General features: G+C 44.4%; 1 protein-coding gene across 1 annotated transcript; it reads right to left on the bottom strand.

Annotated features, from left to right (window-relative positions):
- Window positions 1-17,610: 17,610 nt before the first annotated feature.
- Yap1 (Yes1 associated transcriptional regulator) lies at window positions 17,611-105,591 on the bottom strand. Its single transcript, XM_038321493.2, is given in 11 exon segments — window positions 17,611-20,167; window positions 20,169-20,290; window positions 21,534-21,615; window positions 21,617-21,646; window positions 24,937-24,969; window positions 24,971-25,069; window positions 36,400-36,581; window positions 58,312-58,425; window positions 70,227-70,342; window positions 102,308-102,552; window positions 104,972-105,591. Coding segments are annotated over 11 exon segments (1,422 nt in total). The 5' UTR covers window positions 105,254-105,591; the 3' UTR covers window positions 17,611-20,050.
- Between the last annotated feature and the right edge of the window lie 3,589 nt (window positions 105,592-109,180).

The following is a 109,180-nucleotide window of genomic DNA, read 5'->3' on the forward strand; positions in this document are numbered from 1 at the left end:
GATCTGTTTTGTCTCAGGCAGTCAATATGTCCAGAAATATATCCAGAAATGAACTCAAGCTGACTATCAGGAGTTCTGGTAGTTAGATTAAAAAGCCAGCATTTCTCAGGGACTTGTGAAAGTGGTTGCTATGTACCAAAAGGAATTATTTCCATTTCCCTTACCCCTGGGGTTGCATATCAGCTTATCCTGGCCCTTCTCACCTCAGCTCTGATCTCTTGGTCCCATGCCCTCCCTGCTGTGCTAGGTGTTCCCTCACTCCTCCCCTCTGGTTTTTCTTCTTTCTTCCACTCGGCCCTGTCTTCTTACTAGTCCTTCTCCTGCTATTTTGTCTCTCAGGTAGCCCTGGTCATGTTCAATCTGTCTCTCTCTATGTGTTCTGGATTCCTCTGGATGCCTTGGGATATTTTCTTTCTTTTGCCTACAGTATAATCCTTTTCTTACACCATACTGTGGAGCAGCTGTGTTGGTGAATTTCCTACCGCATCCCCCGCATATGCCATCACACTAAAGCCTATTCTTGCTACACATCTACAAGTTCTCAGTTTGGAAGAAGAGGTGACTAGCCAGGCAATCAGCCAAATTAGCTGCCCGTCGACATTTCCACTGTCCTTTTGGGGTTTTCAAATTTACAATTAAAGTCCCTTGAATATGATCAAAACAAAATATCTATTTTTTGACCTTACTTAGCGCAAGAAAACAAATGCAGTGTCTGTTGCGGTGATCTTGGCTTGGCCGGGTGTTCAGAACGGCAGTGCCTCTAAGTCTCAGTTCAAACTTCAGGTAAAGCTTCTAGCTATACTCTCTGGGGTTCAGCAGCTCACGGAAATATTTGGCTAAATGGCAGAATACATGTAACTGAAGGTCAGTGTTCCCTGATTCAGTGTTTGGAATTAGCTAGGACCCTTCATCTCCATCAAATGGGCACTGCCACTCCTTCACAGATTCCCACAGCTAGAGATGTTAAAAAATTGGGGACCATCAGAGAACATTCAATTTCTTGGAGGTTTATTTTTGCTGAATAAACCAGTCTAAAACATATTATAGGAGATGTTTCTGAGAGTTTTTTTTTTTCAGTGCCAGCATCATTTTCCAGCCTTGTACTCACCCTTGCCTTCCCCCTTTTTGAGACAGTGCCCCCCCCCCCCACACACACACCTCCTAGCTGAACTGGAACTCACTGGCAGACTAGGCTGGCCTTGAATTTACAGAGATCCACCTGCCTGTGTCTTCCAAATTCCAGGATTTAAGGTGTGGCTACCACAACTGATTTCTTTCCTTAACAAAACAAAACAACAAACAAATACTTTCTTTAAAAAGATTCTTGCCGGGCAGCGGTGCTGTACACCTTGGGAGACAGAGGCAGGTGGATCTCTATGAGTGCAGTGAAACCCTGCCTTCAAAACAAAAATCAAACAAACAAAAAAATGCTGTTCCTATTGTGTGGTTCATGATGCTCAAAACATGTGCAGAACTTGAGTAGCAGGTGAAAGGTTTCTGTGCCCCGATAAGCCACTCCACCGACGCAACAATCCAAATCAGACCAATTCAAACTAAATTAGAAAAAGCCCAGCTTTAATGGGGAAAATGCTCCTGGATGATTTTTCAGTCGCCCAAGAAAGGAAGACAGTATAAATACCCTGAGGAAGTGGTCTTGAGCATCTTTGGGGGAGGATCATCATTTGGATGGCTTTCTGAGATATGGCAGGGTTTGGAGAGAGGTGGGGGAGGGGGCTGGAGTGAAGCTTCCACTGGAACATTCCAGACTCTGCATGTGGAAGGTGGTTCACGTCTGGATGCTTCCTGCGAGCATGGTACGACATGGAGGAGGGGAGGAGTTAGGAGTTAGTGGACTCACACTCAGCTGGAGGTGCGAGTGGAGAGGCATGAGGTTAACGGCCATCCTGGAGACTGTAAATGAAGATTGCTCTTTCATTTTGGCTGTCTGGACCTGAGTAATCACCCAGAAACTATATTAATTGCAGTACTGCTTGGCCTACTAGCTTCTTATTAACTGACTCTTACATCTTAAATTAACCTGTTTCTATTAATTTGTATATCACCATAAGGATGTAACCTACCAGTAAGGTCTGGCATTCTGGCATCTTTCTCCTTGGCAGCTAAATAGCATCTCCCTGACTCTGCCTACTCTCTATATCTCTTCCAGCCTGGCTATAGTCTGCCAAGCCATTGGCCAAAACTGCTTTATTCACTAGCCAATGAAAGCAACACATGTACAGAAGGACCTCCCACATCAGGAGACCTCAAGCACCTGTTCCTTGAAACAGCCGAGAAGGCAGGTTGCTAGGAGAAAAAAATAGATTGGTATTACCAGCCCTATGGTTGAGGCTAGCCAGGGAAGGGGAACAACTGCCAGAATGAAAGGACCGGAGCAGTGCCCTGGTTGTACAGGAGAGGCAAGGGTGAATGAGTGAGACATGAGAGCAGATGTGCTCTTTAAAACCAGATTTTAGTTGTTGGGTAGGTGTCCATTTGAGCCTGGAGAGGCAGTCCAGGTGAAGTCCCAGCAGCCAGTGCAGGTGCTGACGTTATATGGCCCTTTGCAGGTTGGCCTTGGCCCAGGTAGCAGGAGTGACCTGTAAAATACTCTCGAAAATGGATAGGGTCAAAATAGGCTCTGGAGACTGATAGTTTTCACCAGACTAGATTTCTTGATACAGCAGCAGAACTTCTCCCAAGAACTTGTGGGTATCTGTAAGACAGCTGGAACAGATTTACATCTTGGTGTCATAGCAAAAGGTTATGGTTTTAGGTTAAAAGGCACGAATATTTTAGAAGACAATTAGATAGAGAAAATTGAAATTCTGAACCTCTGAAGAGACATCTGAAACCTGTTAATCCTGGACGATGAAGCCTGTGAAAGAGGCACCCCTGTGTGTACTTTAGCAGGAAACTTAACTAATGAGCTACCCGCACCCTAGCCCTCAAACGCCATCAGACAGATCTGAGAGGGACAAGTAAATGATCAGAAGTGAGATAGTTTTCCTGCTTCCTAGGCAATCCTAAGTCTCTCCATGGTCTTTGGCGAAGACTCCATACAATACTTGCCTTTGGATGTTAAGCCCAGGAGGCCTGACAGATTTTCCTGTGGGTGTAGGGTTCAGTCTACCTGTCTTGGCAGGATGAGACAATTAATTCCCCTAGTGTCCTGTCATCCAGCCCGGGCAGCTAATGAGGTGGGAGGCAGCCTTTTGCTATATGGCTGGATTTGCCACATCCAGAGCCTCCATGTGGAAGTTCTTCTGCCATCCGTCTTTTTAAAGGACCTACAGGATGTTGCCAGGAGCTGGCATGTCTCTATATCATAAGAAACTTTTGTTAAATGCCATACTTTCAGATCTGTAAAGGTGCTTGAGAATTAGGGTACCATTGTTATTCCCAGATCTGCAGAGTCCCCCCAAAACCAGCAAGGAGTCCCATATGTAAAAGCAAAGAGTCTTTATTTTGACACAAGCTCATGCATTCAGACTCTCCATTTGCCCAAAGTAATGACATGATCTGAGAGCTCTGAGCTCAGTTGGGGTTGGGTTTTTATAACAGCAAAGGTGGGGATGAGGGATTTCTAAGGTTCAAGACCCCTGATTGGCTGACATTTGTCTAGGGGTGTCATTGTGAAAAGCAATGGGTGTGTGCTGGCAGCTGATCCTGTCTACAATGGTTGGAACGTTGGGAAATTCCTCCTTGGTGAAAGGGGATGGGTGTGCGCTGGGCTAAAGGACATCTGTTCCTGGGTGGAGCATGGGAGGTCTCAGGTTGTGGTCTTTGTCAGAACCAGGTATTTATTGCCTTGGGTTAAACTGAGACTCAACAAGGAAGGCCTACCTTCCTGTTGATCTATAAAGCCTGTCTTGGCAGGTGTAAACCAAGCTGCCCTGGGTCCTACAGCCATTACCTGTCAGGTATATCTAAATTAGATGTATAAGTTAAATTTGGACATATAGTTTACCAATCAGTTACATCTTACTGATGTTAGTAGAAGCAAGAAGATTAGAAGGAATATTTTAGTGTCTAGTTTTCAGTTGTGGTGATGGAGGAGTGTCTATGTGTTACTTTCATTACTAATAAAGAAAACTGCCTTGGCCCTTTAAGAGAACAGAAAATTAGGTAGGCGGAGTAGACAGAACAGAATTGTGGGAACAAGGAAGTAGAGTGGGGGAGACGCTTCAGGCATTCGCCATATGCAGTCTCCATGCTTTTCCTCTCCGAGATGGACGCAGGTTAAGATCTCTCCTGGTAAGCCACATCTCGTGGTGCTATACAGATTACTAAATATGGGTTAAAGCAAGATATGAGAATTAGCCAATAAGAGGCTGAAACTATGGGCCAGGCAGTGTTTTAAAAGAATACAGTTTCCGTGTAATTATTTTGGGTAAAGCTAGCCGGGTGGCGGGACACAGCCCGCCGCTTCACACCACTACATTGTGGTCCTGAGACCTACAGCTAATTTTAATCTGTAAAAGGCAAAACCAAGTTTTAACATTGTGAACAATTTAATGTTTTAAATCAATGTCAAGGGGTTTTTATTCTTAGGTTACAAAATCTGGCTGCCAGCAAGATGCATCCCCGTACAAGAAGGCAGGTGTAGCTTTGATGTCTCATTAAATTAGCATTGTTTTAAGCCCTATTTTTTTATAAACCTTGTTTTTAGGATGGGGCAGAAATTCTATGACCTCCATCTCTGACGTTAGTCGACATGGCGCCTGCCCACGTGTTGTAAGTTATTGGCAGAACATGTGATGTTTTCAGAGCAGTTCTAATTACAAGTTTACAGATTTTAAAATAAGCACACACACAAACCCAGGCATAAACAAGCATACTGTGGTCACATTATTTACACATATATTTTAACAGAGAGATGAATAAAACTTTTTTTTCAGGAAACTGTGTCCGCTGACCAGCTTAAAAATTCTGAAGTAGGCTGCAAGAGGCAGGTGAGCACACAGGTGTCCTACCAAGGGCCAGGTCAGCAGATGCTGTAAGGGAGGACAGAGCACCTGTGCAGCTCAGAGTGGGCGGGCAGGGCTGGGGAGAGTGGGGGAGGGACCGGTGTCTCTGGCAGCATGGTTAGCGCAAAATTTTTAAATGTGGCTTCTACCACCAGCTAGGCAGCATGAGTTAATGAGAATAATTGGTCATAATTTAGGATTGCTGAAAAAAAATCAGATCAGGTATTCAAAGGTCTCGGCGAGATTCATTATTTTATGTGTATGAGAGCTTCATATGCCTGTATGGAAGTGCACCCATGTGCATGCCTGGCGTCTGTAGAGCCCGGACGACAAAGTAGATCCTGGCAAATGGAGGTACAAACGATGTGAACCACCGTATGAGTGCTGGCAAGAGCGGCCACTGTTCTTAACCACCAAGCCACCTCTCCAGTACCACATTCTCCTTCCCTTAGATATTGTTTAAGGGTAATTTAATAAAGCAAAAGTAGTCAAAAACTGAGTAAATAACCTGGAGAGAGCTAGCCAGCATATCACTGGTCTCTTTCTAAATCTAGTAACTCCAAATAAAGCTAAATAACAACGCTTACTTCACCTTTTAAAGCAATTCACAACCCCTTCTAACTCTGGGCTTAGGGGGTTCAATGCCTTCTTTTGGCCTCTGTGAGAACTGCACATACATAGTGCAGAGACATACATGCAGGCAAACACACACATACACATGAAAAGGAAACTAAGTAAACAATAAAGTGTTTGTGTATATGTGTATACCCAGTACATATGTGTGTGTTCCCACAGTAAAGAATTTCATTAGTTATTTTTCTCCTTGCAAAAATACAGAAAAAAACCCCACCCTAACAAAGGTGCATATGTTCCTACAAATGCGCGTGCACACCCCCATGTTTCCAAAGATTGGCTCCTCGTTCAGGCTACGCTTGAGGCCTTGCAGTAAGTATCAAACTCTTGTGAGCTTTTTTATTTATTTTTCATACTTTGTCTACAATACCTAAGTGTTATGTATTTGGCCCTTGGTTTTAGGACACAGTGGTTTTTTTTTTTTTTTTTTATGAGTTCAGTTTCCAGCACCCATATGATGGCTCATGACTATCTATAACTCCAGGTACAGGGGACCCCGCTGGCTTCTGAGAGTACTTAGCAGTCATGTGCACATACCTCATACAGACAACACCTACACATAATTCAAAATAAAAATAAATCTTTAAAAATTCAAAATAGAAGGCAGAAGAGGAGGAGGAGGAAGAGGGGGACGAGGAGGGGGAGGGGGAGGAGAAAGGGACAGAGAGGAAGAGGAGGAGGAGGAGGAGGAGGAGGAGGAGGAGGAGGAGGAAGGACAGAGAGGAGGAGAGAGGGCATTCCCGTCTGGAAAGCAGATGCACTCCAGGGGGACACTGCACTTTCCCGTCAGGTCTGAACTGATGTTGAAGATGAGCTAGCAGGTCCCTGGACCCCACAGACCAGCTTCGCAAAGACTTCCAATCACAGTGGGGATCCTGGGGGCCAGTGACTCACACTCACCTATGTCCTTAATAACCTGGGAATATTTTGAAGCAATTGTAAAATAAGTGAGAGAAATCTGCCAATCCTGAGTTGTCATTGTCACCAATGTGCAAGGGGGGGCCTCCTTGGTCTGCTTTCTTTCACCATGCTAATTGAAGCTGAGATGCCAGGAATTCCTCTGTGCAAAGTAAAAGAATTAACTCAAAGCTTGGAGGGCATAAGAATGCTGTAGGGTTGGGAGCCTCAGTCCTTGGACTTCAGGGATGGGGTTCAGGGGCCAATCATGCCTCTAGCTCTGGATCTGGGAAGACTTGGGGTCATCAGATTATTTTTCCACCCCAGCAAAGAGTGAAGCTTATGTAAATAAAAATCTGTGTCATGAGTGAAAAAAAAAAGGGGGGGAAGGAGGATGCTGGAGTGGACATTGATTAGATCAACCGACACATTTCCAACAAGACAAGAGCCATAGTGCAGGGTGGCAGAGGTCAGCCTAGAGGTGAGACATTAAAACACGAGTAATGGGGGCTGAGGAGACTGGCTGCTCTTACAGAGGACCGGGGTTCAATTCCTAACACCCACATGGCAGCTCACAACTGTCTGTAACTGAAGTTCCAGGGGATCCAACGTCCATGGCAAAAGACAATGCACATAAAATAAAAATAAATTTAAAACAAACCAAATAGAGGTAGCAAGGTGAGTGTGGCTTTGAGCATATCTAATACACAGGACCTGGTGATGGTTTACCATCTATGGGTCCCTACAAGCAAGTTCTCATGCTTCTGATGAAGAAAGGCCTATCTGTCCTATGAAACATACTTGGTGTGGACACATACCTACAATGTCAGCACTCAAGAGGCAAAGGCAAGAGAATTAGGAATTGAAAGCCAGTCAAGGCTACACAGGGATCTATAAGAACCTGTCTCAAAATCAAATCAAACAACCATTACTAATATCATTTCAAACCAAGGCCCAGGCGCAGCTTCAGCTGCTGCCCAAGCTCCCTGCCATGCCCAGGCTCCTCCCCCATGCCCAGGCTCTCCCCCCCCCATGCCTAGGCTCTTCCCCCATGTGATGGAGGACTCCCATTGGCTAATAAAGAAACTGCCTGGCCCATTTGATTGGCCAACCTTTAGGTGGGCGGAGTAGACAGAACAGGAAAAAGGAAGTGAGGTAGATGGCTCAAAGAATTGCCCCGCCTCTCCTCTCTGGGACAGTAGCCATGACTCTCCTCAGTGAGCCAGATGCGATGGAGCCAGCCGCCAGTTCAGACATGCTGAATCTTTGCCGGTAAGACACCATTCGTGGTGTTACAAAGATTATTAGATATGGGTTAGTCAAGATGTGAGTAAGAGGCTGGAAATAATGGGCCAGGCAGTATTAAAAGAATACAGTTTGTGTGTTGTTATTTTGGGGCATAAGCTAGCCAGGTGGCCGAGAGCAGGGCGATGGGAAGCCGGCCCACAGCTCCTTGCTACACCCATGCCCAGGCTCCACCCCCATGCCTAGGCTCCACCCCCATGCCCAGGCTCCCCCCCATGCCCAGGCTCCCCCCACCATGCCCAGACTCCCCATATCCCCAGGTGTAAACAGAGACTGTACTTTCACTTCCCAGCCACCCAGACCCAAATAATCACACAGAAACTATGTTAACTACAACACTGTTTGGCCAATGGCTCAGGCATATTCCTAGCTAGCTCTTGCATCTTTTTAAAAAAGATTTATTTATTTATTATGTATACAATATTCTGCCTCGATGTATGCCCGCACACCAGAAGAAGGTGCCAGATCTCAGTACAGATGGTTGTGAGCCACCATGTGGTTGCTGGGAACTGAAGACAGGACCTCTGGAAGAGCAGCCAGTGCTCTTAACCTCTGAGCCATCTCTCCAGCCCAAGCTCTTGCCTCTTAAATTAACCCATTTCTTTTAGTCTATGCATTGCCTTGTGGTCGTGGCGTTACCTCATTTTCTACATGTCTTGTTTCTTAGGTGGCTGGCTGGTGTCTGCTTGACTCTGCCTACTCTCTCTATATATATTTCTGTTTGGATTTCCTGTCTGTCTTTATTCTGCTAAGTAATTGGCTGAAACAGCTTTATTCATCAACCAATAAAAGCAACACATATACACAGAAGGACCTCCCACATCACCCAGGCTCCCCCACATGCCCAGGCTTATGCAATTCCCACAGTAAAGAATTACATTAGTTATTTTTCTCCTTGCCAAAAAAACCCCAAAACAAAACAAAACGAAACAAAACAAAAACTAAAAAAGGCAGCTAGGGATGAAGGGCTTGTTTTGATTCACAGGTCTAGAGATAGTCTGCCTGGACTGGGACGCTATGGTGGCAAGCATGGGAGGTAGTTGATCACATAACACCAGCAGTTGGGAAGCAACCATGAACACTGTTCCCCTGGCTGTCTACTCTCTTCCTTTTTATGTAGTCAAAGTCTCCAGGCCATACGATGGCACCCCCCACATTCAGGTGTCTCTTGGGTAAACTTTCCTGGAAATGCCTTTATAGACATACCTAAGATGTATTTCCATGGAGACACTAAATCTCATTTTGCTGATAATGAAGACCCAACATCTTAAGGAATCTGTCTGCCATTGTGGAGACTAATGGGTATACCTCCTGCCTGCTACCTGGTGTATCAGCTGGTGTCTGGTGCTATTTCTATAATTATCAGGGAGAAGGAAAGGGGATGTGGTACTGAGTTTGCTTACAATGTCCACTTCTAGCCGGGCGGTGGTGGTACACGCCTTTAATCCCAGCACTCGGGAGGCAGAGGCAGGCGGATCTGAGTTTGAGGACAACCTGGGCTACAAGAGCTAGTTCCAGGACAGGCTCTAAAAGCTACAGAAGAAACCCTGTCTCGGAAAAAAAAAAAAAAAAAAACCTCAAAAAATGTCCACTTCTGAACTGGTTGTCCTTTTTGTTAGAATTGTTTCCTTCCTCTAGCCCATCTTCAGCCTATGTACCACAGATGCTGGCCTCCATGCCTGTCTCCTCTGTGGGGTTTTCTGGCCGGATTCATTGTCCTTTAGCAGGCTTTGAAGCAATCCTGTTGGTTTTGAGACAGAGTATCACTATGTAGCTCTTGCTGGCCCAGAACTCATTATGTAGACCTGACTGAGCATAGCCTCCCAAAAAGGCTACACAAGTGATTGACCACATCCTAGCTCTCCCAAGGGAGATTTTTTTTTTAAAAAAAAAAACTGTCTTGTGTGTAACCATCACACACTGGTTGAATAAAATAATAGCTTCTCCATAGGGACTGTCCTCTTCCATGATTATTTCTCTCTGGTATTGTTTACTCTCCTGCTGACTGAGGGACCTGCCTTAGTTCTGTCTGAAAGAAGGCACAGCATTAGACAGTGGCTGACTCATCAGCACCACTGACTTCCTGTCCCACCTTTGAGATCTTCTAGAATATCTGGCAGTGTTCTCAGCATGCCTCTCGCATGGCTCTATTGGTGAGTCTGCTCTTCCTTTTTTTAACATATTTAAAATTTATTCTTTCAGAATTTCACACATGTAAAATGTATTTTGAACAGAGCCATCCACCATTTCCACACAGACTTAAGTGCTTTTGGTGTGGAGATCCACTGGAGCGTAGCCAATCCATCAGTGGCCACATTCTCTCCTCCCCAGCAGCCATCACTTGCCAGTAGGTCCTTAGCAAGGGGCAAGGCTGCATGGCTACTCTACATCTGAGCTGGCTTGATCTTGTAACTATGGCTGCTGTGAGGTCATTACTGCACAGCCATGCCATGTACAAAGGACAGGATTTCACACAGTTCCTCACCATCTACCACACTTATGTTCCTTCTGCCCCTCTTCCTTGATGCTCCCTGAGCCTAAATGAGATTGATATAGATGTCCCATTAAGGGTTCAGCATTTAACAATTGCTTATTCACAGCCCTCTGTCCAGTTATGATTCTCTGTATTAACCATTGCTGACTGTAAGCAAGAAACCTCTAACCATGGTTAAGGGCAGCAAAGACTTATGGGCACAAACATTTAGAGGGCCATTTGGTAAGACCATTTAGCAAAATACTAAAAGTATTATAACAAACAGCTTATAACTACCCAAGCTGTGACCAGGTTTCCAATATCAGGTATGAATTCCTTCTGTGAAACAAGCCTCAAATCCTAGTAGGAAACAGTTGGTTACCTCCCTAACAATCATGCCATTATTGCAATAGTGGGTATATATTACCTAGTAGATTGTTATTGTAGCATGTATGGTTCAAGACTAAGGCCACTGATATCTTTCCTTCTCATTGGCCTGAACAGCAACTTCTAGTTCTATGAAAACTAGCCAATAGGGAGGAAGATTCCTGGTCAGCTTGAGGTTGATTTCTCTTATATCCTGCAATGTTTGGTGTCTTCAGCATTAGGGTCTTATCACCCAGCTAAAGTAGAAAATTACGGCCCTATCTGTGTTGTTCTAGAAATTCTGGGGCTCTCTGACCAATAACTCATAGAAGTATCCTACATGGCACTGAGCTTTTTATGATATGCCTTCTGGGAGAATTGCCATCATCCCTCAGTGCAAGGTACCTCCATTCAAAATCCTTTAAAAATTATATGTTGTAATTAGCTTACAAATTAGTGAATCTTCATGAGGTTCTTCAAACATTGTTAGCTTTAGTTAACTCACCCTTTCTCTCATCTCCCCATCATCTTTTAACTTAACCATTAATCTTAACTTTTAACCTCAGGATTTTAATTCTCAGGATTCCTCTCCTCTTCTTTCATATTATATATTTTCTACTACCCTTTCTTATTGTATTTTTAAATAGGGTTCCCAGTGCTGTATAAAAACTGGGTGCAGTGGAGGACATTTATAATTCCAGTATTTGGGAGGTGGAGGGACAAAGTTGTGGTTATCCTTGGCTACATGGAGAACTAACTGCCAGAGTAGACTATAAAAGACTGTTTGAAAACAAATATTGTTTTGAAAAAGTATGGAGAGTTTATTAGACGGCCTTATAATGTCTTTCTTTCCTCTTAAAATTATGTGGATGTGTCTGTCTGGGATCGTGTGCTGGTGCCCCTGAAGTCCAGAAGAGGGTGTTGAAGCCCTTGGAGCTAGAGTTCTGGGTAAGAGTGAGCCACGTAATGTATGTGCTGGGAAGAGAAATGTGGGTCCTATGGAAGAACAGTAGGCACTCTGAACCTCACAGGCACATGTCTTGCCTTTTTTTTTTTTTTGAAACCCTTGATTTGGCCAATCAGTACCCATGTGCTCTACACTGTCAGTCAGCACCCAAGTGCTGTGCACTGTCAGTCGGGACCCGTGTGTGCTGTGCACCGTCAGTCAGCATCTATATGCTGTGCACTGTCAGCATGTGTGAGCTGTGCAGTCAGCACCCATATACTGTACACTGTCAGCATGTGTGAGCTGTGCACAGTCATTCTGCATCTGTGCTCTGTGCACTGTCAGTCAGTATCTGTGTGCTCAACAGTCAGGTTGCCCTTTATCCTGCTAGAAAACAGTCTGAGACTTTAGTTCCCAAAGTGGATCCAGTAGGGCGCCACCAACCTCCTGTTCTTTCTGCCATTTTAGCAGCACGGGTTTCAGAACAGTGAACTGGAAAGTTCAGTCTAGGGATTCTGTTCCAGTGAGTTCGGAAAACTGGTAAGGGTCTGGTCAGCAATTTATATTTCAAATAGAAAATTTAGTTCAAATTCTGGAATTGACCCCCTCCCCCTTATTTGTCCAGGACTAGCCTCTCCACTCCAGGCCAAGATGAGGCTCCCCCAGAAACTCTTGAGCTCTTTAACGCTCATATGCCCCCACAAACTGTCTTCAGCCAGAATGGAGACCTGTACTGTGCAATGGTTTTGATGACAAAGACTGAAACCTCTAGTCTGCATCCTCTGTATATGGTATGTGAGCAATTTATAGGAGATTAGGCACACGTGACTTGGGTAGTGACTTCAGTTTAGCCATCTGGTTGCTCCTTAACTTGTCTTTTCAGCTCTCATAAATCCAAGGCTGGCCAGAGCCAAGGTTCAGGGACTGGTTAAGAGCCCATGCAGCTCTTTCTGAGGACCTTGGGTTGGTACCCAGCATCCCTATCAGCCAGTTCACAATCCCTGTACCTCCAGCTTTGGGGAATACCGTGTCCTCCTCTGGTCTCTACAGACACCTGCACTCATGTGCATATACACATACACAATTAAAAATAAATCTTTAAGAAATCCCTAAGGCGAACACTTATCCATTGCTGGTGGGAATGCAAACTTGTGCAACCACTTTGAAAATCAGTGTGGCGGTTTCTCAGGAAACTGGAAGTCAACCTACCTCAGGACCCAGCAATTCCACTCTTGGGAATATACCCAAGAGATGTCCAATCATACTACAAAAGCATTTGTTCAACTATGTTCATAGCTGCACTTATTTGTAATAGCCAGAACCTGGAAACAACCTAGGTGCCCCTCAATAGAAGAATGGATAAAGAAGGTGTGTACATTTACACTTTAGAGTTCTACTCAGCAGTAAAAGAACAATGACATCTTGAATTTTGCATGCAAATGGATGGAAATAGAAAACACTTTTTACTGAGTGAGGTAACCCATACCCCAAAAGAGGAATATGGTATGTACTCACTCATAAGTGGATTCTAGCCATAAAGGACATAGAGCCTATAATTCGTGATCCTAGAGAAGTTAAATAAGGTGAACCCAAAGAAAAACATATTGTTATCATCCTGGATATTGGAAATTGACACAATTGCCGGGCAGGGGTTGGGAGCATGGGGATGGGGGTGAGGTGGGGATAAGGGGAGATGGGGGGAGAGTAGGGAGGAGAGGATGGGGAGAGCTTGAGGGAATGGGATGGTTGGGATGGAGGAGGGGTGGATGTGGGAGCAGGGAAGTATATATCTTAATTACAGGAGCCATTTTAGGGTTGGCAAGAGACTTGACTCTAGAGGGGTTCCCAGGTGTTCAAGATGTCCCCAACTTGTTCCTTGGGCAGCTGAGGAGAGGGAGCCTGAACTGGCCTGGCCTTGTCCTATAGCCACACTGATGATTATCTTGCATATTACCATAGAACCTTCATCTGGTGATGGATAGAGACAGAGACCCACATTGGAGCACTGGACTGAGCTCCCAAAGTCCTAATGAGGAGCAGGAGGGAGAACATGAGCAATGAAGTCAGGACCGCGAGGGGTGCGTTCACCTACTGAGACGGTGGGACAGAACTAATGGGAGATCACCAAGACCAGCTGGAATGGGACTGATGGAGCATGTGATCAAACCGGACTCTTTGAATGTGGCTGATGTGGAGGCTGACTGAGAAGCCAAGGACAATGGCGCTGGACTTTGATTCTACTGCATGGCTGGGCTCTGTGGGAGCCTTGTCAGTTTGGATGCTCACCTTCCTGGACCTGGGGGGAGTTGGGAAGACCTTGGACTTCCCATAGTGGAGGGATTCCTGACTGCTCTTTGGCCTAGAGAGGGAGGAAGTGGGGGTATGGGTGGAAGGGAGGGGAGGGAAGTGGGAGGAGATGGAAATTTTTAATAAAAAAAATTAAAAAAATATAAAAAAGAGAAAAAGAAATCCCTAAGGCCAGCTGGGTGGTGGTGATGCATGCCTCTAATCCCAGCACTAGGGAGGCCGAGGCAGGAGGATCTATCTCTGAATTTCACATGGTAAGAGAGAACAGACTCCAACCAAATTGACCTCTGATCTCTACATAAATGCCACCACACCCACAAAATAATATTGACTAAAAAGAATAAAACTATACAAAATATTTGTATTAAAACAGAAGGTCTTGACTCATAGTAAGTGACCAGCCATTGAAAGATTTTTTTTCTGGCCTGATAAGCTTCTCCATCCAAATCAGACCAAATCAAACCGAATTAGAAAAAGCCCAGGTTTAATGGATGCCAGCACTTTTGGGTGACCTTCCAGGTCCCACCAGGGATGGAGAGGGGAAAGCCCAGAGAGTCCACATGTTCATTCTCTGGGGGGCAGTTTAAATAGCCTGTGGACATGTTCTCAAGAGGGCTTTCTCGGAAGTGGAGTCTGGACTGAGGCAACTGAGGGGAGGGGCCTTGGATGGAAAGTTTTACCCAAACATCCCAGAATGAATGCCAGGGGCTGGAGTGGAGCCTGGACCCAAACACTTCAGACTCATGGATGTTTGTGGCTGGGGTGATGGTTCCAACCAAACAGCTATGACCGACCATGGGGCCAGTGTGATGTCTCTGAGGAAGGGCGCTTGTTGCCAAGCCTGAGTATTTGAGCTGATTCCATGGCCACGTGCATCTGCATGCACACACCAAGAAGGTGCAGACTGACAGCAGGGGTCCTGCCCTATCATTTCCTCTTAGTGAACTCATAGCTAAGCTAGTACCTAGGAAGCCCCAACAATCCCTTCCACCTGTCTCCAAAAGCAATGGAGTCGTAGGTGTCTATGTGGGAGCTGTGGATTTGAACTCAGGTCCACAGCAAGTGCTTCCCAGCTCAAGCTTGCATCTTCATCAGTAGTAAGAATACTTAAATGCAAGTTGTGAAGGTGACATTCCTTCAGTCGGGATTCCTAGTGTCTGCATCATTGGCTTTGAGTGGCTGGCTTCAGTAGTTCACACAGACGGTACAGAAATATCAGTGTTCCTCCTGAGTCTGTCACTCATGCTTCAGAAAGGAATTCCTCCTCAAGCAGGCCGGGGAGGCAGACCACCGTAATTCTGTGTAAACCCACCATCGCAGGAAAGCGATCTGGGGACCGGGGAGATGGCTCAGTGGGTAGAAAGTGCTTGCTTGCACAAGTCTGAGGGAGGTCCTGGCCTCAGATCCTCAACACTTAGGGCTGAACAGATGTCATAAACCTTCAGCAGGCTTCGCTAACTTAATGTGCTGGTGGCCCTGGCTCCCCAGCACCAGCAGAAGGGGAGGAAGGGAAAAAGGAACTGACTAAGGCCTGTTGTTTCGGAGAAGAGGCACAATGTTGTTCAGAGTGGCACCACAGTTCTGAGCTCTAGCAACGGCTCTGCCTCTCTGACGCTGGAACCACAGGGGACTCCACAGGACCACCACTGTGCTCCCAACTCTCTCAATTTGGGCAGCAGGTAAGCTCTTAAAATGGAGTAGTGTAGCCAGGCGGTGATGGTGCACTCAGGAGGCAGAGGCAGGCGGATCTCTGAGTTTGAGGCCAGCCTGGTCTACAAAGGTAGTATACCAGGACAGACAGAGCTGTTACACAGAAAAACCCTGTCTTGGGGTAAAAAAAAGAAATAGTGTTCATCACAAGTTTGTCTGCGACTGCAAAGCAACCATTAACATACACTTAAAGTAGCTGGAATTGCAGCTCCAGGGGAGGACCTGCCGCCCTCTTCTGGCCTCTGTGAGCAACTGCACATACACGACAGATAAAGTGGAGCAGGATGGCCTGGAGTCGCCGCAGAGCCAGGCCGCTCTCATTAGCATGACTGTGTCCACTTCAAAGTTACTCACACAGGGAGGCTGGCTGTCCTCAGAGAATGCTCTGCCTGTGCAACCTTGGTCGTGAAGAGATGGAAGGGGAGGGAGAAGGGGGAAGCACCAATCACCACTAGGGTTGGCGGTATGACTCCCTAGGCTGTCACTGCTATGTGGACACAGCCGCGGGCAGCTCCCTACCAAGAGGCAGTGTTATGGGCACGAGGTGAGCTTTTTCTCTGGGTGTTGGCGTCACACATGCTAAGCACGTACACTTCTAGCTCCGAGTCATTTGTCCTGAGATGTGGAGTCCCTGTGTTTTGTGCCAAAAGAAAGAACAATGTCAGGTCTCATAAGCTGTTTTAGGAATGTGAAAAACATTTCAGAGTCTAAAAAGCTCTCAGGTCTGCCTGACCAAAGCTGATGTGTCAACATCAGAAACTACATATGCAAGAAATCAAACCTGCTCCTCGTTCAAAATCCAGGTCACGTCACTTTCTATGTATCTATAAAAACAAATCTTTCACAAATATAACTTATTCTGAAGATCATGAGAGAATGCTTTGGAAAAACAAAGGCAGGGAGTGGGGAGGCAGCCCAGAGAGTGGAGCCTTGCCTAGCACAGAAGACCCAGTTCCATCAAGGACCAGGGCCTCAAGGCCATCACAAAAGACGTGTCAGGTCCACCTCAGTTGCTTCCGCGATGCCCTCAACACTGTAGATAAGAACAAAGCAGACAAGACTCTACTTAAGGTGGTACCTCTGACACAGGCATGCGGAGTGTAGAGGGCACAGCGGCCAAGAACCGCAGCTGTGTGCAACCGCTGCAAACGCACCTCTTGGAGGTAACCTGTCTACCATGGCTGCCGCAGGCTATACTTTATGTTTCGTAGCTGTTCAACTAAAAAAAAAAAAAAAAAAAAAAATCACTAAAAATACACTTCAGAGTTTAAGAACAGAGTTCAAGTGTATATTTGAACTGCATGAGGAAACAAAAAGGCAGTACAGAATAATAAAAATGCCGTGGTAACAACTTATGGGGGTACCTAACACGAGCAAGCACTTATATATAACATACATCTATACACACACATACAAGTACAGACGTACGACAAGTGTGCACGGTTTAGAAATAGAGCATAAAAAACATGGAGAAGCCAGGTGGTTCTCACCACTCTGGAGGGAGAGGCCAGCCTGGAGCTAGTTCTACCACAGCCAAGGCTACACAAAGAAACCTTGTCTCAAAAAAACAACAAAAAACCAGAGACTATTTTATGAAGGTACAGACAACAAGGGAGAGAGGACATCCAGAGTCCTTCTAAAAACATGCTTGCCAACATGAACTCCATCTCTGCCCCCAGAAGCACCAGGACTCTGAAGCGATCAGAGATCCTGCCTCCACCTTTGCGCTCCAACCCCAACGTTGCGCTATGGAGTGTAAATTGTGCCGTTCAGTCCTTTCAGTCTCTAGTGCACATGCTCACCTGATAGGAGCACTTGAGAACTAACATCCCACAGCTGCTTCCTTGTGGCTTTTTCTCTTTAACAGCTGCCTCTCTGTGTTTAGGAAACAATACAAGGCACAGAGCACCGATTGCTCTGAAACCCCAGTCAACGGCCTTCCCTCTTGATCCCAAGGAACTCAGAAGTGCTAACTGAAAAGAACACAAATGTAAAAAGCTGATACATTTTAAGCTTATAAAAATTGGTTTATTGTAAAAGAAATTCAAGAATAACCAGTTAAATTCTTATCCGCATGCTACCCACTACAGTCAGGAAGCATTACACACGTCTACAATGGAAGGACACAACAAGACTACATGGAAGCCGCGATTCAGCAAAGGGGCTCAGGTCCCCACAGTCAGCACAAAGGGTTGAGAAGGTCAGAGAGCTGTCAGGCACCAAGGCAGCTGAACACTGAGGTATCACCAGGCAAACGATCCCGAGGGAGGAGGAGGATGGCACATCTCACTTTGTGGTGAGCTTGAGCAATTCAGAGTTTAGGAACAACTTTAAGAGCTAAGTCTTTTCTGATGAGAAAGAAATATATAAAAGCTTTTCTATCACAGCCCTACTAACTTCACCAGCCCACACCCGCCTTCCCGCCCTCCCACCACTAAAGCTAGTCTGCCCACACAGAGGATGCAAACCGCAGGCACTTACCACACACTGCTATCATCCAGCGGCTTAATTTTGAATTGCGAGTAAAATTTTACTTCTAAAGTCAATGCATCCTCCTGATGGTCGTTTCCCCAGACCTAATTCAAGGGCGGATCTTCAGCTAGTTTCTTAGTAGAAGCCTTAGAGTCAGTGGCTAGAAATGACTATGAATACGAATAATACACTGGTTCTGACTATGAATCACCACATATAATAACACACCAACTGCATTTCTGAGCACTCAGAGCACTGAATAAAACTTTCCTACTCTCATCCTTGCACAAACTAAATCAAAGGGCCAACAGGTCCTATCTTCCAAAGCTGAGCTTTTTACAGCAGCTGTAGCCAGGGAAAGAATGTTTTGTTTGCTTGTTCATTAAAAACCCTTGAAAATAAGGGCTTCTTCTAGAAGCATTCAAAGACCCTTAAATGACAGAAGTGCTAGCTGGCACCACTACAGTTCATAACCAACTATTACTTTACAGCTTATATTGAAGAGCTAATTCATGCTTATTTTGTTCCTTTAAAAAATACTCTTTGGAAACCATCATTACTCCCAGAGACACATACTCTAGCAATCTCTCTTCTTGCGAAAATAAAGACATAATCACACCTATGTCTAGTTCTCTGCTAATTTCAACTACCCCCCACATTACTGTCTGATCACTTCACCAGCCGTCCCATGACCTCACAGCGTTCTACACTCCCCAGGGTCCATTCAGCAAGAAAATGTGAGCAGGTTTTCTAAAAATGATCTTGTAGATAACACTCAATGTGGTCTTCATCGTGTTCACTACAAATGAGAACTCAAGTACCTGAGCTTACATCCAAAACTGACGCGAAGGCAAAGGGAAGCCCCACCTCCAAAGCTCGCTCCTGCTCAGTGACTGCCCAACATGAATCCGCTCAAGGGGGAGTGAGGCCGTTTGCTTGCTTCTGTCCAAGTCACCAAAGTGTACGGAGGGCAAGAGCTCCCCTGGGCCCTACCACAACAAGAGCCCTTTTCTAGAACACTGCCCAACCTCAAACACCTGCAGGTCGCCCTATCTGTGAAACATAACTAGCCATGTATTTAAATGCATGTTCAAGGCTACCATTTAAAAAATCAACTGGAAAGGAGGGAAATGTTTGAAAGGAGACATTCCTCTACCACACTACCGTCGACATTATAAATGTGTGTACATATGTAGACAGGAGATAACCAAGATTTAAATAGGATGGTAACAAGCCAGGAAATAGAGGCCCCCCCACAAAAGAACAGTATTGCCCACCCCAAGCTACTATATTTGTCTACATGCCAACAAAATCAATTACCTTGAAAGGAAGAGAAGACAGGCCAGCACCCACAAAAATACCCCACTCAATCCTAACCTAGAGTATGTGGCAATAATTAATATATTTCTATGGAAACTGTCTCACGCCATATAAGTTTCTAAATAAAATCCAGGTCACCATGTGACTAATGGCATCACTAGGAGAAGAGATTAAAAAGTCAGTCTCTGTGATCTCCTGAACAGCACTGAGTACAGCTAAGGTCAGTCGCCATGTTTTTTTGGCTTGTTGGACCAGAGGGTCAAAGGCAGCTGAAGAAGCCACCTCTTGAACAAATGCGCTGCCATGAAGCATTTCAGTTCCCAGTCTGAGTGTTCAGTTCAAATGATGGTGTGAAGACCACTGGGCAACAGGAAGAACACCCGTCATCCAACAGCGTATTCCCCAGCAACCCCAAAGAACAGCAGCTATTGGAGCAAAAGAAACCAAAGGGTCTTGTTGTTCTGTGGTTCTGATTCTTCAGGGCGGCTGTGAAGAGGTCAGCAACAGTAACAGCAGCGACGGGCGGAGAGCGGAACAGTGATGGAGGCTCCCTGCTGGACATCTGTTCATGTTTCCCGGGTTAGCCAGAAGCTCGGCCACTGGCTCATCTGAACTTGAGGGATGCACGCCTTAGCTCTGTGGCCTCTCGGCAATCTATAGCCATGTGAGGAAGCTTTCCTTATCTAGCTTGGTGGCAGCCAACACGGACTCCATGTCATTGAGGATGTCAGAACTCAGGGCTTCCTGAAGGCTGGGCATCAGCTCCTCCCCCTTCTATGTTCATCGCATCTCCTTCCAGTGTTCCAAGGTCCACATTTGTCCCAGGGATGGCTTCCAGGTAGTCTGGGAAACGACTTTGCTGCGAGGGCAGGGTGCTTTGGTTGATAGTGTCACCTAGATTTGGGGAGGGATAAACAGAGTGTTTGTTGTGTACTGTCGATGCACCGTATGAGCAGAGACTCACAGAAACAGAGGAGCACCATGGTCCACCTCAGAAAACCACACACAGGTTTACACGTGCCTCACCATTTCACAGACACGCGATGTACAGCCTGGCTGCTCGTTACAAAGTCTAATAACCACCGATGGGGGGCTGTGAAGATGTGAAACTCCTTTGGAAAGCCGTATGCAGCAGAAAGAAATGACACTCATGCCTCCCCTCTCTCTCCCAGAAAGTAGCCACCAATTCCTAAGATGAAGATGGAGGGTCCTTTTCTCCCAGATGCGCTCTGGGACATGGTGGCACACTCACAACCAGCACAGGCCCTTGCAGACATGTGACCTCTGCTCTAAAATTCTCAAACTTACCTGGCCCACAAAACTTTATTATTTTGACATTAGCCCTCACTCCCTCCTCAGAAGCTTCATTAGAACTGACTTGCAGAACACAAGCACCATTGTCAGGTGCTGAGGGAGCGGAGAGGAGCCAGGATGAGGCTAGACATGAGGTGGGCTCGAGTGGCTGCTAATGGGGATATCAGGCATCAGATAAATGCAGGCACAAAAGGCTGACATTTGGAAAGACTGTGTCGTTCCCAGTGAGCTCCCCAAGTGCCCCCCCCCGTTCTCTCCTCACCCCTCTAAGGCAGGGGGGTCTTAGGCTCTTCATTACCTCTACAACTAGTTCAACGATAAAAATCGGTGCGTTTTTACCCTAACATCCCCACATCTGGTTCCTAGCCTGAAAAACCTTAAACACCTCAGCTGAACCAAAAGTATTCAGAGGAAAAGAGATAAACAATGAATCACATAAAAAAGTTATTCAAAATTAAAGAACACAGCGTAAACAAGAGAGACTTCTAATAGGCCCCCAACTAACATGTTAACAAATCAGGCATCAACAGATGGTGCGTGTCTGAAATCTCAGTATTCTGGAGGCCGAGCAGGAGGGTCAGAAGGTCAGCATGGGCTATACAGCAAGACCTTATCTCTAAAAGAAAAAACAGTGTTTTTAAAGACATGATTCCAGGCAGGGCCTCTTTGATTCCCAGGTGGAAGGAAGTTAGGAAGGAAGGAAGGAAGGAAGGAAGGAGGGAGAAACAAAACGGGCTGAATCTGACTTAAAGTTCTTATCTTTGCTCTAAGTAGTTGATTGGAACCGATGACCACCTGTAACTCAGAGAGAATAAACACTTGCCTGTATCCATTTCATCAACACTGTTCAGGAAGTCGTCCGGGGTCCGAGGAACACTGTAGCTGCTCATGCTGAGGCCACTGTCCTGTGCTCTCATCTCTAGAGTGATAGGTGCCCTAGGAAAACTTGACAGACCAACAGAAAATGTTTTAATCAATTCAGGCAAAAAATAAAGCATCCATTAGAGGACCAGTGAGCAATCCTTGCCCTGCAGTGCCTCTTCAGAGTAGGACAGCCTGTCCTACAACAGGACAGGCACATGGATCCTAACTAAAGAGACGACAGTTAGTGGGGCCAGAACCTTAATTCTAGGGTTCTGAGCTTGGGTGGCAATTGAGAAAAAAAGTGACAAGTTCCATTAACTACCTTGATTGAAGCTTAGAGGTTTCATAACACAACCGAGGCAGGGAGGTCAAAACATACACTCCAGGGGAACAAACCCGCATCAGGCTCCTGTTGAACTCCCAGCTCCTGAGCAAAAAACTTAGGCCAACAAAAAGCCAAGCCCAAATAAAGAACCAGAATCTTTTGCCAAAACAGATGAGTCATTGCAGAATAAGAATTCCCACAGCTAGATCTTTTGCTTCTGTTTGGGGGAGGGGAGCACCCAAACACTCCAGCACCAGATAGAGGTCCTAACTTCAGAAGTTAAAGATCAGCAGAGCCTGCGGAAGAAATGGGGCGCCAGCATGCACTGTACTTAAGGCTGAATGGAAAGTCTCAAGACTGCACTCAGGATCAACAGAAGACAAGCCTTGAAAATTCCTAAATAGAACACTTTCCCATGTGAAGGCAGAGAAGTGTGGCTGGTATTAACTGGAAATCTGAATTCTACTAAACTAAACAAAAACCCAAGCCCCAAGGGCAACTGTCGTTCCTCTCCTGGTTTCTGGCCACAAATGTAGACTGACTCTCCTTACACAGTGGACATTTAAAGTGTTTGTTTAAAAGAAAACAAAACCACCCACCAGATCCCACCTCAGCACTGGCAGAGGCTTTATTCCATCCTTCTTCCCCAACTGTTCAATGCCCCATCCTCCCCTCATCACTTTGTGGATGACACACACTGCGGTATGCCAACGCTTCTGTCAGATTTTGGCAAAATTCAGAAGCCTCACAAAAATCTAAGAAACACAAACTTGCCTCTGAGACTGTTAGCATACACACAGCCATGTTGGGTCATCCCAGGATGCCAGTCAGCTTTGAATGTTGGGTTGCTGTCCTCACACGGGACACACAGCAGACAACTGAGTGTGTTAAGGAAGACATTAACACTTTATCGACACTCGGAAGGCAGCAGGGGAAGCCCACTGTGATCTGGGGAGAGCTCAGACTGTTTTCTTAGCTACAATTGCTCTCTGTCAAACCCCAGTTAATGCCGAGTGTCTAGAACAACCTGATGGGCATCAAAGCAGCTCGATGGACAGGGGTTAAGATGGTGTGGAAAAGAACACACATCCTATGAACCACATCCTTGCTGTGCAGCAACAGCAGCTGTGAGTCACAGGCGGATGTGCAGACAGGGTGGTGCTGAACTTCAAGGTGCAGGTTTGGTTCACTAGCAAGCAGCAGAGAAGACATCGGGTGTCTCTAAGAAAGAAAACTGTCGCCAGGTGCATTTTGGAATCTGGGTGCTGATTCTGGGACCTCAGCCTTTAGAACTTAAGTCTGAGGATAGTCTGGGCTGCAGAGCAAGGCTTTGCTTGAAAACAGAAATGAACAGCACAAGTATAAACAGAAGATTCTGTAATAGGAAGAAATGCACTGATCTCAGCATGCCTAGGTTTCAGGTCTGAAGAGTCACAATCACTGCCAGGAAGATGTGCAGCCCACCCCTTCCTGCTTCTGACAAGTTGGATTTTAATCCTCAGATAAGCCTTCACAAAACAGGGCACTTGAACAGCTCTGAAACCTTTCTCCTGGAAGACCTCTGTGGTAGTGCCTTTTCTCATCATCTCCAGCTCCAGGGCAAAAGCACACACTTGTATGTAACTTTAGATAGAAACTTTAATATTCTGCTTCTCTCTGTGTGCATGTAGTAAATGAGACTTAAAACAATACCTTTGCAGGTTGTCCCGGGATGTGAACACAGCAGCTGAACTGAACTCCTATGTCAGCCTCCCACGTGATGGGGTCACAATGAGTAGAGCACCCCAGGCCAGACTTCTCACGGCCTTTGAAAACACAGCTGCCTGCCAGGCAACTACAGAGTTTCTTTTCTTTGACAGGATCTTACTGCTCACAGACCATCACCCCTACCTGCTTCTGCCTCAAGTGCTGGAAGTGAAGGTGTGCCCGGCACAAATTCACTCCAAGACAGCAAGGACGATGGGAAATTCAATTATACTTTCTATTCAAATTATTTTTCAAGTTAATTGTGAGAATTGAAAATAGTTCATAAGCCTTTTTGGTGGGGGGGGGTTGGTCTTCAAGACAGCGTTTCTCTGCATAGCCCTGGCTCTCCTGAATTCAAGAGATCCACCTGGCTCTGCCTGGGATTAGAAGCACATGACGCCGTTGCCACATTCCCTAAACCAGTTTTACAAATGTGCTCAATGTGGCTCAAAACTGGTTGCCCCAGCACCTTAAAGGGCTGAGGTCAGAGGATCACTAATGACCTGAGGCCAGTGTGGGCTAAAAGAGAGATCCTGACCCAAAATGAAGGAAAAAGAAGGGGGAAGGAGATATGTTGCTTAAAAGCATTTGGGGGGAGGAAGGAGTCTACCCCAGAGTATTCTAATCTTTTTCAAAAGCAAAATCAACACAGCAGGATAGGTTTTAGCTAAATGTTAATTATAAATGGTTTTTCAAAGCATAAAAAAAAATACATGACCCCACGGGGGGGAGGGGGGGGCTGTTTTCAAACGCAGCAGTTTGAACCTCATCCACGTGAAGCCCAGACCCAGAGACTATAAACTCATCATGAAGGCACCTGAGTTTCACTGTTTAAAATAATGCTACCAAGTTACAGTTTTGGGTAGGGCACAACCTTATATTTTATCTCCTTAGATGAAAGCCTTGAAGAATACGAGGCCTTACTTGAGTGCTAGCTATACAGATGGAAAGCTACAGCCTCCAATCCTCCACTACATGTTCAGGGCTAAGATGCTGCTCGCTTGCCCGCTTCCATGGAGGCACCCACAACGCCCCTCGAGACTGCCACAGTATGTCAGCATGGAGTACAGGCAGAAGCAAGCACGCTGGGGCTTTAACCAGACCCTTTCCACAAGCCTGAACTGCTCGCCCTCCTGTGCAGGATGTGGACTTGCGCTTGGCATTGTGGAGAGGGTGGCTGACAGTTCCGGGGCTTGGCCCACACAGATGTTCAAACAGCCTGGACAAGCACAGAGTGGAACAATGAAGGCAAGGATCCTCCCTTTTCAGATACTGGCCAGCACTCACTAACCTGTTAAAGAAAGGGATCCGAACTATTGGTTGTCCATTGTCCTCAATTCCTGAGACATCCCAGGAGAAGACACGGCATTCTGAGTTCCTCCATCCTGCTCCAGTGTGGGCAACTGGCTTCGGAGAGCTAGTTCCTTAAACAAACAAATGGAGAGAAATCAGTCTGTGACTGACCAATGCACTGTGAGATTTAAGAGAGATAAAGTGCCACATAAAAGATACAAACAAAGGGGGGCAAAATGTTAACATTTTCTTAAATTTAACATATTTCCTAATGAGAATAACCAAATTCTCCTACACACTTCAAATGACTAGGAAGAAACTGAGCTCAAACCCCCACACTAATTAAATTACTACACTTCACGTTTCTCTTCTTTATTCACTAAGAACCCCAAATCCTCCCTTGGAACAGAATGGCAAGTCCTGACTTTAAACAATTCTTAGATCTTTGTAATTACTTACCAGATCTCAATGGTTTGGGGCCAGCAATAAAAACAGAACAGAAAGAACATTTGATGATGTGTTGCCAGACGCCAACCCCCCTCAGTCCCTGTTCACACCGTGCCCTCCAGCCTCACACCTCGGGACTCCCCCCTCTGGAGAGACAGTTCTTCAGGGCTCCAACAGTACTCACTGGACTCCTACCTGGAAATTGGGCACAGGCCGGTGGGCTCCTGGAGAGGCTTCAGCAGCTTCGGGCCAGTGTCTCTCACCAATGCCTCCACTACTCTGCCCTCATGAATCATGGCTGTGTCTCCTGTGCAGGCACCAGCCCTGTCTTGAGCACAGGCTCCTCTCTGCCCACTTGCCAGCTGACTCACAATATGCCCTTTTCTGTAAGGCAACTGCCAGGCCCTCTCTGCAGTGTCCAAGAGCAGGGTCGCCTTTAAGGCACAACCCTTCCCACCCCCCACATCACCACAGCAGGGCCAGGGCAGGAGAAACCTCTGCTCCACAGCTTCTTCTTCGGCTTTCCTCCCTGGCAAACCCCACCTTTTATCCAGGCTTATCTTACACCCTCTGGTCATCTCATCCTTTGAGCTCCTTAACTACTCAGGTTGTTTGAACTTGCACGGGGATGGGGGAGGGGAAACAATTTGATAAGTTTGGATGCAACTTTACATCTTCTTCAATTATCAACAAACAATAGCAGTATTCTCTGAAGTTCTGATTTTTCACCAGTATTTCCATAACTCAGATATTTTTTTCCATACATAATATTGATTCAAATCTTAACATGCCATTTATACTCATTACAGAGTTCTAGATTTTTTATATATTGTAAAAGCTGTGTAATAGATTCTCATTTATCATTTTGATAAGCACTATTAATAAAATTTTCTTCTCTTAACTATTAGGAAATTGCAGACCAAAACTAGTTCAAATGACTATCAAGAAAGAAAACGCTAAGGTAGGGAGGAAGCCCTGAGGGGCTGCTGAAGGACGCGCAATCAGTACAGCCACAAACGGACAGCAAAAAACCGGCACTTACACAGAAGGGCCACCAGACCAGCTGCACCGTCCCCGGGAAACACCGGGTGGAATTTATTCTAGAGACATTTGCACTCTATGTTTTATGCTGCATTATTTATAACACGCCAAGATTCTGAGGCAGAAGTGGAGACCCGGAATAGACCATGGTTAAAGAAAATGTGATCTACATGCACAATACATACACATGATACACATGCATGAAAATGTCATGTGTGTGTGAGGGGGGTGGTAAATGTGAGGAAAGCACACAATACATGTATAAAATGCCATAATGAATCCCACTGTTTCATATCTAGACCACTTTATCCTTTCTATTAATTGCATTACATTTATTTGATTGGGAAGTGACTCTAATGATGACGGCACCCTCCTGCGGGTCCCCCAAAAACTGTTTCCATGTGAGGTTCTAGGTAAACACCCATTCTTGGATGACCTCTTCTCCTGTTCAGCCCCTCACACTGCAGCTCTTCCTACGAGGCTTTCCTGGCTTCTTTTGTCCTCTCTACATGTCTGAACTCTTGACAATTGATGAGATACACACACGGACCTTTCAGCTTAACACACAGTTTTCTTTCTATCCAGTGACTCTCAATTTGGAGCTGGGTGCCTGGAGCTCAAATAAGCCCAACTTTTAAGCTGAGACTGCTGAGAAGTGCCAGGGCGGGGGACGGGATCACACAGCTATCCATAACTGATCACTGCAAGTGAAAAGTCTTCTGTTTTGTCTGGGCCCTGTACCTATCTAGGTGGTGTGTGTGTGTGTGTGTGTGTGCGCGCGCATGTGGCTGTGTGCGTGTTTCTTATGCAGACCACAGCGGGTCAAGCACATGTCCACTCTTCATGTCCCATTTCAACAAGAACGAGCCCACCAGGCCCAGTCTTGGATCTTGCCGTCTCTTCCTATTCTGCTCAAAGTCATTTAACAACTCAGTTTCTCACAATCAGCAAATGCTGCAGATCCAGCTGTCTACATTCACCGAAAAAAGTAACTTAGCGGGAGGCAGAGGCAGGAGGATCTCAGGAGTTCAAGAGCAGCTTTGTCCCAGGACTGTCACAGAGGAAGAGAAGGGAGAACTTAGGGATGTGAAGGCAGCCATTCATTCCTAGTCACCCAAGGAATGCAACCTCCAGAAGGGTACCCGAGGCATAATGAAGAGGATGGATGAGAGCAGAGAGGCAGATGGCTGGCAGTACTGAGGGCGATAGCGTTGGCAGCGGTTTGGCATGAAACCAGAACCGTAGGACACCGGTAGCTAGCACATGCACAGATCACAGATATTATACTCAAGGCAAGAATATTTGGCTAAATTCCAGAGTTTCTAGAACAGAATAATCAGGTGCCCTAAGTAGTTCTGACATTGATCCACACAGGGCGGATCCACGCCTTGTGACTGTGCACACAGTTCTCAGAATGCTCCCCACACACCAGGATCAGTCCTCACAAAACAGGGCCTGCACTTCCTGCCATTCCCGGTTAGTGTTCAAATCACACAGTAGGTGTAGTTTCCTGCAGTGCACGCGCGCGCGCGCACACACACACACACACACACACACACACACACCCTACCAACCTCGACTAAGCCAGGTGAGCTGTCAGCACATCTGAACTTCAGCACCTGGAAGGCTGAGGCAGGACTTCAAGCTCTAAAGCCAGTCTGGGCTACAAGAACCCTCCCTGAAAAAACAAACAACCCTAGAACTAGTCTAAGTCCCCACCCTGACTTCTGACTCTTACGACTGCATTTATCTTTAATTTTTAAAAGATGACATCATTATTTAAACACGGAGTCACATACTAACTGCCTTCCTTCTTTTCTGGGTAGTACCGGGGAATCAAACCCAGCACCCCAAACTTGCTGGGCAAGTACTGTGGGAGATGAGACGGCTCCTGAAACAGCAGCAAACCCGTCCTTGTGAACAACCATGGAAAGTGCCCTCAAACCAGGCTGGACCACTCCAAACATGTCCCAGATTAGCTGAGATTACAGGCTCACTGGGGAAAGCTACTGCATATTTGAATTATTACTGAAGAAAATGCACTAAAAATACTTACTTGACTTAGAAAAAGTCAAAAACTCTAGAAGAACTATTTGATCTTTGACAGAGAGAAAGCCTGACTAAGCTCTGGCCAAGCTTCTTTGGACTTGCTCACTTCTCCATTTCTGAAAGACTTTCACAAACTTTTCCAACTACCTTTGGGAAAAGAGAAGTTTAACAAACTCGTATTTTAGCTTAGCAGTCTAATTTTAGGCATTGTGTTCAAGATGAACTAATCCCCAAGCTCCTCAGAGATAGAAGCAACTTGCAACATCAAACGCTTCGGTGAAATCACTCTTGTAGACTATCCAATTATGTCCCAGGCTGAAGTTCCACCACACTGACCCAGTTAAAGAATAGTGGATGTGGTCTTCCAAAACGAGTACTTGTTTCTGTGCTGAGGACTGAACTGATGAGAGACAAACACTCCACCATTAGAAGCCATACCTCCAGCCAACATGTGTTGTTGATAGAACAGCTTACAGGGGATCTTTTTGAAAAGTTAGCTCAATTTCACGGTCACTCCCCTTCAATACTAGGTAAAGCATGGAGTAGGATCCACTCCCAAACTTCCGTTCATGCTCCAAGAGCTACTTATGCCTTCTCCAAAGTGTTCGGACAATACGTAGAATGTGTTTTGTTTGTTTGCCAATTTATCTCGGTACTTTCAAGGTTAGTAAAAATAGCACACACGCAGATTAAGGAGCAGTTAGGAAAACTGCAGCATCTCAGACAGAGTGGTAGTAGCTGCACGCGGCTGTGCACAGGTGGGTCTCTACAGGAAGACAAGTTTGCTATTCTTAGACTCAATGGACTCCCAAGGTACGTGATTCAAAAAAGGTGGGGAAGAAGCCAGGTATGCTCCAGTCTAAAATCAGTAGTAGGGTGGCTGAGGCAGGAGGATTGTTTCTAGTTCAAGGCTAGGCTGGGTCACAGAAAAAATAGAACAAAAGATGACAGATCGTGGGGTGAAATGACCCTCCCCCTATCATTTATGTGGGAAATATTTACATCTATGAAAAATATTCACACTGATCACTTCTTATGATTTTGACAATTTCCTGAGGCCAACAGCACCTTTAAGTTTATTGACACAATGAATCATATTACTGCATATGAAAATACGAAGATCAGCGATCTGAGGAGGGGGCGGCCAAGTCAGCCTACATTTTCTTAGAACAGTTGTTGTCTTTGGTTTCGCTTTGGAAAAACATCTGAATTTAGATACTACAAGGCACTCACGGTGAGCAAGTTAACAATCAGATGTTTAGGGTGGGACAAGCTTGTGAGCTGGAAGTCTAAAATGCAGAAAATAAAGAACAACTCTAAATTACATATTCATATAAATAGTCTGCCTTGGAGACAGCAGTCTGGATCAACAATCAAAAATGGCAGAACCAGTCATTTTCATTGTTCAACTCTAAGCCAGGTGTGTTGGGACTTGTTTGCGACCCCAAGTCAAGGCCAGCCCGTCTCAAATATAAAAACAGACAGGGGGTCTTGTCAGCCTCATTTTCCAACTCACTTTTAAGTCGTAGGGTATTATTTCTAAACTAAACCCATTAAGTTGGGTTGGGGATTGCAGCCTAGTGGTAAACTCTTGGGCTATCACACACAATGTCTTGGGTTCAGTTTCCCAGACCCACGAGGTAAGAGAAGAGGGATTTTACTTCCTACTAGCTAGACTGAACCCTGGGAGTCATGCACACTCTACCAGATGACCCCAAACCACGATAACTCTTCTGATTGACAGAGTATGCCGTGTACTCAGGACCATGAGGATTAAACACTTCTCAGGTCTGGTGAGCGACACCACAAACCACCTACAGTCAATGTTCTTAGGACCACACACAGGTTTCACAATGGTTTCTGACATTGGTCTTTTATAACTTGGGCTCAAAGCAAAAAAGAAAAAACCAACAACAATGACAACAACAAACAAACAAACAGAAAGCACCTTATTGCTTCACCCCCTTAGGAGAGACTTCAGTTAGTAAAATGAACAGAGTGAACATTAGCAGTGTGTGGGAGGTGACTGTGGCTCATCTCAACCCTGTCTCACTACAGTCCTGGAATGCTAGGAACTGACAACATAGAACAGGCTGGCCTCGAACTTGCGGCAATCTGCCTGTCTCAAGTGCACCTCCATCCAAGTTCACCTTTCCCCTTCCATTTTTACAAATGCTTTAACATGCCCACCAACAATACAACTTAACCATGGGGAAACCAGTCAAATAAATCTAGGATTTATGAAAAAGTAGGACTTTCCAGAGAAAGAGCTAGTGCTGGGAAAAGTGTTAAAACAATTTGTCTGCTAACTTGACAGTTTTGGGATGAGGGAAAGACAAACTCCTTGCTATTACTAAATACACAGGGAAGAAGTGTCTTTGGCAATTGGGTGAGACTTGGCTTCAGAAACAGAGCTTTAACTGATAGAGAAGGGGAAGGAGCAAGGATCTCACTGATGAAGAACAGCTCACCAAATGCAGAGGCCAATGACCACACCACAAACCATGAGGGAGATCTCCACTTTCAGAAGAGAGGGAGGGCAAAGTCCTCCCAGAAGATGATGTTTTCGCATCCCTGAAGGGCCTGGCGGCACAAGCTAAACTGCACTCACAGGCCTCTGCAGCTGAGAAGCAGCGCGCCGTTAGAGACCCGGCTAAGACATGTGCACATACTCAGAGCAGAGATGTTGACAGAGCTACAGCTTCTTCTGGGTTGTGGAAATGAAAACTTAAGCTCTATGTAAGGACAATTTCCCTGAATCCTGTAAACACACTGTAATAAATCATGTGACGAGTTCCATATTTAATTATGAAGATCTAAAAAATGCCTTGAAAACCTTTCTTTCGGTATGATTCACACCACATGCCTTGAGGGTTTTCATTAACCCACAGGGACATAAGTACAAATGTCACAGAACCCCAAATACAGACATGATTTGTTAACCTCATCAAAAGTACTGCAAGGTTTTTGACTTTAGCAACTTAAAAATGCTGACAGTGCTGGTACACACTTGTAATCCCATAACTCAGAAGACAGAATCCTAAAGACTTCTAGTTCAAGGCCAACCTGGTCAAAGCAGGCAGTTCCAAGACAGGGAGACCTACATAGTTAAAATCGTGTTTCAAAACAAAACAAAAGCCACCAATACACATTCTAGAGTCTGGTGCCTGCTGACACCCTGGCACACAAGGGCTATCAACTGTGAAGGAGCCACAGCTACTTCTCCGTTCACATGGTGATGACAAACCAAGCAATAGCTGTGAAGTTTGCAAGTCTTCCTTTCCCACGTCCTCGTAGACTAGTGAGCACCGTCTGGCTGACATGGCTGATTCGATCCTCTCGTATACCTCTCGGGAAGTCACCTTCATTTAAGATCTTTCCGCCAGGTATGGCAACACACACCTTTAACCCAGCACTTGGGAGGCAAAGGCAAGTAGATTTCTGGAGGCCCCATCTACAGAGTTCTACGGCAGCCAGGCCAATACAGAGAAATCCTGAAAAGCAGACACACAAACAACCCTCAAAACCAAGTCTTCCCTGACCACTGCTGCATGGTGCTTTGGCAAGCTGAGTGCTCTGAAAGGGCAGAAGAAGGGCCTCGGGGGCCATGACCCTTTCTGACCTCTTCCTACCCATGGTCAAGGCAACAGAACTTTCTCCTGCAACACAAACCATGAAAGTCCAAAAAACATTACCCCTCCCCCAATTCTTCAAGGAAAGTGGTCTCTAAGCCCCAGAAAAGGCCTGAGACCTCACCCCAGGAGTCGTCCTGATCTGAAGGGGCTGTACCAGAACTGCTGGTTTATCAGCACTGCGGTTTATCTTCCTTCCAGTGCTCACTGAACTGCAGTATAAAACTGTTTTCCCTGGGTCTTTGGGCTGCTATTTCTGAAGACTGCTGGGCCATGAAAAACACTGATTAAATAAATAGACTGCGCTTTCCTCCACTGTTCTGGCTTTTGTTAGACAAGTAATAGCCAAACCCCTTATGCTAATTGAGAAAAGTCAACATTCTCTTCCCTACATGATATCTTAAGGTCATGGAAAAAATGTGTAGACAAGAGAGAAACACGGTTGTTTTCAATCCACAGACTGCACCATCTCAATCGAATATACTGATTGACAAATTCACAACCAACAGTATGTTGACAACTAAAACATACGTAGCCAATCATTTTGTTTTCAGGAAGGGTCTCATCTAAGTATCTAACTTGCTCTGTAGCCAAGGTAGGCCCTGAGGTCTGATCCCCCTGTCTTCACCTCCCAAGTACAGGTCTGTACAACCATGCCCACAAAACCTGTATTTTAAATCTTTAATATGTGTAGTGGCATTTTCAAAAATTATCTCAAATATTTTTCACTCTCTTACTTGTTTTTTTTTTTTTTTTTTTTTTTTTTAATGAAGGCATTTATGAGATAGAGAACAGAGTTCAGACCAAGTGTGGTGGTGTACACCTTTAATCCCAGCATTTGGAAGCAAGGCCAGCCTGACTCAAAAATTGGAAGAGAGAGGGAGGGAGGGAGGGAGGGAGGGAGGGAGGGAGGGAGGGAGGGAGGGAGGGAGGTTAGAGTTTCTTTTCTTACAAAGTTAACTGGTCTCTGAGGATGATATCTGACGTTATTGCCAAGGAATTCCCCTGGCAGTATATCATTCTGGTAGCCCCTGCCTCTACAGCCAATCCAAACACTGCATTCCCTTTGCTTATTAGCCAGAGGCGCTCCAAAGACCCCCGAGATGTTTGGCTGCAGTGTGGCAGCAATCCTAGCACTCGGGAGGCTGAGGCAGGGGAGCCACAGAAAAGCTGAAGGCAGTCTGAGTTATATAATACAGTGACTCCTCAAAGAAAAAGCGGGGGGTGAGAGTGGAGCAAAGTTAAGGGAGCATTTTCATGACTGCCTTCTGCTCACCTAAGAGGGTACATGGACCCTGTAGCTACAAATTAATTTGAGTATTATAAAGCAGAAACATGCACAATCCACTTCAGTTTCTAGAACAACAACTATTCCCATGGCTCACACAGGAGTCTGTCAGGCAGAAGAGCAAACCATGTCAATACTGGGTCCCCTCTGTGACTGTGCCCTGGAGCTCCTCGTGGAGAAAGAGACCTGAAACCAACTGGGCAGAGCTCGATTTCCTCTGAGAGCTTCGGCATTTACAATGCCTTCCTTCAGAAGGACCACTGAGAAAAACTTTAATTCATTGTGATTTCCAAGAACAGCCTGCAAGTATATAAACTAACAACTTTCTTTGCTAGCTCAATTTACGACTCTTTTAAAACATTAGGAAAAAGAGATAAACAAAAATTTATTTTAAGCTGCTCAAACAAAAATCATTACACATTTGCAGGCTGGCAGAATGACTACTGACACATACTGTGTGTGCACTAGGAAGTCCTGAGAGTCTCCAAAGCCACACCACACACACACACCCTGAGAGGATTGGCAAGGTAGAGAGTCCTCAGTCCCTTGGAAAAGCAATGCTAAGTCTCCTGGGAGAAAGATGATTCAAACATATTCACTCTGGCTCATCTCTAGAGAGGACAGGGCCAGGAACACGGTGTCTCTCCTTCCTATTTAGTTGTCTTTTCCCCCAATGCTAGAACATCATATAAGAGCCTACCTGACATTTGGAGCATTTGCTGTGCTGGGATTGATATTCCGTATTGCCTAAGAGTAAAAAATAAGACGGATAAGAATTACTGTAAGCCACATGGTTTGGCTGTGTAGGCTGATTATAAACTGTATCCAGACATCTCACCATAGCACAGAATTCCCAAGCTACCCAAGAAACAGCAGGCTAAGAAGGACAGGAGCCAATGAAGTCACCACAGAACAGACTGGCCCTCACAGTCGCAGCACTGAGGACAGACAGCAAGACTTGGAACCAAGACAAAGGCAAAATTTAGTAACAGTCAGGTAGGCTCTTTGCTTCTGTGTTAGAGGAAGCGGGAAGAGAGAACTTTCAATGTTTCAGTGATAAGACACAGCTGCGGATGGAAGTTCACAGAGGCCTTAGGATGTCCACAATTTACAGACTGCTAAATAAAATAGTCCATTAGCATCAGAACAGAAATCTGTCCCTTCAACACGAGGCAATAGTAGGTAGCAGAGAAAAGTAGCAGAGGTCAACCAAAGAAGGGGGCCATTCTGTTCAGGACCCACCACCCAAGAACAGTCAGGAAAATTCTTTAGAAGCAGCAGAACTGGCCCACCAAGAAAACCAGGCTAATTGATGTAACACAACAGAGCGAAAACAGAACATTTCTTGACTTTAAAAATGAATGAGAAAACATTGACATTATAAATTAAGTGAGCTTCTTATTATGAAAGTTTCTTAATTTTTGGTAGCCTACATGCATGTGGAATTGAAACTTGCATTTACTTTGCCCAATTAGTATTTGGTCACAACAGATAACAAACACACTAGGCTTTATTTTTTATTTCTTCTAACAGCCACACACTGAAATCCTTGCTATGCTACTTTGTTCTCGGTCTTTTGTACAATTGTACCCTTCCTTTCTCCCAGTGAGGGAGTGAACGGGGCGTTCTCTGCATTAGGATGCTCCCCTGTGCATGCGTTACAAATGGTTTTACAAGACCATTCTCCCATCATCCGTTGGCATAAACTTTGCCAGTCACATTTGGATCACAGGGACACATAAACAAGGACCAACATTAAGGACGAGTCTGTCTGGGATTCCATGACTCAGTTACTGTATCTTTAAGGTCAACTTTCTAGAAACAGAAGTGTAATGTAAAACTGATTTTAAATGTGCATAGTACCTCTGATTTGGAAAAGGCAGCTTAAGAAGAACAGAAACTATTTTGTGTTTGTAACATCTTGGGTGGGGGGGAGGGGGTAAACAAGACACTTATTTACAACCAAAAGAAACTAGAGAATCCAGATAAAGAAGATTCTCATTTTGTACACTCTTGACTACTGTACTATGTTACCGTCTATTCAAAGAGTTCATATACAAATTGGAAAAGATCTACTGCTTAGCCAAAGACTAATCCCCACTATCAACAATATCTTAAATACTTGAAGTAAGGTAAACACAACAAACAAAATGGTTGGGTGGGGCTGGGGCTTCTGTGAGCCTAGGGACTCACGCGTGCTAGGCAAATGCTCCTTCTGGACTACACCTCGGCCCCAACTTGTTATTTTCAGAAATTTCTTACTCAGCCTGAACACCAACAGTGTGTTCTGAAGGGAAGGGTCTCAAGCTCCTCGCCGTCAGGTCCTCCTGTCCCTCAACATGAAAACAATACACCAAAAGGCACGCGGAGTCTAAACTCGGGATCATTGTAATCTGTCTTAAAGGAAATTCTTTGCTTTAGCAATGTTGAAACATGTCATTAAAGAAAATGTCACACTGGTATACTCTCTACCAAGAATTCGTTTAAGGTACAAGATGTCTTTCCTCAGGGACGGCCCCGAGCGCCTCCACCTACGAAGCTCTGGGAAACATGGTGTCTGCAGCATGTGCCCTTGCGACAAGCATCTCGGCTTCCTTTCTATTCAAACTGCAATGACTATGGCCCAAACAGTTAATTTTCATGTGTTCTTTTATTTTTTGTTTGCTTTGAGATAGGGTCTGATGAAGGTCAGGCTGGTCTTCAACTCCTGATCTTTCTGTACTTGCCTTCCAAGTGTGGGGTAAGAGGCGTGAGCCACCACTCTGGCTAACACAGCTCTTCATGTTGCATGACCATGAGTTACAGGGTATGTAGCCTGAGGTCAGTCAAGGAAGAAGACAAGGACAGGCCAGACAGACCCTGCTTTCATAAAGCCAACATTCCCTAAAAAAAAAAAAAAAAACAAAAACAAAAAAAAACAAACAAACTAAGACAAAAGCAGAGACTCTTGTGTGAGAATGCAAAGAGCGAAAGAGAAAGGCTAGACTCTAACCTGTGGCCTCACCTGCCGCAGTAATTCTTGCTGCTTCAAGCGTAGTCTCTCCTTCTCCATCTGCAGCTGCTGCAGTTGCATCTGCTGCTGCTGGCTGGAGTTGCCCCCACCCAGGACGCTTCCCTGCGGGCTCTGGGGAGCCAAGGGTGGCGGCTGTTTCACCGGAGCACTCTGAGTGATTCTCTGGTTCATGGCTGAAAGGAAACAGAGAAGTGTCCTGAAAAAAACTAGCAAAGAATAACTTAGGTATGCAAGCAAGAACGCAGATGGTCAGCCAGACATCCTTTGGGGTCACCATGAGTATGACGGCTGCGACTCATTGCTGCCTGCGACTCATTGCTGCTGTCACAACTGTCACAGAAGCCCTAGGGCAAATGGAACCTGTATAGCATCAGAGAACAGGAATCAAAGCATATGCCACCAAAGTGGCAAGCTGTGCAAATACAGTAAGAGGGACAGCGAGGTGCTTGGCAGATAAAGGTATTTACTACACATAAAACAGGATGGAATGGCACACATCTGTAATCCCAGCACTTCTGCTGTGAGACAGGAGGCAGAGGAGGAGAATTTCCAGGAAACTCCTTGAGGGTTGGCTAATCTACAGTACGCAGGGAGAAGACGATCTCAAAAGTAAGATGGAAAGAGAACTGATGCCAAAAAGTTGTCCTCTGACGTCCACACAATCTGTGTGCATACATGCACAACCATTAGAAACAAGGTTGGAGACTTTCTATAAAAGATATGGATTCAGTGACCCTGCGTGACCCCTTCCACGTAAGCCTGCATGTAGGTAGGGTTTCGTTAACACGACCCGGAAACACCACCCGGAAAGTCAACTTCTGTCGCTGAACTCATGTAACCCATTTGGACTGCTTTATCTTCTAGAGGAACCCGTTTTGTTCACATACTTATCTCTGGGTGTGCCACTGTGGGCGTGTGGAGGTCAGAAGACAACTTGCAGGAGGCTGTTGTCTCTTCCACAATGTAAGCCCCAGGGATCAAGCTCAGCTCACCAGGTTCAGGGGCAGTACCTTTACCACCCAAGCTTCTTGCCTTAGCCATCATGGATCAACCTGACAGCATCTCTTTAAAAGTATAACAAGAAACACTTCCCAACAACATCAGGGGCAGCATGCCTGATGTTTTACAAGGACATTAAAAAGAAAGCAAAATTAAATCACGCTTTAGCTACTAGCTTCCAGGGTAAGGTCCTTGTACATCCTGCCTTATTTTGTGAGCAAACCCGGCCTTCCTAGTGTATAGTTATGAATCTTCACAGTCTGTGGATCTAGCTGAATGGCACTGACATGTACATGCCTGTCTGTGAAAGGCCCCGGTTTCAATCCCTGTGGTAGTTATGTCACCTGTCAAGTCGATGGGTCCTAGAATAACCTGGAAGACATGCCTCTAGTATTCTCTGTGCGGATGCTTCCAGATAGGCTCAGCTAATGAGGGAAGAACCAAGCTGAATGTGAGTGGCATCAACTCACAAACTGGGCACCCAGACTGAATAAAAGGGGGAGGGAGAAGGTCTGCAGGAGAGACGCAGTCTCTCATTCCGCCACAGTCATCCTCTCCAGCCATTTCCCACAGCGACGAGCAGAAAAGCCCTTCCTTCAGGTCACAGCCACAGAAGAGTACTAAACAGCACAGGAGCAGAACAGGGCCCATAAACAAGTGCGAAGAACAGTTAAGAATTAATTATCCACCAAGGAAGACATTCAAGCTATTGGTATAAAACTTGAAACAGAAACCCTACCTTCTCTTTCGTCCACCTAGGTCCTCTAAGATGTCAGCAGCATGGTGACACGAAACAAGAACATTGGAAGGGGGGGAATCAAGATCATTCTCTGTGTGAGCCAGATTTCAGCAAGACCTGAGCCATCTGTCAGACTACACAGTGGTTTATCAATTTTATTTTTATTCCTCCCTTTGTTCCTATACTTCCACCCCAACCCAGATTTTCTGTATCTCCCCCTCTCTTCCTAATTTTTTCAGTTACATTTACTTAGTTTAGATTTACTTCTGCAGAGGACTCAAGTTAGTAAAGTTACTTCCCATACCACTTGCTGCATACGTGTATTTTGGAACAGAGAATCATTCCCCACTGTCTGTTACAGATACCTTCTACTGTGACTTCACAAGTCATGACGCATACCTAGAAGCATATTTCTAGGCGTCCAAGACTTTACTTTGGATCTTTAGAAGAATTTCCATAAGCATGTAGAACCAGAAATAATACAGTGGGCCTCATGTGTCTGCCCCTCACTGCTCCCCAAGTTGTCAACCGACAGCTAAACTTGCTGCACCTCCATCTTCCCTATTTTCAGACAAACAACGCAACCCTGCACGCGCACGGCTCAAGTGAGCCCTCTCATTCTGCCTTAGTGTTGAGGCAAGATCTCTATTACCCAAGGTTACTCCTCTTTCACCTCACACCTCATGGTTCATTTTCAGTCAAGACAGGAAGTCAGGACAGGAACCAGGAGGCAGAACTAGAGATCACAAGGAAGTGTGCTTCCTGACTTGCTCAGCCTTACTGGCAGAACCCAGAACCACCAGCCTATGGATGACACCAGCCACAGCAGGCTGGACTCTTTCCCATCAATTACTAAATAAGAAAATGCTCTACAGGCCTGCCTACAACCCTATCTTCGGGCGGCGTTTGCTCAACTGAGGTTCCCTCCTCTCAGGTGACTTTAGCTTGTATCACACTGACATCAGCCATCGAGCAGTCTCTTACTGTGCACTCCAAACATCAGATGGCTCATAAGCATCAGCTGATTCTCCTGTCTCCACCCACAATCTCACAGCAGAGCACTAAGATACAGGTGCAATGCAAGGCATCCCGCCCTTCACATGGGATCCACAGAGTAAACCCGGGTTCTTCAGGCTACCGTGGCAGCTTCTACCCACTGACCCATTTCGTCAGCCCTCAAATGTAAAACTCAGACTAACATTTCAAAACACATAAGCACTAAAATAATAACAAAAACAAAAACATGATTACACTGCTCAAACCCATCAGTTCCTTATTGTTTATAGTATCTGTCAATTGGTTTTTAAAAAATAATTCGTTTAAAACAGAATCTAAACAATGTTCACAGGATGCAGCAGACACAAATCCTAAATGTGTTTTAATAAAATGATTCTTTAAATTTTCATTCTTTCCTTAGAAGTTCCATATGGTAGCAATTTACCAATCCTTCAGAGGTATTAATCTGAAGTTCTAATTTTGCCATATATCTTGATCACCTGAAATTTCGTTTGTGCTGGTTTTAAGACGGTTTAGGATGAGCTGGCTCCACAGCATCTTACTCATTCAGGCAGTAAGTCCAAGGGCATCCCGACAATGCTCATGATACCATTTTGGCTGGTGTCCTTGTGCTATGACAGAGGACCTGAGCAGCTTTTTCTGCTGGCTTTTAGTCACGAAAAGGTATTCCAGGCTCACTGTGCCCCGAACCAGACTTCAGCCACTTCTCCCACAAAGTCAATTTCACTTATATGAGGGTAAAAAGAGAATATATCCACCCCAGTGTGTCTTCATTTTTGCTAGGCCTATTCTAAAGTCTAAACAATTCCCTGTGTTCCTTCCCCCTCTTGCTGGGAGAGCAATCCTAAGGCTTCAAGCACCCTCTCACCCAGCACAAACTGCAGTTCAGTCCCTCTGCACATAAACCATGCTCGTGTGTTCTTCTACACGATAATCTACCATTGCTGTTAGTTATTTGACTGCATCACCATGCAGCCCAGGCTGGCCTCAAACTCTCAAACCTTTTGTCCCAGCGTCCCAAGTGCTGGGATTCCAGGTGTGTCTGTCTGGGCCATCGCATTTGCTTCCTCACAGTGTATGTGGTAGGGACAGGAAATTGTTTGCTTGTGATAAATGGTAGCCATGAATTCTTTCTGCTTTTAGACATCTTCTAAACTTCCCTTATTTATTCTCCATGGGTTCATAGCTTCCACTTAATAATTTTTTGTCATCTATACTGGCTATTTCTTATTTCTATTTCTGAATAGCCTACTCTGGTGTGCAGTCTAGTTAGACCACAGCACTGCCCTTCTCTCTGGTGCTGTCACACAGTGCACAGACAGCCACACACAAACACCCTTCATGTTTAAAGAGTTAATAAAGCAGGGTGTATTTTTTAAAAGTAAGCCTTCTGGGTTTTAATTGTATTGTTGGCAAAAGACCGGGGTGAGCTGTTTTTTAAAAGCTTTATTTTTATTTTGTGTATGTTTTGCCTGCATGTGCACCACAGTGTGCCTGGACAACTCAGAGGTTGCTGGGTTCCCCTGGAACTGAAATTACAGATGACTGTGAATCTCTGCGAGAGGAACACGTGCTAGTAACCTTGAGCCACCTCTGCAATCCCTAAGGTAAACTACTGATACTAGATCATTGGTGATATCTTGGACACCTGTAACTAACCTGTAGCTAGTTAATCTTTAAGTGTCTGTATTAGGGCAAGTCTGGGTAGGTCGTCTAACTATAGTGATATTTCATCTATATTTTAATAAATAAAGCTTGCCTGAAGACCAGAATGCAAAACAGTCACACTAGTCAGCCATACAAGCCAGTAGCACATATCTTTCTTTTTCTTTCTTTCTTTCTTTCTTTCTTTCTTTCTTTCTTTCTTTCTTTTTTTTTTTTTTTTTTATTATTGGATCTTCAGCTTTTTATTAGACCAGTCAGGTACCTTAGGCAGGCAAGATGAAATAGCAGCACATCATTATATAATTAAACAAACCAGCATAAACCAATGTAAGACATCTCTACCTCATTAACAAAAACACACCTTTACACAGCTAAAAGTATTATTCCGTAGCATAAACAAATGTAACACAATTTTACATAGTTAAATATTCTACAACATGGATCAAACAAACATAGGATGTAACTGGAGACTGTACCTTCGTTTCCTGGCCACCCAGACCTGAATAATCACACAGAAACTATATTAGTTATAACACTGCTTGGCCAATGGCTTAGGCACATTCCTACCTAACTCTTGTATCTTACATTTCTATTAATCTGGTAGCACACATCTTTAATCCTAGTACTGCATTAGTTAGCCAGAGGGCAGACGATGGTGATGCACGCCTTTAATCCCAGCACTGAAGATAATACAGGAACTTACTCCCTTTTTTGGTCTGAGCCTTTCGTACAGGTGAGTGGCTTGGCTGCTTTGTTTTTCTGGTCTTCAGGTTGAACCCCAATACCTACCTCTAGGTTTTTAATAAACATGGGGTATGGATTCACGATAAAGCTTTTTGCCTGTGGCTTTTTAGCCACTAGCACAGGCTGTAGCTGCACATGGGGTTCCAGCCCCACCTGGCTAGGCTTTCTTTCCTTTCTCCCCCAAAGCTCTGAGTTTGAGATTTTCCTTTTGTAGCCTGTCTGAAACATTCTCCAGCTGCCACCCAAACCCCAGAAGCACCTGGGCTCCAAACACCACAGGACTCACCTGCCCTACACTGGGTAGTTCTGCTTTAGGCAGTCCCCAAGCCCCAGAAAATCCCGTGCCAATTTTTCAGACAGCTGGCTCTCTTTCTTTCTCTACCTTAGGTAGTAGGCTCTCCCTGAACCCCATTATCGGGCTGCTGCCAAAGCAGGCAGCTGCCTTGAAATCAGTCAGGCTTTTACTGTTCTATGTAGCAGCAATAAGTCTCACATCTTCATCAACATCATTGGTAGATTTGGGAAGACAATTGGGGATTCTTAAACAGAGGAATTAGTTAAAACAGACTTTCTTCGCACATTAAAAAATGGGAGAAACGATTACAATGGAGGGATTTGGGTCTCTGTATGATAATATGCTAGAGAGTTTAAAAATGGAACAAATGAGGATATCTAATTTAGATGGGATTTATGTAATCTCAGCTTTATCATTTGTCTTATTGCTAAAAAAAAAAATTGGATAATTTGAATGCTAAGATGCAGGCCTTAGGGCTGGAGAGATGGCTCAGTGGTTAAGAGCATTGCCTGCTCTTCCAAAGGTCCTGAGTTCAATTCCCAGCAACCACATGGTGGCTCACAACCATCCGAAATGAGATCTGATGCCCTCTTCTGGCCTACAGACAGACACACAGACAGAATATTGTATACATAATAAATAAATATTTTCTTAAAAAAAGATGCAGGCCTTAGATGATTTGTGCCATGGAAGAGCTTTGAATGCTTGAGACAAGACTGGAAAAATAGGAAAGAAATTGAGTCATTTACTAAAGCCCAAGAGAAAACCTTCACAGATTTCCTACAAAGATTAACATCTGCAGTAAACACAATGATACCAAATTCAGAAGCCAGACAAACAACAATTGAACTTCTTGCTTTTAAATATGCTAATTATAGAGCAGGCTTGAGCCAGCGACCTCTGCCAGATCAAGTTTGAACCAGTGACCCCCACATGAGTAAGTACAAGGGAGGAACCACTGAAGGAGCAGGCCGGAGCCAGCAATCTCCACTGGAGCACGCTCAAACCAGCAACCTCCCACTAGGCAGGAGCAGGCCCTAATGATTTCCAGTACAGCAGAGTGACCACGGGGACCTCCAGGAACACAGTGACCTCCAGGGTGACTAGAACCACGGCCCTGACTGTACACGAGAAGCCACGATCTGAGCCTTGGATCCACTGGCACCTCTAAGACTGATCACCAGAAACACAGACAGCCCCAAATACACCAACCAGAGGAAAAGACGGTTAGACAATGTAAGAACACAGGCAACACCACAAAGAGCAACACGACACCACTAAAAACTAGTGGCCCTACAACAACAAGACTTGAACAACCAAATATAGATGAAGCAGAAGAAAATGACCTAAAAAATAACTTTAGGAGAATGTTTGAGGCCCTTAAAGAGGAAATGAAAATTTCCCTCAAAGAAATGGAGGAAAAGACAAAAAATTGGAAGAAATCAACAAATTCCTTAAAGAAAAGCAAGAAAAAGCAATCAAACAGGTAAAAGATTAAATGATTAAAGACTTAAAAACCAAAATAGAGACAATAAAGAAAACAAGAGAATTATAGAAACAGAAATTATGAGAAAATGATCAGGAAGCACAATGCAAGCATGAACAAACAGCAGAGTACACGACATGGAAGAGAGAATCTCAAGTGCTGCACACACAATAGAGAAAGTCGACATATTGGTCAAAAAAAAAGAAAAAAGAAAAAAAAAGGAATCTACCAAAACCTTAACACACAAAATCCAGGAAATATAGGACACCATGGAAAAACCAAACCTACGAATGACAGGGATAGAACTCCAGCTCAAAGGCACAGAAAATACATGCAACAAGATCAAAGAAGAAAACTTCCACAACCTAAAGAAAGATACGCATATCTTAGGTTTTCATAAAGATACAAGAAGTTTACAAATCAAATAGACTGGATCAAAAAAACAAACAAGTAAAAGAGTACCCTCGCCACTTAATCAAAACACTAAACATACAGAATAAAGAAAGAATATTAAGAACTGAAAAGGAAAAAGGTCAGGTAACAAATAAAGGCAGATCTATCAGAATTATACCTGACTACCAATGGAAACAATGAAAGTCAGAAGGTCCTGGTCAAGTCATATGTGGACATTAAGAGACTATGGATGCCAGCCCAGACAACTATGCCCAGCAAAACTTTAAATCACCATAGGACAAAACAAGACATTCCATGACAGAACCAGATTTAACCAATACCTAGCTACAAAAGCAGGCCTACACAAAGTACTAGAAAGAAAACTCCAAACCAAGGAAGTTAGCTACATTCACAAAAACGCAGACAATAAATGATCTCACAGCAGCAAAGCCCAAAGAATGAAAAAAAAACAAAAAACAAAACAAAACACACACACACACAACCAAAAAGAACATTGCCAAACTGTTTTTATGAGGCGCAATTACCCTGACAGCCAAACTACATAAAGATACTACTAAGAAAGAGAATTACAGACCAATCTTACTCATGAACATTGATGCAAAAAATTCTCAATAAAATACTGGCAAATCGAACACATCAGAAAAATCATCCACCATGACAAAGTCAGCTTCATCTCAAAGATGCAGGGATATTTCAAATATGAAAATCTGTCAATGTAATACACCATATAAACAAATGGAAAAATAAAAACCACATGATCACATGATAATCTCATTAATGCTGAAAAAGTCTTCAACAAAATACAACATTCCTTCACGATCCCTTCATGATCTTGGAGAGAGCAGGGATACAAGGAACATACCTAAACATAATAAAGGCAACATACAGCAAGCCAATAGCCAACATCAAACTAAATGGAGAGAAACTCACAGCGATCCCACTGAAATCATGAACAAGACAAGGTTGTCCACTCTCTCCCTATCTATTCAATACAGTTCTTTAGGTCCTAGCTAGAGCAGTAAGACACCAAAGGGAGATCAAGGGGATACAAATTGGAAAAGAAGAAGCTGAACTCTCACTACTTGCCAATGATATGTTTACATAAGCGACCCCAAAAATTCTACCAAGGAAATTCTACAACTCATAAACACCTTCAGTAATGTAGCAGAATACAAGATTAACTAAAAAAAAAAAACAAAAAAAAAAAAACAAAACAGTAGCCATCTTTACACAGATGATAAATGGACTGAGAAAGAACTCAAAAGAAAAATCATCCTTTATAACACTCACTAATAACATGAAATATTTTGAAGTAACTCTAACCAAAAACACCTGTATGACAAGAACTTTAAATCTTTGAAGAAAGAAATTGAAGAAGACACCAGAAAATGGAAAGATCTCCCATGCTCTTGGATAGGTATATTAACATAGTACAAGAAAAAATGGGGCCGGGCGGTGGTGGCGCACGCCTTTAATCCCAGCACTCGGGAGGCAGAGGCAGGCGGATCTCTGTGAGTTTGAGACCAGCCTGGTCTACAAGAGCTAGTTCCAGGACAGGCTCCAAAGCCACAGAGAAACCCTGTCTCGAAAAACAAACAAAAAAAAAAAAAAAAAGGGAAGTACACTTGGGCCCAATGGCACAGGAGACCACTTCCTAAATATAACCCCAGTAGCACAGACTCTGAGAGAAACAATAAATGGGACCTACTGAAACCGAGAAACTTTTATAAAGCCAAAGACACAGTCAAGGGGCTGGAGAGATGGCTCAGAGGTTAAAAGCATTGCCTGCTCTTCCAAAGGTCCTGAGTTCAATTCCCAACAACCACATGGTGGCTCACAACCATCCGAAATGAGATCTGATGCCCTCTTCTGGCCTGCAGGCATACAGACAATATTGTATACATAATAAATAAATATTAAAAAAAAAAAGACACAGTCAACAAGACAAAACGGTAGGCTACAGGATGGAAAAAGATCTTCACCAACCCCACACAGGACAGAGGGCTGATCTCCAAAATATACAAAAATCTCAAGAAACTGGTCATCAAAAGAACAAATAAATCCAATAAAAAATGAAATAAAGCCCTAAACAGAGAACTCTCAACAGAGGAATCTAAAATGACTGAAAGATACTCAACATCCTTAGCCATCAGAGAAATGCAAATCCCAATAACTCTGAGATTCCATTTTATACCTGTAAGAATGGACAAGATCAAAAACACTGATGGCAACTTAAGCTGGAGAGGATCTGAGATAAAGGGAACACCCCTCCATTGCTGGTGGGAGTGCAAGCTGGTACAGCCCCTTTGGAAATCAGTGTGGCAAGTTCCCAGAAAATTAGAAAACAACCTACCTCAAGACCCAGCAATGCCACTTTTGGGTATATACCCAAAGAATGCTCAATCATACCACAAGGATATGTGCTCAACTATGTTCTAACAGCATTGTTTGTCATAGCCAGAACCTGGAAATAATCTAAATGACCCTCAACCAAAGAATGGATAAAGAAAATGTGGTACATTCATACAATGAAGAAAAAAAAAGGCAATGACATCTTGAAATTTGCAGGCAAACGGATAGCTCTAGAAAACATTATATTGAATGAGGTAACCCAGACCCAGAAAGACAAATATCATATGTACTCACTCATAAGTGGCTTTTGTACATAAAGCAAAGAAAAACCAGCCTACATTTCACAATTCCAGAGAACCTAAACAATGAGGACCCCAAGAGAGACATACATGGATCTGAACGACATGGAAATAGAAAAAAAAAAATCTCCTGAGTAATTTGGGAGCATGGAGACCATGGGAGGGTAGAAGGGACAAGAAGAAGGAGGGAGAAGAGTGCAGAAAAATATATAGCTCAGTAAAAACAACAATAACAACAACAACAACAACAACAACAAAAAACACAAAAAGATTGCCCAATCTCTATGCAAAAGGATAATTAGACTGTTAAAGGCAAGGTCAGCATCTTTGGAGGAATGGATTCTAGATACAATAATATTGAATCTCATGACTATGATGATGCGTGGGTAAAATAGCTGATTTTCAGAGATTAAAATAATCCATTCTGAACACCCCTCTCTTCTAGTTTATGTGGAAGGTGTGGCAAAGGCAGGCGTTGGACTAATGAAGGTAGATTAGCAAGGAATATACATTCAAGGTTCTCCTTTGCTGTTGGGGAATCTCCCCAAGAGGCCTCTAGCAGGTTCCTATGCCATCTTAGAGGAAACACCTTCCCAAAGCAATTAAAGAACCTAATGCCTATTGAAAAAAAAAAAAACTATACTGCTCTGGATAATAGAACAACTATAGAACTATAGAAGAGAGAACAAAACACTCAGGAGAAACCATAACGTGAGTATTTCAGCAAACTTCTATAAACGAACAAAGACCCAAACTAAAAATACACGTAAATGATGTTGTCATTGAAGATCTGGTAGACACAGGTAGGGAGGGATATAACAATAATTTCATCAGAATCTTGGCGTCCAAACTACCCTCTTCAGAATGTAAACGTTCAGCTTTTAGGATCTAAATTGTATCTCGGTTAAAGCAAAGCAAAAGATGGATCGAATGGATGGAACCAGAAGAACAGAGAGGAAAATCAAAGTCATATGTGGCTAACACAGCAATGAACTTCTGGGGAAATACGTTACAGAAATGGAATACTCAGATTAATATTCCCCGAATCTCGGAAATAAACCATAAATTACATGCTACTAGGAAAAATACTACAAGATACTTATAAGAACAGTCACCCACCATGCAGGTTGTACAAGAACAGGTACAACAGCTGCTGATATTTCAAAGGCACCAACAGCCCCACTTTTAAAATGGTTGACAGACAAACCATGTATGGGTTAAGTTAACAACAGAGAAACTGTAGGCTTTCAAACAGCTGGTACAGGATCAACTAAATGCTCGGTATATTGAAGAGTCAACCAGCCTTGGAATTCTCCTGTACTTGTTGTTAAAGAGAAATCTGGAATAGAGAATGGAGACAGCTCTAAGAGTGTTACTGAGGTGATTCAGCCAATGGGCTCTCTACAGTCTGGAATTCCTCTGCCTTCTCTACTACCTAAAAGATGCCTCTTATAGTTATTGATTAAAAGATTGTTTCTTTCACGATACCTTCATACGAAAAAGAAAGAAAAATTTGCCTTCATAGTGCCTACAGATAATTCTCAGCCTGCTAGAGATATCAATTGAAGATTCTCCCACAGGGAATGTTAAATAGCCCCTCCCTGTGTCAATACTTTGAGAGTCGGCACTGAAAATGATACATAAGCATTTCCTGAATCTATAGTTTACATAAAATGGTTGACCTTTTACTTTCTGACCTTTTAGATAATTTAGAAAAAAAAAATGTAAAGAAAATTTTGCTTTGTTGGGGATTACAGACTGCTCCTTGAAAAAATTACAAGAGGGGATTCCTATTAATTATTTGGGTTATAAATAGGGTTACGGAAATAGTACCACAAAGGCTCAAATTAGGAGAGAGCCCCAGTGGAGACTCTAATGAGTTCCAAAGATTGCTAGGAGACATGTCCCTTGTAATTGGTGCACTATTGGGATAGGTCCTGATGAACTGATTCGTTTAAACAAAACCTTAGATGTGACCAGGACTTAACTAGTCCCAGAGAATTATTAGCTGAAGTTGAAAAAGAATTGGCTTTGATAGAAGAGAAATTAAGAAGAACCACGTGATTGTGTGGATCTGAATCTTAACTGCATTCTGGTTCTATTACCCTCCCAACAATTCACCTACAGGAATTTTAATTCAGGGGTAAGATATTATCTTAGAATGTATATTTTTTAACCACATAAGCCAAGTAAAAAAACTAAAAACTTATGTGGAAAAAGTCTGAGCTAATTTTAAAACAAAAACTAAAGACTTTTGTCATTACAGGAATAGACCCAGCAGAACTTACATTAACTTTTAATAATGATGAAATTGACAAATTAGGGAAGAAAGTAAACCCTGGCCAAGAGCGCGTAGTAATTTTTAGGAAGAGATTAACAACTATCCCAATTATTAACAATTAAAAGCAAAAAGTTCAACTTATAAAGAGAACTAACTTGGATCTTCCTCCCATTGTATGGGACATACCAGTAAACTGGAGCCCTTACATTCTATACTGATGCAAATAAATCAGGAAAAGCAGGTTACAAATGAAAAAAAGTGAGTAAAGTGAAACAAAGCACCTATGATTCTGTCCAAAAGTCAGAATTATCTGCTATTCTCATGGTACTAAAGAATTTTAAAGAACCTCTTAATATAGTTACCGATTTGCAATTTTGCAGAAACTTTTTTCTGCATATGGAAACCGCTAAATTTATACCAGAATTTGATACAGAACTGACTTTATTAATATTCAGTTACAAGATACAATCAGGAATAGGAAACATCCCATACACATAACACACCTCTGACTCATATGGGTCTGCCAGGTCCAGAAACACACACACAAGCCCGCCACACTCCCACTGTGCAGAGACTGGACCAACAGATGATGCAGTTAACCTCAGGATTTGACAACTAACCAAAAAATTTTCTTTTCAGGATCCTCTAAAGATGCTACTGCCCCCAGACGGCAGGAAGTAAATTTAAGAATACAATGCCCACATTCCCAAGAGGTAGAGGTGGGTGGTTTTTTGTCTTTACTGGGTTATAGATATTTGTTACTGTTTAGGAGGATTGATTATAAGTTGTTATTGGTAATGGTCATGAAAAAGCTAAACAAAAAGAAATTAGGTTCAAGATTCTTGTTTTGAACCAAAAAAAGAGGATATAGATAAGATAAAAAGGTAGATTATTGAATCTACTTTTAAAAGGCAACTACTAGTTTTAAATGGATTGGATTTAGATGATATAATACAAATTCTGTATGTTGATTCAAATTGAGATTAATTTGGTTAGAACAGTGTACATACATTTCTAGTTGTATTCAAGGTATTGTACCTATATAGGTCCCTGAACAATGTAATTGCAAATGTCCAGTCTTTGAAAGTTGTTATTAGAAACTGTTTAGGATAATAAGGAAATGCAAGTTAGCAATTAGGCACCTATTATAATTGAACAAACATAGATATACTTTAGATAGACAGGTCATCTTCAAACACTTCAGAGATCTACAGAATGTGGCTAAAATTAAAAGATATTTAATAATATAGGATTTTTTTATGACAATGAGACATGGCTGCTCTCTGGCAACACCTATCTACTTCAGAGAAGATAACAGGCATCAAAGAACGCACATGGAGTTACTTTCTTTGTAGCAAAAGTAAACCAAGAAAATGCCCTTGCCTAGACTGCTGACAGTATGCTTTCCTAATTGGACAAGCAGTCGAACCAAAGAAATGACTGCCAACCATTGTCAAGACAAGGAGGGACAGCACTTCAGAATGTCCTGCTTCACAGAAAAGTCTGTTGGGTATGCTAGGCCTGTAGGCCAAAGATGGAGATATCCTATTGCAGAGGAACTTGGGTGATTGTCTGGGCAGCCAACAATTGTTGCTGTAATACATTCTTGAAGATGCTTGCTTGTACTTCCTAACTTACTCACTTATATTATTTCCTGCTTGGGTCTCTGAGGAAGTTGAAGACTAGAAGAGTTATAGTTTTCCTTGCTACCCTGACACAGAAAGCAAGTTGGTGATAGAAAGTAAAATAGGTTACAAGACTTTGGACTCACAAGATTGGACAGATATAGGAATATTTTCACTGAATTTGTCAATCAATTATTTATTTTTCGAACCATATATTTTCTCTGCTTCCCTCCCTTCCCCTTTACCCTCTTCCATGGTCCCCCTGCTCCCATTTACTCAGGAGCTTTCTGTTCTACTTTCTACTTCACTTCATTGTAACTTACTGTATATATTATTTCTATGTAGTTTATGCCCTCTTATTTTATACAAAAGGGGAAATGTAGTGATAGTTCTATTGTATTTTAATAAAGTTTCTATAGGTGATTTATAAAACCCATTCCCAACCTTTCTTCAGTGCGGGTTGTAAAACACTGTACAGGGCTCCTTCCCCTACTTCCCACTTGGTCATGCTAGTCCACTGCCTCCAGGTTTTTCCTGATTCCAAAGAAGTTCATGTTTCTCTTTCTGACAAACTAAAGGCATAGAGATGGGAGACAGAGTCATGCCTGAGGATTTCCTCCTTGGCGAGGCGTGTTCCCTGCATTCCAAGGAGAACAAGCATCAGCACATTTTCACAATCTCATGAATGCCGCCCGGTGGCAAGACTCAACAGCAGGAGCTAATACGAGCTGAGGGCTGGTCTGAGAAGCTCTGCGTATAGTAAACAAATCAAAAGCCAGTGCTGGGCTGAACCCGAGTTGGATCTCTCGGTCATGGAGGAGAAGCAACTCTGCATGTGTCCTCAATTCCTATGTGTGTGGCCATGAGACATGTGGGCAAACATGAAAAATATAACCTTAAAATTATTTTGAAAAGCTGAGGCCAAGAGCAAATGCCCACTGGGGAAAATGTGCTTCATTCTAATTAATTACAAGAGTACAAGTGTATGGAGAGACAGCACACAGGGTGAGAGCACCAGCTGCTCCCCCAGAGGGTCCTCATGAGGCTCACCACACCACTTGTAATTCCAGTCTGAGGGATCCAGATACCGGGCATAGAAGTGGTTGTCCTGACAGAGATGCAGACAAAACACATAAAATAAAATGAGTCTAAAAAATTTAAAACGAAACAGTATTAGAAAATAGTCCCCTGTTAATTTGAGAGGTACTGGTGTTTGAAATACGACAAGTTTCAAAACAGAACCTAAGCCTGATAAGCACCTCATCTATTAAAAAAAATAGAAAATGACTGAGGTTTGCACACTAGGTCTTTTTTGTTATTGTCGGTGATAGTTTAAGTTATTACTTATACAATCGGTGAAAACAAATTGGGCTGGGAATAATGTGTGTCCGCCATCCAGCACTGGGAAACCAAGGCGGAAGGATTACCATAGACTTAAGGTAAGAAGGAGTTGTACAGAGAGTGACAGGTCCCGCCTCAAATAAAATACCACCACCGGGTCAAGAAAACAACAAACTGATCAATAACAAAACTGCATGGGAAAAAAGCTAAGAACCTATGTTTCTCACCATCAGCTTCTAGAACAACACCTGAAGCAGAACCCACACTACAACAAGCCAAAACTGGATTGGTGAGTATGGATCTTCAAAACTAAACCCATCTAAGTGGTCAAAGACACCAAAAGAGGAAGAACGATCAAAAGACCCGGAAGAACCAGTCCACAACAACAGACAAGTTGGGTGTGTCTGCTTCTGCATGCTCATTCAGTGTGGCTGCCTAGACAGAGCACACACGCACTTCTGCGTATCTTACCTGTCCAACAAGACACAGCATGGACCAATGCATCCACACAGCCAGTGGCCCAGCAGGGACCTCACCAGCAGTAAAGACACAGAACAGGAAGAAGGAGCCCCAGCCCCCAACCCACGGGTTGGGGGAGGGGGGGGCAGTGAAAAACAAGGAGCTCTTGAGACGACTTCTTCCCTGAGTAACAGCTCTTGGACCAATCCACCTGCTCTGCCAACTCCAGTTTTAAATCAACTCTTAAAATAGGCAAAGGGAAAAATTCAAAAATAAAATAAAATTTGCCCCCTGATAAATCCAGTCCTGAGCTGCTCACATGACAAAGAGCAATTGTCCTGAACTGGCACTTAAATCTGCTCTAACAGCAAGCCAAGCTACCTACCCCGTGATTGCTGATAAGAAGGAGCCACAGCCTCCCTGTGCTTCCTAAAAAGTATCTTGAATTTTCAGAATTAAGGTAATTTTTAGGGAGAGGGAAGCCAGACAACCTGAAAATCAACCCTGGAGGTCCACAAATTGTCCCCTGACCCTCTCCCCCTCTCTCTCCCTCCTTCCCTCCTCCCCCCTCTCTCACACACGCAGGCAAGAGAGAGAGATAGAGAATAAAATATGATGCAATTTAAGGAGAAATTGTAGGGTTTTATGTAATTTCAACCTGGACTATTATATAAAGAATTACAGATGTTTAATCTTAGCTTAGGATCATTAATTTCTAGTAATCTTAGCAAGTATAAATCTAAAATCACATTTTAATAAAAACATTAAACTACAATTCTTTCACAAAAAGGCATTTTTTTGTATTTTTTTTCTAATGCTTACTGAAGGAATGATCTTCTAAAACTACAAAGAAACAAATTTTTTCTGGTGATTTTAAACCACAAAAAGCCCATGACTCTCTGTTTTGTTTTTTTGAGACAGGGTTTCTCTGCAGCTTTAGAGCCTGTCCTGGAGCTAGCTCTTGTAGACCAGGCTGGTCTCGAGCTCACAGAGATCCGCCTGCTCTCTGCCTCCCGAGTGCTGGGATTAAAGGCGTGTGCCACCACCGCCGGCTGACTCTCTTGTTTTTATGATGTAAGGGGCTGAATTAGCTACAAAAAAATTACAATAAGTTGGCACATTAATTAATCTGCTTATCTGAAATTTTACAATGTTAGGGTTTTTTTACTATTAAAATCTGTAGCCCAGAACAGAGGATCAGGATCCACGGCAGGAGAGGCAGGCGATGCCTGAATCCCAGGATTTAGGAAGGCTGAGGTCAGAAAATCAGTATCTTGTATCAACAGGGGCTGGGAGGGTGCAACCAAGGCCAATAAAACAGTGACTGAATTCTTTATTATCAATATATAGGCTTGCTTGCCAATAGTTACTAAGTCATACACTAGAGTGGTGCATGTTTTTCACTAAGGTAATTCAAATAGCTGGCGGAGGTGGCATATATGTTTAATCCTAGCACTAGGGAGGCAGGAGAGTTCCAGGACGGGCAGGACTACACAAAGAAACTCTGGGGGGGGGGGGGGGGGGGGGAGGAGGAGAGGCAACGATACATTCCTCACCACACACGCCTTTTGAGACTGACTGTCCTGGAACACATCCTTATAGACCAAGCCGGCCTAACCTCGGATCTACCTACCTCTGCCTCCCAAGTGCTAGGATTTAAGGTCTACCACACCCAGGCCAAGTATTCTCATCTTTAACTGATCAACATAACAACAAGCAATTCTACCAATCCATTTTTCCCTTTCAACCTTCAAAAGGCTGTGGCTCCCAACCCCCAACAACACAATTTGGATGGAACAAAAAGGGCCATAAAGTCAACTGAGTCAGGTATTGTAGAACATTCTGTAATCCTAGTACTCAGGAAACTGAGGTTGGGTGATTGTCATGAAAATAAGGCTTTATAATATTAAAAAAAATGAAATAATCAAAATAAAACTTTCTCAATTTTGCTGGGGTGGGGGAACAGACTGCTAAATGAGGCGAGAGGAGGGTTTATGTTGCCCTAACTGGTTTTGAGCGCCTCTGTCCCGATTGCTTTGTTTCTCCTGTACAGAGAAAAGGCTGCACTCCCGAGAGAAGGAGACCACGCCTAGATTCACAGGAGATGGTGCATGGGACCTTCTCACCAGATCCTGGGATCTACAGCGAAGCACCAAACACTTTGGGTTTCATTTATCCATTTTTTTCCTTGGTCCGTTCCCTCACACAGCACCTTCCTGTCCTTCACTGTGGAACAGTATTAACTAGTCCTGTCCTGAATTAGTGAACTAGTCAGCAACATGCAGGGACAGACTGAAGCACAGGCGGAGATTCTGGGGTTGAGCTGGGGCAGGAGCCACAGAAGAAAACGACAACTGCCAAACAGAAGCCTGGACCACTCGCTCCATGCAGCCCCTAGTCCGTAATCCTTTCCTTTTCCTTCAGTCTGTAAGCAACAACTGTCCATCTTTAGCATGAAGTCAATACAACTGGAACCCAAACAAAATGTTGTACAGATGTGTACACATGTGATAGTTCCAGCTTCCAACCATAAGCAAACTGCTAGTTACCATGCCTCCTATTAGCGGATGTGCTCATACTTGTGATCCCAGCACTTGAGAGAGCAGGGCAGGAAGACTGCAGCATAAGGTCAAACATTTATTATCCATAGTGAGTTCTAGGCTGAAGTGTCTAAAAATTACATCTGCTGAATTTGATAGCTCATTCAAACAGCCACCATGTAGAAACTTGTACATATTAACTTATGCTTACTCACCCTGGGTGAATAAAATGTCAAGCCCAAATATTAAAGCCTTTTAGTTCTAAACCATTCTTTACTGGCAATGGGAAGAGGTACAAAGTGTGCCTGTCAACTTAAAGGGGCCAGTTCTCTCTCCTACTTTCATGGGTTCTGGGAATAGACAACACAAGTCCATTTTACTACTGAGCTATTTCAACAGTCCCTGAACTATTTTGAACATTTATTCAATAATCTTATGTGGGGGAAAAAAAAAAAACTCATGTCAAGGAATGCTTAAATTGGTCAGGAGGTGGTGGCGCACGCCTCTAATCTCAGCAAATTTGAAGCCAACCTGGTCTACAAAGTGAGTTCCAGGACAGAGAAACCCTGCCTTGAAAAAACAGAAAGAAAAGAGGAATGTGTAAGCTGAAGAACAGCTGGGGGGAGACTGACAGGCCTCAGCTGCTGTCTGCCAGTAACAGACCACCTCAGGCAGTGGGGCCAACTCTGCTACCACCACTGCTGTAGGCTCTATTCCTCACAGGCATCTGCCAGGACAGTCTCTGGAGATAATGCTTATCTCTAGATGAAAGGTTAACAGACTCTGGCTCCTCTTCAAAGAAAAGTCCTAGCTTGGAAGCCAGTCTTACATGGCCTCTGAAACCCAGGGCCCTCAGAATAAGGTTGTTGAGAAGCCACCATATAGAAAGGGCCCAACTATAAATACTTTTCTTTCTCTGTATGTCTGATATCTCACACAGTGCAAAGATACACATGGAAGTGAAACACTCATACATGTGAAATTAAATAGTAAGAATCAATTCGTTTTTTTAAAAAAGAACATAAAATTAAAAGAAATGATTAAATAAAATTCTGGGTGTGGAGGTGTGCATACCTTTAATCCCAATATTCAGGAGGCAAAATTAGAGACCTCTTAATTTGCAGGCCAACCTGGTCGACCGCTCGCTCGCTCACTCGCTCTCTCTCTCTCTCTCTCTCTCTCACACACACACACACACACACACACACACACAGTGGGCTCCTCATATTTAGACAAAAAGTACTTTATTCACTGAGTCATTTATCTCCGTAGTCCAAAATATGAAATAATTTAAAGTCAGCATAAATACTACATAACATTATCATATTCTTTAAGCAGCTAAAAGCAGAGAGCCAAGTTTAACAACTAGCATCTTCCACAAGTGCATGCTAACCAGACATAAAAAATAAAGATGTAAAAAAGGAAGTGGGGGCCAGGTGGTAGTAGCACACACCTTTGATCCCACATTTGAGAGGCAGTAGACAGGCAGAACTCTGTTTGCTGGAAGCAGAGACAGGCAGATCTGTGTTCGAGACCAGCCTGGTCTACACAGTTTCAGAATTCCCGGGGGTACACGGAGAAACCCTGTCTAGAAAAAAAACAAGCAGTAACAACCACAAGGGAGTTGTTCTATAAAAAGAATCTAATAAAGAATATAAACTTTGAGAGGTTGCTGTTGAAAACAGGTGCTAATTTGCAGTGCATCTTCCATCTTAAAAGACTTAGACATCTTTCTACTTGGCTTAGCTAAGACTCCACTGTATTTGGGAACACAGGGAAGAAAGGCAAACTCCACACTCATGGAAGCAATAACTGACAACCACACGGGCTAGTGTCTGCATGCCCCAGGGTCAGAATGAGAGGGGCAGTTATGTATGCTTCCTTGGCAATAGATAAAAAAACACACAGCCCACTGTAGCTAATGAAGGCAAGCGTCAACTCTAGCAGCTAACAGCTTTCTTCTTTCTGCTCATACTCTAGAGCAGAGACGCCCACTTGGTTGTTCTCCCTGCCCCCCAGTTTACACTTCAGCTCTGACGGCGAAGGTCTGGAAAGATTAAAAGTCGGGCCACAAAATAAAAAGCTCTTGGCGTGTAGTCAACCCTGTCTGGAATACAACATACACTTGTGGCCAAAAAGGGAAACGAAAAGAGAGAAGGTGGCAGGAGGCATTTGCTGTATCGCTATCAGGCGTTCGGACACGCGTGCGTGCATTCGTGCGTGTGTGTTGTGTGTGGCAGAGTGTGTTGTATTTTTTTCCACCTTAAATACCCGCTGTTCCTTAAAAGACTCAGCTGTAGGTACTATCAGCAGATACAACAGTCAAGGTTCTCTCCTTTACTGCTAATGCTTTTCCTAATTTCTTTTCTTTCTCTTTCAACAACACACACGCATAGAAGAAAGAGAATAGAGAGTATATGAATGCGTTAAAAACTAGTGGTGGTGGCACAACACGATTCTTCCAAACTCCCCAAGGGCAGATGAACTGAATCATCACATATGATTAAGGAAACATGGCTGTTATCATCCTGTGGATATCAATGCAGCGTCTAAGGCGTTTTCAACCACAAGGGCTATTCAAGTATTAAAAAGAATCTGAAGTTGCAAACTGCTAACATGTACATTACTTTCTTAGCATCCCAACAGGTTTGGAAGCTCAAACAGTTGGTATTTGAGCCAAATTGGCTATCGAAATGACCATCTGGGCTGCAACCCCATCTGATTTTCCTTGGGGGTAGGGGTGTCAACTAGTTCATAAAGCTGACATTCAAAGTACACTCGAACTTCTTTTTATTGTTGTTTGTTTCCAAGTAAATAGATGGAGGGGGGGGGGAGAGAGTCTATATTGGAGGCTGTTATTTTTACCCAACCCCAGGGTTGTGTTTTGATGGCATTCACAGAGTTAATTCTCCTTCCCAGTAAAGCCTGTGGCGTGGTCAGGTCAGCCCAAGGGAAGCTTCAAAGGCTCCGCCAGCCGTGTGTCTGACCAGCACTGATCCACACACTGTTTCCATTAAGCAGCGCAGGGCCAGGATGAGTGCTCAAACCACATTATCTGTTCCTTTTTGCATTCATTTTCCATGCTTTGGAAGGAGATTCGGAGAGCCAACAGCTGAAACTACCACCAGGAAGGAAATATGGACAAAAAGGAAGAACAGGGCATGGAGACCCTCACCAAATTTGGGAGGGGCTCTGCTTTGCTTTTTCATTTCCTGAATAAAAAGTGAAGGAAACGACCTTAACTAGGTTTAAAAAAAAAAAAAAAAAAAAAAAAAAGGCATCCCAAATGGTTGTAAAAAGCTTTCTTCAGGCTTGGCCTGGTGCTCAGGGTGAGCCCACACCTTCAGCCCCACAGTCCAGGTTGTACACATGCCCGAGTGATGGCCTGCTTCCAAGAAGCATCGTACGAATAAAGCAGTCCGACACCATGGCCCTGAGCTTTTACAACACCCTAGGCTCAGCCCAGGTAAGAAAGCTGTTGTGGACCTAGAGATCTCAAGGTTAAACAAAACCCACAGTGGGTGTGCGGCCACTGCTAACTGCTAATTGCAAGGCAATGCAGTTTCACTGAGATTATCTTTTAGTACATCCCCCAACCCCTAGACTATCACGAAAATGACCACAAAGGTTCTGAAGTAAATCTTTACCAAAACGAGGGTCAAGTCTTGGGTCCAGCCAGGATGTGGTCTTGTTTTTGTGGTTTATGTAGTAAACATCTCCATCCTGCGTCATGGCCTGCTCCCATCCGTCAGGAAGAGGTCCTACAACACAGAAAACAGACTAGTTGGCTTTGATCTGGTACCTTAAGAAGCTGAGCAGTACTCACTTAAAAAGAACAAATACAAGTAGATATATAGCAATGGATTAGAACAGACTGCAATCTATGTTCATAGAAAATAAGGCAGGACGCATACCCAAATCTCCTCCATGAAAACCATTGAATAATGAAACCAACATCCCCAAAGACAAAGATGAGAACTTTAAGGGGTCAGATTAAAAGCACACTTTAGCTGACATAGCCACGCTCCTTTTAGACCCATTATTTATACAACCAACTTATATCAAGAATCTAGAATACAGATTGTTAAAGTCTAGAAATATTAAAAGGTTTGTTGTAAAGCAGAACAGAAACTGTTAGCATAAGGGGGCTGTGGCTGAAATTCTAAATTTGTTGGAAGTGTGGGAGAGGGCTAGGAAATACGTGACACCCGTTGGGAAGCGGAAAGATTTTCCTGCTTTCAGGAGAGTAAGGAAGTGTCTGTGGAGCGAGTAATGAAAAGAGGCCCAGGGAAAATATGGAACTAGGCAGACAGAACTCTCAACACTTTAACTGGGAAGTTCACCCTAAGATATTTTTAAAAAATACACAAGGTGTTTAAAAGTTCAAAGGTTGGTGTGGTGCATGCCTTTAATTCTAGCACTCAGTAGCATGCCTTTAATTCTAGCACTCAGGAGGCAGGGGCAGGGGCAGAGGCAGGCAGGATCTCTGTGAATTGAGGCCAGCCTGGCCTACAGAGTGAGTTCCAGAACAGTCAGGATCTATACAAAGAAACCCTGTCTTGAAAAACTGAAAAAAGTTGAAAGTCCTAAGATATTATGTGACTAACGACAGCGGCCACTAGACAGATGCCTTAGTGAGCCACAACTGGACAATCAAGAGACCTTGATATTTTCAGTGTTCTCAAGTAACTGAACTCTGTTGCCTAGCAACACCATTTGCACCTTAGCCATCCTGGTCAGAACCATCAGTGATATCATGGCTTCCCTGCCTATTCAGAGACCCTAACCCATCTGATAACTCATGGGCCAAGGGGAAGCAACAGGCCATGACAGCTCATCTCCACCATGTGATGATGGCACTACCACATTTAAAGCCACACTGGGACTCCACCTGCTTTCTCCTGTTCTTGTCCCCATACACAGATGAACAAGCAGGCACATACAAGGTAGGTCTGGAACTGTAACACTTCTCTTTCCCGGAGCGGTAAATCTATTGCCCTAAACTTCTGCCAGTGTTCCTAGATCACAAGAAATCTATCAAGCTTTAATTATTATTAATTTCACTAAGAGTGGCAGACTTACAAGAACTAAATCCAAGTTGACCAGGTATAGTGTCTCTCTGTGTCACACACACACACACATACACACACCCTGTAATCTCAACTGTTCAGGAGACTGAGGCAAACTCACACAATAAAAAAATTCAAGGCCAGCATTAATCCAACCTTATCTTTAAAATCGTTTTAAAGGGTTAGGTAGCTAACAGGTGAGAGCTTGCCTAGTATTTATTAGATCCTGGGTTTGATTTCTAGTTTTGGAAAAGAGCATTAGCAGAAAGTTTTTCCCTACTACCAGTCTATCATTAAATAACTGAAGGAAAATCATGAATCATAAATTACAGATATGGGCTGGGTGGTGGTGGTGCATGCCTTTAATCCCAGCACTCAGGAGGCAGAGGCAGGTGGATCTTTGTGAGTTCGAGGCCAACCTGGTCTACAAGAGCTAGTTCCAGGACAGGCTCCAAAGCTACAGAGAAACCCTGCCCCCATCCCACCCCCCCAAAAAGTTACAGATATTGGTATAGGAGTTCCTTCTGTTTGTGTGTTGCTTTCATTGGTTAATGAATACAGAAACTGCCTTGGCCTAGTTGATAGGGCAGAACTTAGGTAGGCGGAGAAAACAGAACTGAATGCTGGGAGGACAAAGGGCAGAGTGAGAGAAGCCATGGATCCCAGGGCTGAGATGGACGCCGGTTAGAATGTCCGGTAAGCCACAGTTACGTGGTGATACACAGATTAATAGAGATGGGTTAAACTAATATGTAAGAGCCAATAAAAAGTTAGAGCTAATGGCCAAGCAGTGTTTTAATTAATACAGTTTCTGTGTGGTTATTTCAGGTGTAAGCTAGCCGGGCGGCCGGGACAAACAAGAGCCCCCCCTTGTAACAAGATATGACTACTGAAGGCAACAGGCTCAGTACAAATCAAGAGGGCACTCACTATATCTTTTCTATGTTAGTTAAAATTAATAATGTACTCACCTCAAAGATTATGCTAAGAAACTTATCAACACTCAATGTCAAAATGTAACTGTGAAGCTGGGCCCTGGTGGCACAAGCCTTTAATCCTAGCACTTAGGAGGCAAAGGCAGGTGGATCTCCATGAGCTTGTGGCCAACCTGGTCTACAAAGTGAGTTCAAGGATAGCCAAGGCTACAGAGTTCCTGTTTGAAAAGAAAAAACAGAAAAGTAACAGTGAAGCAAAAAAGACTCCTTTACCTATTCGCTGATGTCTTTATAATATTTGCTGTATAAACAGATTGTTACACAAAGAAAGCGTGACTCCGAGAGAGCGCAAGGAAGAGACCAGGAAGGCACCCAGACAGCTCTGCACCACAGATTAAGCTTTAACAGCACAAAGCAGGTGAGAAAGCTGGAAAAGGAGTATGTATGATGCTAGACAATCTGATGTCTGAGAGTGGAGCCAGCAATCATTCAATCAATCAGTAGAAAGCTGAAAGAAAGATCTTTAACTGCAATCAAAATTTAGTAAAACAATATAAAGCTAGGCTTCAGACATGGTCCTGAGGAGGAAATTTTGGTAAGTTAATTTTTCTCTTTTTCTTTTTTTGGTTCTTGTCTCTTTTATTGAGAGGAGGTCTCCATCATCTCAATTCACACACTCAAGCCAGGCTTTTGGGTGTTTTTCAAAACTAGACTACCATCCCCCATATCAAAGCCTTATGATAAAGATGGAAGGGAAAAGAAAAGTAAAACAACCCTTTTAGGGGAAGGGGAAAGATGCCAACATTTTAAATATGATGTAAAAAGAAGGTAAAAAACTGGAATTAGAATAAGAAAAACAAAGATTAAAAATAATTTAGATTTATCCTTAGAAAACTACAATTTTATGTAGAATTTGCCAATACTGTTTGACTGATAATTTATCTCCTAGAACAAATAACGATAGAGATGATTCTACTACAAGCACTTGCCTGTGCTCTTGCTTAGTAATAATGAAGGAAAACCGTTTACAGTTTGTACTCCAAGAGGAAAATCTTTCTTGCCACCATGTTAGACCAACCCTCCTCCTTATCTGAAATCACAGAGGACACAGTGGCCAGCACACACCCTACTGAGTGGTTAAAGTACAGGGCTCTCAAGGAGTTTCCGTAGAAGGTAGACTCAATGACCTCCTGGAGGAAGTAATCTAACTTCAGGCCAACTTCAAGTGAGTATGAACTGTTGTCAGCACACAGCAGGCACAGTCTGCATTCTGAGAAGAGCGTGAACTCACTGAGAAGCCAGCCTCACAACCCATCACATAACAGATGAAGAAGCTAAGTTAGGAAGTAGCAGGTCTGGGACTCAAAACCAGTCAAGTTCTTTCGAGTCTCCTCTTCCTGAAACTTGTGAAAGTCTCAGGACATTTCCCCCTTAAAGCCTTGCACAAGTGAACATTAGTCCCCCTCCAACTGTGCACTGAGTAACACTTCATTCGGCGTGTTGCTGTCTTCTGAATGGGTTGTGTGCACGCTCAGCTTCTGAAATAGTGACATTTCTGTGTACAAGCTTAGATGTTAGAATCTAAAACAGTCATAAATATACTCATGTAACCTGCTATGGCAAACAAATACCCAACAAATTGTCTAGACACAACACATACACACACACCAAAGTCTCAAGAAGATTCTGTATCAAGCCAGCAGAACATGTTGATGTGCCCCAAAGTCCTTCTTTGAGACCACAACGGGCAGTGTGGGAGCCAATAGTTGGGACCACATGCCTGAAGACTTGGGTGGAATCCCAGTGCTACCCAGTGTCCTGAGCTTACAACCTGGCCCATCTTGACTCATCATTCATTAGCCCTCTAATACTGGGCACACTCTGGTGATGCTACTTCTCGGTGTGTACAGGAGATGAACACTCATAATTAAAGAAGAAAGTTCCACATAGAATCCTTATAGTAGGTGTTCTTGAACAAATGGTTCTGTGTCTGGAAGAGCAGTAAGTGCTCTTAACCACTGAGCCATGCGTGTGTCCAGCCCTAGAGTTATGTTTTTAATGGAATTCTTAAAAATTTCAAAATAAGGCTCAGAACCCTTAGCCGCCCACACTAAGGCATTTGGAGAATGTCTTCTGTCTGTCTCAGCTCTTTCCACTGGTCTCAGCAGGTGCAGGCACGCCTTCATCTTTCTTCTCTTCACTGGGCCCAGAACGCAGCCACTCACCACTCACCAGTTACGTTCCCACCATCCTCATGCTACAAATGCTTCCTGATTTCCTGTCTGTTAAACCGGTGAGTTCAGAACCTATGAGGACCACATGGCTCACTTGCTAGCCTGCTCTGACTTCCTGAAACAAGGCTTAAGACCGCCAAATGGGCCACTGTGCTCTGCATTGACTCTTCCCTTTCCTCAGATACGCTCAGTCCCTCCTCGAGTCCACCTAGGCCTCAGCTCCACAGACAGCAAATACAGGAGCTACAGTGAAAGAGCCGTCTCCCACCAGCCCTGACCACTTTAACTTGTCATTGGTCTATCCTTTCCATTTTAACTACAGGAAACGTGATGTTTATGCAATGTTTATAACCTTCTCATGATTTCAACAGCGGCTGGCATACCACAAGAGTATGGGCTGAGGGAGGAGTGCAGCTCCTCTGTCGTTGCCCCCACCCCCAGCTTCCCGTGTCCCGCCTGCAGGCTCAGCAAGGGACAGGCATTTGTAGCATTCCCTGCTGAGATTTTGTTACAGAAAACACAACATTGCATATCTGTTGAATGCTTGCGTATCTGTTGAATGAATGATTTTTGGCAACATCTAGTCTCAAAGCACAACAGTGAGCACCATCAGAACTCTACCCCTACTTATGACGTTAGGTAGACAAACTTCCTGGAACGCCACATACACCCCAGAGCTGACAACAGGCCACTCTCCAAATTCCACCCATGTAACTCCAGTCAGATTTCTCTGTATAAATGTGGCTGTCCTGGAACTAGCTCTTGTAGGCCAGGCTGGCCTCAAACTCCCAGAGATCCGCCTGCCTCTGCCTCCCAGGTGCTGGGATTATAGGTGTGCGCCACCACCGCCTGGCTCCATCAGATTTTTTTGAGAATTCATACATGTACACAATCCACAAGGCAGCCTGACATACCCACTCCTCACTACCTCTGGACACTCCACAACCCTCCCTCCATGTTCATAACTAACTCACTGAGGGACTGAAGAAATGGCTCAGGGGTTTAGAGCACTGGCTGCTCTTCCAGAGGACCTGGGTTAGGTATCCAGCATCCGTATGGCAGCTCACAACTGTCTCTAACCCCATCTTCTGGCCTCCAAAGGCACCAGGAGTGTACATGGTACTCAGATGTACACATAAGTAAGACACCCATAGACGCAAGCAAAACACCCACACACATTTTAAAAAGGAAAAAAAGTGACTCTCCGAGTCCAATCAGTGGCGCTCGAATGGGCATGGGTATAGTCTTGGAGCCATTCGTAAGCTAAGCGCAAAGATGACCCCTCCTGGGCCACACCGACGAAGAAAAGGGACTCCTGTCTTCCAGCAGCTACCAGCTGCCAGTGGCCTCCAGAGCCGTGGACTGGCTTGACTTTGCGCAGGTCACCATAGGCTGCGAGCTAACCTGCCAGGTCCACCCCATCCCTCTGGCTCTTACAGTCTTTCTGCCTCATCTTCCATGATGGTCCCTGAGACTTAGGGGACACAGGTCTATTATGCATGTCCTATTTACGGATAAGCATTAAACTTCAGATTTTACCCTAACGCAACAGCTCAGTAAAGTGCTCATTTAGATTTCAAACTGCTGAAGTAAAAGCGGAGCTAAGCTTTATGCACTGGTAACCTATGTACATTCCTTCACATACTACTTAGGAGCTCTGGCTACTACTGCGGGATTTAGTCCATCTCACACTCCTGCCTATATATGGTAGTCTAGATGCCATTTTTGAAGAATTAGCATCTTAATCTTTCACACAAATACTCCTCCCATGAGTCACAAAACTGCTGGAGCAATAGTGACCAGAAGGATTTAGAAATCAGTGGAAAAGACAAAAATAAAATCCTAGCATTCACCGAGAAGAAATAAAACAGGCATTTCATTTGGTCCTTGAATGTAAATAATTTAATCTCTTTTTACAAAGTTTCCAAAACATCTACAAATAATACTGGAGAAAAAGTGTAGCACACACACTATTTTTTGAGTGCTAATATTTAATAGCTCCTTTTCCTCAGGACCGTGCAGTGGCAATTTTATGCAGCTACCCTTCCCCGTGCACTCTCCAACAGTGTGCTCCTGCTCTTCTCACGCTCAGGCATCTGCGTCCACAGTAACTCCCGGAATTCCAATGACTCCCAAACATACAGAAAGAACTGGCTCTTTTTTTGGGGGAGAGGATGGGGTTGAGACAGGGTTTTTCTGTAGCTTTGGAGCCCATCCTGGAACTCGCTCTGTAGACCAGGCGAACTCACAGAGATCCGCCTGCCTCTGCCTCGAGTGCTGGGATTAAAGGCGTGCGCCACCACTGCCTGGCCAGAAAAAACTGCTAATGTGTGCTTTAGGATCAGATTAGGAGAACTTGGGTTTCTATCTGCTCCCATTGATTTAGGGGCTAACTGCTAATGCAAGGCTTGGAAACCCTGCCTCACTTGCTATAGTCAAGATCTTTAGAAAACGAAACAAAAACCCCACAGCAATCTATCTAGCGCCAGCCTGTAACCACGACTCCTGGCACACAGGAGTCTAAACTCCTCTCCGGAGTCCAAAGCTCAAGGCTTGTCAGGGCTGCAAATTCTATCAAGGCTGGAGACAAGGCCAAGGGTTAAGAGCACTGGCTGAGTTCAGTTCCCAGCACCCACTCCAGTTCCAGGGAATTCAATGCCCTCTTTGGACTTCTGCAGATTCCCACATGCATGTGACACACATACATACACTCAGACATACATTAAATAAACAAAGACTTTAAAATCCTGTTTAGAAAACAAAAAGGCTGGCAGGGTGGTTTAGTAGGGAGGATGCTGCTGCCAAACCTAAAACCTGAGTTTAAACCCTAGGTCCCAATGGCAGGAGAGAAATGATCCCACAAGTTATAACCCCCCACCCACACAGACACACAAACACTCTCTTTCCTATTTTGGAGAAAAGAGAGGCACGAGGAGGGCAGGCGAGAGGGAGAAAGTAGCACTATTAAAGTTACAGAAAACAATTACCCATTATCCCACAACTCAGAAGTTGGGTCAAGAAGACCATAAATTTGAGGCCAGCCTGGGCTACAGTGGGACCCACCTCAAAAACAAAAAGGTTAATTATAAATTCAGTTTTCAATGCAACTACTCTGGGTTTAAAAATAAACAGGAAAAAAAAGAATACTTGAGAAGTGGGTGGCATTGGGTGATGTCAAAAGCCATCTGTGTACAATGTACGAGAAACTCTGAGCAGAGAGAGGACGGCTGGAAAGCTGGCCCCATAAGCGGTTCTGTGCAGAGGTGAGCCCATGTTGGCCAGCCTCAGAAGAGTCCTGGCGCTGGGCAAGGTCCAAAGCCATCTCCGAACCAACTGGCCATCTTACCTTTTGAGTGACAGGAAAATTTAAATCTCTGTACTTCCTTCATCTGCCTGTTGGCATTTACAGACTCCCATTTTGGGAACAGGGTAGGGTGAACTGGAGTCAGTGCTGGGGCTTTACAAGAAGCACTGACCGAGAGGCCCAATTGGCGTCTATACTACATGTAAGCGTGGCTCGCTCTGTATTACTAACCGAGACACAAGGTCGGGTTTACAATTCCGTGTTGCCTGGTTCTGGGTCTGATCCGCAGCACAAAGAAATAAAATTTCTTTTTCCTTTTCTTTTTCTTTGGACTCAGGATCTCACGTAGCCCAGGATGGCATTCAAACTATGTAGCTGAGCTAGTCATTAACTCCAGATCTTTCTGCCACCATTTCCAGAGTGTAGGGCTGGTCAGGCACACTGAATCCCACTTCTAAGGGTGGCAGATTACCCATGTTTACATTTTTTCATTCCCTGGGGCCACGACTCCTCCCTCCCCGCACCCTCCCACCTTCTCTTTTGCAAACATTCTACTCTCAAAGTCATTTTCTCCCCGTTTCAGCCGTCATTTCTCAGATTACCTGAATTGCCTTGTAGGGAAGAAAAACAGCCATTTTGTTTGAAAATTCTGTAAAAAGCTATTTGTGACAGAAGTCAGAATAACTAACAACACAAACCGGGTGCTGGCTGTACTGACTGTGGGTCTCATTACAATATCATTCCTGCTTGAGTTTTTGTTGATAATGTCTTGTTAGGATAGTACTGTATTCATTAATAGTATTATTTACAAATCTCACCCTAAAATAATCAGGGGAAAAAGAGAAATCTGTCTTTTATGTAATCTGTCTCACAGTGTCAGTCTGTAATACTGCGTTGCCCACATCAGATGACTTCCTAAGTCTGAAAGAAACTCACTACTTGGATAAAAGCCCTGAAGCCTATATTTGATCACAAAGAGTTTCAAATATTAACACAGCCCCAAAGATGGCGTGGTGGACAGATGTTTTAAATTACTTTAAATGAAGTAAAACCAGCTATTAGTAATTACAAATAGCTTAATTACAAGATACCAGATAATATTTACTTTGTATTTAAATTAATCTTTTTTTATATCTTTTGTTTTTGAGACATCATTACCCCCTCCCTCCAACGTCCCACATACCCTGGGCACAGAGACAGATGCCCATATATTGAAATCTTTTTTTTTTTTTTTTTTTTTTTTTGGTTTTTCGAGACAGGGTTTCCCTGTAGTTTCTAGAACCTGTCCTGGAACTAGCTCTTGTAGACCAGGCTGGCCTCAAACTCACAGAGATCCGCCTGCCTCTGCCTCCCGAGTGCTGGGATTAAAGGCGTGCGCCACCACCGCCCGGCCCCATGTATTGAAATCTTATCAGCAGGCCATTGCCTTTCATTCCATGTGGGCACAAGGTCTGTTGATCATGGCTTCTGGAGGCTGGAGTACGTGTGGCTCAGGCGTAAGGGGTGCTTAGCACAAGCATCTGGGTTCCATATCCAGGGCCCCAAAACTACAGCTCCTCTAACTTCCATTACAAAGCATTTAATTTCATTCTGAAATGTCTACTGTCACAGAGGACAACCAAAATGTTCTCTAATTTAGAGCGAGAATCCCAGCACCCGAGAGGTGCAGGCAGAAGAGGATGAAGGTGACCAGAGTCAGCCTAAGCTATATAGTGCGTGCAAGGCCAGCTAGGGATACGTAAGACCCGACCTCAAACAGCGTGCGTGCAACAGAGCCAATGATCAGTGTCAGAGCTTTGGCTTCAACTATGTGAGGTCCCAACTTCAACTCTCAACTGGGAGAGGAAAAAACCCTGGAGAAAAAGCCACATCATTGCGGATGCACTCAGCGTTCAGCAGATGAAGTCGCCTGGTCTCTGGCTGGCATCTGTTTCCCTCAGGAGATACACAGCAGGCCCCACAACCCCTGGGTTTTATATGCAGTGATTCGAACATGAGTGAAAAGTTAAACCTGATTTTTAAAATATATAGACATTTTTCTTGCTACTTCACAAAATAATCCAGCATGACAACTGTTTACATGGTTAAATCACATACGTAAGTTAGCATTTAAAGCACACAGGAAGTTACTCTCTAACTCTGTTTTGTAAGGGACTTGGGCATTTTAGGCTGGGAACCCTGTGTATGGGAGCACAGGTCTCACTGATGGAGGAGTGTCTATGTGTTAATTTCATTGGTTAATAAAGAAACTTCCTCGGCCCTTATAATAGGACAGAAAATTAGGTAGGCGGAATAGACAGAACAGAATGCTGGGAAGAAGGGAAGTTAGGCAGTCGCCATGCTTCTCCTCTCCAAGAGAGACGCAGGTTAAGATCTCTCCTGGTAAGCGACCACCTCGTGGTGCTACACAGATTACTAAATATGGGTTAAAGGAAGATGTGAGAATTAACCAATAAGAGGCTGAAACTAATGGGCCAGGCAGTGTTTAAAAGAATACAGTTTCCGTGTAATTATTTCAGGTGTAAAGCTAGCCTGGTGGCGGGATGCAGCCCCGCCGCTCCATCTACATCTCACTACTCCGCCTAGCCTGGAACTTGCCACTTCGGCCTCTCGTCTTGTGGTGCTGGATTCCTGCCTGGCATGGTGACTTTTTAAGGTCTTTTTGTGTGTGTGTGTGTGTGCTGTCTAACCTCAAAGTTCTCCTTAAGTGACAGTGTATTTATTCACTAGAAATAAAGCTACAAGGCCACCACACAAGCTTTGGTGACAGTGCCACCCTGTCCTTTTATTTCCTCTACCACTTACCACACCGTTTGATGGCTGGGGGTAAGGGGTGGGGTCTTAAAAGCTCACTAGCAAATTCTGAATCTGACTTCTACACTTTAAAAACTGGCTAATACCTCCAAGTTTAAAGGTAACTGAGTCTAAATTCTCTTACTTTAGTACTTAGATCATAAACAAAACTGGTCTGCAAAGGGATGGGGGTGGAGGGTCAGTCCAGAGAACGGACATTTTCCTGTGTGTACCAAGGTGCTCATGTGGCAGCTGTGGCCTTGGGCCCCTCTAACCAAAGAGAAAGGTCTAAGGGAGTGTGGTGAGGGAGGTGAACAAGGTGCCTTTGCTCCTCCCTGTCCTGTAGACAAAAGCCAGAGGGGTCCAGAGATTAAGACCCTGGCTACTCTTACAGAGGATCTCAGGTTGGGTTCCCAGCACCCATGGCTCATAACCGCCTGTAACTCCAGTTCCAAGGCATCTGATGTCCTCTCCTGACCTCCATGGACATGAGGTATGTACACGGTGCACCATACATACATGCAAGCAAAACATGCTAGATCTCAGAGTAAGAGGGGTGGCTCTGGGTTCATGACAAACGTGGCCTTACGGGTCCTGTTAAGGTAATATAAATATCTGATTTAAAACATTTAAATGTGGCAAGGTGGTACACCAGCGCCAGGCAGAGGCAGGGGGACTGCAAGTTTGAGGCTGGTTTGGACAGATTCTATTTCAAAAACAAACGAACAAAAGAGGGGGGTATGAATATCACAGCATGAAGTCCAGCATCCCTGAGGCAGTCATGCAATACAGCTGTGCTTTTTCTTCTTTAGAGCAACTAAAAATAAAACAATGTGCTTTTCATCACATTACAAAAGGATGAGGAGTGCCAACTCAGACCCCGGACGGAAGTCAGCAATCATATACAAACACACATGGTACGCGGTGGTGCACCAGAAACCCAACCTTGGGAGGTAGAGGTAGGAGGACCATGGTTCCAGGTCAGTCATCATTTCATTGTAGACGTGCACACAATAAACAAACAAACATGATACCAAAACCTGAAAGAACAACTCAGACTCTAGAGGAAGACTGTGCTGATGGTGCTGTAGGAAAACGCCACACGAACTACTTTGAAATAAATACAATGCGTCCACATGGCACTGGGTAGAAAACTTTCTAGGTTCCCTAAAGGAAATCAGGTATCCAAAGAGATTGGCTGTGGCTCTGCAGCAGGGTGGTGCTCACCTGAGGCCGCGTTCATCAGCGTCTGGGGCACCGCTGGGCTGGCAGATGCAGGGACGTTCAGTTGCGAGAGCATGGCCTTTCGGGGGTCCTGCCATGTTGTTGTCTGATCGATGTGACTGAGACAAAGAAAAGCGAAAGTCAGACTTTATGGCTCCCCTATTAGCAAAGGAGGTCAAATGAGAACATCCCACACTGTCCCAACCCCAGCAGGGGCTCCTCACCCTGCAGCACTCAGGGACACTTTCACCTCTGAAATGTGTTAAATGAGATCTGAAAAAGTTACACCCGGAGTCTGAGGTGACAAGACACCACTGTTTCCTAGGACAGAGTGTCACTTCTAATTCAAAGAGAAGGTGGTGTCTATATCACCTAAGGTAGGAATTGGGATTAAAATTCTGGTTTGGCTAAAAATGATAATTTAACAAGCTTTTAGGACTCAAATTCTCTTTCAAAAGTAAAACACAAAAAGCAAAATGCCCTATTACTACATATAATCTAAAGCCAAAGCTGAATGGGAGAAGGAACTAAGTACCAACAGCCAACTCTCTTGTTCCTGTGGTGTCACCAGATGCCTCATGTTCCTGGACACCAACTACAGGTTCCCGCCATAACACAGCGCCCTTACACTGTGAGCTCCTTACACTGTGAGCTCCTCCCTCTCTTAATGGCTTTTGGCACCTATTTTATCACAAACATGAAAGCGATAATACACACACAATCATTATCCTAAAGTAGAAGGAGACAGCAGCTCATCAACAGCTTAGGCACAGTAGGAAAAGGCTAGCGGTTGTGGAAAGAAAGGAAAGTAACTATTTCTATCTGTGGGGACAGGGAACAAGTTCAAGCTCAGGAAAGGCATGGCGCCTGTCACTACACTTGTGTTAATGCTGGTATAAGCACACAAGTCCTCTTCTCCACGGCTGCTCAGATCAAGCCATACAGCCTAAACTTGGTTCAAATTTTGCTAAGCCTCATATAGGGGATGTTGGGGCTTACTCCACCTTCCCAATCCTGTACATAAACCGTGTATCCCCCAACAATTCACTGAATCTTTACCAAATTGTTGGTACACTTTTCCCCTAAAAAAAAAGAGAAAACTTATTTCTAGTTTTTTGGTACGTGTCTGAAGTTGTCCCTGTAACCTTCCCGCTAATCCATTAAATAAGTTTTCCCCCCAGATTTCAGAAGCTCTTAAGGCGCACCCTCCTCACTGCTCAGCTCTGGGGCTTCGACCTCAGGTGGCACCAACCATCCTGTGTTCCCCGGCAACTTAAGGCGGTGACAAGATGTCACATGTCACAATGCTCCCGTCATGATAATGGATTGAACCTCTGAGACTGTTCCATTAAATGCTTTCTTTATAAGAGTTGTCATGGTCATGGTGTCTCTTCACAGCAATAAAAACCCTAAGAAATGGGTCAACTCAAAAATCAAGGCAAAAAATGAACAAGCCACCAACCAAAGCCCAGGGATGGTTCAGGGGGAAAATACACTTGTCACAAGTCCTGACAACCCAAGTTTAATCCCTACAACCCAATAAAGGCGGAAAGGGAGAACCAAGTCTGCCCTCTACACACATACACACACACAACCGTGGCAGACAATAAAAAATAAATAAAAATTTCTTGGTTGTGCATTTAATTTTCAAATACAGAATCAAGGTCTGGGCATAAAGGTGCACGCCTTTAATCCCAGAACTCAGGAGGCAGAGGCAGGAGGATCTCTAGCTTAAGGCCAGCCTGGTCTACAGAGCAAGTTCCAAAATGCCAGAGCTGCATGCATATCATTTTATCTTAACTGGGAGAAAAATAAGTAATTTTAATAGTTTAAAGTACCAATAACTAGACAACAAGTTCATAGAACAGACTACACCACAGAGTGCTATTCTTCCCCTCCTTCTGTAGCAACAGTCTTGAAAGTGGTTCCCAGTTTAAACACTTGTGTTTCTATTTCTAAATGTTTCTATTCAGAAAAGTTTATAGATTACACTGTTACATTCTTGTATTGAATGTACTTCAGATGCAGAATCTCAGAGTGGAGACAGTTGTCTGGTAGTTGTGAAGGATAAAAAGGAAGAATAAGAGGCTGAAAAAGTAGGTTTTACAAGCTTTTTAGTTTAATAAACATTTTCAAAAGTAGATTTTCAAAAGGGGCTTAGACATACAATATTATTAGGTTGCATTTATAGTAGCATCAATTACTCGTGCTAGTTCCAGACTGTAACCAAGATGACATAGTTTTGAACCAGCAGGATGGCTCAGCAGGCTGCACTGTGTTTGGGTTCCTGGAACCACCTACCTCCCACGTGGAAAACAAAGAACTTGCTCTTATGAGCCTGTTTTCTGACATCCACAGGGACACCATGGCATGAGCAAGCAGCACACACGGTTTTTTAAATAAAAGAGACAATTTGCACTTATAGGCAAAGCAACTGACCTCTTTCTCATATCAAGGAAAGCTGATTTAGCTGGGCATGATTTTAATCCAAGCACTCAGGAGGCCTACAAAGATCAGGTTCCAGGACAGCAGGAGCTACACAGAGAAAACCTGTCTCAAGAAGAAGAAATGGTTGGTCCAGAGGCTGGTGTACTGTATATATACATACCATTAATCCCAGGACCCAGAAGGAAGCGTGAGTTCTAGGCCAGCCAGGGCTGCACAGAAACTCTGACTCTAAGAAAGCACAGGGGTGTTTTTAGGTTGGCTGTGAAGACTGTTTGAATTCTGAGCTTTGGCTGTTGCTGTTGGCAGCTGGGCCAGATTTCCTGCCCCTTATCAAATCCATGCTCGTTGTGAAAGTGTTATTTATAGCCACACGCTACAGGCTATTCTCAAACCAGGGAAGCCTGAGCTTAACTGACTCCAGGACAGCAGTACACTGCTCAATCTAACCTCTCCAGGTCCAGTGGAAGACCACAGCCATTCCTCATAAAACCATCACCTACCTTTTAAAAGTCTCAAAGACTCAGAGGAAAAAACGGCATAATTCTCTGATAAGGACAACTTATGCACTTTTCTTCTATGTCAAGTTTTTGAAGAGTGTCAGAGTCAAAGTGCTGGGCTGTCAGAAAAGCCCAAAAGCACGTGGGCAGAGACGGAAATGCCTGTGACAAATGATCTTCAGAGTAAGATGGCACAGCACTTTGTAACCTGACCTGGATAGAAGGTTTCCTGCTCATAAACAGGAAGCACCTAGGAGACCACACACACCTTCCCTCCCTAGAGGGAGCTGTACTGAGGAACAGCTCCAGGTGAGGTCATCTTCAGCCAAATGGTGTCTCTCCACAGTTACATTCAACATGCTTGTCACAACATTGTAGCAATGGACACCACTTCTCCCAAGTTCACAGCTTGTCTTTTTCTATCATGATACAGAAAATGACATAGTCAGCATACCTGGGCTGAGAACAAAAGTCAAATTGGAGGTTTGGGAGTTCTCAAGGACCTGAAGCCTTTCCTAACTAGTATTGCCAGGGAAAAGAATGAAACAAAAAACCCAAGCACTAAGGAGGCTGAGGTAGGAGGACTGTGATGAATTCAAAGTTAGTTTGGGCTCCAAAGTGAAATCCCGTTTCAAAAACTGAAGGAAGGAAGGTTGGTTAACTTCTAACAATTTTAAATTGTCTCCTAAATCATCTTATAGGCATGTTGTTTTACCTAAAAATGCCAGATTAGGGCTTGACTGCTTCACAGTCTTACTGTAGTTGATTAAACAAACTGTCTTTAAATGCACAGGACAGGTCAGAAAAGGGACTATTGTACAGACGAAAGGCAGTGTAAACCTAGGGTTCAAGGCTGTCGGCTGAGAAGGTGAGACCCTGAGGTCAGGAAGCAAAGATCTGCAGTCCAGACTCCACCTCATCCTCCACTGCTGTGACGTGAAGGAAGCCTAAGGCCCTAGACTACAGCAGAACGCAGGACGTGGAAGAAAACAGGCTTAGGCAGTCCATCCGATCTGATCAGCTCTCAGTGGCCATGAGATCTGCTCACTGCACTGGCTCATGGCTATGGCAAATAAAGGTCCTTTGGGTGTTCTGGTTCCCAAACCTACATGAAGGGAAACCATCATACTAAAGATCTGAAGCCGAATCAACACATACTTACAGCTAAACTGACTTCAACTGCTAACATAACACGACTGTAGCCATTCAAACTGCTAGGACAGGATGGGTCTGTTAAGTCCACAAACATGACTACATACTAAACAACTACGGCTGACAACACCAGCTCCCACTAAGATAACAAAATAAGCTTAAAGTCGTATTTTCTTTAAGAATTTTAAATTATGTGTGTGTGAGATGACTTTCAGAAGTCAGGGCTTTTCTCCCATCATGTGGGGTCCAGGATACCATCAGGCTGCCAAGGTTCTTTTAGCCACTGAACCTCTCTACATATTTCCTTTAAAAAAATTCTTTTATGTATAATGAGTATCTACCTGCATGAGTGTGTGCGTGTGTGAAGACCTAAAAATAGAATCAGGTCCCTGGAACTAGGTTACAGATGTTTATGGGCCACCCTATGGGTGCTGGGAACCAAATTCAGTTCCTCTGCAAGAACAGCAAGTGCTCTTAACTGCCAAGCCTATCTTACCAGCACCCACATACAAGATTTTCTTTTGACAACCATTGGATAGTATTATAAAATCTTCTAAAGCAGCAGCAGCAGCAGCAGGAAGGCACTCTTGGGAGCAATTCCAAAAGTTGGAACACATTTTTCATGCTTCATTTTGGGGGAGTGTTGTAAAAGCAGCGAACGAGCCGCTTCCCGCCACCCGTCTAGTTTAACCCCAAAATAATTATGCAGAAACTGTATTCATTTAAACACTGCCTGGCCCACTATATCTAGCCTCCTCGCCTCCTCTTGGCTAACTCTCACATCTTAATTAACCTTTTTTTTTTGGTTTTTCGAGACAGGGTTTCTCTGTAGCTTTGGAGCCTGTCCTGGAACTAGCTCTTGTAGACCAGGCTGGTCTTGAACTCACAGAGATCCGCCTGCCTCTGCCTCCCGAGTGCTGGGATTAAAGGCGTGCGCCACCGCCGCCCAGCCAATTAACCCATTTTTAATGATCTGTATATCACCACGTGACTGTGGCTTACCAGGATGAGTCTAACCTACGTCCGTCTCGGAGAGGAGAGCCATGGCGGAGAGGTCTGCCACACTGCCTTCTACCCAGCATCCTGTTCTGTCTACTCCGCCTAATTTTCTGTCCTATCAAAAGGCCAAGGCAGTTTCTTTATTTGACCAATGAAAGTAACAGAAGGCCCTCCTACTGCAGGGGAGAAAAGACATGATCCATGCCGGGCACGGCAGTTCCCGTCTGTGACTCAGGCACCTGGAAGATGGAGACAGACTGTCACAAGCTGGAGACCACCTTGGCCTGTACAGTGAATTCTACACCAGCTGGACTACAGTTTAAGAACCAGTCTCAGAAAACAAAAGGATCTACTGCATACCAAAAATGAAAAGATAGGCCTTATATACAAATAGACATGAAGCAAAGTCACGCTTGGTCTTAACACGCTTGGTGTGAACTCTTTTGTTTTGCTATTTCATCATTATCTATAACTTTGTTATTTTTATAACTTTAAACTTTGGTAAAGCCTTCTGGGTTCCCACAATGCGAGGGGAGAGGTAATGGATGACTGGATTAAGGAGAGAGGCTAGTTACCTCATCCCAGGCAGGTCTAGCAGCTTCCCGTTCCCGGCCCCTCCCTCACTCAGCAGCTGTGACAGAGAATCAAACAAGAACAGCTCACTTACCCAGACTGTTCCTGGCTGAAGAAAACAGTGTATCTGTGTTTGTGTTCGCATCTGAGTGTGCATACGCAAGTGTGAGCAGAGGCCAGAGGCTGACATCTACCATCTTCCTCGACCCCCTCCACGTTAGTTTCCGAGATAAACTCTCACCGAGTCTGGAGTCTGCTACCAAGGCAGAAGCCAAAAGATCCTCCTGTCTCTGCCTCCCCAGTGCTGGCTGGAATTACAGACTTGGTTTTATTGCTTGCATGGCAAGTGCTTCATTAACTGAGTTATAGTTCTTGCTTCCCTATTTCAAAATGTAAACAGAATGGTGTCTAATGTCAACAGTGCTCTGTTGGAGCTCCTACCGAGTAAAAAGCCTTGAATCGTATCTATTACATTGCTTCTTTATTAAGAAAATGAATGCTAGACTCTCATCCAACCTAAGCAAGTTGTCTACCTTAAGAATATTATCAGTGAACTTTCAACACTAAATTTTAAATACAGATAAATGTCTCCCTTTTTCTTGATATACTGAAACAAATCCTGTCACAAGTGATATTAGACCTTTCTTCAAGTTAATGACTATGGAATTCCATTACATTCTGAAACATATTAATACTTCTTTGCAGGGGACAAAGATGATCTATGGCATAACTGGCTGCTAGGACTTAACCAACAGACTGTTAATCTCTATAAGCAAGTCATTATTTTTTCTTCCTTCTATTTGTGTATGTGTGCTTGTATATACATTTCGACACAGTGTTTCTCCATAGCCCTCACTGTCCAGCCTCAAACTCAGAGATCCACCTGCCTCTACCTCCTGGGTGCTGAGATCAAAGATACGGTCAACGCCACCTGACGAACTTTCTTTTTTAAATCTTTTATCAAGTGGTTGAAGAAATGGCTCAGTGGTTAAAAGTCTTTGCTGGCCTGCAGAGGACCGGAAATGAGTTCCCAGCACCCCATCAAGATGCTCACATCACCTATAACTCCAGGTCCGGGGAATCTGACACTCTCTGCTGGCCTCTAAGGTCACCCACACACATGTAGAATACACTCAAACAGACACACACATAAGCTACAAAACTGTAAAAATAAACTCACTGATTAGTTAGGGAAAACAAAACAGAACATACATATAATACTTAATTGCTTAACTTTTGTTCCTTTTCCCACAGTTCCAGTCGCCTGACCTTGTTCCTGTGTGAGCATGACCCAGTAACCCTTCCCTGGACAAGACTCCATAGTCATTTCCAACCCCCAGTGGATGTCCGATTATCCATTGAACCATCTAATTCCGTGACTTCTGCACTCAACTTTACATGGTGGTTTATAGCTTCTGTTGTTTAAAGAGAAACTGAGACACCAACATGTTCCTTACTATCTCATGGATTAAGTTATACTCTAAGAAAGCTGTTTTTTTTTCTTTCCTTATTGTGGAGGCACAAAAATGTAAACCTATTTGGTAGAGTGGTTTTATGGCCTAGGAAAATGCTAACGACTTGATGTCTCAAAGTGTCAAAGCAATTGACTGAGTTGTCGCTTGTATCATGCTAATGAAGTCTTTTGTTACGTTATTCCCCTTATTGTATTGGGTATAAAAGGGTAGGAAAATTAAACATGAGCGATTTCAGTACTCACTGGAATGCCCTCCTTGTATGTACTCTATGGTTTCTATTTTATTATTTTTCATGCATCTTTGTATTCTTTACTTATATTTCTAAATCCCCACGCCTCTACCCTGGCAAGTGGTATTTTTGTCGAGGCTGGTCCTCGACACTTATCCAGGTATGATCTATACCTTAGAGTCCCTAATCCAGCAAAAAATCAGAAGAAATGAAGAATTTCTGATTTAAGGCCAAATCATACTGTACACTGCAGTTAGAATCCAACCATCTGACCAACTCCACACCTGCAAAGGACTAAAACACTCAGGTCCCGACTCAGTAGCCAGCTTCCCTCAGATGACCCCAGAGGGAAATGGGCTTGGGTGCTGTGTCTCACTCCTACCACAGCTGTACTATGGCCAACCAGGAGCTGAAAACTAAGGCACACAAGACACGTGAGGGTGTCAGTCAGCTCCCAGCTGAGGACTTCTCAGCGCTTTCTCTATGCTTGGTACTAATGGTCCTGTTTCTCATGCTTTCTGGAAGTGTGGAGGGAAATACTCAGCAACCATGCCGAGGCCTCTTGCCTTGACTCCTGCGAACGGAGCTGTGCTCAGTGGCATCATCATCTGGGCTCAGGTAAGTGGACCGCAACGGACTTCTTGCTGCCTGGGTATTCTGAATCTTGCAGGGTAATCATCCCTCACTGTGGATGACAAAAATGAGGCTCACGGTAGTTGCTCACCACACGATACCAGTGAGCAGGAGACATAAAAACGAGGTCCCCAATTTCTTGCCCATCAGCTTCATGAGGTGACATGTTAAAACAGATGCTGTAAGAGGAAGGGCCTCTAGACTGTGGATCACACCCAAAGCGGCCATCATTCCACTTAATCCTGCCTATCCTAATAGAATGTTGAAGGAGGTGGAGGAGAGAGGAGGAGAAGGGAGGGAAAGAAGAGGGGAGGGAAGGGGAGGGGAAAGGGAGAGGGAATGGGAAGGGAGGGAAGGGGAGGAAGATGGGAGAAGATGCCATGTGTGTTCAGATGATGATATCAGTACTTCCTGAAGAGTCCCAATCTTTCTGAATTCCTCATATACTGCACAGAGGAAGATAAGCGTTTATAAATATTCACAATGGGGCTGGTGGCACAGCTCAGTAGCAGAGCAACACCCTGGTTTCATTCCCAGCACAGAACAGGAAGGAGTCCTCTCACCCACTACAAAGCTGGCCATAATAGAACATGGCAACCACAAGACTTCAAGATTCCGAATCAAGTGTTACCTTTGTGCAAGACTGGAGCGCAAAACAATGCTAAGTAGGTTTCAAAGTTCCTCAGAAGCAAATGTAAAATCGGCAAATGATTCAGCAATCCCACTTCTAGATTACCCAAAAGGACTCACAGCATGGACTTGAGCTTCCTGCATTCATGTTCAAGTTGCACGAGTCACAGCGCCCACGGGGCAGCAGTCCCCGGGGAGACAACCTAAACACCACTAGCAAGTAAACAGCAAAATGTGGCCGACACAAAACAATGGAGAGCAGCCCGGGGACAGGGATGCAGGCCAGGAGGATGGCTGTTAGGGGCAAGGGCACCGCTGTCAGTTTAAAAGCCCCACTCTATAGAAGGAACCACTGACCTATAAAACTGCCATCTTTTTCCTACACACAGGGACACACAAGCACAAGTGCTGTAAAGCATGCAAGCTTTATCTAGACCAGCCTTTCTCCTTTCCTTTCTTTAAAGAAGGCCTCACATTTAAACCAGGCTACCCTTAAATAGAAGCAATTTTTCTGCCTCTGTGCAAGAGCACATTTGATAAATAAAAAAATTTCAAAACTAAGTAAAAACCACAACAACACAACACATGCCTGGAGGTAAACAATATGTAATATATAGTCCACCAAGATGGACTAAGAGAGGCCACATTTGGGCCAGGAGGTGGTGGCACAAGCCTTTAACTCCCAGCACTTGAGAGGAAGAGCAGGTGGAATCTTCACAGAGATCAAGGCCAGCCTGGTCTATAGCCCTATAGCCAGGGCTGTACACAGAGAAAACCCTGCCTCAGGAGAAAAAAAAATCTCATTCAGGTCTGTTCTACTCAGGAGCGTGCTAGTGGGAGACAAATGGTGACCTTTTACTGAAGAGCTGTCGGATAGTATCCAAGTCTGTAACTCAAATAGCCCGAAAACAACACAGTCAAGTGTTACCATGAGCCAAGAGATAAGAGTATGTATTTATTTGTTTCTTTTCACCTCCTTGTGTTTTCCAGTCCCTACCCCCCACATTAAAACCTCAGTTACTTGAACAATAAGAAACTACAACAGGCAGAAATACATAAAGAGGGGCTGGAGAGATGGCTCAGCGGTTAGAAGCATTGCCTGCTCCTCCAAGGCCTGAGGTCAATTCCCAGCAACCACATGGTGGCTCACAACCATCTGTAATGAGGTCTGGTGCCCTCTTCTGGCATGCAGGCATACATGCAGAGAGAATATTGTATACATAATAAATAAATAAATATTAAAATAAAAAAAGAAAATACATAAAGATACTTCAGACACTGACTGGTGTGATGTCCAAGACATACGATAGATACTATACTCAAAAAACACTCTCAGGAAGGATGTGATGCAGAATCTTATACTTGGGAGGCTGTGGCAGAAGGGCTGCTTTAAGTTAAAGGCTAGTCTGGTTTAACTGTTAGACCCTGTCTCAAGAAAGAAAGAAGAAGGAAAAAAGGGGGCTGGGTTACATAGAAGCTTGATGACAAGTTGAGAGAACCAATTCCCGAAACTCTCTTCTGACTTCCTCAAACATGCAGTGTACACGCACATACACAGCACACACTTAAAAGCAAAACAATCAAACCCACACCCACAGAAGCATGTCCCCCGCATCCCAGAAGCACCCCCACCCCCAGGAGCTCCCATCACATGCTCCAGAAGATTCCCCAGAAGCCCCCCCATCCCCAGAAGCCCAGTATGGGTAAATGGTCTCTATTTCAAAACAAAGCAAATCAAACAAACCAACCAATAGTACATAACTCAATAATGACTCTAATGTTATATGGCTGCTCCCCAAATTTAAACAAATTCTAGGTATTAATTATAAAACATTCATAGGATCTTTAATCTGCTTTGTTTTCCTGGTTGTGGTGTTTGAGCAGAATCTGACCATGCAGTTTCATCTCCTGCACAGGAGGCAGTAACAAATGCACTGACCTCAGCTTTCAAACCAACACTCCTCCTGGCTTCTTCAAAAGCCTTCAAGCAGATGCTCACAGGGCAAATCAAGATACTCTTGCAGGCAGAGCAAAGTTTACCTCTTCAAGTCCAACCCAGAGTCCCAAGGTCAGCACACTGCTCACCATTTAAAAGACTAAATTCAAAATTTGCTGGGCAGTTGTGGCACATGCCTTTACTCTTAGGTGGATTCTTTGAATTTGGGGACCAGCCTAATCTACAGCGTGACGATCTGGGACTGCCAGGGCTACATAAAGAAACAGTATCTCAAACCCAAAAATAAATGAATGAAAGAAACCAAACTAAGTCATTCAAAATCCTGGCTTCACGTCAGAGCAAATCACTGCTCTAAAAACAACCGAGGACAACCATGGAGTTATGAGATAAAGTGGTTTCTAGTAAATATTTTATAAATGCATACATGTATAAGATGATGGTGGGGAGGGTGTTCTTCTTTTCAAAGAGATTGTCCACTCTGTAGTTCCACTGATCTCAATCCCATGGCAATTCTCCTGCCTCACCTCCTCAGTGCCAAGAGTATAGGTATGAGCCACCAAGTTTGGCAAGATTAAAATTTGGGGGTGAGAGCTCATTAGTATTAAGTTACACAAAGACCAGACAGTCATTTTAAGGACAATTCATTGATATCATAAAAGGATAGAAAAATAAAAAGTGGTATATACAAAATACAGTAAATAAACAGGAAAAATCACTTCCTTTAACATTCCAAAGATAACACAGGAAGGACCCTCCTTATTTGGAAGTCATTCTCAGGAATTCTTAGGAGGTGAATTGGATTTCTTGCCCACTTCCTGTAGAAATCTATATTGATCACAGCAAATGAGGTTTAATCATCTCAAAACTGTAAGAGACTGTGTTCTCTATACAGTATCAAAACAACCACTAGGATCTCTGTGGACGTGGCATGTTTCTGGCAGATGTTCTACACCACTGTTGAATCATTACAATGAGACTAATTGAGAAACTCAGCAAAAACCAACAGCTTATGCTAATTAAGTCTGAACAATATGTGAGTGGTGTATGCTATGCTCCAAGGGTGGCATCTGGGTTCTAGTCTGTGGACTTTAAACCCTGTGTATCAATTACAGAGCCTCAGCTTTCTGTGGTTCGGTCAGCCAGGAGCAAGAAGCGCAAAGCCCTCACCTGACTATGTAGGTGTTCATCAAATATACCTTTCTATTGTATTTGTGTCTTCTTGGTATTTGAGACAGGCTCCTCATGCAAGGTTACCTAGGCAAATCACAACTAAGGCCCCTAATTCCAGAGGTCAAATATCAGAGTTATACAAACTGGAGCCGAGGGAGTGCTCCAGGAGTAAACAGCAGCAGCCAATGTGACATGCCACGCAAGCCAGTGCACACCTCTCGGTGCTGGCCACTCCGGCCTGCACAGTAAAGTCCAGACTAGCTACACTACACAGCAAGACCCTTTGTCCTCAAGAACTTACACATTTCTTGACCCTGGAGGAGATGGGGATGAAACACGGTCGAAATATATCACACGAAATTCTTAAAGTATTGCATACCTGTAATATGTCTAAAGTTATGTGCCTTCACCAGCAGTTCCTGAAGCTTCAATTTCCTTCTCAGTTCAAGGTTTTTAAGGCTCAAGTTTCTCAGTATGAGAGGCTGAGATATGCTTATCCTATTATGTATTTTCATGTTTGTTATGTACGGTTTGACCTACCAACAGCTTCTTCTTCCCGCTTTCAGAACTCACGGGGGTGAGGGCAGAGGCAGCCGCAGGCATTAGTGGCATCCTCCAGTGTGTTAGAGAACCCCCCCTGAGCCTCTTTGTCTCCCCTCACCTGCCATCCATTCAGGACACAGCAAGAGCAACCTGTGTGGGAGGCGCTCACTGCTGGAGAAGCAGTGAGCTCTAACCACTGCAGTGACCGGCTATTCTTAGGAAGCAGCAGGGGTCGGTCCAGTCGGCAAACACTGCTGGCCTTTGGACCAGAGGTCACAGTCTCACGTTCAGATATGAACTCCGGTTTCCAAGTCTTCTGAAGACTAGGCCAAGAGGCTGTTAACAGCCCCATCACTACCACATAGTCTGTATGTCTTCAAATCTAAAGCACAATGCAGGAATAAACTAGGTAAATTGGGTGTGGTTTTTCACGCCTAGAGTTACAGCTTTCAGGAGGACTGAGACAGGAGAAATCATGTGGGTTTGAAACCAGCCTGGGCTAAAGTAAAATCCTGCCAACAAAAAGAAGAAAAAAAAAAAACTGGGCACACTTATTTTCCTTTTAAACAAAAGCCCATGCTTAGAAACAGTTAGAGAGGCTGTGTATGTGTCTTAGCCAAATGGTAGGATAAATAAATTATATTTCTTAACTATACTGACACATGTTTTTTAAACACAGAGCTATTCTAAAAAGGGTCCAGTTAATACCAGCTCTGTTCAAGTAAGCTTCTGGTCTCTAAATATTTCTATTAAATAATTTCACTTTAAGCCAGGGTGGTGAACTAAAAATACAGGCAGCATTTTTGCAGAAATGAGAGCCTATCAAATGATTTCATGTAGACAGTCCACAAGCACACGACTCAGACAGGGAGGCACCAGGCGATTAGCAACCCTTTACAAAATAGATCAATAACGCTGCAGCGCACTAGCTGCCCTCCAGAAGGCCGGGCTGCATCCTGGAAGCAGAAGGATACTCCGCACTTGAAGGGGGACCAGAACAAAATCAATTAAGGCACTCTGAACAATCCCCACACAAGGAGAGTAATTCCACCAGACACAAGTCAGGACGGCAAGTTTCCTTAAGCAGGACTTTTTTCTTTACTTAAAATTATTGATTCTTGCCGGGCGGGGGTGGTGGCTCACGCCTTTAATCCCAGCACTCGGGAGGCAGAGGCAGGCGGATCTCTGAGTTCGAGGTCAGCCTGGTCTACAAGAGCTAGCTCCAGGACAGGCTCTAGAAACTACAGGGAAACCCCTGTCTCGAAAAAACCAAAAAAAAAAAAAAAAAAAAAAAAATTGATTCTTTTACTAACATAGAAGACAATCCACATCAAGACCATGATGAACTTGTGCTAATCCTATATACAAATTGAGAAAGACTTGTAGGATTTTCTATGATGTGCAGCTAAAAATGTTACCTTCAGAACATGATGGAATTTCATTTACAATGGGTTTAAACAGTGTTAGTTATGACTCTTGTTTAAAAGTCTGCAGCCAGGAGTGACCTGGGTCACACTCACCAATGGCAGATTCCCCTCTACAAACCCCACACTTGTGTAATGTCTTAACAGGTCATTATGAGTAAGGATACCTTATCTGAATGAGGAAAGGTGAAAGAAGCCATTACTCTTGGTATCAGCCCCAGAGGAAGGGCACTCCAACTAGGACAGGCCCCATTAAGGGAGTTAAAATGAGCCAGGATCTCCAGCATGGCAAAAAATAAGGGGGGGGGGGGGGGGAAGGTCATGGAGGTGGGGAGACAACTCAGTCAGTTATGTGCCTGCATCAAAAGCATGAGATGTACGTCTGGGGCTGTAGAGACAAAGTCTCCAGAGCTCCCTGGCCAGCGAGGGTATTCAACCAGCTTCAGGTTCAGTAAGAGAGAGTATCTCAAAAATTAAGGTAGATAGGGCTAGCTGGCTGGCTGGCCAAGAGTATACCACTTTGCAGAAGACCCATGTCTGACAGCTAACAACAACTGCCTTACGACCAGCTTCAGAGGACACCTATAGTCCCGTGCACAAACCCCCCAGACACCCCCCCTGCCCAAACACACACAGACAAACACACACAATAGTTATACTAATGGCACAAGCCTTTAATCCCAGCACTCAGGAGGCAGGGGCAATCTAGCCCACAGAAGACCCTTTCGTAGGAAGAACCAAAAATAAAACGCCCATGACTGTGATGTCATTTCTTTCAGCAGCGACACGAAGTGTAGCGACACAAGCCCAAATGATTCTCACCATGTTCTGATCAGGTCTAGGGGTTGTGGGTGGCTTCCTGCCCAGAGAACACTAGGCCCTGGGTTCAACTGAGACGGCAGGGTCAGGACATCACTGCCTCATCAGACCGAGTAAATTCCTAGGCATCTTCTTCAGTAACTCAATTAGCCTTTAAACCCGTGCAAGGAAGGACACTTCTATGGCTCCTTAGAGATTACATGGTACTCTCATGCACAATCACGTATCTTTATCAAATAAGGCAATGCTTATCTGGAGGAGCAGTTGACTCCTAGGGCAGGTGAAGGAGATGTGGTTAAGAGCTGTCTAGACTCAGCTGAGGCTTCTAAAACTGTCGAGGGAGCCTTCACCTCAGCTCAACCTGTTGGATGACAGGGAAGAGCAGATACGAAGAATTGCTGAATTTAAACATTTCCCATTCATTCCACTATGTGACCGGCGAATTCACACATCAGGGAGCTGGGAACCAGCAGGTAAAACAGACTGCTATACCGTCCATGTGGACCCAGGTCCAGACAGGTGAACAGGTTAAAGCAGGTCCCTTACACAACATGTGGCGAAGATGAAGTCTGACCACCACCTTCAAGAACACTAACACGCACAGGTAATGTCCAGCAGTGCGGATCTGCCCCAATATACCACGTACAGGGCATTCACAAGTTTGCAGATCCTTAGGGCTCAACATCCAATTATGAATAGCTAATTAAAAGTAATTAATATTAATTTGAGTCAATGCGCCATCTGCCAATCATCATTACCAGCCTGTAAGTAGTTCTAAGTGTGTAGTTGACAATCAAAACGTCCAAAATTAAAATGATGGCAAAGAGCACACTTGAAATCTGGAGATTATGTGACTGCTGCCCACAATGGGCAGCTCTTTCTTTCAGAAGTCCAGAAGCCTTCAGGGCTGTCAGAGAGGACACAGATGAGAAACAAACAGCCAGAAGTTTAACTCTCACGCTTTCTTTTTTTTATAGTGTGGCTGATAAGGAATTATTTTCCTAAGTAGACAATATTTTAATAATGATTTTAGATTAGCATAGATTAACTTATTATTGTCATTTCTTATTTTCTTTTCTTTTTTCTTTTTGGTTTTTCAAGATAGGGTTTCTCTGTAGCTTTAGAGCCTGTCCTGGAACTCGCTCTATAGACCAGGCTGGCCTCAAACTCACAGAGATCTGCCAAGCCTCTGCCTCTGAGTGCAATTTTCTTATTTTCTTTAAAAAACAATGGGTTATACCACCCACCCACCCCCACCCCCCCCGACACACAGACCTCCCAGTAACTTCCTCCACCTTGGCCACAAAGTGACACTTTCATACCTATCTATGTGTAGGACAAGTGTTTCTTGGAAGACTTACATTCTCACCAGAACTATATCCAGAAAAAAACTGGTTTTCTTGCCCGGCACTGTTTTCCTCCATCAACGCCAGTTACCATCACAGCTCTTACGAACGTCCAGCCTTAGCTGGGCTTGTTTCTAGCCAGCTTTTCTACGTAATTACCGTTTTCTCTTTAACTAATTTTGCCTTTGGGTTTTTTGCCTTTCTTTATTCTCTATCTTTTTCCCCTTCCTACTCCATGGCTGACTGTGTGGCTGGCCCCCGGAATCCTCTCCATCTTTTCTCCATCCTTGCTCTCTTCCCTAGACTTCTCCTATTATTCTCCCTGCATGCCAGTCCCGCCTATCCCTTCTCCCGCCTAACTCCTGACCATTCAACTCTATTTTAGGACCAATCAGATGTTTGAGGACCGGCAAAAGTAAAGTAACACAGCTTTATAGTTGAACAAATGCAACATAAAAGAATGCAACCACATTCTTGCCTTCTTATTACACAGAATAACAAAATGTATTTTAAATTAATATTCCACAACAGAGGCAGAGCGAGTTGGATCTGTGAGTCTGAGGACAGCTGTTCTAGTGTTACAGGCCATACAGGCCTGTGAGAACCGTTAGATGCACTTAAACAAAAGCACTGTGGAACTCAACAAACATCAGAAGAAACAAACTCAGTTTACTATGGATACGGAAGTGGGAAACCGACAGCATCGATGGTCACAGCACTTTAGAGTTGGCAAGCTGAGGGCTGTCCATTTTGATCCTAGTTTTATAGAGAAAGCTGCTCCGGTTGTCACAAAGTGGACATACTGTGTGCGGGAGACAATTCAAGACTCCTGTTTTGGGTTGTTGTCTGCTTTTTTACGGAGCAGATATCCTTGCTCATCTTTCTTGGCTTGGTTCTTTAAGAGATTGGTGCTATCCTCAACGGAATATAGCAGGCACGGTCTGTGCTATTTAGCTCACCACTTGTAGTAGTTAGGTGGGTATTAGTATTGCAGTGTTAGGAAAAACACAAACTTCATTTACAGACTTCCTACAAATTAAATAAACAGACATCCATTCATATATTATCCGTTTCTTAAAAACACCAAAATGCTTATTTCTGCCTTAGGGTAACTATTTAATAACCAAGTGAAACTGTGAGCCACAAGATTTATTAGTTTTGCTTTTTTCTACTTGTTTTGTAGACCCAGGCTGGCCTTAAACTGACAGAGATCCACCTGCCTTTGTCTCCCAAGTACTGTATTAAAGGTGTGCCACAAGGCAGATTTGTTTTTAGAGTGGTCCTATGTTCTAGAGCAAATCTGAGCCAGCACAGCCTGAATCTGCACCTCCCAACTATATAACCTACTGCTTTAAACACTGCTCACAGCTAAGAAGCAAAGCGTTAGTTAAATGGCCTTGCACCTTTCTCCCTAACTGTATCTTTAACTGCTTAAGTTTTTTAATTTATGTTAGTTTTAAAACTAAATTCTCTAGCTGTTCTATTTTATCAATACAGACCTGAAAGCCAGATGCTGGGGTGAAAAACCTTGCTCAGAGAGGAAAAGAAAGCCAGCCTGCCACCATCCCAGAAAGACAGCCTCTCCTAAGCTGCCTCAAAACTCCTCCACCTGGAATGGGTGTCCCTCCCTTTTACTGCCTGTGCCTTCGTCTCTGTCCTCCTGACTCCCTCCTATTATGATTTTCTTTAATAATCAACTGGTTGCTTGCTACACCTCTTGACCTATGGTTGCGTTTTATTTAATCCTGTACACTATTCAAGCTGAAAGCTCTTTAGATTGAAGGTACATGCTAGGGCTGAGTCAACACCATAGACAGAAGCAGGTTTTTCCAGTAAATAATGCAATCTCAGGGTTCACAGTGTGATCAACACTCCTGTAACATTTCTATCAGCAGAAAGTTTAGAATTGTGGGTAGTAAGGAAAACTAGGGTATAGATTGGTTTAACTAATTAACAAGTCAGAGTTCATTCCATGGTAACTGTTAGGAGACAACGGCCTCATAGAAGGCAGACACTGAAGTTCAAAGAAGGTGCCAGACATGATGGCACGTCTTTAATTCCAGCACTCGGGAAACAGAGGCAGGTAGGTTTCTGAATTTGAGGTCAGCCTGGTTTACAAAGCGAGTTCTAGAACAGTTAGGCTACACAGAAAACCCGTCTCAAAAAACCCACAAAAAACAACAAAAAACAATAAAAACAACTACATATATAGACGGTAATATTTAGAACTAAATGTGTTATGTATGGGTTATATGGGAGGACAGTGGAATAAAAGATGGAATCCAGTTACTTCCTCTACCCCCCAAAAATGATTTTAAATATAGTTGATTGGGGTTACATAATTGTCTAGACTTCAAACTGTGTTGTTTATGTATTATACAAGATTGCAATATCATTTTGATTAGTCTGAACATTTTGAAGCCTTTAGAGAAAGCTGCCTACATGGGGGAAAGAATGCCCATATGCTAAGAAACTCTCCAGTCTAAACGGTCAGTTGGGACCAGTCTTTACTGCAGACTCAACCGGGGATGGAAAAGTGGTAAAAATCCTTTCAACACTATTGTTCATAAATTTATTGTAATATTTCAAGCACATAAGATTGGAAGAATTTCAGAATGACAAGTCACTCAATTCTACCCACATACATTTTGATGAACCCTTGCTACCTAACAAGTTAACTCTTACTCCAAGAACTAACACTTAAGCAGTGATAATTCATTTGTATTTTAATAAATAAGCTTGCTTGAAGTTCAGAAAGCAAAACAGCCAGCCACTGGCTCTCAACCTCTATCCCAGTCAGAAATGGCGACCCTGCCTCGGAGCTGTCTCCTCCGATCTTATAATCCTCTCTAGTACTGGGATTAAGGTGAGCAACCACCCACCAACCACCACCACTAGGTTTCTATGCAAACTAGTGTGGCTATTGGGATTAAAAATGTGTCACACTGCCTGGTCTGTAAGGCTGACCAGTGGGGCTGTTTTACTCTCCAAACTTCAGGCAAGCTTTATTTATTAAAATGCAAATGAAATATCGCTACAACATTACATGGGCATCAATTTAAAGTGAACATTCCACAACTTCAAGGGGTGAGACATGCTCGAGCAATAGAGTAACTTGGATCCCGTCTATAATTTATGCTGAAAATGCTGACAGAGTTTAGCCTAGGCTGGGCTTGGCAGGCCTCACATACTATAGGTGAGAAAGTGCTTGCTGGCCTGAGGCCCCGAAACAATAAACACCAGAACTACATTTCAAATGAAACTGGTGACGCCAATCTTTTAGAGAAATATATTTCTGGCATCAGGACCAGAAATCAAGGAAGAAGGGTGTTCATACCATCTTCACATTCTGTAAGGCTCAGAGATACCAACTTTCCAAAAGGTGCTGCAACCTCACACCTTCAAGAGGTCCTTTGCAGAATCTGACAGATCAATTCTCAAAGTCAAAAGCTACAACTTCAGGGCTGGAGAGATGGCTCAGAGGTGTTAAGAGCACTGACTGCTCTTCCCAAGGACTGGGGGTTCAATTCCCAGCACCCACATGGCAGCTCACAAACTGTCTGGAAATCCAGTTCCAGGGGATCTGAAACCTTCACACCAACCAATGCACATGAAAGTTAAAATAAACCATAAAAAAAGCTACAACTTCAAGTCAGTAGTGTACAAGATGAATAGACTCTCCACCACCAGGAAGCTCATGACTCAGGTAACTACAGGTGCTTCTGACACAAAAACAAGAAGAGAACAATTGGGACAGAGCCTCCAGATGCTGGTGTCTACAGAAGACGGAAGTAAGAACCATGACCCTTCCAGAGAGATGAGCACTGCACATTACAGTTTCAGAAAAATCTTTCTGTTGTTGTTTGAGACAGCGTCTCTCTGTGTAGTCGCGGTGGCCTCAGAGTCACAGAATCTGTCTACCGCTGTCTTTTGTGCTGGATTTAAAGGCGTGAGCCACCACTGCCTGGCCGTTTCAGGAAAACCTTATAAGAATGGGGATCCTCACTCACAACCTTCACGGAGGACGGCTCAGACAGTGAAGTGCTTGCTTTGCAGATGGGCTCGTCCGTCACATAAAAGCTGGGGTGTGGTGGTGCGTGCTTGTAACCCAGGCAGTGGTGAGACACAACGCAGAGACAAGAGTGCTAGGTGGAGTTCTACTCTCTCCTCTGGGCTTTATCTTTCTTCCTCTTTCTGTATACCTTTCTTTCCTGCTTTCTCCGTGACTGGCTGGTAACTGGCCCCTTATGTCCTCCTCTCCTTGTTCTCTTGCTCCCCATTCTCCCTCCACGCAGATTCTCCTACTATTATTATTCTCTGCCTTCTAGCCTCACCCACCTATCCTTGCTCCTGCCTCCCTATTGGCCGTTCATATCTTTATCAGGACCATCAGGTGTTTTAAGCAGGCACACAGATACAGCTTCACAGAGTTAAACAAATACAGAGTAAACATAAGCCACACACCTGAAAACAATCTTCCCAACACAGGAGGGTCCCAGGAGTTTCCTGGCAAAGCCAGCATAATGAGAGCACCATGATAAACAAAAGATCACACAGACAAAGACACAACACACGAGGACCGGTGATCTCAAAGGAGGCTGGGAGATAAAGTTAAAACCATTTACTGCTCTTGCAGCACGGGGTTCAGTTCCCAGCATCCACACTGGGTGGCTTATTAACTCCAGTTCAGGGGACTCTCCACCTCTCCTGGCCGTGTATCATGCATACACTCATGTGGACTCAGTCATTTCTTTAAAAGACCTTATAAGGAAGCTTCCTGAATTCAGAGAAACAGCTCCACATCTTAGAGATGCAGAAAAGATTCATAAACAAGCACAAAACAAAGATGCATGTACTGTATGTCCCATCTCACAAGGCCGCTGTGAGCAGACACTATATTCCTATCTACCTACATGTAAGTCCTGCCTGACACATGAACACCCTCTGCAACATCACTTAACATGTTTCTCAATAGTGCAGCAGCAATTTAACCAGTAGTCTAGTCATACAAGGGAGCCATACTACTGTGGAAGTAACTGAACAGGCCTGGGTGGTCCAGGCTTATAATCCCCGTCACTTGAGAGACTGAGACCAAGTTCGAAGTCACCTTGAGAAACTTAAACCATGTCACAAAATAAAAATAAAAAAATAAAAATAGGGCTAAAAGTACAGTTCAGTTGTACAACAGCTGCCTAGAATGTAGGCGTTCTCATGTGCAGTCTTGGGAGGGAGGGAAAACGAGGGCGACAGTCACTGAACTCACACAGCAATGAAAAGGGCTATGCTGACGTTCACAAGTCTCATAAAACTGGTCAAAGAGCAAATTAGAACCCCAGCATGGTGACACCCCGGCATGGCGATGCAGGTATGTGATTAATTCCAGACACCTTCAGAGGCTAGGCACAGAGAAGAGGAAAGACTGACAGCTCAAGGCTCTATCTCAAAAATAAATATATAAAGTCAGGCTGTTATCCACCTATCCTTCCAATATTAGGAGTAGGAAGAGGTGGAGGATTGCTCCAATGCTAACTCAAAGCCAGCTTTGTCTTCTTAGCAAGCTCCAGGCCAGCCAGGGCCAGGCAGCCATGCATACTCTGACTCAAAACAAACAAGCAAATGAAAAAGAAGGGTCTACAATTGCTGCGGGGTTAAGAGCACTGTTGCTCTTACAGAGGACCTGGGGTCCATTCCCAGAACCCACATGGTAGCTTACAACCAGTTTCAAGGGTTCTGAAGCCCTCTTCTGATTCAGGATAGAACAACACGTTACATAGATGCATGCAGGATATACACTCACACATAAAATTTCAAATAAAAACAAGTTTTTTAAATTGAGTCCAAATTTTGTGCTGGTTTAGTGAGCTTCGGCCTAACTGGTAAAAGTGATGTCCAAGATTAGCAGGGTTTGGGACAGCCAAGGCTACATGACAACATCACCCTATCCAAAGTCTCCAGCTGCCCCTGGGTCAGGAACACTGAGCCCGGAGGATAGGAGGTTCTTGAATGCCAAAACAACCTCTGGGCTATACAATGAAGCTCTGCCTCAAAACTCAAAGGGGCTGGAGTGTAGCTCAGTTAGTAGAATGCTTGCCTAACACACCCCAACCCTGGATCACAGTGCTCAGGAGGGGAAGCAGGAGATAGGATGTTCACGGTCATCATGAGGCCCGGAGGGAGGCCACAGGCAGTCAGGGTTACAGAATGAGAATGGGGAGGACGAGAAAGAGAAGACATGACAAGAAACTGTTTTGAAAAGCCAGACTTGGTGATCCTTGCCTGTAATCTTCCCACCTGGGAGATGGGAGGCAAAAAGATAGTAGTCAAGAGATCAAAGTCAGCCTTAGCTACATGGTGAGCTTAGAACCAGTCTGAGAAGAACACACAAAGTAAGCATTCCAGTGCTATTGTTTGAATTAGAGCTGTCCCCACAGACTCACATATTTGAACACTTGCTGCCCATCGAGCAGCTAAAGTTAGGGAGGTTGTGGACACGGGACCTTATCTGGTAGAGAGCTATGGCTGGTGGGCTAAGCCACTTTACACTCCCACTGCCTGGAAGTAAGTAGTCACACCTTCCCCACGGGGACACTGAATTGAACAAATCCTCCTTCCCCTGCAGGTATTGTCTCAATGATGAGAAAGTACGACTGCGTGCCCCACTGGGCCTTCAGAAAGTATGTTAGCATCAAACTGAAAACTCAGAGGAATAAGGACAACAATTACACCAACCAAAATGACCACTGATCAATAGACTCCACATTATCCAGCAAATCTAGGAAGCCCCCTCTGCTACAGAAGGAAAATAATACCTCTTTAGAGAGCATCAACTAAGTGAGCCTACAGTGAGAAACAGCAGGTGTCACCCTAAGATCGAGGGCCTGCGGCATAAAAGCCACAAGCGCACGAAACCAGCAGACCATGGGGCACAAGTGCAGGAAAAGCAGGAAGAGCCTGGCATGGCAACAACTGGAAGCGCAGTGGAGGACTGCTGTGCTAGACCAGGCTACAGTGAGCGCGAGACCAGCCAACATAGACATAAACTCAGCCCTGAGAATCCAGAATGAGCAGGAGGAACAGCAACTGCATCAAAATGAGCAAACTCAGAAATGCCATCCCAGTGCATTTTCTTTGGTAAAAAGCCACCGCGTGGTTTGAAAGGGGGTTACCCTACCGACAGCTACGTCCTGGTCTTGTGTACCGAGTCTGTGTGAAGTCAGGGCAGCTGGTGAGAGCTAGCTCCCTCCTTCCCTCACGTTCGGCAGGCAAGTGCCTTTGCCAGCTGAGCTGGCTTTGCTGGACCACAAGTCCTTAACTCAAGTATGTAGTACTAACTCAGAAGTGAAGCACAAACAGGTAACCTAGGGCGGGTTTTGTCCTCAATCACAGTACAACAGGAAAGCCCATGTCCCACCCCAGCTAAGTCAGGTGGTTCGCGCCACCCATTTCATCACTGGAGCACGTCCAAGCTGCACGATTCCAGACACTGAAGTGGTATCAGTCTGAACACGTACAGAAGAAAACAAACATCTGCGTTTGAACAACTCTTCACCAGTTCTGTGGGGGATTTTCCTTTCATCTTAACAAAGCCAACAAACAAAAACACTAAAGAAAAAAACAAAACACAGCGAGCATGGAGGGGGCCCCTGCAACTGATGACCGGTTCCATGCAGTGTCCTGGGAATGGATACTCAAAAGCTCACTGCTGCCCACACTGCCTGTCCTGCACGTCTCACGTTCACCACGCCGGTCAACGCTGCTAGCCTCTCCCAGAGTATTTTCTGCCAGCAGCCACAGCTTCAGATGGCATTTATCCCTCGTCTCCAATTGCTTGTCTGGTGCTCTAGGCACTAAAGCGTTGTGCTTTTTCTAAAGCAAGGTCTTACACTATATAACACTGGCTATCCTGGAACTTGCTATCTATGTAGCCGAGGCCAGTCTCCAACTAAAGAGAACCCCATGACTCTGCCTTCTGTGTGGCTCTTCTCTTTTCCCAACAAATTTCCCAGACTCTCTCACAACAAAATGGAGACGGAATAAAGCTAATGAGGACAAATTTAACTTGAGAGTCCTGAGCTTCTACAGTGTTCTCTAAAAACGCCTCCGTGATGAGTCCTAGTTGAGAAACTAACAATGATCCATTTAGATCAAGTATAAGCTACTTGGCTGAGTTAGTCATTAAAAAGCATTTGGGCGTGGGGGGGAACTCAGTTGATCAAAGTGCTTTTTCAAGCATGAGGACCCAAGTTTGATGCCTAGACCCAAATAGGAATAAAGCCAGATAGTCAAGGGTGGGAGGTTTAGTCAGGTGGGTCCCTCAGGGCCAGTGTCCAGCCAGTCTGCAAAAGGGTGGACAGCACCTGAGGAACGGCACCTCTCGTCTCCACACAGACATGCACCCAAAAGGGAGCGCCCACCAGAGAGCAGCACAAATGGAGCTAAGACCTGAGTGTCTCCTGCCACCATGTGCACTGGAGACCTCTGGTCTCCGAGCACCTGGTGCCTGTGCTCACACACCAAGGAGAAGGGAACCAGAAATCCATTATTTAAAAGCATCAACTCTTATCTTCTAGAGGGACAAAAATCAACTTAAAACATTAAAAGTCAAAGTTGAAGAGGTTTTGGGGTTGACTGCTGACGAGACGGCTCAGTGGCTAAGAGCACTGGCTGCTCTTTTAGAATAGTCAGAACCCTGGTTCAACTCCCAGTACCCGCATGGCAATTCACAACTGTCTGTAACTCCAGTTCACAAGATCAACAACCTCACACAGACACACATGCAGGCAAAACACCAATGCACATAAAGAAAAGAAAATCAAAGAGCCAGAACTAGCAGAAATACAGGAGGAATCCACTGGGAACCAAGATGCATTGCGACTAAAGTTTCAAAGAGGTTGCACTGCCTCTCAAACACACAGTCCACTGCTGTCCTTACCGTGAGATAAGGAATACCCACCTAGACTCTATCACATTTCAGAACCCCAAGCACAACAAAATACTAGAGTTCCCAAGGGTTGAGGGAGAGCAGGCTTAGTTTCTCGGTCACACTAGAAACTGGAGTAAGATAGAACACAGCCCTCAACATTCCAAGGAAACCTAACTGAATTCTTAGAACCCAAACTGCTGACTAAGAGCTAAGAGAATCTCAGTCACTGCCTGTGAATCTGTGTATTTTCTCAGCAAATTTCAGAAAAATGAGCAAAAAGTGTGAACAAATCAAGGGAAGGAAAACTTAAGTTCATTTAAGTGAGCAGGCTCCTGCAATGAGAGCCCGTGGCCATGCCTGACATGATTGATCTAAAGCCTCAAGTCTAAGTAGTCCAGAGTGCGAACAAAAAGAACTTTTGGCAGGTACCCAAAGAGGGCAAAAGAAGCAACAGAAATAGAAATTAATGATGAGGGATTAATAATTCTAAAGAAAATGTAAAAAAAAGTGTTCAGAAAAATTAGCTATTGGAAAAACCCAAATAGTCCTAACAATGTAAAAACCAAAAGAAATAAAGATTTAATAATTACTCTAGGAGGATTAAGGAAATAGGGGGTTAAGAAAAACTAAACAGCAGTGAAGCACAGTTTATGAAGACAATTTTAGGAGGTTTATAAGAGTGTGCTGGAGCGGTAGATGGTCTGCTTAGTAAAGTGGCTGCACCCAGAGCTCATGTATGCTTGTGTGTGTGTGTGCGCACACCTACACACACACACACACACACACATCAAGCCAGTTCCATGAAAGAAAAAGTAAGGGAACTGTCATCAGTGCATTTCTTTCTTCATGAAAAGCCCATCTACTCTTGCCGCCCCAACTCTCTGATGGCTGGATTGACCTCCTCTTCAAAGGCAGCTTTATATTACAAACATTGTAGGACCCTGGGGAACTCTGTCAATGCAACACCCTAAAAGCTGATCTGAGTCCCAAGTCGTCGAGTCAGCAGTGAGCTTTCTTACGCGTCTCAAAAAGTGCACCTCTCAACGGGGCATGGTAACACACACTGGTAATCAAAGTGATGGAGGACTGGCAGGAATTCAAGGGCATCCTGGAGAAGGAGGCAAAACACCAGGCCAGTCTGGGGTAATCACAAGACCGTGCCTCAAACAAACAGCACCTCTTTCTCAATATATCTGATCACACAAACTTAGACCTTAAGAAAAAAGAAAAGAAAAACCTCCTCAATTTAAACAAGTACAAGAGGAAGATTTAAGCAAAGGACCCAGAAGAACTGAACCGTGTGACTCACACTCCCAGAAGCACAAGATGACAAAGCAACAGTACTTGGTGGGTAAACCTAGCATTTTAATGACTATTTCTGTTTGCATTATCCTGCTAATTTGAAACAGTATTCCGAGAACATCTTATCCTTTGGTCTAGGACTCCGGCTAACAGTCAGACCAGGATAAGTCCTACCTAGCCTAGTTCAGGATATTCAGGGAGGTAGAGGAAGGTCCTTTCTGGGCACACTTTTGAAAAAGAAGAGTGCCCACATAAACATGTTCTTCTGAAGTGGCCACTGCTATTCCCAGGAAACCTAGGCTGAAGTATTTGAGCAAGCAGAACGGAAGCATTTTCATGAGGTCACCAGTCTCTTCATGCCTGGAGTTCTAAGGAAAGGGCTGCATCACTGAGTGACCACAGGCAGAGCCCAAGATCTCGGGTAAGGCTGCTCAGGCATGGACTTTCAAGCTGTAAGAAATGCTAAGATTATGCTATCACAGACAGCAGCAAAGGAAGTTTGAATCATCTTAAGTCTTAATTGACTTCATGAATTATTTCATTTGGATTTGTCCTCTGCCTAGAGCTAACCACTACCCCCAAAGCCTTAAGGCACAGGATCATGGGGGGGTGGGGGGGTAGAACACAACTAATTTACATTCTACCTAATTTAGTTACATTTAATTTACAGTGTCTAATTTATATTCTCTAACTACATACAAAATACAAGGTACTTCTCTACATTACTAAAGGAAACTGATTCCACTGACTCAGAAAGAGTTTATTTGCTTTACACTGTTTTAAAGTGTCAGCTACTGCCGATGTGGTGCCCATACCTTTAACACGCTAGTACTTGTAAGGCGGAGGCAGGGGGATGGATCTCTGTGAGTTTGAAGCCAGCCTGATCTACAGGGTGCCTTCCAAGAGAGCCAGAGCAACACAGTGAGATTGTATCTTGAAAGTGCAACCCCCCCCCCATCAATTATCGCTTACTGGCAATCCGCTTTTGACTTGTTTCTCCTAAATGGTTACTATGGAGTGGAAGGAGCAGTGTTAAATGTTATCGTTTAAAGCTTCTTGTACTGATATTTCCTGGCATTTTAAACATCCAGTTTTTTTTTTAAAATTTAAGCAGGTCACACCAGAAGGAGTGTCTTTGTCATCCCCAGAGTAAATAACTTATTTTCCTCTGCTTGTCTCCAGCACCTTCTCCCCATTCTTTTTCTCATTGTACAGTTCCTTGAATTTTTCTCCCTGAGTCACTAGGGGAGGGGGGGGGGGATGACAACGCGGGACAGGATGCCTGCCCATGAGGAAAGGTTGTTGGAACAGCAAGGCAAACAGGTAGGGAAGACAGTGATGGCAGCTTGAAATACCCCTGTGTGTTCACGGGTGTTTGCAGCTTAACCAGTACTCAATGGCCAAACTACTTGTTGAGAACTCCCTTTAGGGAGAAAACCCATTTCGGTTCCCCCAGACGCATGAAATGCCACAGCCCCACTCTGCATTTCATCTTTACAGGCGTGCAGTGTTTACACTCCTCCACTGACCAATCTTAAGACAGAACGGAAGAGCAAATTACAACAAACAGTTTAACCCAGGTCTTTCACCTGATGCAACGCTGAGGTGGTTTTAAATTGGGGCATTGACTGCTGGCTGTCAGTGCTGGCACAAACCTTTAATCCCAGCACTCAGGAGGCAGAGACATGTGGATCTCTGTGAGCTGGAGGCCAGCCTGGTCTGCAGAGTGAGTTCCAGGACAGCCAGAGATACAGAGAAACTTGTCTCTAAAAAACAAACCAAGGGGGTTGGGAGACACCAGGAAGTGCCTTCTTCTAAAACAGCAGGTAACAGAGACAGAATTAAACTACTGTACTTGATAGTCACCAAGTACACTCCTGAGGCAGGCACATTCTGTGTGCATACGTGACTAAACGGTGAGTAACTCTCCAAAAAATCTGAAAAAAAAATGACCTTTGGAAATGATGGGAATGAGATACTCCAGTAACTTTCATATATTTAAGTCATTCAAAACCACAAGCTATTTAATTTGTTTTTTTCCTATTTTTTTTAAGCAGGTGTGATTTTTTTGAGGTAGGGTCTCTGTGGCCTGGTTAGTCTGGAGCTTATTATGTAGACCAGCGAGCCCCACCTGCTTCTGCCGGGATTAAAGGTATGCACTACCACAGCCGGCCGGCTACTATCTTTCTTTCAAATTGACCATTACTCTGTGTTCATGAGAGTTGAGAGAGGGCAAAGGGGGAAGATGTGAAGATTAGACAGCTTTGCAACTCTGGGGAGATGCTTCTCTTCCCGCCATCAGATGGAAGTCAGGTAGTTAGTTTGTGGAGCGGGGGTCTTATCCCACTGGCTCATCTGGGCCTACTACTGCAGCCCGCCCTAGGTAGGCTAGAAAGTTAATACAACAAACCCAGGGTCTTGTGCTTGCTGTAGCATAACTACATTTCCATCCCCTAAAATACTCTCTTAAATAAACCACAACCCTAAGATCTTGAATCTCAAAACTAAAAACACTAGAACTGGCTCTATCCAGAAAATAACAAATGAAAACACCCCCACAGAAAAATCTTTTTAAAACTGTCAGGACATTATTAAAACAACGTATACCTACAAATCTATTAAATCCCTCGATCACATTTGGTACATCGAATTGTAACGCCCACATGGTACACAGTTTGCAGTAAGTTCTTTGTACTTGGTAAAGGCCGTAAGGAACCAGATTCAATAATAAACCTGAGAAGTAGAAGCAGTCCTTGTAACTAAAGATATTACAGAATGCTAATTCAGGAAGTTATCCAGCAGCTTATAAAAGAAATAGGAAGTTATTGGCCAACTCCTTGGACAACTATCTCCTGCAGCAAAACCTGCAGAAGTGCTGAGCTAGAAAGAGAATTGGTTCCTGTCAAAGAAAAACTCAAGGTACCGTGGCGACGTGGTAAAACTGGTTTCAAAGGCTGATCCCCAACGACTGGGCCTTTCTTAGGGACAGCATACTAGAGTCCAGGTCCCATCATTTGCCAATATAAAGTCCCAGGCTCTAGAGCTTACTGACCTAGGCTTTAACACCAGCATGGAGAATGGGCCAACCGACTCCAATACTCACTCATTCCTCTTCGGTCCCGAGGCAACAACCAGCTGTTCCCAAAGTCAACAGTTCTCCCAGATCTCTCAAGTTACAACATCTCACCCGCTTGGACCACTTGGGGTCAGAATTCTTCCTGCCATGTATAAATCTCAAAAAATGACATACTTTGTACCAACAACTACATAAAAAGATGAATGAAAGGTTTAGTTTTTCACTGCTGGTATGAGCTAAAATTCAGAAACTAGTTCAGATCTTCATTCCACAACTGGCTGGTATCCTCCTGAAAAGTTCTCATTAGTTATTTATTCACCTGTGTGTGCATACACAAATGTGAACGTGGACACAGACAGCTCTGAGTGTGTAAGGTCTGAGGACAAACTTCAGGAGTCAGTTTTTTCATCATGTGGGTCCTGGGCTCACACTAAGATTGTAAGCTATCTTCAGGACCTCACAGAAATCCGCAGACAAAAGGAAAAGTCCTGACTGTGAAGAGAAATGGATTCTAAAAAACTAAGATTAAAAATAAATTTTGACACAATAGCTACTTGGCAGCACAGCTTAGTTTACCATCATTTCTGACTCAATCAGGGCAGATATTAATTTCATTCCTCTGTTTGGTGCACGGTAGCTCCTTACGGCAACCACACAGTACATAACATCAGAGGAAAGCCAACAACAATGGGGAAAATTCTCTTTCAAATCACTTCTCCAAACTGCACATAATTCATAAAGCATTTCCTCTTCAGAAAAGCAATGTTGTAGACTCCAGCACCCACTCCTAACATCCAGTTCTCAGAGGTCTCCACAGGCTCTTAACCACACCAGTGATTCAGTCCACCTGCTGGGAGCGTTCAAGTCACCCTTGTGGGGTGACCTTCTGCTTCTAAGAGCTCTGCAGAACCCAATGCTTCACTCTTCACAGAAGCAGTCCTGACCGGCAACCTGAGAAACAATCCAGTGTCTGCTCCCTAGGCAAAGCTCTCCGCAGTCCTAGTTTGCCTGGTTTACCTGCTTTCTGGCCCCCACTTGAACAGGGGTGAGAACGCTAAGTGGGGATGGCACTACTGTGGAGCACCTCCTCAAATCCATAACCCGGCAGTCGCTTGTCAACAACAGTCACTGAGAAAAATCTAAGACTCTATCATGAGGGTTATTTCAGCTCAGAAAATTCTCAAATAATGAAGATGCAGACAAATGTCAAACAAGCAATTTTAAGGAAACACAAGAGTAAAAAAACAGCATAAATGTTGCTCTTGAACCTGCTCACAACCACAACTGAAGGGCTGCAGCCTATTAAGTGTTTAAATCTCCCCAGGTCAGCATGGGACACAGCAGGGAGGCTTCGGGAGTCCAAGCCTTTCTCATCCTCCCTAACAACCTGGTTTGTTTCCCCTCCCCTCCCTTCCCCTTCAGGACACAGTGGTCAAAGCCAGCCCCTCTTTCCAGTCATTTACTCTGGCTGCCGTCTGCTTGGAGAATAAATCATCTTGCTCATGAGGATGAGTTTGCCAGGCTTGTGTGTACTTTCCAGTCTCGGGCTCTTTTATTGTTCTCTGTGAAACCTGACCCTCTGAAGTGCTTTGAAATGAGGACTGGGACACCAGAAAATGGTTTTGTAAAAAGAAAAAGTTACAGGGGAAAAAAAAATGGCAACCAAACAAAAAACAAGTTGGGGGGAGGGTGGCCAGAGGCAGCTTTCCAAGATCAAGATCAAAGCTCTTCTCTGGTGTCCTCACTACAGAAACATGCCAGCACTTGGGAGGCAGAGGCAGGCAGATCTTGAGGCCAGCCTGGTCTACAAAGCAAGTCTCCAACTCAGAGTTCCAGGATAGCCAGGGATACAAAACCCTGTTTTGAAAAACAAACCCACACAAAGTAGCAACCCACCCAAGACAATCAACTGAAAACAGAGACTAGGGGAGGGAACTCACAAACAAAACAAGGTTGTTACTAGTGTCCTCTGAACCAATAAATAAGGCTGCATTTACTTGGAATTGTCAAAACAAATCTAAATCAAAATGAGCATTGTTATTCATTTCATTATCTCAACCCAATTAACCAATTCAAAGAATAATAGAACAATCTGTAGTCTTTAACTGCCAGTCTAAATTCAAAAAAGTCCTAGAAAATTAGTTTTACTTCCAATCTCAAAATTAGGAGATAAATTGTCCTTTTCAGATGAATGTAATTTTGCCATTTGCTTAAAGACAAGAAGACGGGTGGGTGGGGGCTGCCAGTATCCACCCTCCCATCTCTGAGAAGGGGCTGCTCTGAAGAGCTGCCAGCCTGACAATATGTAGACTAGAGGGCACACCTTACTAAGTACCTGATGATTTCTTCACATGTTAAGGGAAGGGGGTGTTAAATGACATCAAAATACAGCTTAATTAAGTGTTTGCTGATTCACAATTTGAGTATTATAAAGTCACCTCTTCCCCAAGTCCTACTTCCTTTTTTTGGAAAGAATACACAAGGTCCTGGGTTCAATACTCAAGACAGAAACAGACACACACACACACACACCCATATGTGGGGATGGGGCAGAAAATATAACACATGCCAATCTTGTTATTTAAAGTTTAACTTTTTCATGGTATTCCATTTTGTGCCAGGCTAATTAACAAATCTGACACAAACTCAAAATGAGATGATTCCATATTGCCACAAAGCACAAGTTTGCAAAAAGGCTCTGAACCAAGAATAAATACTGAAGAGCGTACTTACATACATAAAACAGAATGTTTGGGGGGGTTGGGGTGCAGCTCAATGGTGAAGTATGCTTGTTTACCATTCATAGGCTGAGTTCCATCTTCAGCACCAGGAAAATAAATAGACAATGTCACCCCTATGTTGCCACCTCCCACATTATCTTCACTTACTTTAAGAAGTATCTCTGTCCGGAAGACGTCTTGGCCATCTCCCAGCCTGCCGGCAGCGGCACATCATCAGGAATCTCGAAGGAAGACTGTCGGAGATGCTGTGCTGCAGGGGTGGTGGCACCGGAGACCACGGTGGGAGTGAGTGTCCCAGGAGAGACAGCGCCCAGCTGCAGGGATGCTGGCGAGGAGTGAGCCCGGACGTGCTGGGGAGTCAGAGCCCCTGCAGTGGCCGCATCAGTACTGGCCTGTCAGAATAGCAAAATGAACATTTACACAACTGAGACCACAGCACCTACCCCGATTTCTTAGACAGAATTTCATGGCAGCCAACTATCTAAAGATCAAAAGCAAACTTTAATGGTCATTTTTTTTGACACCAAGAAACACAGTGTCCAAATGGACTCACTTTTAAATTATGTAAATTTAATATGTACTATAAATGTTATTTTACTGAAGAGCAGTTCATCTGAATGAATCTCTACCTCCTAGACACTGAAGACAGCAAATAGTGAACATTAAAACCTATTTTCAAAAAAAATGAGCAAGAGCTGTTATTTGGTGGTAGAGAACATGTTTATCCCACACACTCCAAAATAAATAAATCAGTGCATTTTCCAAGCATTATGGTTGCTTTTCAAAGTCTCATGACAAAACTCAGGAAATTACTATGTGCTTCTCCCTTACTTCACTTTAAATAACTAGTACCCCATCTTTCACTTTTTTTTACTGTGAACAAGTTGTGATCAATAAATAAATTTAATGAATTCAAAGGCTCAGAACTGCAGCAATGCTAGAAGCTACCCAATCCTCTTTTTGTGCCTGAAGGATAAAGATGTAATCAATTCAATATAACCTAAGCATTCACACACATGGAACAGGAAGGAAAAAGAAAAACCTGCAGAGACTCCAAGGATTCAAATCTGGGTTCATCCAGACTAGTGTTAAACGAAGTATCAGAAATTAACTGGTCTTCATTTCTGTAAATTAAGTTTTTCTATGCCAGAAGCACACAGGGATGTAAGAATTCCCAGGCAGGAACCTGTAGACAATTATTTACAACTTAAGATAAATGCTTATTCATAGTCTAATGCTTTTTATTAGAATTAGAGTTGATCAAAAAAGTTTGATTTCCTAGATTCATGCGGATAAGGAAACTGAAAGGACCTAGCAGTAACTTAAAGTACAGAGCAAAGCCAGGGGCATTTCTGAGTTTCAGATCAGATTAAATTTAGGACTAGGAAATCATCAGCACACTGAAAAGGTAAATTTCTTGATGCACAGCTCTCTTAAATGCTAGTGAGAAGGCAAATGTACCCCACAAACGGCGGGGTGGAAGTCGGGTATTACAAGTACACTTTCCCGTGCTCGTTCCTTCTGGCTTCTAAGTATTACAAAATGGAGCATTCAATCTGCGTGTTCCTTCAAAGTTTCCGCGGCCGTTTGTGATTGCATACCAATATACATTTAGCTCAGGGAGCCCAGAAACCCACTTGTGGGGGAGGGAGTAATGAACAGGATCGAAGTCTACGACTGTTGTTACAAATTAAGTGTTTAGGCTAGCGGCTAAACAACCTTTCCTTCCCCCTTAACTCGGCTTTTAGTAGCGAGGTTAATGGAGCTTTTCCGAGCTCCAAAACCCCTGCTCTGCAGCAGGCCTGCCTGGGAGGGGGCTGGAGTGGGAGTGGCGACTCTTCTTTCCACTCAAGTTACAGTCCGAGTGGGCTAACGATGGCAGTGTTTGGAAAACCAATTAAGTTTCGGGCAAAGTTCCGATGCTGGTTTAGCCTAAAGCAGGTCTCTAAAAATTAAGTAATTAAATGGGAGGTGGGGGGGGCGACACTAAAGAAATCTACCGGGACCTATCGGAATGTTAATACTTTGAAACCGTTTCACTTCTGTGTAGGATCCAGTTGGGGAAATAACCAGGCGTCGTAGATGTGGCTAAGCAGCCATGTTCACATCCGCAGTTAGTTAAAAAGCAATGGCGAGGCTGGAATTAGTCATTGCTTCCCAAACATTACCTTTAATCACAGTTGAGCCAGGCAGGACTCGGACTATGAGTCAACCTGCAACGCGCTATCAAAGGCCGGCGCAGAGCCTGTGCGCCGTGAGCGCAGCCGAGGTCCTGCGCAATGCCCAGATGTGGCCCATTTAAAAGCTTTCGGGCCGAACAGTAAATAATAGGCTACGATTGGGCAAGCAACAAGTGAGCCCACCAAGTGTGAAAAGATCCCGCCCACGCGAGTTCCAGGGCACGGCGGGGGCGAGCCGGGCCCGAACCCTGCACTGGACCGCGCCAGGGCCGCCGGAGCAGAAAGCTTCGGCGAGCGGGAGGGGGAGGGGAGGAGAGAAGGAACCAGAAACTCAATGGACCGGTTCAACCCCCACCCCTCACCAACTCGGGCAAACAAGGGGACAGCAGACGCGGCTCCACAGAGACTGAAGAGGCGCGGGCAGGGGAGGCAGGCTGTCTCCCGGCTGGGGTCCCGCAGGAGACGCCGGAACCCTTCCTTCTCCCCTCCCCCTCTCCCCTCCCCCTCCCTGCCGGAGCCAAGGTGCGGAGCGGAGGCGCGCGCATTGTGCAGCCCCCCGCGGCCGCCAACTCCGGGAAAACAAACCCCAGCCCCGCACCCCACGCAGCCCGGGCCCCCGCGGCGCCGCTACCTGTCGCGAGTGGGACTTGGGCTCGGGCGGCTTGAAGAAGGAGTCGGGCAGCTTGCGCAGCCGCATGGGCACGGTCTGCGGCACATTGGCCGTCTTGGGGTTCATGACGGCGTTGAAGAGCGCCTCCAGGTCGGTCTCCGAGTCTCCGCGGACGTGCACGACCTGGTGGCCGGCCGGGGGTGCGGGTGGGGCCGCGGGGGTCCCCGGCGGGGCCGCGGGCGCGGACGGCGGCGCGGGGCCCTGCGGGGCCGGCTGGGGCGGCGGCTGCTGCGCGGGCTCCATGGCTGCGGCCTCGCTCGACGCTCGGGGCGGTGAGCTCAGGCTCGGGGGGCAGCGTAGCGCGCCCGCATCGCCCGGCACTCCGTGCCCGAGGCCGCCGAGCCTTCCCTACCCTCCTCGAGCTCCTTCCTTCCTCCCTTTCTTCGCCCTGGCCGCGGCGTCGTCCCGACTGAGACAGAAACTTCGGCTCCAGACGCCCAAACTAAAAAGTTGCGCGGAGCGCCCGCCCGCGCGCCTCGCGGGCTCCGCCTCCTCGTCGCTCTTCCTTCCTCTGCGCGCCCGCCCGCACCGAATCCGCGGCCCGCGGCCCCCGGGGAAACTTTCCCTGCACGGCGCTGCATTCCTGCAGACTCCCGGGCGCACGTGACCCGGAGGCTGCTGCGCTGCGTGCGCACCGGCCGGCCTGGAGCTGCGCGTCCGCGGGCCGACCTCCCCAGGCCGCCAAGGCCGCCCGAAGGGGAGGCTGGATGGAAGGCCGTCTACTCACCCGCACTGATTTTTAGTCGGCTCCGCGTTTTAACGTCGATTGCAGTTTTGCCGTGTACCGGCGAGTGTGCAGAAAAACAAAATACTTGAGGGGAGGCAAATGATTACAAATTGAAGCTTGGAGAGCAGGTCTTACACTTGATGTATCTTACAAAAGAAAACGTATCACTTTAAGTTTTGTTTTAAACTGATTGTAGCCAAGGATACCCTCCAACTGCTTACAGTCTTGTGCCACAGCTTCCTGACCGCTAGGATTCCAAGCAAGGGCCTCTATATCCCCGACTTTGGGCACTGATTTAGCTTTGTCGTCGTTCGTTTTCTTCTTTCTTTCTTTCTTTTTTTTTTTTTTTTTTTTTTTTTTTTATTACACTCACCATGTAGGAGTGAGCTCCACATTCCGTGGAGCACAAGTGGAGGTCAGAGGGCAATTTGTGGGGTCCTCGTTGTGGGTCTCAGAAATCGAACTCAGGTAGACCAGCCTTGTTTTCGTTCTTATGTGGCTCAGGCATGTAGCTGAGGTTGGCTTTACATTCTTGTTTCTCCCACCTCATCCTCTAAAGGGCTGGGATTACAAATGTGGGCCACCTTGGTTTTGTTTTGTTTTTTTTTTTTTTTTAAGTGAAAACCAAATTTTTTGTTTGTTTTGGTTTGGTTTTTTGAGACACAATTTCTCTGTGTAGCCCTGGCTGCCCTGAAACTTGCTGTGTAGACCAGGCTGGCCTCTACCTCTGGAGTGTTGGGATTAAAGGCATGCTCTACCGTGCCCAGAGTCAAATCAATTTTTTTAAGTACCACAACTTGCCATTTAGTCTCTGAGAACGTTAATTCAAATAATAATGAGGGAGCGCATTACTTTTTCCTCCTGTGCCTTGTGGAGGGAGGGAGGGAAGGGAGGGAGGGAAGGGAAGGGAGAGAGAAGGAGGGAGGGAGGGAGGGAGAGAGAGAGAGAGAGAGAGAGAGAGAGAGAGAGAGAGAGAGAGAGAGAGATCTTAGCCTGTGATTCTCCTTATGTGATCTTACTATCAGGAGCCTATTTGTAATCACTCAAAAATGATGAAAACGCCGGGCGGTGGTGGCGCACGCCTCTAATCCCAGCACTCGGGAGGCAGAGGCAGGCGGATCTCTGTGAGTTTGAGGCCAGCCGGGTCTACAAGAGCTAGCTCCAGGACAGGCTCTAAAGCTGCAGAGAAACCTTGTCTTGAAAAAAACCAAAAAAAAAAAAAAATGATGAAAACTTGTTGTTTTTAGATACTTGTTTTGTGTTGGGTGTTTCCTGCGTATGTGTCTTTGCCTGGGTCCCACAGAGGCCAGAAGAAGGTGTTGATTCCTCCGGTTGTGAGCATGTGGGTGCTGGGGTTTGAAGCTGGATCTTTGGGAAGAGCAAGCAGCCCCTTGCTGAAGTCATGAAGTGCTGAGATCTACCTCACATGTTAATCACACTGGAGCCGTCGGTGATTTTTGAGTGTATTCCCAGGCTTGTGCAACACTAATTTTTAGACACACAAATTTCTTCTGCAGAAATCGGCATTCTTGTTGCAATGATTTTGTCTGAGGGCAAGTGAAACGGTATAAATAGGTTTAAGCAAAGAAAGGACCCTTGAGCAAAAAGATAATCTCTTCCTCCAGCCAGGACATGCCCAGAAGAATTCTGAGCAGCAATCTCTAGTGCTTGCTGCTGTAGAGTGGGGTGAGCCAGCTTCAGACAGGCAAGATTTTAATCAACTCAGGAGCCTCAGTTTCCTGTTCAAGAGAGGAAGTAGGGTAAATATCCTCCTAGGACTGATTCCAGGATTGGACTCCACCCCCACCAAGAGCCAAGAGCATTTCACCAGTCTGTGGGTTCCTAAACTTCAGGGTTTGGAGTTCAGGTCCTGGTTCCCCTTGTGGCAGCTGTAAGATAGGAAGCAGACTACTTCCTGCTCTTTAATTTTGGCGTCAGGGTAATGACATCACCTCACGTTGTTGAGACACTGAGTGACTCAATGGACATAAAGCACTGGCCCAATCTGTGCCACAAGGCAAGTTCTTGGTCGCTGTCAGCTCTATCATCGCCCTGTTTACAGGTGACTTCGCTGGTAGTAACCCAGCCTGATAATCCACAAACAAAACCTTTGGGCAGAACAATCTACAGTGAAAAGTTGATGGTGCACGGCTGTTGTGCATCCAGCACAATAGAGACAGAGGCAGGTGGGTCTCTGAGTTCCTGGTTAGCTTGATCTACACAGTGAATTTCAGGCCAGCCTGGGTTATATGGGAGACTGTCTCAGAAAGAAAACGAAAGGAAGGAAGGACTGGGCTGTGGTGGTGCACACCTTTAAATTTCAGCACTCAGGAGGCAGAGACAGGCAGATCTCTGTGAGTTCAAGGCCAGCCTGGTCTACAAGAGCTAGTTCCAGGACAGGCTCCAGAAGCTTCAGAGAAACCCTGTCTCGAAAAACCAAAAAAGAAAGAGAGGGAGGGAGGGAGGGGGAGGAGGAAGGAAGAAGGAAGGAAGGAAGGAAGGAAGGAAAAGAACTGAAATTATCTGGAAATTTGGAGGGCTGAGGCAGGAGGATTGCCATGACTTCTAGGCCTGATTGAACTGTATAGAGCTGTCTCTAGTGGGCATGGTGGGAAGCAGAGGGTCAAAAGTTTAAAGCCAATCTCATTGGCACAGTTAAGTGTAAAGGCAGCTGGGGCTGCATGAGACCCCATCTGAGAACAGCAAACCTTTCAGCTGAAGGGAGACGTGTAGAACAAAGGCGGCTGTGGCCACAGGTTGCAATGGAAGCTGTCCCTAACTACAGCCTTACTGCTATGGACACTGTAATTACAGGGTGTGGTCAATAGTTTGCCGGCCTTTAAATTGAGAACAAAGTTACTGTGGATCACAAGGCATTCTGGAATAATCTTACGTTCAGTTAGGACCTCTGTATCTTCATCGAGACTGTGCCCCTTACCATTCTTTCCAGCATTTCAATCACCAGTTAGGAAGAGATGCTGACAATGGGAATACATTCTTTCATCTTCTTGCCTGACCTACCCACCTCCAGGAGTTATTATTTTAACAGAAAGATAGCTTTTCTTTGTGTATGGTTTCCTGAGACAAGATTGCAGGCTATAGTCCAGAATGGTCTTGAACTCACAGCCTTTCTGCCTCAGCCTCCTGATTGCTGAGTTTTCAGGCAAATACCACCAAGCCCCACTTGGGAGGCATCTTTATATATAGACCTACCTTTGGGTGTTGGGTAAGGCTGCTCGTTTGTTTCCTGGCTGCCCAGACTCCCAAAATAATCACATAGAAACTATATTATTAAAATCACTGCTTGGTCAATCACTTAAGTGTATTGTTAGCTAGCTCTTATATCTTTGGTTAACCCATTTCTATTAATCTGTGTATTGCCACGTGGCTGTGGCTTACTGGCAAGGTTCCGGCACATGTGGCAACTACATGGCTTCTCTTGA

This window comes from Arvicola amphibius, chromosome 3 (assembly GCF_903992535.2).
Source record: "Arvicola amphibius chromosome 3, mArvAmp1.2, whole genome shotgun sequence".
NCBI classification, from domain to species: domain Eukaryota; kingdom Metazoa; phylum Chordata; class Mammalia; order Rodentia; family Cricetidae; genus Arvicola; species Arvicola amphibius.